The sequence below is a fragment of the Bufo gargarizans genome, chromosome 4 (genome assembly GCF_014858855.1).
Source record: "Bufo gargarizans isolate SCDJY-AF-19 chromosome 4, ASM1485885v1, whole genome shotgun sequence".
In the NCBI taxonomy this organism is placed as follows: domain Eukaryota; kingdom Metazoa; phylum Chordata; class Amphibia; order Anura; family Bufonidae; genus Bufo; species Bufo gargarizans.
The window spans coordinates 503234640-503378818 of record NC_058083.1 but is presented as its reverse complement, the minus strand read 5'-3'; the positions used below and the strand labels follow the sequence as shown (position 1 = coordinate 503378818).

The window sequence follows — 144179 nt, the reverse complement described above, 5'->3', positions numbered from 1 at the left end:
AGTGGCATAAAAGGCCCTTTCTCTCCGGCGAATGCCTAATGTTTGGGACCTCGGAGGAATTCAACATCTGTGATGAAAACATGTTATCGAATTTGAGCTATTATCATTTGAGCTTTTTTCAAGAGGGGGGATTTCGTTAGCCATGTTTTTAATCCAATTTTATATTTTTTGTTCTTGTTTTTCAAACATATGTATTTGACATGTATATGTACTGGCCTGCAGTAAAATTGATATCCAATGACCGTCTAATATACCTCCAGCCATATAATCACTTGATCTTTTCTGTACGGTAAATGCACAATGTTTTGGGCCTATACTCCACTGGCCTGCAGTAAAATTGATATCCAATGACCGTCTAATATACCTCCAGCCACATAAAACTTTGATCTTTTCTGTACGGTGAATGCATAATTTTTGGGGCCTGTAATCTAACTGGCCAACAGTAAACTTGTTATACGGTGACCGCCTAATGTACCTCCAGCCACATTATTAATTGTTCTTTTCTGTACAGTGAATAATTTTTAGGGCCTGTAGTCCACTGGCCTGCAGGAAAATTGATATCCATTGTGTAACGGTCACGTACACACACAGGGGGGAGGATAGTGACCACTGCCCTCCACCCTCACCCCTGGCCCTGCCTACTTGCTTCATGAGTCCTGATGACAGGGGACGACTGGACGGCAGTCCCTAACTTAGGATACGTGCGGGAAGGACAGGCAAGACAAATAACAGATAGTGAACGGACCGGGTCAAAACCAAGAGGACAACGCAGTACAGAGGGATAAGCAAAGAATGGTCAGGAGAAGCCAGGAGAGTCGAGAAGTACCAAAGGAGTCCACAAAGAATAGTCAGGTGGAAGCCAAGGTCAAAATACCAGGAGGTATGCGCAGTACAGGAGGAGCAGGCAAAGGATCGTTAGGGAACAGGATCAGGTAAGTATACAGGTATCCAACAAATGCCAGGAACCTAAATTAACAGGCAACCTGTGGCCAGCAGGCTGCCTGTATTTATAGTGGGGAGTGAGGGTCATGTGACGTGGCCAGCGTCACATGACCGACAGACCGACCAGTCGAGCACCGAGTGATAAGCTCGGTGCTCAAGGCAGACCTAGGAGCAGGGAGCCTCCCAGCTAACAAAGCCGCCCTGGGAACGAGGTCAAACACAGATCCTCGTTCCCGAAGCTAAGCAGCAGGTCTGCGGCTGATGGGTGTCATGGAACCATGAACCAGACGTACAACAGAGATAGGTGGAATAAGAAGGCTTTATTGAAAATCAAGCCGTAGCTAAAGTCCAAACGGATGGCTAAACTGAAGCAGGGTCTTGCGTAGACGGAGGTCAGGAACCAGGAGGGTAGTCAGACGTAGCCAGGATCAGGAACCAACGGGGTAGTCAGACGAAGCCAGGATCGGGAACCAACGGGGTAGTCAGACGAGGCCAGGATCAGGAACCAGAAGCAGCAGCAGTCTTTGAAGCATGTGCACACAGGAGGACCAAGCAAGGAACTGAAGCCACAGACCTTCTATATATATGAGCTAGGCATCCAGCTCCTCCCAGTGGGAAGGAGGAGCCGCAGGGTGGGAGGCTACAAGAAACCCAGAAACCAAGATGGCCGCCAGCACATGTCAAACGAAGGAGAACAGTGAGAAGGTAAGACCATGACAGTACCTCCCCCTCAAGGGCCCCTCCTCCGCGGAGTAAGGAACGGTTTCAGAGGGAAGCGTGCGTGGAAGGCTCGGAGCAACGCAGGAGCATGGACATCTGTGGAGGGAACCCAGGAACGCTCCTCTGGACCATAACCACGCCAATGGACCAAAAACTGCAACCGACCGCGGACCAGGCGTGAGTCCAGGATATTGCTCACCTCATATTCCTCACGATTGCCCACTTGGACCGGACGGGGCCGAGGAACCGAGGAAGTGAAACGATTACACACCAATGGCTTCAACAGGGAGACATGAAACACGTTGGAGATCCGCATGCCAGGAGGAAGCGCAAGGGCATAGGCTACCGGGTTTACCCTGTGAAGCACTCGGAAGGGACCAACAAAGCGAGGCGCCAGCTTGGGAGTGGGCACTCGAAGGTTGAGGTTGCGGGTGGACAACCATACACGGTCTCCGACCTGGTAGGAAGGAGCGGGCGCTCGTCTGCGATTAGCCTGGAGTCTCTGGCGTTGCGCAGAGACCTCAAGGGACCTCTGGATCTGTACCCAAGAAGTACGTAGGACGGAAAGGTGATCCTCCACAGCCGGAGTATCCTGGGGAGAGAATACCTCCGGTAACACGGCAGGTTGGAACCCATAATTGGCCATGAAGGGAGACGTCCCAGAGGAAGAGTTCACCGCCGTGTTCCTGGCAAACTCAGCCCAAGGCAGGAGGTCAACCCAATTGTCTTGGTGATCGGAGACATAGCAACGAAGGAATTGCTCCAAGGCCTGATTGGATCGTTCTGCGGCCCCATTGGACTGAGGGTGGTAGGCCGAGGAGAAAGAGAGATGAATCCCCAACTGGGAGCAAAAGGCGCGCCAGAACCTGGACACAAACTGACTCCCCCGATCCGACACAATCTCCTTGGGCAAACCGTGCAACCGGAAGACCTCCCTGGCAAAAATCGAGGCCAACTCTTGTGCAGAGGGTAACTTCTTGAGAGGAACACAGTGGCACATTTTGGAAAACCGATCCACAATCATGAGAATGACCGTATGGCCTCGGGATGCAGGAAGGTCCACAATGAAATCCATCCCCAGGTGTGACCATGGACGCTCCCCGGTGGCTATGGGTTGCAAAAGGCCCAACGGAAGGTGCCGAGGGGACTTACTCTGGGCACAAACGGAGCATGCCGCTACATATGCGGCGATGTCGGAACGTAGAGAAGGCCACCAGAACAGACGTGAAACCGCCCAGGACAGCTGATTCTTTCCAGGGTGCCCCGCGGCCTTGGAGTTATGGTAGGTTCGCAACAACCGAGTGCGCAACTCCTCAGGCACAAAACATCTGCCGTTGGGTCTCCCAGAGGGAGCACCAGATTGAGCCGCCAAAATCTGCTCACCCAGAGGAGAGGTCAGGCTGGTGCGAATAGCAGCCAGGATCTGATTCGGGGGTATGACCGTAGTCGGAATCGACTCCTCCCCGGACAGCTCGGAGTACTGCCGTGATAAGGCATCCGCTCTGATGTTCTTGGAGCCGGGTAGGTAGGAGACCACGTAATTAAAACGTGACAAGAACAGAGCCCATCTGGCCTGACGTGGTGTCAATCTCTTGGCCTCAGAGAGGTAGGTCAGATTCTTGTGGTCCGTCAGGATGAGAACCGGAACCACCGAGCCCTCGAGCAAGTGCCTCCATTCTTTAAGGGCCTGCACGATGGCCAATAACTCCCTGTCACCAATCTGATAGTTGCACTCCGCGGAAGACAGTTTCCGGGAGTAAAACCCACAAGGAAGCAGAGGACCCTCTGGTGTTCTACGCTGAGACAGGAGGGCGCCTACTCCCGTCTCAGACGCGTCCACCTCGAGGACAAAAGGCAACCCAGGGTTGGGATGCGACAGAATCGGAGCCGACACAAAGGCGGACTTTAGAGCCTCAAAAGCTCGGATGGCCTCGAGCGGCCAGACCTGAGGATTACTGCCCTTCCTGGTCAGATCCGTGAGAGGCTTGGCTAGCATGGAAAAGTCCCTGATGAACTTCCGATAATAATTGGCGAAGCCCAAAAAGCGCTGCAGGGCACGAAGCCCACTGGGCTGGGACCACTGTAAGACAGCCGAAACCTTCTCAGGATCCATGGAGAACCCCTCAGCGGAAATGATGTAACCTAAGAAGGTTACCTGGGATCGGTGAAATTCGCATTTATCAAGCTTACCGAACAGCTTGTTCTCTCGTAAGCGTTGCAACACTCGTCTGACATCCAGAATGTGGGCCTCCATGGATGCAGAATATACCAAGATGTCATCCAAATAGACCACCACACACTGCTGCAACAGGTCACGGAAAACATCGTTGATGAATTCCTGGAAGACTGCGGGCGCATTGCACAACCCAAAGGGCATAACCAAGGATTCATAATGACCGGTCCTGGTGTTAAACGCGGTCTTCCACTCATCGCCCGCCTTGATCCTTAACAGGTTATATGCCGCCCTCAGGTCGAGTTTGGTAAAGACCGTGGCCCCTTTGAGGCGATCGAACAGCTCGGAAATCAAGGGTATCGGGTAAGCGTTCTTGATCGTGATGCGATTGAGACCCCTGTAGTCGATGCAAGGCCTCAACTCACCGCCCTTCTTTTTCACAAAGAAAAATCCAGCCCCTGCCGGGGACGAGGATTTGCGAATGTGTCCGCGTGAAAGCGCCCCTCTCACGTACTCCTCCATGGCCTCATTCTCCGCTACCGACAGTGGATAGACTTTGCCACGAGGAGGAACGGCACCAGATTGTAACTCTATGGCACAATCGTATGGGCGGTGCGGAGGTAGGGCAACCGCACGCACCTTATCGAATACATCCCGGTACTCCTCGTATTCAGGAGGCAACAGAGAGTCCGAGGAAGTACACAGCAACTTGACAGGCCCATGGATGCAACTAGCCCCACACTGCGGTGACCACGAGAGGATCTCGGCCGATCTCCAATCGAAAGTCGGATTATGCTTCTGGAGCCAGGGGTACCCCAAGACCACCGAGTAGTGTGGAGACGAAATAACCTGGAGACAGACCGACTCTCTGTGAACGGCACCAATGGCCATCCCCACTGGAAGGGTCTCCTGAGTCACGTGTGGCGGCAGAAGGGGTCTGCCGTCTATCGCCTCAAGAGCCAGTGGGGAACCTCGAGGCTGCAGAGGAATGGAATTGGCGGCGGCGAACACACTATCAATGAACAAGCCACCAGCACCAGAGTCCACCAACGCCTGGGTCGTCACCGAGCCCCCGACCCAGGAGAGGACAACAGTAATCAGTGGTTTGTCAACACGGGAAACCGGGGACAAGGAGACTCCACCCAAGATCTGCCCCCGACAGGATCTCAGGTGCGAGCGTTTCCCGGACGGTTCGGGCATGCCAACCGAAAATGCCCACCGAGACCACAGTACATGCATCGGCCCTCGCGTCTCCGGAGTACCCTCTCCCCCTCGGACAGGCGAGCAACCCCCAGCTGCATGGGTTGACCCCCAGACCAGTCATCCCCAGGAGGCGTGGGAGGAGAGGGAGGCACGGGTGGGACAGCAAACGTAGGCGCCAATCTGTTAGAAGGCCTCCGCAGGCTCTCCTTAAAGGAAGGTCTCTCCCTGAGTCTGGTGTCAATCAAAATCAGGAAAGAAATAAGGGACTCGAGCTCCACTGGTAGGTCCTTGGCTGCAATCTCATCCTTCAAGGCATCCGAGAGACCATGAGAGAAAGCAGCGACCAGAGCCTCATTATTCCAGCCCACCTCTGCTGCCAGGGTACGAAACTCAATGGCGTATTCAGCTACGGATCGTGAACCCTGTCTGATGGACATAAGGAGCTTCGCAGCAGAGGCAGCACGAGCCGGCACATCGAATACCTTCCGAAGAGAAGCAACAAAACCGGAAAACTCGGCAACCACCGGATTGTTGTTCTCCCATAAAGGGCTGGCCCAGGCCAAGGCCTTGTCCGAGAGCAGCGAGATCAAGAAGCCCACCTTTGATCTCTCAGTAGGAAAGGCATGTGGCAGCAACTCGAAATAAATGGCCACCTGGTTAAGGAAACCTCGGCACTGAGTTGGCTCTCCCCCAAAGCGCTGTGGAAGGGGGGCAGAACCGGTCATACCCCGAAACACCGCAGGTGCAGCAACAGGTGTCGGGGTAGACTCTGGCGCAACAACCGGAGCGGCAGTAGGAGCGGGCCCAGGAGCGACAACCGACCCATCGGCAACGGAAGCTAAATGAGCCGTGCGTTCAAGCAGGGTTTGTAACGCCACAGCGAACCGACCCAACAGGTGATCCTGCTGATCAAGTCTGGCAACCAGCGTAGGTAGCGAGGATGGCCCTGTACCGTCAGAATTCATGGCTTGGTCCTAATGTCATGGAACCATGAACCAGACGTACAACAGAGATAGGTGGAATAAGAAGGCTTTATTGAAAATCAAGCCGTAGCTAAAGTCCAAACGGATGGCTAAACTGAAGCAGGGTCTTGCGTAGACGGAGGTCAGGAACCAGGAGGGTAGTCAGACGTAGCCAGGATCAGGAACCAACGGGGTAGTCAGACGAAGCCAGGATCGGGAACCAACGGGGTAGTCAGACGAGGCCAGGATCAGGAACCAGAAGCAGCAGCAGTCTTTGAAGCATGTGCACACAGGAGGACCAAGCAAGGAACTGAAGCCACAGACCTTCTATATATATGAGCTAGGCATCCAGCTCCTCCCAGTGGGAAGGAGGAGCCGCAGGGTGGGAGGCTACAAGAAACCCAGAAACCAAGATGGCCGCCAGCACATGTCAAACGAAGGAGAACAGTGAGAAGGTAAGACCATGACAATGGGAGACCGAGTGCGCCTTCGGCACCCCGTTACAGTACCCCCCCCTTTGACGAGGGGCCACTGGACCCAAGTCTTTAGGCGATGGACTTTCAGGGTGTTTTAAATAAAATCTAGGAGCATGAACCTCCCTGGCAGGTACCCAAGATCTCTCTTCAGGTCCATACCCCTTCCAGTGAATCAGGTACTGCAAGGAATTACGCACCTTCCTGACATCCACTATTTTAGACACCACATACTCGACAGCATGATTAACAAGAACCGGCAGAAGCGAGGCTTTCGATGGTACTACCGGTTCAAAATATTTTTTAAGTAGAGCTTTATGGAACACATTATGAATGTGGAATGACTCGGGCAGCTCCAACCTAAATGATACCGGGTTAATCACCTCTGTGATCTTATATGGTCCAATAAAACGAGGAGCAAACTTTTTAGAATGTACCTTAAGAGAGAGATTCTTGGAGGACAACCATACCTTATCCCCAACCTGAAAATTCACCCCCCTTGAATGTCTCCTATCGGCCTTGAGTTTCTGAGAACTTTGAGCCTTTTCTAAGTTCGATTGAACCCGGGCCCAAACTGTGCACAGTTCAGAGGAGAGCCTATCCGCCTCAGGGTTAAAGGAGGAGACGGATGACCCAGAATGAAAACGAGGATCGAAACCATGGTTACAAAAGAAAAGTGAAACCCCAACAGAAGAATTGACACGGTTTTTCAAAGCAAATTCAGCCAATGGAAGAAATTTAACCCATAATTGCTGGTCATCAGCAACATACAACCTCAAGAATTGTTCCACAGACTGATTAAGGCGTTCAGTCTGCCCATTACTCTCAGGGTGGTAGGCAGAGGAAAAAGACAATGAAATTTAGCATTTTTGACAAAAGGCCCTCCAGAATTTGGACACAAACTGAACACCCCTGTCAGAAACTATATTTTCCGGGATACAATGCAATCGAACAATTTCTTTCACAAAAATAGACGCCAGGGTTTTGGCATTCGGGAGTTTAGACAGGGGAATGAAATGGACCATCTTGCTAAACCTATCGACCACTACCCAAACCACAGTCTTACCCTCCGCCGGCGGTAGGTCAGTTATAAAGTCCATCGAGATATGGGACCAGGGTCTACTGGGAATGGGTAGGGGTCGTAGGTTACCAGCAGGGCGAGTCCTAGGTGTCTGGCACAAACCTCACAGGCTGACACGTAGGACTTGACATCCCTAGTTAGAGTGGGCCACCAATAAGATCTAGAAACCAGATCCTTAGTGCCCTCAACACCCGGATGTCCACAAAAGGCAGAATCATGACACTCACCCAACAGCTGGAGACAAAATTGTACGGGAACAAACAACTTATCTGTTGGGGTGGATACCGGTGCCAGATGTTGTTCAGACCTAATGCGAGCCGAGATATCCTGGGTTAGAGCTGCTATGAAGATTTTTGCTGGTAGGATGGATTCAGGTGGTACCTCAGTAGGTTGAAAAGCATGGAAGCTCCGAGATAATGCGTCCACCTTCACATTTTTACTTCCCGGCCTGAATGTAATGGAAAAATCAAAACGAGTAAAAAACAGAGCCCATCTGGCTTGATGGGGATTCAACCTCTTAGCAGACTCGAGAAACATAATATTTTTGTCATGCCCCACTCTGACGATGTGCGGAGGTCGGCCAGGATAGCAGCACAAGTTTAGTGGTTGCTTTGGAGCCGTGCTGGATCCGCCTCTCATCAGGTGCACTGGGTGGGGTCATTAGTTTAAATAGCACACTGCCCAGTGCCCTGAGCGGATTATACTGTTCATTCTGGTCTGGGAAGCTTGGAGGGAAGGTTGGCTGTCAGTTCCTGCTCTCAGAGATAAGTGTCATTTCTAGTTCGGTTGTTTGTGTCTTCTATTCCATCCAGGTTCTGTGCGAGCAGACTGCTCCTATCTCCCCACTTCACCATCTTAGGGAGTTCAGGGTTTTGTCAGCCCAGGCTGGAGGACACAAGCACACCTACCTTCAAGGTCTGCTTGTGGGCTGTAGTGTTGATCACGAATATTCGAATTTCGAGATTTTATCGCAAATATAGGTACTTCGAAAATTCGCGAATATTTCGAATATAGTTATGTATTCGTAAATTCGAATATTCAAATTTTTCTGATTTTTTTTTCTGATTTTTTTTTCCCGATTTATTTTTATTTTTTTAATCAGTACACATGATCCCTTCCTGCTTCTAGCTTGTGGGCAATATACTTGACTTTAGGAGTAGTAGTGTTTGCAAATTTTTCTCTATATTTGTTTTTTCGAATATTCGCTATATTGCTATATATTCTTGTTTTAGAATATTACGAATATTCGAAAAAACTAAGTTATAGCAATATAGCGAATATTCGAAAAAAACGAATATAGAGCAATTTAGCTAATATAGTGCTATAATCTTCTTTCTCTAATAGTTGTAATTTTTTTCTTATCTGAAGTTCAGATTGGAAAAAATTACAACTATAAAAAAATGATTATAGCACTATATTAGCTAAATTGCTCTATATTCGTTTTTCGAATATTCGCTATATTGCTATATATTCTTGTTTTAGAATATTACGAATATTCGAAAAAACTTATAGTGAATATTCGAAAAAAATCGAATATAGAGCAATTTAGCTAATATAGTGCTATAATCTTCTTTGTCTAATAGTTGTAAGTTGAAAAATTCGCAATAAAAAAATCAAATCCGAAAATTCAAATCCGAAAATTCGCATATCACACAATCATTACCTTGCCGATTTTTTTTAGTAAAAAAATCGTGAATTTTCGAATATTCGACGAATATTCTAAAAAATATTCGCGAAATATCGCGAATTCGAATATGACCCCTGCCGCTTATCACTAGTGGGCTGAGCAGTGCAGGGAAAGAGGTCAGGGATAAGCTAGGGGGTGACCCTTCCCCTGTCTCTCGTCCAGAGCCTGGTTGGTGTGTTATCTTTTGTACAGAGTGCACGTCCGCTGTGACATTATAATCCGCCATACTGTGACGGCCATTGCTCAGCGCTTTTGTGATGGCGTCAATTGATGCACTGGTTGACCGCATGCAGGGTTTATCCCTAGAGGTTGCGGATCTGCGTAGTTCGGTCACACAGTGTCAGAGGGTGCTGGCAGCAGGTACAGGTCAAATTGTTGGGGAGCCCAAAGTCGCTCTTCCTGAGAAATTTGCAGGGGGTACTGATGATTTTTTCTGCTTCAAAGAGTCATGTAATTTGTACTTTCGATTGTGCCCATTTTCTTCAGGTAATGAAGATCAGAGGGTGGGTATCATCATGTCTTTTCTTAAAGGGGACGCGCAATCCTGGGCTTTTTCTCTGCTGCCCGTTTCTGGCCCTCCGGTCGGTGGAGGATTTTTTTAAAGCCCTGGGATTAATTTACGATGACCCAGATCGAGTTTCGATGGCAGAATCAAAATTACGTAACTTACTACAGGGTAAACGCACGACTGAGGTTTACTGCACAGAGTTTAGGAGGTGGGCTACTGAGTCGGGGTGGAACGACCCCACGTTACGTAGTCAGTTTTGTCAGGGGTTATCTGAAAGGTTGAAAGATGCCCTGGCTTTTCATGAATACCAAGATACTTTGGAGAATGCAATGTCTTTGGCTATACGTTTCGATAGACGTATCAGAGAGAGGTATAAGGGTCCCTCTGTGCAGGGGATTCCTCCCGCGTGCGGTTTTGTTTCACCAGCTGCCCAGGGTGATATTGCTTGTTACTCTGGGGTAGGGGAGGAACCCATGCAGTTAGGTGAGATATCTGGCCATTCTGATAGTAGAGACTTTAAAAAAGTGCACAATCTATGTTTCTATTGTGGGAAGAGGGGTCATTTTATTTTTTCTTGTCCTTATGTTAAACCACAGGTGGAAGAGAAAAAGAAAAAAGAAAAAAAAACTCCCCTCACACTTGGTAGTATGAATGGTGTGGTGGAGCAGACGGGTATGCAAGCTCCCTGCAGTTCCCGTTTTCGCCTTTCTGCTATGGTGGCGCTAGAGTCTAGAAATGTGTTTGTTGATGTTTTCCTTGATTGTGGTGCTGGGGTAAATTTAATTGACTTTCTTTTTCTTCAGGGCCTGGGACTAAGTACTTGCACGTTAGAGAACGAGATTCGTGTTTTTGCAATTGATTCTTCCCCTCTTTCTCAAAGGAGCCTTACTCACATTGTTCATGGTATTCATTTAAGGGTGGGTGATTCACATGCTGAGATTATTTCTTGTTTTGTCTTGAAGGATTTGTCAGCTCCAATAGTGTTGGGGTTGCCATGGTTGTCTAGACATAACCCAATTATAGACTGGCAAGAGAGACAAATCATTGGTTGGAGCAAGTTTTGTTCGGATAATTGTCTTGTCACATCTATCGCTGAAGTGTCCATTACGGCCTTGCCTCAGTATCTCTCGGATTTTTCGGATGTCTTTTCGGAGGGTGGGGCTCAGGAATTGCCCCCTCATCAAGACTATGATTGTCCAGTGAATCTCATTCCGGGGGTTAAGTTGCCTAAGTCTCGGCTTTACAACCTCTCTCAACCCGAGAGAGAGGTCATGCAAAAGTATGTCGCCGAGAGTTTGGCAAAGGGTCATATCAGACCATCTAAGTCTCCAGTGGCAGTAGGTTTTTCTTCGTGAAGAAGAAAGATGGATCACTGAGACCGTGTTTGGATTTCCGGGAGTTGAATCGTATTACAGTCCGGGATCCATATCCCCTGCCTTTGATCTCTGATCTTTTTGATCAGATTGTTGGAGCCAAGGTGTTCTCCAAGTTGGATTTGAGAGGAGCATACAATCTGATCAGGATCAAGGAGGGGGATGAGTGGAAAACGGCCTTCAATACGCATGAGGGTCATTTTGAGAACCTGGTAATGCATTTCAGCGATTCGTCAATGATATTTTTCATCACTTGGTGGGGAGGTTCGTAGTAGTTTACCTAGATGACATTTTAATTTATTCTCCTGATCTGAAGACACATCAGGGGTCATGTGAGACAGGTTTTGACGATCTTTCGGGAGAATAAGTTATATGCTAAACTGGAGAAATGTTTGTTTGCGGTGCAAGAGCTTCCGCTCTTGGGATACATGCTTTCTGATTCCGGTTTTCGTATGGACCCCGAAAAAGGTCCGGGCGGTTCTGGAGTGGGACCGACCGGAGAATCAGAAAGCTTTGATGCGGTTCTTGGGGTTTAGGAAATTATTATAGAAAATTTATTTCGAATTATTCCACCCTAGTCAAACCTCTTACTGATATGACCAAGAAGGGCGCTGATGTCTCTGTCTGGTCGGCATTGCAGGCCTTTTCGGCTATTGAGGAGCGTTTTGCGTCTGCTCCCATTCTGGTGCAGCCGGATGTATCTCAGCCATTCGTGGTGGAGGTTGATGCATCAGAGGTGGGGGTTGGGGCGGTGCTTTCGCAGGGTTCTTCTCCTGGCAAGTGGGTCCCGTGTGCTTTCTTCTCCAGGAAGCTCTCGGTCGCCGAGAGGAATTATGATGTTGGAGATAGGGAGTTGTTGGCTATCAAGTTGGCCTTTGAGGAATGGTGTCACTGGTTAGAGGGGGCATCTCACCCCGTTACGGTGTATACAGACCATAAGAATTTGGCCTACCTGCAATCTGCCAAGCGTCTGAACCCTAGACAGGCCAGATGGTCATTGTTTTTTACCAGGTTCAATTTCGTGGTTACCTTTCGCCCAGGGGTTAAGAACGTCAAGGCAGATGCCTTGTCTCGCAGCTTCCCTGGGGGAGGTGATTCAGAAGATCCAGCGCTGATTTTGGCGGATGGGGTGGTGGTCTCCGCTCTGTACCCTGAATTGGAGATGGAGGTATTGGGAGCTCAGGAGGGGGCTCCTGGTTCGTGTCCCCCAGGGAGGTTGTTTGTTCCTGAGGGCCTACGATACAAGGTGTTCAAGGAACATCACAATACTGTTCTCGCTGGACATCCTGGTGGTTAGTCCACCTGTGATCTGGTGTCCCGGAGGTTCTGGTGGCCAGGGTTACGTAAGAGTAATGAGAATTACGTGACAGCTTGTGAAACCTGCGCTCGGTCAAAGGTTGCTCATACTCGACTGCCTGGTTCACTTCTTCCATTGTCTATTCCATCTCGTCCTTGGACGCATTTGTCCATGGACTTTATTACGGACCTGCCGAGTTCCTCTGGGAGAACAGTGATTTTGGTGGTAGTCGACCGTTTCAGTAAAATGGCTCACTTTATACTACTAACGAGTCTGCCTAACGCTAAGACTCTTGCGCAGATCTTTGTGGATAATATTGTGAAATTGCACGGTATTCCTTCGGATGTGGTCTCTGATAGGGGCACGCAGTTTGTCTCCAGGTTTTGGAGGGCATTCTGCTCTCGGCTTGACATTCAACTTTCTTTCTCGTCGGCTTTTCATCCACAGTCGAATGGTCAGACGGAGCATCCAATCAAAACCTGGAGACCTACTTGAGGTGCTTTGTGGCTGAGAATCAGGAGGACTGGTCCTCATTCTTGTCCTTAGCAGAATTTGCATTGAATAACCGTAGTCAGGAGTCCACGGGTAAGTCGCCATTTTTTGGCGCATACGATTTCCATCCTCAGTTTGGTACCTTTTCTGGGTCTGGTTCCTCCGGGATGCCAAATGAGGAGAGATCCTCTTCTGCCTTGTCCTCTATCTGGCGGAGGATTCAAGGGAATTTGGAGAGGATGGGTGAGAGGTATAAACGAATGGCTGACAGGAGACGTGTGACTGGTCCGGACCTGTGTGTGGGTGATCTGGTGTTGTTGTTTACTAAGAATATCAAGTTGAGAGTGCCATCTTGGAAACTGGGTCCAAGATTTGTTGGTCCGTATAAGATTTCTGCGGTGATCAATCCGGTGGCGTTTCGGCTGGATCTTCCGCAGACTTGGAGGATCCATGATGTCTTTCACAGGTCTTTGCTAAAAAAATATGTTAAACCGGTGGTACCATCGCCATTGCCTCCTCCTCCTGTTCTAGTTGAGGGAAACTTGGAGTTCGAGATCTCCAGGATTCTCGACTCGAGAGTTCTTTGGGGCTCCCTCCAGTACCTGGTGCACTGGAGGGGATACGGTCCTGAGGAGAGGATGTGGGTTCCGGCGTCAGATGTCAACGCCAGACGAATGGTGAGGGCCTTTCATAGGTCCAGAGCCTGGTTGGTGTGTTATCTTTTGTACAGAGTGCACGTCCGCCGTGACAATTTTTATGGTCAGTGACAACAGTTACACAATGCCTTGCCCCCTCCAGAAAATGCCTCCACTCCTCAAATGCCCATTTAATGGCCAGCAGCTCCCTATTCCCTATGTCATAGTTTCTCTCCGTAGGAGAGAATTTCCTGGAGAAGAAGGCACACAGTCTAAAGTTAGTGAGGCTAACAGGACCTTGTGAAAGGACTGCTCCTGCGCCGTCCTCGGACGTATCCACCTCCACAATAAAAGGTCTCTCCTGATCAGGCTGGATCAGAATGGGAGCGCTACTGAATGCCTTTTTTAATTTTTCAAATGAAGAAATGGCCTCACTAGACCAATTCTCCAAATTCGCCCCTTTCTTAGTAAAGTCGGTCAACAGTTTAACAATTACAGAAAAGTTAATAATAAATTTAGGATAGTAATTGGCGAAACCTAAGAACCGTTGTAAGGCCTTTAAAGGGTTTCTACCACTTCGGTGTCACATATTTAGCTGTCAGACACTAGCGATCCGCTAGTGTCTGCTCTGCCCAACCATCCTAATATAATTGCTTTTGGGGCAGCCGTTTTGATAAAAAAAGAACTTTTATTAATATGCTAATGAGCCTCTAGGTGCTATGGGGGCGTCATTAGCACCTAGAGGCTCCGTCTACCTTCAGAAACTGCCGCCGCGAGCGCGTCCCTCCAGCCCGCCCATCTCCTCCTGAATGCGATCCTCCTTGTGAGCGTATGTATTCTGCGCATGCGCAGTGAATGTCTGACCGCTTCCTTGCTCAGACATCTCCACTGCGCCTGCGCGATGACGCCATAGTGCTCCGAGGAACAGGCGCAGTGGAGATGTCTGAGCAGGGAAGCTGTCAGACATTCACTGCGCATGCGCGGAATACAGGCGCTCACAAGGAGGATCGCATTCAGGAGGAGATGGGCGGGCTGGAGGGACGCGCTGGGCGGCGGCAGTTTCTGAAGGTAGACGGAGCCTCTAGGTGCTAATGATGCCCCCATAGCACCTAGAGGCTCATTAGCATATTAATAAAAGTTCTTTTTTTATCAAAACGGCTGCCCCAAAAGCAATTATATTAGGATGGTTGGGCAGAGCAGACACTAGCGGATCGCTAGTGTCTGACAGCTAAATATGTGACACCGAAGTGGTAGAAACCCTTTAAAGGGACACTGACAGGCAAAATCAGGATCTTTCGTTAAATATATGACATTACAGGTCTTATACAGTCTATTAAAAGCATCTAAGTATCCCCCCTGTCCACCTTATAAATACTGAAAAATAAAGTTTTATAACCTGCCTGTCTCGTCACTAATCTGCCCAAGGGGCGGCGTTTCATCTCAAAATGCACCCAGCCAGCCGCTCCCAACTGCCATTCTGAAGCCCCGCCCAGCTCATCAATATTCACTTCGCTGGGCGGCGGCTACAACTCTCCCCAGTCACGATCCTGCGCATGGGCAATTGAATCCTCCTGGCATCGTTCACGTCTAATCTTCTGCCCTTGCGCCCGGCTGCCCAGCGAAGTGAATATTGATGAGCTGGGCGGGGCTTCAGAACGGCAGTTGGGAGCGGCTGGCTGGGTGCATTTTGAGATGAAACGCCGCCCCTTGGGCAGATTAGTGATGAGACAGGCAGGTTATAAAACTTTATTTTTCGGTATTTATAAGGTGGACAGGGGGGATACTTAGATGCTTTTAATAGACTGTATAAGACCTGTAATGTCATACATATATATATATAACTAAATATGCTGATTTTGCCTGTCAGTGTCCCTTTAAGGATGAAGGTCTTACCCATTCCTTAATTGCTAGTACCTTACCAGGATCCATCTTGAAGGCATGAGGAGTCAGAACATGCCCTAGAAACAGAATCTCCTGTACACCAGACACATTTCTCTTGCTTAGCGGATAGCTGATTCTCCCTCAACACCTCTAATACTTGTTTAACATGAGACACATGGGATTCGAAGTCAGGAGAGAATATCAAAATGTCGTCAAGATAGACAATAACAAAATGTCATTCATAAAGTTTTGGAACACAGCTGGGGCATTGCTGAGTCCAAAAGGCATCACCTGATATTCAAAGTGTCCTGCCGGAGTATTGAACGCCGTCTTCCATTCGTCTCCCTCCTCGATTCGGATTAGATTGTATGCCCCTTTCAGGTAAATCTTATAAAACCAGGTTGCCCCCAGAACCTGGTTAAATAAATCCGGAATCAATGGGAGGGAGTGTCTATTCTGGACAGTGATTTTATTTAATCTCCGGTAATCGATACATGGCCTAAAACCACCATCTTTTTTCAACGAAGAAAAACCCCGCCCCCATAGGAGAGACAGAAGGTCTAATATGTCCTTTACCAAGGCTCTCCTTAATATAATCTTCTATGGCCTTGCGTTCGGGCCTAGAAAGATTATAAATTTGCCCCTTAGGAAACTTGGCCCCCTCTACAAGCTCTATAGTACAATCATAAGGTCTATGGGGGGGTAGAACCTCTGGGGTTGGTGATGAGAATACATCAGAATATTCCCTAACAACAGTGGGTAAAGTATCAGACTTTATTGAGACCCCAGCCTGTACCACGGACAAGCACGAGTCACACTTAGGCCCCCATCTCACCAACTCCCCCTTGGACCATTCTATAGTTGGGTTATGTAGTCGGAGCCAAGGCAACCCTAGTACCACCTCAACCGGTAGGTTCTCCAGGACTAAAAGGAAACATCTCTCTGAGTGGCACACACCCACGGTTAGAAAAAATCTCTGAGGTACATGAGCTTACCGTACCACCAATAAGAGGAGTAGCATCAATAGCCATGACATGGATAGGAGTTGGTAAAGCAAACATTGGAATACCCAATCTTACAGCGTACTCAGAGTCAATAAAGCTGGCCGCTGAGCCAGAATCAATAAAGGCCTTACCCGGCCATTTATCTACCCCCAGAGAAATCGTTATGGGTACCAAAAGCTTACATTTAGAAAAACAGGGTGTACCTAGTCTTTAGGTTGCCTTGCCTTAGGAGACTTGACAGAGAGGACCTTCTAAGGACACTGGTTGATCCAATGGTCAGGATCTCCACAGTAAAAGCATTCTCCACGTCTGCAGGGAAGATTCCCTTGGGTCATGCCAACCTGCATGGGTTCCTCGATGGAGACCTCAGCGTTGTCTCTGGGATAGGCCTCTGGCTGGACCACCATCTGGGAAGAGAACTGTCGTTTCTGTCGTCTCTCTCTAACCCGTCGTTCAAGTCGGACAACAAGGGTCATCATCTTCTCTAAGGTTTCTGGAAGTTGATAACTGACCAGAAGATCCTTTAAATTATCAGACAGACCTGACCTGAACTGACTCTTCAGGGCTGGTTCGCTCCATCCTGAGGGGACACACCACCTTCTGAATTGGGTGCAATAATCCTCCGCAGGTAGATTGCCCTGAACCAGTGCCTTTAGAGCCGTCTCGGCTACCAGAGCCCTGTCTGGTTCATCATAGAGGGTACCCAGGGCCTGAAAGAACCCCTCCACAGAAGTTAAACAACTGGCACCAGCAGGTAAAGAGAACACCCAGTCCTGGGGATCACCATGTAGTCGGGAAATGATAATGCCCATGCGTTGACTCTCTGGGCCAGAGGACACGGGGCGCAAACGGAAGTAAAGTCTGCAACTCTCCTTAAAAGAGAGAAACTTCTTCCGGTCTCCAGAAAAGGGTTCTGGGAGCTTAATCTGGGGCTCAAAATGTGGACTGGAGGCCTGAGGAGTGGAAGAACCTTGCCCTAACTCAAAAGAACTGAGTTTTTTCGCCTAGCTCCTGCACCATCTGCGTCAGGTCAGAGACCTGGTCAGTCAGGGTCACCAGAGGATTCATTATACAGTGGTTATTGGGCCTGTTAATCTGTAACGGTCACGTACACACACAGGGGGGAGGATAGTGACCACTGCGCTCCACCCTCACCCCTGGCCCTGCCTACTTGCCTCACGAGTCCTGAGGACAGGGGACAACTGGACGGCAGTTCCTAACTTAGGATACATGCGGGAAGGACAGACAAGACAAATAACGGATAGTGAACCGACCGGGTCAAACCCAAGAGTACAACACAGTACAGAGGGTTAAGCAAAGAATGGTCAGGAGAAGCCGGGGTCATAAAAACCAGGAGAGAGTCAAGAAGTACCAAAGGAGTCTGCAAAGAATAGTCAGGTGGAAGCCGAGGTCAAAATACCAGGTGGCATGCGCAGTACAGGAGGAGCAGGCAAAGGATCATCAGGGAACAGGATCAGGTAAGTATACAGGTATCCAAAAAACGCCAGGAACCTAAATTAACAGGCAACCTGTGGCCAGCAGGCTGCCTGTATTTATAGTGGGGAGTGAGGGTCATGTGACATGGCCAGCGTCACATGACCGACAGACCGACCAGTCGAGCACCGAGTGATAAGCTTGGTGCTCAAGGCAGACCTAGGAGCAGGGAGCCTCCCAGCTAACAAAGCTGCCCTGGGAACCAGGTCAAACACAGATCCTCGCTCCCGAAGCTAAGCAGCAGGTCTGCGGCTGATGGGAGACCGAGTGCGCGTTCGGCACCCCATTACACATTGACCTTCTAATATACCTCCAGCCACATAATCACTTGATGTTTTCTGTCCGGTGAATGCCTAATGTTTGGGGCCTGTACTCCACTGGCCTGCAGTAAAATTGATATCCAATGACCATCTAATATACCTCCAGCCACATAATCACTTGATGTTTTCTAGTGAATGCCTAATGTTTGGGGCCTGTACTGCCGTGGTCTAAAAAAAAAAAATTCTAGGCTCCAGCAGTGCACATTTTTGACAGTTTCCCTCTAAGATGCATAAAAATGGCCCCTGAGTAAAATACATATTTTTGTGGGAAATTTAGCTATTAATCCCCCTCTGGTATGTCACTGTCCATGTTGTGGGACGATTTGTGCACCTCTAGTAAGTATTTGGTGGCTGAAAATAAGACCTGAAGGTTTTTCAGGTTCGACTGCCATTAAAGTGAATGGTGTTCGCGAACATTTGATCACATTCGCGCGATCGCATTCATGAATCATCCCGGCCGATGTTTGTCCATCACTAAAACATACACGTTAGGCCTCATGCACACGACCGTTGTGTGCATCCGTGGCCGTTGTTCCGTGATTTTCTGCGGACCCATTGAGTTTCAATGGGTCAGTTGAAAACTCGGAATATGCACCGTTGTTCATCAGCGGCCGTGATCCGTGTTTCCTGTTCGTCAAAAAAAAATGACCTGTCCTATTTTTTTAACGGACAACGGTTCACGGACCCATTCAAGTCAATGGGTCCGTGAAAGAACATGGATGCACACAAGATCCGTCTGCATAAAAGCTTTTTCAGAGCTGAGTTTTCACTTTGTGAAAACTCAGATCCGACAGTATATTCTAACACAGAGGCGTTCCCATAGTGATGGGGACGCTTCTAATTAGAATATACTACGAACTGTGTACATGACTGCCCCCTGCTGCCTGGCAGCACCCGATCTCTTACAGGGGGCTGTGATCTGCACAATTAACCCCTCAGGTGCCGCTCCTGAGGGGTTAATTGTTCATATCATAGCCCCCTATAAGAGATCAGGGGCTGCCAGGCAGCAGGGGGCAGACCCCCCTCCCTCCCCAGTTTTAATTTCATTGGTGGCCAGTGTGCGGCCCCCCGGCCCCCCCTCCCTCCCTCTATTGTATTAGTTTCATTGGTGGCTAGTGTGCGGCCCCCCTCCCTCCCTCTATTGTATTAGTTTCATTGGTGGCACAGTGTGCGGCCTCCCCTCTCCCCCCCCCCCCGATCATTGGTGGCAGCGGAGAGTTCCGATCGGAGTCCCAGTTTAATCGCTGGGGCTCCGATCGGTAACAATGGCAACCAGGATGCTACTGCAGTCCTGGTTGCCATGGTTACTTAGCAATATTAGAAGCATCATACTTACCTGCTGCGCTGTCTGTGACCGGCCGGGAGCTCCTCCTACTGGTAAGTGACAGATCATTAAGCAATGCGCCGCACAGACCTGTCACTTACCAGTAGGAGGAGCTCCCGGACGGTCACAGACAGCGCAGCAGGTAAGTATGATGCTTCTAATATTGCTAAGTAACCATGGCAACCAGGACTGCAGTAGCATTCTGGTTGCCATGGTTACCGATCGGAGCCCCAGCGATTAAACTGGGACTCCGATCGGAACTCTCCGCTGCCACCAATGATCGGGGGGGGGGGGGAGGCCGCACACTGGCCACCAATGAAATTAATACAATAGAGGGAGGGAGGGGGGGCCGAGGGGGTCTGCCCTCCTGCTGCCTGGCAGCCCCTGATCTCTTACAGGGGACTATGATACGCACAATTAACCCCCCTCAGGTGCGGCGTTAATTCTGATGATCACAGCCCCCTGTAAGAGATCGGGTGCTGCCAGGCAGCAGTGGGCAGTCATGCACACAGTTCTTAGTATATTCTAACTTGAAGCGTCCCCATCACCATTGGAACGCCTCTGTGTTAGAATATACTGTCGGATCTGAGTTTCACAATCTAACTCATATGCGACAGTATATTCTAACATAGAGGCGTTCTCATGCTGATGGGGACGCTTCAAGTTAAAATATACCATCGGATTGGAGAAAACTCTGATCCGATGGTATAATAGGGACTCCTGACTTTACATTGAAAGTCAATGGGGGACGGATCCGTTTGCAACTGCACCATATTGTGTCAACGTCAAACGGATCCGTCTCCATTGACTTGCATTGTAAGTCAGGACGGATCCGTTTGGGTCCGCACGGCCAGGCGGACACCAAAACGATTTTTTCTTCATGTCCGTGGATCCTCCAAAAATAAAGGAAGACCCACGGAAGAAAAAACGGACACGGATCACAGACCTACGGACCCCGTTTTTGCAGACCTTAAAAAAAAACTGTCGTGTGCATGAGGCCTAACTTTGAAGTTGCATATGTTTCTAAAAAATGGACACCAAAGTGTATAAACATACCTTAAAAGTATTTGAACAAAGCTAACAGCTAACAATGTGCAATGAACATGAAAGTTAAAATGTGATTTTAAAAAGATGTTTCTGAATAAACAATAGAAACAAAAAGTAACTATAAATATGGAAATATGTAATATAATAAGATATAATAATATACAGTCTATGTGTAGAGAAATCATGGCATTTACTAGTACATTAAACTTGCGGCCTTTATTTACTCCATAGCAGGTAGGTAAAGATACACGTCTGGCGGCCAGTGGCTGTTTCGCATACACAGATGCTTTCTCAAGGCCTGGGCCTTTTTGAGGGCTTTCCTAAAGAGGTTAGGCAGCAAGCTCCGAGGAGGCGGTGCAGATGATGGGAGATGTAGTGGTCCTGTTGAAGTGTTATGTCACGGTGTACTCCCTATAGTCGTTTCTCCCTGGGGTTTGATGTAGTGGAAATGTAGTATTGAAGAATGAGGCCAAATTTAATAATAAAAGTTTTTTTTTACCAAGTGGAATGTGAGACTTGAAATACATTCAATAGCAACAGAATTTGAGAGTGATCTTCTCTGGCACCAGTATGGATTATGGAGGCCATTTAGATGGCTGCAATTTAGCATTTAGGTGGTACTGGCCTAGTAATGCTCTGTTTGATGGGTGTCTTAGTCGTAGTCCCTCATCTCACAGCATTGTTTTCAAATGCTGGATTTAGCTGTTCACTCTGCTGTATCTCTTCTAAAGTATTCACTTGAGGCTTAGGATAAGGTCGATTACTCTAGAGAATCTGTAGCAGAAGCAGGAGCCCAGATGTGTGCTTTCTCTCCAGTCTGTAGCTACACATAAGCTCCCCCCACTGGCCAGAATCAGGACCAGCTCTCTCCTACCAAGGGGGAAGGAACAGGGTGGTTAGTCTTGTTCCTGTCAACCATCCCTTACTGGTAATAATGGCCATACATACAAAATAAATATTAGCATAACAATAAAAATACAATACATAAGTATTTTCAATGTGTAGTATCCCCAGGTCTGGAGTACTACAATTAACTGTTGTGGAACTACCAGACTTAGCATGCCATCTCCTGATGGTTTATAGGTGGTGCTGGAGGTACTCTACTGTTCTAATATTGTGATAACAATATACAGGATAATACTCTCAATTATAGGAATATTAGAAGTCACCAAGGAAGTTTTGGGATCAAATAGAACAGCAAATTGAGTGTATTTATACAGTTACAGAACTCCAGAGTAATAATTCTGGATTTAAAGGAGTTTCTTGACTAGTAAATTAAAAATTAAAAATGCTCAGAATTAGAGATGGGTGAAGTTGAAATTCTACATGATTCAAATATACTCCAGTTGACCTGAAAATTGGTATATGACGCTCTTAGGTCTCCTATGACTCAGATTTTTTTTTCATGATCTCTTTTTAAAAAGATTTTATGACTTTTTGCTCTCCCCCCTTCTTTTTAGGCTCTTGAACACAGTGACAGCAATAGCAAATAATGTCAAAGTGACACTGACATATATAGCTATGGGCAAACGCATGGTTGACAGTGTTAACAAACAGCGTGTTTAAAAACACAGCTTGTTTAAAGGGAATCTGTCACCAGCGACCTCCCTATCAAACTGTTTGCATAGACACATAGCTGTGGTTCACCTGATTAAAACGTTATGTTTCTGACGCTCTGTTCCTGAGTTATGATACTTTTTGTTAATATGCAAACTAGGCCTTTGGTGGAATGAGGGCATCCCCATTACTGTTGTAGCACCCAAGCTCAGCTCCTTTCTGTGGCCAGCCCCTTCCTCACTGCTTTGATTGACAGGGCCAGGCAGTGGCAATGCAGCCAGGCGAGGGCTGGACACAGAAAGGAGTGGAGCTTGGGTGCAACAAGAGCAATGGTGATGGCCTTATTGCACCAAAAGCCTAATTTGCATATTAACACAAAGAATTATAGCTCAGGAATGGAGCTTCCAAAAATTATGCATTAGCGTGGGCAGAATTGTGTGCCGATCTTTATACACACACAAGTGTTAAATGTCAGAAGTGACAGTGACGTGATCTAAAGTTGAACAAGCCTGAAAAAATTCTCCCTTTTATTTGGGAGCAGAAGCAATACAGTATGAATGTAGAAAGAGTAAGTTATGTAGGAGTAATAGTGGCAGCAATACTAGTGGCAGAAGTAGCAACACAGCAAGGAATAAACAAGGCGGTAGATGTGTGTGCTGCTGTGTTGGGGTAGTAGTAGTAATGGTAACTGTGTAGGGGTAATGGTAGAGGCAGTAGGGGGATTAGCAGTGGGGAGTACCAGCTGCGACGGTGGTGGCAGCAGCCATACAGTATGGAACATGATAGTAGGTAGGCAAGCAGTGGCATGATGGGGCCAGCAATCAATAGCTACCATCAGCAGATAAGCATTGGGCTCAGGTATAGGTGTCTGAAAATCCTCACAGATTCATGCCTTGTTCATTTTGACACCTGCTGCACTGAAAACCCTCTCTGAGGTGACACTGGAGGCTAGGCAAGACAGCACAGAGAGAGCAAATTGAGCCCATTCGGGCCACAGTTCCAATCTGCCTACCCAGAAGTCCAAGGGGTCAGGCAGGACAGTATGCATCGGAAAAATGCCACATTTCAGTTAGGACTGAACCAGGTAGGACTGAATTAGTTTGCTGATTGAACTGGCTGCTGTTGTTGCAGCACCTGCTACTTGTGGTAGAGGAGACGGTGGGAGGTGGGTAACACAGTGGGGGACTGAGGGGCGGATCCTAGTCAGACACAAGGACAATAGGCGTCTGTTCATCGAGAGCTGTGGCAAGCTGCATACACAGTGCATCCTGGTAATTAAGCAATCTGGCCTCTCTTTCGCCAATCAGAAAACATTCCCCAATTTTGCTTTGATAGCAAGGGTCTAAAACCATGGTGGCTATCCAATAATCATCAGATTGCTTCATGCTAACGATATGCCTGTCAGTAAGTAAGCAAGCCAACCTAAAGCTTACTATGCTCACCAGTGTGCCTAAAGACCCAGTTCTTTCCAGCTCCACCCCCCACTTAGATGGCCATCATGGTCAGTGTTGTCATTATCAGCTTAGTCCTCCTGCACAAATGACTTCTCCTCCTGCTCCTCCTCCAGTGGTAGCTCCTCATCAGGGGAATTGCTAGGTTAAAACATTCGGGGCATGGGCCCCTGCTGTTTTGTCCCAGGACCCTAATGTACTGCCTGCCAGCTAGATGCAGCTGTATTGCCCTCCTCAGGACGGCAATACAATTGAATCGAATGCACAGGAAGATCTGAAGGACCTGTGGTGACATCACAGGTCATGTGACCAGTAAAACAGGCAGTGATTGAGAAGGACCTGCGGTGATGTCACCATCATGTGACCAGTGCAGGAAAGGACGGCAGTGAAGAGAAGACCTGGGGGAAGAAGCTGTGGTGATGTCTGCTATATGAGGAGAGGTAAGTGAAGGAAGAGGCATAGCAATGCTGGGAGTTGTGGTTATTTAACTGGGGTTATATGTTAGGGCTAAAGGGATTGATGTTATTTACATGGGACTGTATGTTAGAGGTGGCTGGGTAAGGAGTCATGTTTACATGGGACTGTATGTTGATGGTGGCTGTAGGAGGGAGTGATGTTATTTACATGATACTGTATGTTGGAGGGGGCTGGGGGAGGGAGTGATGTTATTTAGATAGGACTGTATGTTGAAGGCGGTTGTGGGAGGGGATTATGTTATTTACATGAGACTGTATGTTGTAGGTGGCTGTGGGAGGGAGTGATGTTATTTACATGGGACTGTAAGTCAGAGGGGGCTAGGGGAGGCAATGATGTTATTTAGATGGGACTGTATGTTGATGGTGGCTGTGGGAGGGAGTGATGTTATTTACATTGGACTGAATCTTACATGGGTCTGAGGGAGGGAGTGATGTTATTTACATGAGACTTAAAGTTGAGGGGGTGATGTTATTTATATGAGACTGTACGTTGAAGGTGGCTGGTGGGGTGAATTATGTTATTTACATGGGACTGAATGTTGAGGGGGTGATGTTTACATAGGACTGTATGTTAAAGGCTGCTGGGGAGGAGGTGATGTTATTTAAATGGGACTGTATTTTTGAGGGGGCTGTAGATAGAGAGGGATGTTATTTACATGGGACTTTATATTGGAGGGGGCTGGAGAGATGGTGTGATGTTATTTACATGGGACTCTATGACGAAGGGAGGGAAATAATGTTATTTACATGGGACTGTATGTTGGAGGGCCTTAAGGGAGGGTAGTGATGTTATTGACATAGGATTGTATTTTGGAGGGGGCAGGAGAGATGGTGTAATGTTATTTACATGGGACTGTATAGTGGAGGGAAAAATATAACTACAGGAGGCACTACAAATACAGGGGACATTATAGGCTTTCTTAATGCAATGAGCACGACACTGGTACAGTGGGTCAGCTATGCAGTGGGTCAGTATATATGAGTAGTAGTTTGTGACACCAATTGCAGCTTGCGCAGGTACTGTAGCAGGGCCCTTTAAGATGTTATAACTCACGTACCAGGTGAGGAATGCCAGAGGGGGATAATGTCTCTGTACAACAGATATGGTAGTGTCAACGGTGTCTCCTACCTTGGTATGGCTGGACTCCTGGATTCTGGCTCACTTGCAATAAAATTTAGTGTGGTCAGTAGGACCGATTGAGAAATGATGGAGATCCAGACAGGAGATATAATCCAACTTGTCTTTACTTAATGGCAACAAATATCCACACGAGTTACAGCATAAGTCTTGTGGGTCCCAGCAGGTATTGGCAATATTTGGCAGGAATCTATATATATTCTGCTTCTGATCATATGCCTAGTGAATCTGGCAGGTATTTATCTTTTGCTCTGTTTGTCTTCTGATTGTAGTGGGCCTGACTAGCTGAGAAGGAATTTGGCTTCTCCTGGACTCTGGATATGTACTCACAGGACTGCTCGCAGGGAATGATGTCGCCCTGGAGATCTGAAGTTCTGGAGGGTTGCTTGCTTGTCACCAGCTGAGGTAGATGACTCAGGTTGGGAAGATGGATCCTTGGCCTCAGCCGAGGCTGGATCCAGGGTTGGGATCTCTGGTTCTGGGAGCTCCTACCAACACAACCTACCCCCAGCAGGGGTGGCTGGTACACTAACTAGAACTTCCTTCTCCTCCTCATGAGACAGGACATCCCACTTCTGCTCACACAGAGGAGACTAGACTGGAATGGGTATACTATCTGGCTATGGTCTGCTACATAATGCTGCCACCTGCTGGCGGACAGGGAAATGACAACAAATACATAATACAGGCCTGGAAAATACATATAATGAGGAAAATGCACAGTTAAATTACACAAGATGACACTACATTTACACCTGACATGTTGTAGCAGGGAGACAGAGTTTAGTGACATACTCTGGGATGTTACATACCCGCTTACTTTAAGTTAAGCCGTCCTCGGCTTATGCTAGGAGGGTGGAGGAATCAGCTCTGGGTACCCAATAAAATACAAAGTGCTGCATGAATTACATATAATGACATACATAGACAAAACATTTAACGGCTTTCTCAAGGTTCCTGCCTGCTAGAGTAAGGTGTCCAACACACAGTTTCCTTCTCTTGGTATAACCAGGTAACCTAATACTGCACAAAGCAAAACCTTTACTGACTGACTTTGTATGTCTTTAGCGCTGTTGACATCAAAGAAAGCATGGGGGTGTCTTTACTCCGTAATCCCACCATTATGTAATGGAATGCCCGCAAATAGAAGGGTGTCTTTATCCTGTATTCCCTTCCCTACACCATAGCCTGAAGAAATTTGGCTTAAAGCACGATCACTATGATGACTAAGAGGAAGTTAAGTATGGCTCTAAAGTTTGAGGCGCCTTACCTTAGGCAAAAGGCTCAGAAGGGGAGGTATTTATCGTCTCCGTATCTTCTAGCAAGTCACAGGAGGAGGGTCTTTAATCCCGTGCGCTCCTAGAGATGAGACACCTCAGGATAGGAACAATCCTGAACATTTAACAAGCGGGAAGGAGCAGTCTAGTGCTTCTAACGATTCCCAAAGCAGCAGGGGTACCTGTGAAGTAACTGGATCTGCCTGGACTTACCACTTGGTCCTACCCGGGTGTAGGCCATTAGTGTACAACATCCCTATGTAGACAATCCGTATAAGGGGGGAGAGAACAAGAGCTGCAAAAAAGGCACACTTTAAGTAAGTTGCTACAATTTTTGTTAAGTGCAATGGTTAAGTGCAATCATTAGAAACAGTGCATAAAATCACATTGTGGCACCTAGACGAAGAATACACACAATGGGCAGGTTATCTTGAACGTTACAAAATTTGTAAACTGGTACAATAGTGCAAAATTATCAAATAACATGAAAATCACAAAGAGCTCAGGTATCACGTTTGAGTCCTTTCTTTGGGTGCAAACTTTTATGTTGCAATAAAACATTTTATAAAATAGTGCAAGTTTTAATAATGCAAGAATAGACTCAACAATAACTTGAGTCCTTTTTCCTGGAAGTGCTTTAAGATGTAGAATCCTCTGGAAACTGACAAAAGTCAATTTGTAATCCACAGGGTTAAAATGTTATATAAGAGCAGCAAACAGGCTATCAAGTAACCTGAGAAAGGGGATAAAACATTGAACTTGGACATGAGGGGTTAAGTGCTGTTGGGGGGAGTCCTAACTGACATGACCATCTGGATGAGGACTAAAACAGGCAAACTAAAACATAAAACGTTAAAATTGCACACAAAGGCCAAACAGGTCCTCACCCGTATGGTAGCAGTCCATGAAGTGGCTCCCAAAATGTCACTGATGAATACTTTTACTTTGCTTTAAAGGGGACACCTTTTACAGGTAGGTGTCCAGCTCCTCATCACTGCTGGAGCTGCTGAACCTCATTAGAGGATGTTCCTGCCTCTGATGATAACTCATGGTAGCATTGGTTGTAGTGCGCCAATGCCCTCTGCTGGTGGCTGAGGGAACTGGCTGTGCGGACAGCCTGGAAAATGCTGGGGTGACACGCTGTAGCCTGGGATCTCCAGCCGGTAGAGAGGGGGATAGAACCTCTGGCTGCAGGGGCTCAGGAAGGGCTGGAACAGCTGCCTGGAGCTGCTTCCAAGGCAGAAGATATGGTGGCCTATGCTAGGGCTGCACCTTAGGGTTAAACGTAAGGACAGAATTATTGATCTGCCCTACCCTCAAGGTGGGTGGTGGTGACAAATTTGGTATAAGCGGTGCAGGTTCAGGTTTCTCTCTGAACTGCACACGGCCGTCCGTGGCTTCTTGAAGACACTTCACCCTGCCCGCAGAGCCTGGATCCTCCTGCCAGGTCTCTGGAGTGACGGCAGGGGTAAGCGGTTTGTCCAGTAGCGTGACACCGGCCGCAAAGAGTCCTTGCATGGACCACATGGGGGTGTACTCGATTTGGTCCCCTACATAAAGGTTGTGTCTGGCCTGGGGCAGATAGTGCCTCTTGACGAAGCGTCGGCCTACAAATACCTCGGTACCCGAGTAATTGTCCTGGAGGAACCCGACTCCCCGTTCTACAGAGAACCACAACACTGTCCCGGTTCTCCTGGTTAACTTGGGATCCCCTGGCTGGGGGTTATCAATGACTTGTTTAACCCATTAGTCGACCGCTGACTTGTACTCCCAGGCGGTCTGGGCAAACGCGGTGATCTCATGGGGAACGTCAGGGTTCAGGTTCCGTAACTTGTCGTAGCTGGGCGGCAGAGTGGAAGCACCTGCCGCCTCAGCCGCACCAGAAGGTATCAACAGCGGGGCAGGCTCGGGCCTGGTTATGTTGGCTGGGGTCGCAGGACGCGGTGCAGGGGCAGACATGGACCGGGCCGGGGCCTCAGGGAGCGCAGCAGCTCCTACCTGTAGTTGCGGCCGGTTCCGGTGCCTCCTGGATACCATCGTGGGACTCTGACGCCATCTGCTTCACTGGCTCATCCCTGACGCGAGTAACTGTGTCAGCGGCGTCCTCCGTGGGTGCTGGCTTGACGTTCACCTCCATTCTCATAGGCGCGTCGTCTTCCGCGGGGGTACTTGACAAAGCGGAGGGATCCACGGCCTCCGGGAACTCCATCAAGTCCGGGCTCTTTGATGCAGGAACCGGGACCTCAGCGGCGGCCTTTTCAGTGACCTCCGGGATGCTGGACAAGGTAGGTGTCACAGACTTCTTTCCCAGGGAGGATTCCACAGCCAATGAGCAGGACACTGGTACAGTGGGTCAGCTATGCAGTGGGTCAGTATATATGAGTAGTAGTTTGTGACGCCAATTGCAGCTTGCGCAGGTACTGTAGCAGGGCCCTTTAAGATGTTATAACTCACGTACCAGGTAAGGAATTCCAGAGGGGGATAATGTCTCTGTATAGCAGATATGGTAGTGTCAACGGTGTCTCCTACCTTGGTATGGCTGGACTCCTGGATACTGGCTCACTTGCAATAAAATTGAGTGTGGTCAGTAGGAGTGATTGAGAAATGATGGAGATCCAGACAGGAGATATAATCCAACTTGTCTTTACTTAATGGCAACACATATCCACACGAGTTACAGCATAAGTCTTGTGGGTCCCAGCACGTTTTGGCAATATGTGGCAGGAATCTATATATATTCTGATTCTGATCATATGCCTAATGAATCTGGCAGGTATTTATCTGTCTGTCTTCTGCTTGTAGTGGGTCTGACTAGCTGAGGTGGAATTTGGCTTCTCCTGGACTATGGATATGTACTCACAGGACTGATCTGAAGTTCTGGAGGGTTGCTTGCTTGTCACCAGCTGAGGTAGATGCCTCAGGCTGGGAAGATGGATCCTTGGCCTCAGCCGAGGCTGGATCCAGGGTTGGGATCCCTGGTTCTGGAAGCTCCTACCAACACAACCTACCCCCAGCAGGGGTGGCTGGTACACTAACTAGAACTTCCTTCTCCTCCTCATGAGACAGGACATGGGAACATCCCACTTCTGCTCACACAGGGGAGACTAGACTGGAATGGAATATTCCAGGCTAGGTATACTATCTGGCTATGGTCTGCTACATATTGCTGCCACCTGCTGGCGGACAGGGAAATGACAACAAATACATAATACAGGCCTGGAAAATACATATAATGAGGAAAATGCACAGTTAAATTACACAAGATGACACTACATTTACACCTGACATGTTGTAGCAGGGAGACAGAGTTTAGTGACATACTCTGGGATGTTAAATTATTACTACTGGAGGCTTTATAGGAGGGTCTTATAGATCTGCCTTATTTCTACTAAGGGCACTATGGGGGCCTTATTACTATTGAGGGGTCTGTAGAGAGCTTTATTACTACTGGTGGAACCATAGGGGGCCTTATTTCTACTGGGGGCTCTGTGAGGGCCTTATTAATACTGGAGGGCTCTTCTACTAATGGGGGCACTCTTGGGGAGCGTTATCACTGTTGGGGCACTGTAGGGGGCAGTATTACTAATGATGGAATTCTAGAAGGAAATTACTATTGGTGGGACTATGATAAGCACTATTACTATGGCTGCACTAATTTTATTTTCAGGATAGTATTTGGGGGTATTGGGGGGCACAGTGAGCAGCAGGATAACACTGTGGGGACTTCAGGTTGGGGGACAATGATATAAAAGTGAGGAAGCTAAGATGTCTGTGTGTTACACTCTGCAGAGACAAGGTTGCCCGGACCGAATGGAGAAGATGATGACAGAGAAGATCTACGTCGGAGGAGACGTCACCTGGGAGGCCCTGGATGTGACAGGTATGTGCTGCTGAATAGCAAGTACAGCAAAATGCGGTGTGTGGGGGGAAGGGGACGACTTAGAGAGAGCCATATTCATTGGGGCTTGGGCCCCAGGATCTTTTAAGACCCTAGCAACGTCCCTGCTCCTCATCCTCCACTTTCTCCTCCATCAGACTTTCTGCGTGTGGGTCCCCAACAGCTATAGGGTAGCTATTAAGATGAGGAAGCGGTTCTCTTTCCACCATCCCTTGTGGCATCAGTGTGAGCGTCTGCTCTAAAATAAATATGAGAGGGGTGACATAGTTCTTTCCGAAGTTGTCCCTTATGACAAATCTGGTGGCTCCTTCAAAGGGTCATGGATTTTAAAAAAAGGCTTTAAAGGGTGATGAACTGCCATTGCCTGACCTTAAAACAACACATGCTCCCTGCTGACGGGGTCTAGTGCAAGATGAAATCATTCACTGCTTTACTCTCTATCATATGCAGGGTGGAATTCCAGTGAGTTGTTCAAAAAGCATTGCTAACTAGTGATGAGCGGCAGGTGCCATATTCGATTTCGACAAAATTCGCGAATATTCAACAGAATATTCGTTTTATATTCGTCGAAATCGAATATTCGTCATTATTCTTGTTATCGCGATTAATATGCGATTTAAATAATCGAATTTCGATTTTAACTTAAAGGCTACTCTCCCATTGAAATAGCAATGCGATTAATTCAAGTTATAATAATCGAATTTCGATTTTAACTTAGCACTGCTATATTCCATATTCGTTAATTCTAGCCTAATATGGAATATAGCAGTGCTAAGTTAAAATCGAAATTCGATTATTATAACTTGAAATAATCGAATTGCGATTTCAACTTGGACCTGTTTTACTATGGTTGGCTTGGCAGAATTAGCGAATATGACGAATATATTCGTTATATTCCACAAAATGAAGATAACGAAGTATTCTGCATCTTCGTTTTAGCTACTTATTCGTCAACTTCGCTAATTCTAGCAATCATATAGGAAAGTTTACTATAGAGACAGCTAAGTTTAAATGCGATTATATGACTGCTTTTAAGAAAATAAATAAATAGAATAATTATAATACCTGATAATTATTATATTATTCTATTTATAAAAAAAAGCAAAGTAATATAATCGCATAGCGAATTAAACTTAGCTGTCTCTATAGTAAACTTTCCTATATGATTGCTAGAATTAGCGAAGTTGATGAATAGGTAGCTAAAACGAAGATGCAGAATACTTCGTTATCTTCGTTTTGTGGAATATGACGAATACATTTGTTATATTAGTTTTGTGGAATATGACGAATACATTCGTCATATTCGCTAATTCTACCAAGCCAACCATAGTAAACCAGGTCCAAGTCGAAATCGCAATTCGATTAATTCAAGTTATAATAATCGAATTTCGATTTTAACTTAGCACTGCTATATTCCATATTAGGCTAGAATTAACGAATATGGAATATAGCAGTGCTAAGTTAAAATCGAAATTCGATTATTATAACTTGAATTAATCGAATTGCGATTTCAGCGTAATTCTCAAATCCGACAGTACATTCTAGTATATGGAGACGTTCCCATGGTGATGGGGACGCTCCATGAGCACGGAAGTCGGCAGAAGCGGCAACGGGCACTGACTGGAGCAGCCAGGAAGCCAGGAATTCAAAGGACAGGTAAGAACAACTTTAGGGAAGTGGGAAAGAAAAAAATATAACAATTAAAAAAAAACAAAAAAAAAGAATATTCGAAATATCGAATTTATATCACTATATTCGAAATATTCGTGAATTAGCGAAGTGCCGATATTCGCGAAAAAAATTCGATATTCGAATATTCGCGCTCAACACTATTGCTAACTAAATGTATAATTTGCGCCATGCAGAGAGAGTGTGTTATTTCCCACAAAGGCAGTGCAGCCACAATGTTCTGACCATTATCTCTGACCACCTTGCCTTAAAGTGGTTCTACACTTTCATTTAACTGATGATGATCTATCCTCTGGATAGATCATCAGCTTCTGATCGGTGGAGGTCCGACACCCGGGACCCCCGGCGATCAGCTGTTTGAGAAGGCAGCGGCACTCCACCAGCGCCGCAGCCTTCTCACTGTTTACTGCCGGCCCACTGACGTCACGACTAGTGTCAACTAGCGTGGGCGGTGCTAAGCTCTGTTCACTTGAATGGAGCTCAGCCGCGCCCACGCTAGTTGATACTTGTCGTGACGTCAGTGGGCCGGCGGTAAACAGTGAGAAGGCCGTGGCGCAGCTGGAGCGCCGCTGCCTTCTCAAACAACTGATCGGCGGGGGTCCTGGGTGTCGGACCCCCGCCTATCAGATGCTGATGATCTATGCAGAGGATAGATCATCAGTTAAATGAAAGTGCAGAACCCCTTTAAGGACTGTGTGGCTACTCTTGCACAGGTTCATCAGTTCTAACACAGCATGGCAAAGCTTTACTTTATATATTTAATAGGAGGGAAGGGGAGTAGGAACAACGCTTTGCCCTGCTTTTGTTGGGGATGGGAGGATCTGGAGATGTCAATAGGACCTGGCCTCGTTTCTGTGGTTCTGCTTCGCCACTGCCGCAAAAAACATTGACCCAGTGACATGTACTGTCCCCTGTACATTCTAGCTGCTCCAGGTGTCCACATTGGCCCACATTCTGCACCATGTGACAATACAAGGCAGGAATGGCTTTTTTTGAGAAATAGTAATGGCTAGGTATCTTCTAGTGAGACTGAGCGCATGCCATCAGTTCACTAAATTCAGCAGAATCCACTAAGTAGTATGGCAGCGACTGTACCACCAGCAACTTGGTCAGGTGGGAATGGCTGGATGTGTAGAGTTGTCTCCTTGCCACATATTTCCTTATCAATGGCTGAGGATGGAGTGGAGTAGAAGGAGGAAGAGGAGGAGTCTGAGCAGGAGAAGCAATAACTGATGATGACTATGACAAGGACAATGCACTGCATAGAGATGTGGTCTGGTTGTTGCAAAGGAGACTGGGAGAAGGACACTCTTGTTCCATTAGCTGGTGGCCAGTTTTATTTTCCCACTGGTTTGGATTAAGTCTCTTCATGTAGCGTAATAGAACCGTGGTGCCTGATGCCTATGTGATTGAATGCCAACTGCTTATTGTAATCCTGCATATCTTGCACACACTAATGTCTTTGTCTTCCGGCACTGTGGAGAGAAACTTCCAGACAGGAGATATTTACACAGCAATAGAGCTAGGAACAGCCAAGCTTGGCTTAGCTCTCATATGTTTTAAGTCCTATTCCCACCAGTCCTATTCCCTATCAGCAGCATAACCAGTTCCCGAGCTGACCATTAGTGTTGAGCAAAGTGCGCTTCGGATCCAAGATCCAAAATCGCTTTGTTCAAAACTTAGTTTGAATGCTGTACAGAGACCCATAATTGTGTTATTGCAGTATTACAGCCGATAATTTATACTGATATTTTATATCTCATAATATATATTATATTAGTTGTTAGTCACTAAGGTGGTGGAAATTTGCATTTGGCACTAGTATTGTCACGGGTGAAGTTGCAGATAGCTGGAACTTATAAATAAATGACCGACTGGCTTGATCCCAAACTAAGGAGCATATAGGTGAGCCCTATAAAACCCTAAGAGCTCTCCCTAAATGCTATGCACATGCAAGGGTCTCAATGGTAGACGATTGCATGCCCACGTACCTAAGACAGTGTGACACCTGAAAACCCTGTAATAGTGAGGGGACATGACCACCGGCTCCCTGCACTCAATACGGACGGAGTCAGGGTCATCTAGAATCAAGCCAGCAAGGAAACACAATAAAGGAAAAGACTTATCTGAGCAAACAGCAGCAGCAGCCTCCAGCAGTCAACACTTCATCCAGGAAGTAGTATAAACCGCAAGGTGAGGCAGTATGGGAGGGAATATAAAGGAAGACAATTAGTCTAAATAAGTGACACCTGGCAGAAGGAAAGGAGATGACAAAGTGAAACCAAAACAAAGAACGTCATACAAGAGGTAGAGAAGAACATCTGTCAGACCTTCTCACAGAACTGGCGGTGACAAGTACATTATAAATGTAAATTATAAATTAATAAAGCCCTTAGTTGGTAGTCAATTTATAATTTACATTTATAATATACTAGTGCCAAATGCCAATTTCCACACCATCCCCCCTCCTTACTGACTTTATTAACCCCTATCAGACCTCAGATCAGCCCTTTATTAACCCCTATCAGACCATTATTAACCCCTATTAGACCTTAGATAAGACCTTTATAAACCCCTATCAGACCTCAGATTAGACCTTTATTAACCCCTATCAAACCTCAGATAAATAAAATAAAAAACTCCTCACCTCTCCTGCGCCGCGGCTCCTCTTCATCTCCGGGTCCGGCGTCTTGCTCCCCTAATTATACCCACTGAATTAAACCACACATGTAATATAGAAAAATAACTTTATTACACATAATCATGTCAACACAACGTTCACCCAATGTGCCATCAGGAAAATGTAACGTCCCTGGTCAAAAGCACTTGTCCATGTGTCAGTCGCTAAGTGGACCTTCCCAATAACTGCGTTGGTCAGGACACGGGTGGTGACACATGCTGGTGTAAGGCAGGGAGGGCACATCGGAAAATTGTGGCAGCTGGGGACTAAGTAATGAGGGACTACCGCTGCCATAAGGCGGCGGAAAGCCTCAGTGTCCACAAACCTAAATGGCAACATTTCCAGGGCCAGAAATTTGGAAAGGTGCGCATTTAGTGCTATGGCCTGTGAGTAGGTGGCTGGGTATTTGCGCTTTCATTCAAAGGACTGGGGTATAGACATTTTTTACGCTGCGCTGGGAAACAGAAGTGGATGTGCTAGCTGATGGTGCTTGCGAATGTCCAGGTGCAGGGCGGGAGGCATCCGGGCCTGCGTCTTGAACAGGGGATTGGCCCGCACATAACACAGGGGAAGAGAAGGCAGTGGTGTGACCCGCAAACACTGATTGTGGACCCAGGCGTTCGGCCCACCTGTTAGGGTGCTTTGATGCCATGTGGCAGATCATGCTGATGGTGGTGAGGTTGCTAGTGTTTACTCCCCTGCACATTTTGGTATGGCACAGGTTGAAAATGACAATTCTTTTATTGTCCGCACTTTCCTCAAAAAAGCGCCAGACTGCGGAACACCTACCCCTTGGCAAGAGAGATTGCCGCAAGGGGGTGCCCCGGGGAACAGTTGTGGGCCTGTTTGGTGTGGCCCACCTTCTCCCTTTTGCCACCCCACTGCCTCTTCCAGCCTGTTGCGGATCGATCCCCCTCTGTACTGCTGTCCTCGCTCGGCTTGCCACCTTACCAGGTTGGGTCAGTGATTTCATTGTCCACCACCTCCTCTTCCACTTCCTCACTCTGGTCATCCTCCTGACTTATTGACCTAACAAGAACCTCACTTATTGACAACTGTGTCTCATCCTCATCATGAACCTCTTGAGACACTAATTGCCGTTGACTTATTGGCAACTGTGTCTCATCATCATCATCCACCTCATGAAACCCTAATGGTCATTCCCCACCGTCATCTTTTTCTGACTCTGGATGCTCAAGAGTTTGGGAATCAGTGCACAAGATCCCCTCATGTCCCTCTTCAAGCGGGCTTGGCGAGAGGCCCAAATCAAGGAATGGCGATGAAAAGAGCTTCTCGGAAGATTCTAGTGTAGGATCACTTGTTTGCCAAGACTCTCCATGGTTGGAGGAAGGAGAATCAGGGTGAGGATTCTGTTGACCAGACTCTTGGCTACTGAGACTGGACTTTGTGGAAGACAGGGTGGTGCTTAACCAACTCGAAGCATTATCTGCTGCAATCCAACCGACCACCTGGTCGCACTGGTGTGACTTTGAGAGTGGTGTCCTGCGCCGCCCTGCAAACTGGGACATGAAGCTAGGTATCATGTTTGAGTGTGTTTCTTGTGCTCTGGCAGCAGGCACAGTTTCCCCACGCCCAGGGCCACGGCCTCTGCGAGCACCATCAGCAGCACGGCCACTTCCCCGTCCCTTACTGCTCGCCTTGAGCATATTAAATGGTATATATGCTTGCAAGTATGTCACACGTACAGTAGCAGAGGTTTTGTAAATGTATGCGCAAATAAATTACACTGAATGTCACAGATATTTAGGATGTGCAAACGTTATACAGGAGATGTAGCACAGGAAATGTCGCTGTCACCAGCGGCTAAGAAAAAAATACACTGAATGTCATAGATATGTAAGATGCGCAAACGTTATACAGGAGATGTAGCGCAGGTAATGTCACTGTCAGCAGCAGCCAAACAATTGCACAGAATGTCACAGATATTTAGGATGCGCAAATGTAACACAACAAATGTAGCAGAGGTTGTGTCACTGTCAGCAGTGGCCAAACAATTGCACGCAATTTAGCGCAGGTTGCGCTGATAATATATATTGCAGTCAGATAAAACAATAGTCCTTAAAAGTACTTTTGGGTCTCTAACACCTTTCAACACTAAACCCTGCCTAAAAAATAATAATATTTCTGTCCCTACACTATCTGTCCCTTCTGCTGCAGCTCGCCCTGACTAAGACTGAGCCGAACGATGTGTTATCGGGTGCTATATAGCACCCGATGATGCGTTCTGGCCATGGCTATGGCATTACAGTGAGTGCCAGTACTTCCCTGCACGTTTATTGGCTGCAGCCAACAAACATGCGGGGAGGAGACTCTAACATCGCGCTCGAGCATCGCGATGCTCGAGTCAAAATGGTGTTCTGCCGAGCATGCTCGCCCAACACTAGTAGGCAGTTTTTATTTTTATTCAAGAATGTGTCTTTTTAATGTAATGATAATAAAATCTTGATATTTAATATTTTTTAAATGATTTCTGGAACCACTATTTTACCCTGCAAGACTTCAAGAGGAAGATTTGGGCTTTCGAATAATTCTGCCATATAACACTCAAGCTAAACAAATTGAATATATCATCAAATCCCATTGGCATCACTTACATAAAGATAAAACTATAGGGACGCTTCTGCCCCCAATACCTAAAATAATATACTCAAAGGCCCCAAATCTGGGAATACAGATAGCGCCCTCAGTAAAAGAAATGTGTAAGAAAAGTCCAACATTGAATTGGCTCCAACCAAAAGGCTTCTTTAGATGTGGGAAATGCTTGGGTTGTAAAAAGACCAAATTCCCAAGAAAAACAACATCTATTACTTCTACACAAAATTCCCACTCTATGACTATCAAACATTTCCTTACTTGCAATTCCACCAATGTGGTTTATCTGATCCAGTGTCCATGTCGGAGACAATATATAGGTAGGACCAAACGCACCTTGAAGGTCAGGATAGCGGAACATTTAAACAATATAGCTAAAGGCTATGAGAAACACTCGCTGTCCAGACACTTCAAGGTGGCACACAACCAAGATCCTAGGGGTCTCTCCTTCATGGCACTGGAAAAAGTGGACAAACATTGGCGAGGAGGAAATCAGATTGAAAGGCTATCAAGGGCAGAGTCTAGAAAAATCTATGAGTTTGGCAGTTTATTGCCAAAGGGTTTGAATGCAGATCTGGAAATATTCGGATTCATATAGAGACGGGGAGGTCCGTGTGGGTGTCGACGCAGGGTTGCATGCCAGGCTGTTTATTCCAGCGCTGCAACCCTCCCTCTACCCCACATGGGCAACCCACTTCTTCTGCATCATCCCAAAATATCCCTTTGACCAGATCCCGTTTTACGTACAGAAGAAAAAAGATCCACATAAATAGAAATGGAAGAAAGAAATGAAATAATATAGAATGTGATATATCTATTCGGATAAGTACCCCTCTATATAGACAACTTTTATATTTGTTTCTATAGATTTTATTGATTTTATTTTTTTATATATTCTCATATATATATGTGTATACACATACATATATATATATATATTTTTAAGTATAAGTATATGTATTTTATTCTGTGATTTATGTATTTCACATATGCATTAATATTCTGATCTAGCAAGTTATACTGAAAATTCCATGCTAAAGCTTACAATTAGGAAATACAAATGATGTTCCTTTAAAAAAATCAGAAATGGAACCAACTGAAAATAAAAATTGCAACAAAAAAATGAAAAACGCATCTGTATGAAAAACGCATAGGAACCGCAAAAAAGCCGCAACACTGACAATTGATACTTAATAATTAGATCCAGACCGGCTTTTTGGAGGAACTCTGAGTCCGAACCAGGTCTTGAAAGAGACCAAGCGCAAGTATAAAATAAGCCAACCTATGAAATCGGGGTATACCACTGAGGAAGGGGAAAGCGTCTCCCCGAAACGCGTTTGGTGAACAATTGAACAATACCCCGTCTACATGGACATAAGTGCACTTTAAAGGAAAAGAAAGAGAAAGAAAGAAATAAACCTTCTCTAGCTCGAGACCTCCAATACGTCATTTACCTGCGCCTGAAGGTACGAGTACGCAGCCTCTCAAACCAAACCAGCTGCCGGAAGTATCTGGGATACACACGTGGAACGCTACGGACTTCACAGCCGGGACGCCGGCTTCTAACACAGACTAGCAGTCGACCCACTTGTCCCAGTGAATCTATACCAGGCAAAGGTAAGCCCACATAGTGGGTAAAGAACTATGAGACGGTAAATCCATATATTAGCAAGATTGAAACCAGACCAGATAAAATCATATCTAGTGATCTGCTAAGAATACTTTCCAGCTTTCACAAGCAAACAACAAAGACTGGACATTTCTCATTACTTGGATAGGAGAAACAATTCGGACTTGGCACTACTTTAATGTATCCATAACAAGATATATAGTTGATATTCATATCGCTATCTACATATTGCTACTTGTGTATTCACAATAAGATACAAATTATATCAACCAAGGAGAACCAATAGCGCTTGACACCTATGTGTATATTTTCACTTTTTGATACAGGATTTATTGCCAATGTTTAATACAATCTTAATGGTATAGAGGATAGCATATTTTCTGGTGAAAGTTATCCGTACTAGTGGAGATTTCTGAGTGGGTGACCTCCAACCAGAAAATATCCTCATACATTTTCATTTTTATTTATTGTTTTATTGATGTTTTATTATATGTTTGAATAAATTCTGTCCCATATTTCCATATATGAGTGCCCATCCATATATTTTTTTTCCTACATTTATTCCACTTTTGAGGGGTGTCTCAATTTTGGTTGGTGCACCTGCCCTGAGAGAGCAGGGGTGAGCGGATCTCTATAACATTTTTTAAGACTTCAACTTTACCAACCAAATTGTGTGGGGTTTAGGCCGCATGTGGCAGCCTGCCCGTGTGTACCCGGCGGTAACGCATTAAATACTAACTTTAAATTGACACTTAAGTATCTATCGTCTCCTCTTTCCAGGCATGAAACAAAGGAGCATGTTATTTTCAGGAGAAAACAGAAAAGCTAATTAACTTTAACAGGAGCAATGTATTTTGGGCGGTAGGTTTCAGCAGCTGAACACTGTTTATTTCATTAGAGACAATACGCTGGTAGCTCCACAGCTGCAGGATACAAAGGAAAAGTCATGTCTCAAGTCATCTTCATTAATCAATTTACTTTTCCGGCTGAAGAAATGTGTATTGGCAAGCATTAAGAAATTTTCCCCAAAGTGTTAGTAAAACACAACTCACACCTCTATCTGTAAGAAAGTACATGTTATTCTTTTTTACAATATTGAATGTGAGAGAATAGCTTGTTTCTTCAGAGATAAATGTTCTTGTTAAACTTCTACTGAGTTTTAAAGCTTGAGATGTGCAAAAAAAAACAAAAGGGCTAAATAATAACCCATCAACGCTACAAATATGTTTGCATTCAAACAGTTGATGTCTGGCCATGGCTGATGCAGTTGCACCAAGGCCCAGGGCTGGCATATAGGGAGGGTACAATGGGTGACTGTTCCAGTGCCTTCACCACCTTACATAACTAAGAGGTCCTAACTACCCAAGCTCCCCAGACTGGCATTTATTAATCTGCAGTATCCACCTTTCTCTTACATATCTATCTATATGACTATTTAAGTAGGCATATATGACCTACAGACTTATGAAGATCCATGAAACCCTCATTCATGAATCTGATGATCCTTTTATGGCTGTTTGAAGATTGTATCTAGCCAAAAAGAGGTGGAGAGACATGCATGTGGTTCTTTCTTCCCTATATGACAGTCACTGACTTTGCTATCTTTATAACACATAGGCTTCAGTGGTTCCAGCACGAGTGGCCCTATTTCCTGTATGTGGCTATTCTAAGGGTCAGGTTGGATCTGGGTTCCAGAGTTGGGATAGGAGCCTCCTCTAACCTTATCCCAACCACCAACATCCCAGCTCTAGTGCCAGAAAGGTTCAAAAACTCTTCTGCTGAGTACGATGATAGTAGAACTATAAATTGACAATACAGGGCTCAATTAAGGTTGTTGAAGTTTCCTGGACAAAACAATGGTGGTGGACCCTCCCCAGTATCATAGAATACATTTTCTGATGTCAACAAGATCTAATGAAAATCTAATAACCCATGTATGTGTTGGGGGAACCAAGGATCAGCCTGAACAGGAGATAAGCAATATTCTGGCTGCTGCACTTAGCACCATCTTTTCATAACAGTACAATGCACCACTGGATTTTTTTAGTTAAAGGGATTCTGTCACCAAGTTTTGGGCTATAGAGCCGCGGACATGCACGGCTAGATCGCCGCTAGCATGTCCGCAATATCTCTGTCCTATAGGGCTGTGTGGTTTTAATTTCTTTAAAAAAGGATTTTATAGATATGTAAATGAGTCTTGTATGTGTCCAAGGGACTGTACTAACCTTCCTGGAGCCCAGCGAGCTCGCGCATCACGAGATTACGGCAATCTATAGTTGAAAGGAGGAGATTTGGAGGACATAGGCGGTGCTGGGCTCCTTCACAGGCGGGCGTGGCTGGGCACGGCTGGGCTCCAGGAAGGTTAGTACAGCCCCTTGGACACATACAAGACTCATTTACATATCTATAAAATGCTTTTTTAAAGAAATTAAAACCACACAGCCCTATAGGACAGATATATTGCGGACATGCTAGTGGCGATCTAGCCGTGCATATCCGCAGCTCTATAACCCAAAACTTGGTGACAGAATCCCTTTAAATACATAGGTATCTGAGTTATTTACAAGTAGAACAGAGCCCCAACAATTAGTAATAAAAGTTGCGTGTTTCTGGGAGTGTCTGGAAAAAGTTGGAGAGAGCTTGGTGTTGCAGGCCCCTGAGGTCTCCTTAGTCTCCTGGGACATATGCTCCTTATAATCCAGCACCTCAACAGTATAAAAATGTAGGTACATAATTTTCTGGATATATGATTGACTATAATGTTCTGAATCTCCAGGTAATGCCAAGCAAAGTCAACAGGAGACAACATTTTCCTTTTCACCTGATTTGAGACAAAATGGATACAGATGACAAAGGAAGGAAAATGCCAGTTAGGGAAACAGTGGCTTGGCTTTTCATTAAGGATCAACATTTTTTTATTTAAATTGTTCCTTCAAGTATTTTAGTCTTCAAAAGAATGTATGTTGTATTGTATTCCCATAATTTTCCTGGGGATGACTTATTGGAGAGACAGTAGGGTGTGTCATTTGTGGTAGCTCCAATGGAATGGAGTGTAGTGGTCAAACAAAAGGTAAAAAACTATATACAGAAATTGATGAAGTATAGCACCTCTGTCAAAGACCAAATAAGGACACGGGAGCTGTCCCAATGTCACCCTAATTGTGTGCAGATTACATACTGTTACATGTTACAACCTGAATGATCTAGGCCTCCAGCAGTACAATAGAGATGTCGTAAGCTTATCCACCCTGAAATGAGATGACTCTGCTCATACTGTTCCAGTCTATACAGCAAAGCTGACAAGTAAGCTGAAATACTGTTATCCTATTGTGACTGATTTAGTACAACAAGTTGGTAAGGCTGATTAGTCAGCCTGCATTTGTGGGAGGGGCGGAGGCTCTTCATATACGAGCCACACCCTCACTCACAGGTGTGTGTTTTCAGGTGCCATTAGCACACTAGCTTCTCTGGTGGTAGGAGTCTTTCTTTGCAGCATGGAGCTTGTTATTTTGCTCTCTGCTACCATAGCATGCACGCGCCATACTACGTAAGTAGGTTGGGCCGGGGCCGTCTCGCCAGGCCGGTCAGATCCGACTTTGCTAGCGAACGGGAGGCTTCGCCTCAGAATCTGCTACCTCAGGTTTGCTCGTTTGGGCCTAAATACTTCCATTTGCTTTTCATTTTTGTTTGTTGGTAATAAGAGTTGGTTCCTATAAATCTTACAAGTTTCACTTTGCTTCGTTCGTCTCGTATGAAAAGTTTCTTTACAGCAATCCGGCTGAAGTAAGAGTTACCCGGGCTGCACGTGACGCCATGTTTGGAGATCGGACGCAGTGTTTATTGTTTAGGCCTTTTGCTGTAGCTGTTCCTTGCAATGTGTCTCCTCCCCCTTTTCTCCCCGCTACCACCATCTTTAAACTTCATGTATTTCACTTTCGTAAGCCGTGTACCGGGGTAGTGCTCCCCAGGATACAGCAAAGTCACAGACATGGAAGCAACACTGACACCAGCTTTATATGCAAGAATATAAACGTTACTTTGGAAACAGTATTAACACAAGTACAAACAGTATAAGTAATACCACAGTCACCGTCCCTGTCTGAGGGACAGGCCTAGCCTGCTGGCGTACACAGCAGAGCCTACAAGTCGCACTGTTACGCTATAGAAGACACACCTAACCGGTGGCAGACGCAGCAGAGCCTGCAAGTCAATTACTGCGCTGCAGTCCAGTACAGTAAGGCCTAACAAAGCTATAACCCTATCTAACTAGCTATACAAGGCCTAGGCTAGTCTCTGCTACTTTAGGCGCCAAACAGTGAAGTACAATTGTTAATCAGGTGTACTGACCTGCGTCTGTTCTGGGCCCTAGGACGCCGCTTACCCAGGATGGCCACCAAGCTCTCAGCAACCGTGCGGCCTTGCTTGATGCTAAGGTTTTCTGTCCATACACTGGAACTGGTCTTCCTGGGACAACGTCTCTTTCAAAGTGCTGGATCCTGATGGGGGACAGCAGATGCTCTCCTTCCTTTGAGTGTCCATTCACTGCCGGACATCTGCAAGCCAGGATGGAATCGGATTCAGCCCCTCACAGCACAATCCTTCCACCATGTCAGATCAACACTTACTGGTTCACCCAGAAGCATGCTGACTGTGCTGCAAAACAGCGGCCTCTAGTGCCCGTAATGCCAAATGACAGCTCCAGTACAATTTAAACATAAATATACAGGCAGAGCTTATCCACAATCTCACACTTTTATGCTCTGCTGTTATCCTGAGCGGCATTTACACTTTCGGCTTTTATTTAATGTCTTATGCTGCATCCGCACGTCTTCACTGTACTGCACTTTTCTACTCTTGGTTCGTATTCACTCAGATTGGTCTCACATTCAAGCTGTGCTCACCTGTTGGCTGTTACATCTCATTCCGTCCCCAGCCGACAGCCGGATCCGTATTACATGCCTGTTATTACATGTTGTATACTCTGCTTACAGCCATTGCTTCTACTGTTACTCCGTTTTCATGCTCTGGACGCACCACCCTGGTGTTCCCACCTTGCTCCACTCACAACCAGAGCTGCGTTTATACCAATTTTTATGCTCTGCTTATACCCAAAGTTGTGTTCACACTTCTACTGCCACACCAGGTTGTATACCCCACTCACCAAAGCCGCTTTCCATGTCTGCGGTCACATCAAGTTAATATTCCGTTCACATCCAAAGCTGCGTCCGCATGTCTGCTTTTCACATCTTGTCCTATACTCCTTTCACTACTAGAGCTGCATCCACATGTCTGCTTTCGCATCACGTCAATACTCTGCTCACTTTCAGTTTGCATTTATACGTCTGCTTTATACCATGCTTTTCATGCGCTACCCATACTCAGAGCTGCGCCTATACCATGTTTTTAGGTACCACTCACATTCAAAGCTGCATTCACTCATTTGTTGTTACATCATGTGTTGTACTCTGCTCCCACTCAAAGCTGCATTCTCCTGTTTATTGCTACATCATGGTTTTGCTCAATCTCACCGGGGGCAGTCTGCACCCACCGCTCTGGTACCTCTCTCCTGACAAACATAACTGCGTTCTTTTCAGGCTTACGTTCCCTTCCTCGGTGGTCTGTCACATTCCATAGGCCTAGTTTCTGTTTAATCCTGGTTCGTATTCACTCAGACTGGTCTCCTTTTACTTCTGGTTCGTATTCACTCAGATTGGTCTCCTGCCCCAGTTCACCAAACAGCTCCTCAGCGGAGGTCAGTGGGCCGATAGGAGTAAGTTTCCTGCTATGTTTTCACAAGCTGTTCATTTGTTTGTCACGATATGAGACTTCTCTTAGCGAACTTGAAATGCCTCAGGCATTTCATGTTTACGTTTATGGTTCGCGGTGGTTAGTGTTTTATGTACGCACGTGCTTCGGATTACTAATGTCTATATTTTTAACGCCTGTCTGCAGTCATGTTCCTTAGGCCACCTTCTAGCCAATCCAATAATTCAAGTCGCTTCATATGCCATCAGGTCCGGCTTACGTTTTAATTACTTATCGTCACCGCAACGTCATCCCTCTGGCTTCGGGGGCCCCATGACCGATCCGGCCTCATGGCTCCGGGGGCCCCTTGACCGCTTTTCATGTTTTGTTTGTTAAGGGTACGACATGGTTGTAGGCTGGTTAGTGTCCCAGGTTTCTGTTGGAGGTTATGCGAGTCCATGTCTTTGTCTTTCTAGGTTATCGAGTCCCGGTTGCTTACTAAACCCGTTGGGTTAAGGCCCAATCTTTTCCCCAGCCGTCCTTAATTCTAGGGTTCGCATCCCGGCGGCTGCCCGGCCCCATGGGCCCCTGGTGGTTGCTTCAGCCCCATGGCTTCAGGGGTCTGACCAATGGTTGTCTGTCCACCTGTGCAGCTATGCTTTTGAATGACTCATATCTTTACCTGCTTGCCAGCTTATGTTATTAATTTTAGTTAATGTCCGTTATTATCTCCATTTTCTGTCACGTTTCCCTTCGTCTTTTCAGGTCATGCAGTTGAACTATTGGGGTCACCTTCCACGTCGGTCAGGTCTCGTTCCTAACGATATTTCGCCTTGCATGTTATTCAGGCCACGTAGTTTATCTTGGGTATCGCCTTCCACATCGGTCAGGCTCATGGTTTAATTTACGTGCACCTTATTCATGTCACTTTTCATAGTTATAATTCTTAAAAAAAAAAAAAAAAAAATCGGCCCCATGGCTTCAGGGGCCCGACGACTGCTTCGGCCCCATGTCTTCGGGGGCCCGACGACTGCTTCAGCCCCATGTCTTCACTGTACTGCACTTTTCTACTCTTGGTTCGTATTCACTCAGATTGGTCTCACATTCAAGCTGTGCTCACCTGTTGGCTGTTACATCTCATTCCGTCCCCAGCCAACAGCCGGATCCGTATTACATGCCTGTTATTACATGTTGTATACTCTGCTTACAGCCATTGCTTCTACTGTTACTCCGTTTTCATGCTCTGGACGCACCACCCTGGTGTTCCCACCTTGCTCCACTCACAACCAGAGCTGCGTTTATACCAATTTTCATGCTCTGCTTATACCCAAAGTTGTGTTCACACTTCTACTGCCACACCAGGTTGTATACCCCACTGCTTCGGCCCCATGTCTTCGGGGGCCCAACAACTACTTCGGCCCCATGGCTTCGGGGGCCCGACGACTGCTTCGGCCCCATGGCTTCGGGGGCCCGACGACTGTTTTCAAACCTGCTGGGCTGATTGCCTGGTTGGTTGTCCATCTGTGCATCTAGGCTGATTTGGCCCCTATGTATCGCACACATACCTGCTTCCCGAATTTCCTAATAATCCATGTTGATCGCTCCATGTTGATCCATGGCTTCGGGGGCCCGACGACCTGCTTCGGCCCCATGGCTTCGGGGGCCTGACAACCTGCTTCGGCCCTATGGCTTCGGGGGCCCGACGACCTGCTTCGGCCCCATGGCTTCGGGGGCCCGACGACCTGCTTCGGCCCCATGGCTTCGGGGGCCCGACGACCTGCTTCGGCCCCATGGCTTTGGGGGCCCGACGACCTGCTTCGGCCCCATGGCTTCGGGGGCCCAACGACCTGCTTCGGCCCCATGGCTTCGGGGGCCCGACGACTGTTTTCAGTCCTGCTGGGCTGATTGCCTGGTTGGTTGTCCATCTGTGCATCTAGGCTGGCCCCTATGTATCGCATACATACCTGCTTCCCTAATTTCCTAATAATCCATGTTGATCGCTCATTTTATGTTTTGACCGCAAACTGGTCCGGTTCGCCCTACAGCATTATTGTCATGTCTTACGCAGATATTTCGTCTTTCTTTAATTGTTCATGCTTTCGTTCAGGTCCTGCCAGAGGAAGAACAAGTAGGGCAATTCGCTCTAGCATTTCAGTCTCTGATCGTAGTCGATCATATCTTGTCAACCAGGTCCCCGCGCAAAGTCATTGCATTCCCTCACTCATGGGAGGGCATAGACAGAATCTTGTATATTATGGCTTCATAGCTTCTTGCCGCACTAACCTTCGACTCCCTACAACCACGTTGAATCAGATTTTGGACAAGGTCCAGCATTTTCTCACGGTAGAAGATTCAGATAGTAGGTCGGTCTTCACGTCTCAAGCGTAAAAACAATTCTCAGGGGCGCACAGTAGAACAAAGCGCGGATAGCTGTTGTCTGGGTAACTATTCAAGGATTCTCTTCCTATCTACATGGTTCTTTTTGGCCCTCATTCCTGCATAGTCTAGGCAGTTAGGTTTTGGTCCCACGATCTCCTGAGGCTGGGGCATTGCGAGTACTCGCACTAGAACCAAACTTTACAAGTTTCAGTTGGTTTTTATGATCCATTTCACAACGTATTCTCGGTCCTCCATTCCGCTTTGGTGCAGTATCCGCAATATTGAGCATCATGTCTCTGGCCTTGTCATCCACAAGATGGGTTGTAGGTTTCCTACTGGTCTTGCCTCACATACCCCGAATTTTCGCTCTAGATCCCGGATGCCTTGCAGTTGGCTTGGGGATTAGTTTGTACATGCCATTCAAATTCCTTTTCTACCCTACTTGACTTGGTTTTTGCCCACTTATAGGCCTACCCACGATCATGGCTTAGGGCACACAACAAGCCATTTAGTCAGGTCAGCTAAGACACGCCTAGCTGGGTTAGGTTGTTCCTGTTGTTTTCTCCCTAGGGTTCTTCGGATACCTCTTGGCCGTAGCCATGACCACAAGTTGGTAAGGCTGATTAGTTAGCCTGCATTTGTGGGAGGGGCGGAGGCTCTTCATATACGAGCCACACCCTCACTCACAGGTGTGTGTTTTCAGGTGCCCCACCCTCCCTCCCTTATCTTCTCATTTCCACAGGGTATGCCCACTTATAGGCCTACCCACGATCATGGTTTAGGGCACATAACAAGCCATTTAGTCAGGTCAGCTAAGACATGCCTAGCTGGGTTAGGTTGTTCCTGTTGTTTTCTCCCTAGGGTTCTTCGGATACCTCTTGGCCGTAGCCATGACCACAACTGGAATATTTAAAAAATCTTTTTACATAACAAACCCACAACATGTATTGCTGATGTCACTTGACCACCAACAATCAGATGTATGAGCTGAAGGCAGCAGCTGGAATATGGAAAGAGCATTTGTTCTGTGTCATAGTTTATTAAGGATGCACGATTTGGCCTTTATACATTTTATTCATTCAGAAATAGTCCTGAGGGTTTCATGTTCTTACAACAATAATTATATTAACATGTGTTTTATCTCCTACTTACTGAGGTCACATCTCCACCCATGTTCGCTAGTGGATAGGACCAGCGGATGATCTGTAAGGTCTCTATGGCTGCTTAATCAGTTTGCTGGTGGCTAGCAGAACGACTTTATACTCAGCCGTCTTCTGTGAGAGCCACTTATTCTTAACATCTAAAAGTAGTCAAGTAAATGAGACATTGCTTTGGTTACTGAGCATGGGAGCATGACTAGAGATAACAGGAACATTTTGAAGTGCTGGATTACATCCCATCCCCCACCCTTGCTGTATAGAAAATTCACTTTTCTGTAATTTTATCATCAGTGCAAAGCTCACTGATCTTGGAGATTGCTGAACGGAATGGGAGCGACTACATGTGCATTTTTGATGAGCTTGATTGCAAACTCTGATCTGCAATTAGGCTATGCTCACAAATGGTGTAAATGTTTACCACCACGGATTTACATACAGATAATCCACAGCAACCTACAGTACCAAAAGCTGAGAAAAAAAAAATCCACAGTGAATATTGGCCTGCAGTGCAGATTTTAAATCTGTAGTACCATATGTCGATTTATGGTTCGGATTTCCACCCTGAATTTCAATTTGCAGTGCATAGAGTGAAGTCCACCACAAAGCCACAGCACAAATCACAAAAAAGTCACAGCAGCAGAAATTCACCCTGAGCAGTCATGCGGCACTTGCGAGGCGGCCGCGTCGGCTCTAATTAAACTAATGGAGACTGCATTGTTCAGTGGGTCTGTATTGTTAATGGCTCTGAAGCAGCTTCAATACTGCGCTACCACTGGACGGTGCAGTCTTCATTAGTTTAATCAGAACTAGCTGAGGCCTGTACGGCCACACGGTACTGGAACGCAGCGTGGCCACTTTGCAAGCGCAAAGCAACAGCGCTTTTTGGTCATATCCTAAGGGTATGTTCACCTGTGGTAGATACACAGGAGATGTGCCGTCAAGGATAATCATGCAGCAAACCTGCAGTGCTTTACAGTACCAGCAAAGAAGATGAGATTTTAAGAAATCTCTTCAACGTGCTGCATAAAGAATCTGCAGTGTAACAAATCATGGCAAAACCAGCGCTCAAATCCACACCAGATTTTGCAGAAGTATTTACTGGAATGGGACTGCTGTACCTAGGCCATGTGCCGATGAACATGACGTCGCTGGTCACTGGCTTCAAACAGGTGATCAGCGAAGGTGCTCAGTGTCGCACCCCTGCCAATCTGATATTGCTGACCTATCCTCAGGATATCTGAATCTCAGAGAAACCCTTTAAGTGGTTGAAAAACTCTCTTTTGAGAAGATCTTGGCCTTGGTGCAAAATCTGTAACAGAGCCTCCCAGTTACGTTTCCAATTTATGCTGGTGTGGTCTTCTGAGCTACCTTCACAGAAGGATTGTGAATGACATGTCATTCAGAGAGTGGCTGTCTGAAATCTCTAATGTATTGTCTACTTTAGCTCAGCTGTGAATCTAAACCATCCAAGTACCTACTCGCTCAGTCTTCCTCAACCAATGACTCACAAGTTACATGTGGCTGACAGGCCTCCTGCATATGGTTCCATGGCTGGTGGTAACTCTAAATACTATTTTACCTAGTGGCATCAGGAATTTCATAGTAGTACCTGAACTTGATACTATGGGGGAGATTTATCAAAAACTGGCTTAGTTGCCCATAGCAACCAATCAGATTCCACCTTTCATTTTCCAAAGGTGCGGTCAAAAATAAAAGGTGGAATCTGATTGGTTGCTATGGCCAACTAGGCCAGTTCTACTTTACACCAGTTTGATAAATCTCCCCCTATAGTCATTTCTTGCACCCCTTTCCGCTCCATGATGTAATAAGGCATCATGTTTTCTTCCCAAGAACTGTCATAGTATTATGTCATCGTGATAATGTAATTAAAGGAGCTGTGACTTCATCTTCAGCAGTGGGGCTGCCAACTGTTACTAACAGCAGTCATCCTACTGTAACTGCCAGGACTGGCGATAATTCCAATCCATGCCATTTAACCCATTAAGTCAAGTAACCGTGGCATCAGGGGCATAGCTATAGGGATCGCAGTGGTCGCAATGGCAGGGGAGTCCACAGGGCTGCTGCACTGCCAATTATATATGGCCATCCTCAGGCGATACAGTTAGATGTTTCTCTGCCCTGCCGTAATCTTCAGGCCGGGCAGAGTACAGCTCAGCAAACAGACCAGAAGAGGCCTGCACCATATGGGGGACAGCAGCATGGAGGTATCTGAGTTTATTGTTTTTTATTTAGCACCATGCTGTTGGGCCGCCATTGGGGGAAAGAAGAAGCACTATGGTGGCATCTACTGGGGGGACTAAATAGGGGCATTTTGTACTGGCACACATTTGGGGGCATGTTCTTGCACTTTCACACACTATGGGGGTACTATTGGGACATTGGCTCTACTGGGGGCACTAAGAGGGGGATTTTGTGTACCGGCACACAGAAGTGGGCAATTTGTACACTGGAACGCATTATAAGGGGGCATTTTTCTGCACTGGCGCATAGTATAAAGATTTTTTTTTTGTACTGGTGCACATTGTAAGGGGGTGTTTTTTGTACTGGTGCAGCAAGCTTCCGTGAGAGCTGGTGAATAGGATGTGACTGGTAGTGACTTTGATGTAGTATCGTAATGTCACAGTGTCCTACCTCAGGCCGTCACTCCCTGGGGTCTGTTGCAGTGAAAGCTATAGCACTGAACAAAGAGGCCAGAGTTGAATGTAACAAAGTCCTTTTTAATAAGTGCAACATAGATCTTAAAATACATACAGCAGCAGGTTTTAGTGCAATTCTTCTCTGGCACCAGCAAGGATATTGAGGCAGTTTGGTTGGTGGCATTTCAACCCTTAAGTGATGCTGGCCTAGTGGTTGTCTGGTGATGTATACCCTCACTTCACAGCAGTGTCTGTAGAAGCTGAATATAGCGGTCTTTTATCCTCTCAAGACTTTACTTGAGAACAAATTTGGAACAGTTGTGTGGAGAAATCTGTACTAGGAGTAGGAGCACTGCAGTCTATGTCCTCTCCACCCTGTAGCTACACAGGAACTACCCTCTCTTGGTAGGAAGCAGGACCAGCCCACTCCTATCAAGAGAGGAGAAACAGGGAGGTTGACACAGGATGCCAAATCTTCCTAATAGCCAGGGGAAAAAAACTGTGAAATACAATGCATAACAATAAACACATTTGTAGTACCCCCAAATCTGGGGTACTATTCTAGCACACATTATAAGGAGGTATTTTTGATTGTCACACATTTTACGGGATTTTTTTGTACTGGCACACATTTTAAGAATAATTATTACTACTGGGGGACTATGGGAACATGATTACTGGTATGGGCACAATGGGGGAATTATTACTATTGAGGGCACTGTTAACACTAAGGGCACTCTGGCAGGTAATTATTTCTATTGGTTGGACTTTGGAGAGTGCTTTTACTGTGGGGGCACTCTGGCACAGTATCCGCTTAGCCCAATTATTTTTTGGGGAAATTATGTTTACAACACTATTAGTGTCAGCACCCACTATTAGTGGGCACAGGTTTTTTTAGGGCAATGTTGCCAATAATTATCGAAGGGGACACTAAGTAGGAAGCTAAGATGTTTGTTTGTCAAACTCTACAGAGACAAAAGATGGCTGAAAGAAAGCATCATGGAGGTCTGGTCTGAAAGGAGACTATGAGGAAATAAAATGTTTACATCAGAGGAGACATGTGTGTGGCCCTGTAATACCCTGCATGTTTCGTAGCGCTTTATGTAATGTTTTCAAAGTGTGACCCAACATGCTGGAGAAAAGGGGTTTAGCTTGAGAACTTGGCATTGGTGGTGACATTGAAATTTTTGCCTCAGGCAGCAAAAGGGCTAAGTACACCCCTGCACCTTGCCACAAAGCACTGAGGGAAGGGGGGCCCAAGCTGCACTCTTGCACGAGGGCCCATGAGCCTTCAGCTATGCCCCTGTAAGCTGTGTACTGAGGTGGGTTCCCCAGGATACAGCGAAGTCACAAACACGGGGAATGACTCTGACGCTAGCACTTGTATAACAAACTTTACTTTACTTGAGTGATATTAAATATAACCCCACATGCAAAGAGCATAAAGTAAATTTACATACACTCAGTCGGGGCTGAGACCCTTGTGCTGCATAGCACGGGGCCCCCTGATGTTTGCTGGGGAACACAATTACTGTAACTTTGCCTATAGCGGGCACAAATACCACTGCCTCGTCGTACCTGTTATTACCCTAAAGTTGGGAACAATTGTGTGGGATGTGAGGTACGGGTTAGCCCGCGGTGCAGCACAAAAGCTTACAATCCTACTGAACTATATATTAATTCCTTAATTTTTCCCCACAACTGGTTCTGTGGCACGTGCTGGTGTTACTCCCGATTAACACTGAACCAGATAAAATTTATGGTTTGTGATCTCCGATGCCAACAATGACTTATAATTAATAAATCCTTATGGCGAATAGTCCACAATCCTGGCGGCAGCCTTACACAGTAACCCTAACTAGCTAACTAGTTACAGGCTGTTTCATAGTCTTTAATCTTCCAGGTGCCAATACTAGAACAAGCTGCGTGCACGGTCTGTCTTACCGACCCGGGTCTGTTTTGTCTCCGCTGATGATTGCGAACTGAACAATGTCCTTTCCACACGAGTGCGGCACAGTGGCGTCGTTGCTTCGCTCCTCAGTTCCCACCTGCGATATTTGCAGCAGAAATCCTCCTTCAGTACAGGATCCGGGTGTTGGACGAGATCTGCTTCCCTTGACTGCAGTTCCAGTAGCAACAGAAGGCTCTCACACTGGGCTGTCGATCGATTTATTTCCCTCTGTGTCTCCTTGTCTGCTCTCTAAAATGGCGACGACTTCCTGCTTCCCTGCAGCTTGTTAACCACACCTCTCATGCATATTTTAGTCCGAGTAGTCAGTGAGCTGCAGCTGGGAAACAGCGACATCTGTTGCCCGAAATGTAGAATGGCAATCCTAATACTTAATTATACACAAACATTGATCAGTGAGAGCTGTTTGACAATCTCACACCCCTGCATGGCATCTAAGGAGATTAACACAGAACAGGAGCTCCTTCTTTCTATCATCTCATTGGCACTCCTGAGGCATGTTTACGAGGTACCAATGGATTGTGATGGCAACTGGAGGTCCAGCAAAAGGCCCTGCAGATACTGTATACTGTTAACAGCAACTCTTGTCCGTTTAGCAGACAAGAATAGACATTTTTAACATAGGATAAGATGTGCAGAATTCTAAAATGCGCAACGCACATGGCCAGTATCTGTGCTTTGTGGATCCGTGACTTGCAGACTGCAAAATGGATATGATCGTATGTGTGGGGCCTTACACTGCTATGTCGTACATCGATGGCAAAAGTCTGATTTTTAAACTGCAGACAACTGTGGCTAATCTCTAAGATTGGTGATAACAGCGATTGCATACATTTAACCCCTCAGATGCAGTGGTCAATCGAGACTACAGCATCGGATGTGGCTTTCCACCATAGACCTGCACTCTGGGAGCCAAAACAGCTTCCCCATGCTGAGATTAGGAAAGCTGTTCCTTGGTAGTGTTTTGCGAAAATATTCGAATAGCTTATATTTATCGCGAATATCACAACTTCGAGAATTCGTGAATATTTAGAATATAGAAATATATATTCGTTATATCGAATATTCATCATTTTTTTCCATCTGAGCACATGATTCCTCTCTGCTTCTTGCTTGTGGACCAATGAGAAGGAAGAAATGTCAAGTTTACAACAATACTTAGTGCCCCAATCAGTAATCTGTAGTCAGACCTGCTAAAATGTGAAGTTGCACGTAGTGCGAAAAAATATTCTAATCACTGCCAATTAGCGCAATTGAGAATATATTGTAGCACTTGACTCTGTCTGCATATAAAGCTATTCTAATGTTCTGCAGTGCCAATCATTTTCTCCAGTCTTAGGAAACTTATACCAGCTTGAAAAATTTAGCCAAAGTGACCCACGCCTGTATTTCGCGTTACGAATTCACATTATGCGATTTTTACATTGCAGATTTTTCGCATTCAATAAAATCATCTCGAATTCGCGAAATTCGCGAATACATGACGAATATTCTACAAAATATTCGTGAAATATTGCGAATTCAAATATAGCCCCTGCCGCTCATCACTATTCCCTGGTAGTGATAGGTTGGAGCCTGCATTGGAATATACTGACTTTCCTATTCACTGATGTATTACATTATATTTGTGTTTAGGAAAAGCAATCTGATGATGGCACATTCAGGTTTCCCGGGGGGGGGGGGGGGGGGGTCTAAATAAAATGAAAAAATAAAAAAAGGAACAAAATGTTTTTAAAAATATAAACAAAATTTTAAATAAAAAAAAAATCATACCCATAACTAAAATAAAAATAAACAATTAAAAATTAACATGATAGTCATTTCTGTGTCTGAAAATGCCTGAACTATTAAAATATAAACTTATTTCTAAACTTACAGTGAACGCATTAATGGTGCTTTGCCTCCCCCAAAAAAATAAAAAATAATTGATCAAAAAGTTATACACACTGCAAAATAGTATAAATACAAACTTTAGATCATTGCTCTAAATGTTGAAATAAGCCCCCACATAGCTCTGTAGACATAACTATAAAAAAAAGTTATGGGGGTCAGAATATGGTGATGAAGAGTAACCAAATAATTTTTTCCAAAGTTTTTTTTTTTCAGTACTAAAACACAAGAAAAACTGTAAAAATATGGTATAGTTGTAATTGACCTGTCCCGGAGAACGAAGGAAACAGGTCAATTTTACCGCCATAAAAACAAAACCCATAATGCATAATGCAACCCATTGCATTTTTTTTTCTAATTTCACCCCATTTGACATTTTTTTCTAGCTTCCCTCTATATCATATGCAATGTTAAATGGTGACAGTAGAAAGTAAAACTTGTCCCACAAAAAAAAAGTCCTCATATTACTATGTATGGCTGTAACTATTTGGCATGGCCCAAAGAAAAATCCCTGTCTCAAAGATTTCATATATAAAAGTTTCCCAGAAAAGAAGAAAGTAAAATAAAGTTCATTTTAAAGTGAAGCAGTCAAAAAGTTCAGAAGAAGTGCAGTTCCCACTCAAGATTGGCCAAGGTTGACCTCTTAACCCTCAAGTATGTATTCTGTCTGCTGTCATTTTGGTTGGTATGCCTCTGGGCTCAGTTAAATCTAACATTTCTTTCCCTTGTGCTTCCAATAGATTTTCATGAGTTAATGTCTATAATTATTTACTATAATTTTTTCACAGTAGCCTACTTTCACGCATTTTTTAACCTCATCTGAGTGTGCCTACATCTTTTTAACAAATTATTTCTTAATTTAGAATGTGTTTAGAATAAAATAGTTTATCCCTCTTTGTGCGTCTACCTACTTTGATTTTTGATCATCTACTAGACCAGGATTGCACAACTTTTATGGTCTAAAGTCCACATTATTAGATTGTAGGGCAGCAAAAAAAAAAAAAAACTTAAAGGGGTGTTTCATCTGAGACATATCAACAGTATATGCTATAAATATCTGATTTGTGGGTTTCCACTTGTAAGGCCCCTTTCACACGGGCTAGTTTTCCACGCGGGTGCAATGCGTGAGGTGAACGCATTGTACCCGCACTGAATCCTGACCCATTAATTTCTATGGGGCTGTGCACACGAGCAGTGATTTTCACGCATCACTTGTGCGTTGCGTGAAAATCGCAGCATGCTCTATTTTGTGCGTTTTTCACGCAACGCAGGCCTCATAGAAGTAAATGGTGCTGCATGAAAATCGCAAGCATCCGCAAGCAAGTGCGGATGCTGTGCGATTTTCACGCACTGTTGCTAGGAGACGATCGGGATGGGGACCCGATCATTATTATTTTCCCTTATAACATGGTTATAAGGGAAAATAATAGCATTCTTAATACAGAATGCATAGTACAATAGGGCTGGAGGGGTTACATTTTTTTTAATATAATTTAACTCACCTTAATCCACTTGTTCGTGCAGCCCTGATTCTCTTCTGCCTTCATCTGTGAGGAAAAGGACCTGTGGTGACGTCACTGCGCTCATCACATGGTCCATCACATGATCCATCACCATGGCACTGGATCATGTGATGGACCATATGATGAGCGCAGTGACATCACCACAGGTCCTTTTCCTCACAGATGAAGACCGAAGAGAAGTCGGGCTGCTGCAAACAAGTGGATTAAGGTGAGTTAAATTATTATTATTTTTTTAACCCCTCCAGCGCTATTGTACTATGCATTCTGTATTAAGAATGCTATTATTTTCCCTTATAACCATATTATAATCGAAAATAATACAATCTACACAACACCTAACCCAAACCCGAGCTTCTGTGAAGAAGCTCGGGTTTGGGTACCAAACATGCCAATTTTTCTCACGCGCGTGCAAAACGCATTGCAATGTTTTGCACTCGCGCGGAAAAATGCAACGCACCCGCATCTTTTCCCACAACGCACCAGTTTTCAGGAAAATTGTGTTTGCCTCAAATGGACAAATTTTTTATTTCATATTTTCTGTTATGGATTTTGCTGTGGATTTTACCATAAACACGCACAGAGAAAATCTGCAAAAAGAGTTTGCATGCTGTTGCATGCTATGTCAGTTTATGTAGCATTAACTTTGCAATGCTTTTACTGATCCAGCTGATTTTGATACAGTTTTTTGTGACACATTGTACTTCATGGTAGTGGTAAATATAAGTCAATATGTTTTATCTTTTTTTATAAAAATAAAACATTTACAGAAAATGTGAATAATTAGCTATTTTTAAAATCTAAATGTCTCTGCTTTTAAGGCAGATAGTGATACCTCACAAAATAGTTATTAATTAACATGCACTATATGTCTACTTTATGTTGGCATAATTTTGTAAATGTCATTTTGTTTTTTAGGACTTTTGGAAGGCTTAGAATTTTAGAAGCAATTTTTCAAATAAAAAAAAAAATACATTTTTTTAAGGACCAATTCAGTGATGAAGTGACCACACATAAATGACCCCATTTTATAAACCACACCTCTCAAAATGTTTAAAACTGAATTTAGAAAGTTTGTTAACACTTTAGGCATTCCACAGAAATTAAAAGAAAATGGATGTGAAATTCCCATTTTAATCCATTTATTCCTGTAACACAGCAAGGGTTAATAGCAAAATAAGCCACAATATTAAATACTCTGATTCTGCAGTTTACAGAAACACTCTACATGTTTGCAAACTGCTACATGACAACACCCAGGGCTCAGTAAGGGAGGAGATATGATTTTTGGAGGGCATATTTTGCAGGAATGTTTTTGGGGAGCTATCTCGCATTTGCAGAGACTCTAAAGTACAATGAAAACTCCCAATAAGTGACCCCAAAGAATCTTTTTAAGGGTGTAGTGAGCCATTTGACCCAACAGGCTCTTAAAATGAAAAATTTTTACTATAGAATGTCACTTTAGGCCCCAAATTTTAATTTTTAAAAGGGATAACAGAAGAAAATCAACCCATAATATGTTACCTATTTTCTTCTGAATACAGCAACACTCCATATGTGCTTATAAACTGCTGTATGGGCACACTACAGGGCTCAGAAAGAGAAGGAGATCCAGATGGATTTTGTAGGTCAGATTTCATTGAAATGGTTTTCAGGTGCCATGTCGTATTTGAAGAAACTCTGGGGTACACCTACAAGGACATCCCTCTTGTCCTTGTGCTTAACCAGAAACATGTTCTCAGTGCAGAGAGCCCTGCTGCCTGAGCAGGAACTTAGGAAGGCCTCTATGTTTTCTGCAAGCTAAAGTACCTCTGGAACGTTGGGATGGAAACAGAGTTAACCCAGATCGAGCAGGGGGTGCTCTAAGTCCAAAACTATTTTCCCATTAATGCCTAGTACAGGGGAGCATTCTTTGGGTTCAATCCAGGTTTCTTTCCCTTCATAAAACTGGAATCTGTGGGTATACCCAGAGGTACTCTCACAGAGCTTGTACACTTTAATGCCATGCCTTGTCCTCTTGCTGGGCAAGTATTGGCATCATTTTGCCGCCCCTTTAAAATGTATAAGGAACTTGTCAATGCAGATGTTTTGTTCGGGAGTGTACACCTCAGCAAACTTGGTGTTAATGTGATTGACCACTGACCTATTTTTAAATAAATGGTCAAATCTCAGGTCATTCTGGGACTGGCATTGTGCATTACCATTATAATGTAAAAATATAAGAATTGCTTCAAATTGTATCTGGGTCATGGCCATACAGTAAAAGGGCAGTGGTGGCGAACCTATGGCATGGGGGCCAGAGGCGGCACCCAGAGCCCTCTCAGTGGGCACCTACGCCCTGGAAAAAGTCTATGGTGTACCAATATGCCTTAGACTTTTCCTGCCATTCATCAGCGCAGGGTGCACTATGAACGGCACAGGCAGCGCATTGAATGTAGGCAGGTTATTATAGCTAAATGATAAAGTACATGGAAGATATACTGTAATAGTATTCAGGGTAAATTTCTGTGTTGGCACTTTGCGATAAAAAAGTGGGTTTTGGGTTGCAGTTTGGGCACTCGGTCTGTAAAAGGTTCACCATCACTGGTTTAGGGTTTATACAGATTCTGACTGACGGAGCAGGGATCAGGGATCTAGAGATGCTTTTACTGTCACTGTTCAGCAAACATTAGATTGCTGTGGTGAAACACTACAAGACCCAGCCAGTCAACTTACAGCACAGAGGGGCACGAACCTCTGTGCATGCAGTCACCAATTCCATATGCCCCTCTACCGCTAGCTGACACCAGTGCCAACAGGGGACCCCAAATACTAGTGTCCACTGTCTAAACTTAAGGGTGACTGGTGCTGTCTATTTCAGCACCAATCACCCCCATTGGAGCTCACCTGCAGATCTCTCACTGATTGTTACAGTGAGGAAGCTGTGTTGGATGGTCTGCATCGGGGCCGAATGGGGATTTTCAACCTCACTGTGCCCGTAGTTATGATGGCTGGCTGTCAATGTCAGTCATCATCTTAGCCCGGTCACCATGCGATTAGGCACAGTGACTGTTTTTTGTTGCGCCGTACATGTATGGTGCCTGTCAGGAAGGGGTTAAGAGGGTTTTCTATGTATTTTTTTTTTTATCTAACCCCTGTACATCGGGACCTGCTGAGAAATCTATACTCACCTAGTCCCTGACACTCGGTTTTGTCTCCTGTGAGGTCTTCACTGGACTTCCAATCTCCATTTGTCAACTTCCTGCATGGACAGGGTCATGTGCGCGGCTGCAACCACTGGTTGGTCTCGGCGGCACGTGACTCTGCAGTGACCCGGTTATTGGCTGCCGTGGTGCATGTTAACCTATCCATCCCGAAGTGTACAGACCAATGAAGACTGCGAGGTAGCCAGAACTGACCAGGTGAGTATGGATTTTTCGACGTGTCCCAGTGTCTACAGGTTAAATTAAAGAACAAAAAAAACTGGACAACCCTTTTTAAGGTAACACTACAAATATGACTTTTTTTTATCCAAATTCCAAAAAGTAACCTAACAAGTAGAAAGCTCTCATCAATATCTAATGGCATCACACCACCTAATGTGTTCTTGTTTTGTTTTTTGCTCATAAAACCCAGATCTAATCGTGGGCTGAGAAGGTCAAGAAACTTTAAAAACATAAAAAAAGGGATGGGAAATGTTTGTGAATGGAAAATTTTGCATGTGGGAATATTGGAGTGCATGGCACAATGCTGAAAGACTAAGAAGGATAAAAATAGCATCTTGACATTAGCATAAAATAAATTGGTTAAAAAAAACATCTAGCAACAAGTAACCAAAGTAAATATTCACCACCATTGTGTGTAATCTTCCTGGGTGTTAAGCTGTCACAAGCTGGACCTTGCAATGGTAGGAGGTCTTCACTTGTATGCATGGGTAAACATGGTGCTTGAATCTGCAAACATGCACACATAAAGCTTTCACGAGTCTTTTCTAGAATGATGCGACCAGATGGAAAAAGAAACAAAAACATTACAATGGAATCTAGACAAAGTGCAAGAGAGGCAGGGTTAGGGCCCAACTTCATGGCCCTATACTCAGGGCAATGATGGGGAAAAAAACATTGATTCCAGTTTACAGCCAGCTTGATAGCTGCATTACATGCAGCAGTCATCCTCTCTGTAGGGGGTTAAATGATCACTACTACGATCATTCATCTCCGTAGAGACTCATTTTTTGTTGGCAGCACATCCATGTTTAAACTGGGCGACGTGCTACCTAAAAACAATGATTTTAGGTAAAAGATTTGATCACTTGACAAATAAGCATTTGCTTTTTTGTTAGGTGATTGGTGGCATGTTTACCTAGATGGAGCAGTTATTGGGAAGGAACTTTTGTATAGACATTTTGCCCTTATAATTGTCCCAATCCTTGGAATCTAGATGAAGTGCAATAGAGGCAGGGTTAGGGCCCATTTACATGGCCTGTTACTCTGTTTCTCTTCTGCTAGAGCTTAGCTTAGCTGTCTGTAGTTTCACTGTACTCCAAGGAACTTCTTCCTGGCTTTAAGCTTACTTGGCTTGGCTTTAGGCAATGCCATCCCAGGAGGGGACATGGAACCATGTAGAACTTACAGGTAGGGCCTGTCCAGATGGGATGAGGCCTGCTGCTTCCCCAAGCAGGGGGAAAGCTACACACATAACCTCTCCCCAGAAAGGGTAGGCTGGAACTCCCTCTCACTAACACTAAATTCCTCCCTGTTTAGAGAGGGTCTGGAATGAGGTTTCTCTCCAGGGAAACTAACTCTGTTAATGTTGCTGCCATCTGCTGATGAACCAGACATATTACATGTTAACAGTTACAAAATCAGGAAATACATACACATTACGCAGGACATGATATTAGATGTACAAAATGACACAGAATGCACCATTAAAGATAGTGGAGGCCAGACAAAGGTAGTAATGCCGTTCTGGGGTGTTACACATACCGTTCATTCCTGATGATGCATGTCCTCCACTCCATTCATCTTTGTGGAACTGCCAGAGATAATTGAGTACAAATGCTTGGATACCTCTGACAGTTATCATAGAGCTGAAATGCGTAACCACTGCTCCATTCAAATGGGGGGGGGGAGGGGCTGAGCCCTATTCTCAGCCCCAGTGATCGAACCCCAACTCCCCAACTAGACATGTCATCTATATAGAGAATATATTCTTCATGGGACAAACCCTTTAAGTCCTGTAACAAGCCCTGTAATTATTTGACAATGTACATTAATTAGTAGCATTTTTCATGTAACGTGATCGAAGATCCACCAAATTAAACCATTAAGCATATACCAAAGCATCCTGGCAATGAAACCCTGCCAGTATAAGTTGTTCAATATCTCTGGGTTTGATTCCAGGGTCTACACTGTTTGCAAGATGGATTTTAGCCTGCACACCACACCAATAATGTCCATCCACATATATAATGGAGTCGTTGAAAGATACATTTTCCCTGTAATGATACTACGGAGAATTGAAAGGCAAGTGTTGAAGTCTTGAAAGAAAATGGATATAGATACAGTAGATAAAATAGTCTCGGTGATCACCGGTTCCTCATCTGGATCACAGACTTGGCAATGCGCACTTAAAAAATGGGTCTTGTGTGCTGTGTGAAGACATTAGGATCAAGCTTACAGCGCTGACACAGAGCAGGCCACAGATCATAGCATGATTGGTAAAGATGCATTCTCTAATCTCCATAATCAATCCAAGCAATAATTACCTTCAATAACCCCTGAATCTTCTGTCCACATTCATTACAATGACAGAGGCCAGATAGGAAAGCTATTCATAATTCCCTTTTTACGGCACTGGCAGCCATTGAGGGGCTTGTGACTTGGTAAGAACATCCAGAAGTAAATGGAAAATTCAAGGAGATCATCTTAAAAGCTTGAATCCGAAATTTGCTTGACTATTAGCCAAATATTTCAGTAGGTATTTAAAGGGGGTTATCTGGTTTGTGTTGGGTTTGCATAGTGAACTTGGCTGCAGTTCATGTGCAGTCTTGCGCAGCAGTCATTTAGCCCTGCAGCATCGCAGCATGAAAGGGCAGGGGGTTGCTTCCACTACGATGGTCACGGTGATTTGTGGGTTGTAACCTACAGGGGTTGTCTAGGAATTTAATATTAAAGGGGTTGTGTCATCTCAGACAATGGGGGCATATCACCACTCAGACCCGCACCTATATAGAGAATGGAGCCCCAAAAGTGCTGGAGGGCGCAGCCGCCCTCCATTCATTTTCTATGGGGCCGCCAAAAATAGCCAAGCCAGGGCCAATCAATCAATCAAACGCTATGGAGATATAAAGGGGGCGGGGCACGCTGACTTCAGGCGAGAAAGCCGCTGTCCCCTTGACTTCAAGACTATCGTTTACATAGCGTGGCCTGTTGAATAAAAGTCTTTTTGCAGACTTTTGCCGCACTGCCCAGAAAACACACAGACACCTTTATAATCATACTACAGGCTGCAATAAGGTACTGCTGGCGGTTTATTATGCATCTTCTAGGTGACAGGTTCCCAGGGGCGTAGCTAAAGGCTCATGGGCAAGAGTTCATCTTGGGCCCCCCTTCACTCAGTGCTTTGTGGCCAGGGGCAGGGATGCACATACTTGGCTCTGCCTGAGACAAAAATTTAAACGACCCCTCCAAGCCTCCTCATGCCAAATTCTTAACCTAACCCCTTCCCTCCAGCCAGAGGTGTAACTTGACTAGCATGCACTTTCTATAATACCAGTGTCTTCTTATGTGGCACCAGGGTCTTTGGGGCCCCCTGAGGCTCCTGGGCCCGGTAGCGACTGCTACCCCCTATAGCTACGCCCCTGCAGGTTCCCCTTAAAGAGCCTTAAAATGAATCTGTGAGTAGATACCTTGATATGAATCCAGCTGCCATGGGAGATGTGTGCTGAGCAGATGAATCTTACCCAATTTGTCCCATGTAGATTCATGCTGCCAATTCAGAGATATGAACCATTTCATATTATGCTAATTGGCCTTTTGGTGCAACAAAGGTATTGCCGTTGCACCCGAACAGTGTATGTGCCAGCCAGACCCCCTCTGCTGTAAGTGACAGGGCCAGCAGCGTAAAGGAAATTTTGTGGCATTGCATGCACCTCTTTGATCACCACATGTGCTGTACAATATTGGAGCTCGCCAGGAGGATGGATGCATGCACCCTACTAGTTCCATCCCCCAGGGAGCTTCATAATTGCACAGTGCGTGTGCTAATCAAAGAGACGCATGTGCTGCTGAGAGATTTCAGCTTGATTACCTTTACACTGCCTGGCCCTGTCACTCACAGCGGTGTGGGCTTGGCCAGCAGTTACACTGACTGGAGCACCGGGTGCAACAGCAATGCCCTTGTTGCACCAAGGGGCTAATTAGCATAACATGAAATAGCTAATATCTCTGGATTGGCACCAGAGGTCTACATGGGACAAATTTGATTATATTCATCTGTTAAGAGCACATCTCCCATGACAGCTGAATTGATATCAAGGTATGTGCTAACAGATTCCTTTTAAGCAATTATCAGAATGGTGCCTCTAGATATGAAGACTGCTGAATAGGATTTAATAGGTGATATCTATGTAATTATATGAGTTAATAGAGAAATGTATTATTGTTGTACACCGACCATACACATAAGATCTCTGGACAGAGAGCTATCTTCTCTGACCTCCAGATAGATTTGGCTCAGCTTTATCTCAGCAAGAATTGGACATGGTGAAATCCAATAATGCCCTAGAGCTGATGTCCGAGGTCAGCTGGGAGCTGTCAGCCGAATGCTTGTTTAATCGACGGCAATTTTTTATTACTCCCATACACATGCATGCTCAGCTTCAGCCAAGAGTGTGAATTTTGTCCCTGGGGAGAGAAGAAGAGGCTGCTGCCAGACATCTCTAGGGGCAATCTATCTCTCTTAGGGCTTAAGCACATGGCCATTGCCCAGCCATGCCCGTATTGCGGCCTGCAAACAGCGGGTCCCAATCCACGGCACCTGTTATACCATAAAATTCTGGCCGCATGCAATCACCACTAGGGGGAGCAAACTGCTTTTCCAGTTATACAGCGAGTATAGGGCGCAATTAAATCTGTATAAAGCGGTATCTACACTACGTGCAATTATTAGGCAAATGAGTATTTTGACCACATCATCCTCTTTATGCACGTTGTCTTACTCCAAGCTGTATAGGCTCGAAATACTACTATTAATTAAGCATATTAGGTGATGTGCATCTCTGTAATGAGAAGGGGTGTGGTCTAATGACATCAACACCCTATATCAGGTGTGCATAATTATTAGGCAACTTCCTTTCCTTTGGCAAAATGGGTCAAAAGAAGGACTTCACAGGCTCAGAAAAGTCAAAAATAGTGAGATATCTTGCAGAGGGATGCAGCACTCTTAAAATTGCAAAGCTTCTGAAGCGTGATCATCGAACAATCAAGCGTTTCATTCAAAATAGTCAACAGGGTCGCAAGAAGCGTGTGGAAAAACCAAGGCGCAAAATAACTGCCCATGAACTGAGAAAAGTCAAGCGTGCAGCTGCCAAGATGCCACTTGCCACCAGTTTGGCCATATTTCAGAGCTGCAACATCACTGGAGTGCCCAAAAGCACAAGGTGTGCAATACTCGGAGACATGGCCAAGGTAAGAAAGGCTGAAAGACGACCACCACTGAACAAGACACACAAGCTGAAACGTCAAGACTGGGCCAAGAAATATCTCAAGACTGATTTTTCTAAGGTTTTATGGACTGATGAAATGAGAGTGAGTCTTGATGGGCCAGATGGCTGGATTGGTAAAGGGCAGAGAGCTCCAGTCCGACTCAGACGCCAGCAAGGTGGAGGTGGAGTACTGGTTTGGGCTGGTATCATCAAAGATGAGCTTGTGGGGCCTTTTCGGGTTGAGGATGGAGTCAAGCTCAACTCCCAGTCCTACTGCCAGTTTCTGGAAGACACCTTCTTCAAGCAGTGGTACAGGAAGAAGTCTGCAAGGTAAGAAAAACATGATTTTCATGCAGGACAATGCTCCATCACACGCGTCCAAGTACTCCACAGCGTGGCTGGCAAGAAAGGGTATAAAAGAAGAAAATCTAATGACATGGCCTCCTTGTTCACCTGATCTGAACCCCATTGAGAACCTGTGGTCCATCATCAAATGTGAGATTTACAAGGAGGGAAAACAGTACACCTCTCTGAACAGTGTCTGGGAGGCTGTGGTTGCTGCTGCACGCAATGTTGATGGTGAACAGATCAAAACACTGACATAATCCATGGATGGCAGGCTTTTGAGTGTCCTTGCAAAGAAAGGTGGCTATATTGGTCACTGATTTGTTTTTGTTTTGTTTTTGAATGTCAGAAATGTATATTTGTGAATGTTGAGATGTTATGTTGGTTTCACTGGTAAAAATAAATAATTGAAATGGGTATATATTTGTTTTTTGTTAAGTTGCCTAATAATTATGTACAGTAATAGTCACCTGCACACACAGATATCCCCCTAAAATAGCTAAAACTAAAAACAAACTAAAAACTACTTCCAAAAATATTCAGCTTTGATATTAATGAGTTTTTTGGGTTCATTGAGAACATGGTTGTTGTTCAATAATAAAATTAATCCTCAAAAATACAACTTGCCTAATAATTCTGCACTCCCTGTAATGAGCTCCCCCTTGTGGTGACCATTAGGAAAGGGGAGGGAATTATTAAACTGTACGCCATTTTTCTGGCATCGAAAGGCTGCAGATTTTGGTGAGAGCCTCATTTGCTAAAAAAGTATTTGATTTTTTGTGGGGTTTGAACCGTGGTTGCCACTTTCCCCCAAAAAATAATAAAAAAGGGGAGCTCATGGTCGTGCCAAGGCAGCCAGGTATGTTTTTTTTAATAGTTTACATAGCAAAAATTGGGACTGAAATCCACCACAGCTCCTAGCTGTCGTAGACCTCAGTTCTGGTTCATGGCATGTCCAAGATGTGCCACAATTATTAAAGGGAGTCCTGGCTTTTAATATTGATGGCCTATCCTCAGGATAGGTCATCAATATCAGATCCGCGGGGGTACCACACCTGGCACCCCTGCCGATCAGCTGTATGAGGAGACAGCGCGCAGCGCGCAGTGCGCACGTGCCGTCTCCCTTCTCTCTTTCTGCTCAACGCTCTGTCTATGGTAAAGCAGAAGTGAAAGGGACGACAGAAGGGATACGGCATGTGCACACTGCACGCATCGACTCCGCATACAGCTAATCGTGGGGAAGCCGAGTGTCGGACCCCTGCCGATCTAATATTGATGACCTATCCTCTAAGATCTGTGGGCCAGCGTAACTCAGATTACTACCTTAGGATAAAATACTTGTTTTTTCCCTGCTATGACTGTGTAACAAGAAGGAGAAGTAGGAATCAGTCCGAGACTGGCAAAGTACCGGAGTTAGTATTTCTCTTTGTGGAAAGAGCCTAGAAGGTGTATGGAGCCCTATAGACCATGCAAATGCATTTATGGACAAAAAAGGTATGGAAATCAGCTCTCTTTCCAAAAAAGAAAATAACACTAGGCTTCTAGTTCCACCAGTTGGAAGTTAGCTATGCTATAAATTAATGTCTGACCTTTTAAACGGGACCTTGAGTCATAACTTAAGACTTTAGCCAAGCCAGTACCTCATCAGCAGAGAGCTGTTTTGGGGTGCCTGCCTCTCAATGCAGAGACGAGAGAACTGGCTTAACTGGCTGAGCAGTCACAGAGTCTGCATAAATGGTAGGTATGAAACTCGAGTGAGATGATGATTATAGTGTTTTCTTTCATTTGGCTTTTACAGCAAATCCTTAATTAGTGTGAAATTTTAGTGAATCACAATACTCTAGTAATAGAGAGTAGAGATGATCAAATTTCTTCAAATTCAATTTAGGTGTGATTCTTCCGAATCTGCCATGTGATTCAATTTATATCCAAATCGATTCTACCCAAAATGAATGTACAATACTTAGATTGCCTGGTGAAGTCTCTATATTTTTCTCTCACTCTTTCCCACTCTCTCTTTCCCTCTCTCTTCCCCCCTTTCTCTGCCCCTCTCTCTTCTCCTCTGCCAAAATTCTCCAGAATTGAATCACCTAAAATTCTGATTCTATAGAATCCAAATGTTTCTGAAAAAACTTGGGTTGTATTTTGATTTGCTCATCTCTAATAGAGAGCTAAGGTAATCAGTAATTAGATGGTGCCACCGTGTGTGATCAAAGCTATGGGGTACTTTGAGATCATTTTATTAGTGTGACTTGGCTTCTCAACACTGAGAAACACTGATTCAGAGATGATTTAGTGCAGATTTTTTGTAAAAGTATTCTTCCTGGTTTCTCCACCCTATATGTAGGTTCAATAGGTACATGAAAAATGTATACATTTCTACTTCCGAGTATAAGCTCTATAGGATATGTCAACAGTCTAGCTAATTATTGTTTCCAAAAGTAGCATGCAACAGAGCAGCTTTACACTTCTATTGACCTTAGCCAAGCCACTCTGCTCTGTTTAGTTTTTACGGTCACTTGTATATTCTGAACATTGAGGGTTTTAGTCAAAGATCAAATGTCAAAGCAGCTTGGAAGAGGGGAAAAAGTCATTGCTGCAAAAATGTAAGCATAGGCCGCTTAAATTGGATTTCCCATTTGCAACCACTGAAACACAAGTTTATCCTAGTCTCTCAGCTACCACGGAAAGCTTTGATTCATGAAGCAAATATGTGACTCCCGAGGGAGCCGTCAGTACTTTGCCAAAACCTTTATCTTGTTTAGGGAAGAATCATGGCTTCAATATATCTTTGTTTGACTATTAATCATATCCCTTTGCAAACACTGACGCCGGGACAACACTTCAGATAGGTCTCGATCCCATGTATTGTCAACGCTCAGCCTTTTTTCACCTGGGACTCAGTTTGATGCCCTAAACCTGTACCCTAGGCCAAGATAGAAAGTGCTGGTAGTGTCCCCTTCTGGCACCTAACACGGGGCATTTATCCCTGTCTGTTATTGTAATGAATGTGCCCTCATCTGGTGTCCTCCTAAGGAATGTGAAACTTCTGGAAGTAAATGCCAAAAATATTCATATGGATAGATAAATCCATCATCTCAACTAGAGATTAGAGAATTTTGAAAAAAAATTGAAAAATTTTGGTTTGATCCGAATTTATTTAATGCGAATTGTATTAAAAACTGCTATTTCCTGGCTGCAGAGAGCCTTTATAGTGGTGTAGAACACTGTGCATAGGGAGTCTGCTGTAGTTGTGAAATAATACTGTGAGTCAGTATGACATGCAGATGACAGGTATCGCTCACACTTCACTTATTTGGGCAGTCACGGGGCCAAAACTGACCAAATAACTCAAGTATGAACTCAGCCTTACAGGTCAATGTTAGCGCCAAGAAGAAGCGCACTCCTTTTACACCGTCGTCAGCTGATTCCACATAGATGTCTACAGAACCTTCTATTAAATATGTATACAAGTAGAGCCCCCCCCCCCCCCCCGACAGAGTGGAGAGGGTGTCAGCAGTAAGTTTGTGTTGACGTCACTGATTATTTTGCCCTTCCTCTGATCCGTCAGAACAATTACCCCAAAAAAATGGATCCTGTCTGTTTACAATCCGCCTTCACTCGGTCAGCATTTGGTCAGTAATCCATTAGTATTGCTATTGCCCAAAAAATAAAAAATAAAAATGAAATTAAAACACCCCAAAAAGGCCCGCAATTTTCTCACTTCACCACACAACGGCAAATGCTTTTTTTGTGCCACTAATACACACCAAAAAGAGCTTTAGAACAAATAACTGCACTGCTGAACGGCAAATAGGCCCGGCTTTAGAACATATAACTGCAACGCTGAATAGCAAATATATTTTCCTATTTTCCACTTATACACTCCATAAAAGGCTTTAGAACAGGCATGCTCAACCTGCGGCCCTCCAGCTGTTGTAAAACTACAACTCCCACAATGCCCTGCTGTAAGCTGATGGCTATAGGTTGTTCTGGCATGCTGGGAGTTGTAGTTTTGTAACAGCTGGAGGGCCGCAGGTTGAGCATGCCTGCTTTAGAACATATAACTGCACCGCTGAACAGCAAATATATTTTTCTTTTGCCACTAATACACTCCAAAAAGGGCTGTAATTTCCGCACTTCACTACACAACAGCTATGCCCATTTTTCCCACTAAAACAAGCCAAAAAATGCTTTAGACATATAACTGCACCGCACAAAGGCAAATAAGATGTATAAATATTCCCTTGTAATAAACCCTGTTAATGGCTGTATCAAACAGCACTTGCACCCCAATAACAAGAACGGTTTGCTGGAATTACAGAGCTGTATAACGGCAATTTGGATCCTCAGTCGGTGCAGCAAGGTGTAATAGAATTGCTTCTATTACCCAAGCTGTAACCTCCCCTACTGAACCCTATCCTTTCTCTACACCTTGAATAATCTTTCCCTGCACTTGTAAATATTTTTTTTTAGCACAATGAAGTTTTTTCTATCAATGTCCCTAGCGACTGCTGACGTCTCTCCCTGCACTAAGTACACTGGAAAATGGCAGAATCCAAGATGGCTGAGGCTATTTATAAGGATGTGACATCACAGGGCTGGCTGGCTGCTGATTGGCTGCATGCATGGCATTATGGTTGATCCCTCATTCCCATAGTTCCTTGCTCCATGTCCTAACACGTGCAGCAGCCATTTTAGGAAAAAATGCGATTCGTTACCACGAAGTGTGATGGAATTTGGCTTCGGTGTGAATCGAATAATTCCTGAAATTTTGATCGAATTTAACTTCATCAGCTTCGATTCACTCAGCTCTAATCTCAACCTACCTGGAGTGAATTAGAACAATCCAGTTGATGGGGAAAAAGTCCTAGGATTCTGGTTCAATGTGTGCCAAAAAACTGGCATACTAAACTTGTGCTAGATTTATTATGTGTTTGGACACAGTGAGCATTGCATCTCATTCTAATTCTTTTTTGTGGTGTAAAAAAAGTCACAAATTTTGGCACAAGTCCCATTTGTACCAATATTTGTGACTTGTTGCCATTTTATGCTTTATCTCTACTTTTGATAGGGAAAGTGGGCATGGATAGCTGTGGTAATTAGCTTCTCTCCAGATTTATCAGGTGAATTTATTTTTTTTAAGTTGCCAAAATGCTGCAAACTGAACTCCAGTAGCTGGTGTAAAAAAAAAAAACTGCAGTAATAGCTCTAACCAAAATTTTAAAGATCCACCAAATTTATCAAACAATGTAGGACATTTGATAATTTTTTTTGTAAAATGCAAAACTGTCTTTGAAAAATTACTCAGTCTCATGATAAATTTTCCCCAGTGGATCAAAGGCCTATGCCATTTTTGTGAAGTAAAAAAAGGTCCAGTATGCTTAGAACTGCAGCTTAGTCTCATTCAATTGAATGGGACTGAGCTGCACAAAGACCATATGACCTATGGACATGACATTACTAGCCAAGGAAGGGACCGCTTCAAACAGCTGATGGAGGATGATGGAAATCAGACCCCACTGATCATATGTTGATGACCTAAATATTGAATTCACAGAAATTGGAGCATAATTATAGGAGGTGCGTAGGTGGCAGTTGCAGGGGGCCAAAATTTCCTTCTTCTCCTTAAAAATATTACACATTATGTGTGGTGTGCGAGGCCCAGGAGCTTTAAATAACCCCTGTGGGGTCAAACATTTAGACAATGATTGCGTCAAACAATTGAGACACATATGTTTAACCCATAATTATTTCTCTTCTCTAGGTCAAAAGAATCAATGTTATATCCTGATACATTTACCTGGTCAACACAACATTGTTTTAGGATTTAATGGAGATTTCCCAGTGTCATCAGTAAGATAAGTAACCCTCTTTGTATGAAAATGAGTGCTACTAATTTAGGTTTCCTAATGATGTTGTGTAAATGCAATAGGTTTGCAAATAGCAGCTCATTAATGGCAGAGAGTGTTTGCCCTTATTTGCATATGAATGACGGTGATCATAGACACACAGATGATTCCTTCACTAAAGTTACTGATAATCTTATGGCAGCCATTCACAATGGATAGCTAGTTATCAACTAATTGATCATCTGGTCATCAGTCAGGACCTGCAAACTGAGCTTAGCATTCATTAGGTAGCATTCAAAGGGTCACTGAGATTTCAGGAAACTTTTGAAATGTCATACAGACACATCAAAAGTTTTGACCAGTGGGGTTCCGAGCTCTGAGACTGCCACTGATTGCTAGAACAAGGAGAGAGAAGCACTCGCATGTCAGGAAGAGAGACGGGTTCAATAGAAAGTCTAAGGACCTGTCTCACTTTTATCTCCTGCAGCCTGGAGATTTACGTACTATGTGAGCACTTGTGTCTCCTTGTTGTACCGGTTGGGGGAGGTTTTAGATATGTGACCCCCACAGATCAAAACATGTGATATGTTATAATGACATATATACGTTTTCAGAAAATTTTAAGAAATTCAAGGTGCCCATACACCTTCAACAGCTATATTTCCCTATTGTATGCGTCATGAGAACACAATGAAACGGAAAGGAATGCATTCTGGTGCACTCCGTTCCATTTAGTATTCATTGTCAATGGGAACAAAACTGAAGTATTTTCTTCTGGTTTTGAGATCCTATGACGGATCTCAATACCGGGATAGAAAACGTGGTGTGAAAGTAGCCTTGTTGACCAGCTGAGGATGGAGTCCTTTAGGCTGGCCATACACATTAGATGTTTGTCTGACAACTATTCCTCCTGAACCCCCTTACACATGCAGGCTGAGCTTAGCCTAAATAGCAAGAGAGGTGTAAGTCAATGCCAGACATCTCTTTTGACTCCTATGTGAACCAAAGGATAGGGGATGTTAAATTCAAATGACCCAATCCTTCTCTCCTCTCAGATTTGACATAGGTTGAAAGTATGGAGGCCCCCAAACATTATATTGTTGGTCAGTCCCTCCAAAATTGGTGGGTTTGGACAAAATGAATCTACTGTGTATAACCAACTTTATAGTTTTGGTTTAGAAAAAAAATGAGGAATTCTGAGCTAGGAGGATCCTCATCTTTTAGCCAGCCCATTATTTTAGTGAGCATTGTGTAATTCTTTATTTCTTCTATAGTGGCACTGCGGGTAAATCGAACACTCGAGGTCATGTCTTCCTTCAGTTCCAACTTATGATCAGCCTATTGTTGTGGTCCTTCTAACATTCATTTTTCTAGGGGATTCTAAAAAAGTTTAAAGATTGACATCCACTTTTGAATGGGACATTACTACATCCCCTTCTTCTCTTGACAACTACAATAACGTCTATTAATTAGTGGGGGGAGCAACAGTGAGCACAAAAGAAAATTGTTCCACAAAAAAAAAAAAAAAGCGTCAAATCCACTCTCCACCTTGATGCATGGTTGAATCTAAAATATGAAATTATTTAGCAATATATTATTATGTATATATATATGACAGTTTACCTTAGGAATGTAGCACTCTATGACCCGGCATGGTATGTCCACTCCTGACTTTTCATGAATTTCTTACACAAAAAGAAGTGTTCTGAAAAATTTCAGTAATTTGTTCTATATAATGAGCATTTCCTTGCCTTGGAAAATGAAATGGAACCCAAATAAGAGTAACAAGATATTAATAGAACATTGAAAATTCAGACATCTGGAACAGCAAATAATGTTCACACACTGGATCATTTTCTGGAAAAAGTAGGAGACCTCCTGCAGATTGGATGATAATCAGGAACAGACCTACAATATGAGGTAATTAAAAACAGTCATCGGATTTCGAGGATCAAGGTGCTTTAAGATCAAAGTATCTAGATACAGATTGTCAAGAAAGTGTCTTTCCCAGAAAAGACAATGTAAGAAAGCTAGTCAACACTGAATGTGATTTTCGGACCCAGAAAAGAGGAATTTTATAATATTTTGAACCTTTTTTTCAACTTTTTAATGTTTTATTGCAGATTAAATCACATTAGAATAAAAAAAATTCTCTTGCTACGTGCATTTTGAGGCATTTCCTGTTTGTCAAGATCTAGAAGCAAAAAGCAACAGGGACCTGTGCATGTTAGGAATGGAAGTGGTAGAGGATAGGAGGAATTGACTATTGTTTCTTTTATGTGTTTTAAGCTACTTTGGCCCTGCTGCCTCCAATTTTTGTTAATCTGAAAAAAACATTTAAAAGGGTATCCCCAACTGGGATAATAGGAACCTGCTCCTATATCAAGAACAGGCCTCACTGTGAGCAGAGAGCCATGCGCTCAGCTATTTTCCTAAGTCCCATAGCTAGGGTTGCTACCTTTCACAACAAAAATGATCAAGTTAAGCCACACCCAAAGGGGGTGTGGTTATGGGAGCATGGCTTAACACTGGGTGTTTAGTGACTATGTCATAATGTGGCTCCAATTAATAATGCCCACATTAGTGTCTCCTAGAATTGATAATGCCCCCATTAGTGCCCCCAGAAATAGTAATGCCTCCATTAATGTCCTCAAAATTAATAATGCCCCATTAGAGCTCCTCAGTAATATTAATGCCTCCATTAGTGCCCCTCAGTAATAATAATGCCCCAATTAGTGCCTTCAGAATTAATATTGCCCTAACTAGTGCCCCCAGTAATAGTAATGCCCCTATTAGTGCCCCCCACAATTAATAATGCCCCATTAGCACCCCCAGAATTAACAATGCCCCCATTAGTGCCCCCAAAATTAATACTGCCCCCATCAGTGCCCCTCGGTAATATTAATGCCTCCATTAGTGCCCCCAGAATTAATAATGCATCCATTAGTGCCCCTCAGTAATATTAATGCCCCAATTAGTGCCCCCAGAATTATTAATGCCCCAATTAGCACCCCCCAGAATTAATAGCCTCCTCATTAGTGCCCTGAGTAATAGTAATGCCCCAATTAGGGCTCCCCATAATTAACAGTACTCGCATTAGAGCAACCCAGTAATATTAATGCCCCTATTTGAGCCCCCCCAGCAATATTAAGGCCCCCATTAGTGACTCCCAGTAATAGTAATGCCCCCATTAGTGCCCCCAATATTAATAATGCCCCCATGCACGGTGTGCTTTCCATCCACTTGGAGGCCCTATTCTTGAGATAGGAGCTGGTCCCAGAGCTGGGACTCACACTTATTGGACATATTATGACATATCCTATTGATATGCCATAAATATCCCAGATGAGGATACCCATTTAAAGGGAACCTGTCACCAGGATTTTGGGTATAGAGCTGAGGACATGGGTTGCTAGATTGCCGCTAGCACATCCGCAATATCCAGTCCCCATAGCTCTGTGTGCTTTTATTGTGTATAAAAACCGATTTGATACATATGCAAATTAACCTGAGATGAGTCAGAGCTTGAAAATATGACTCTTCTCTGGTCACACAAGCAAGATATGACTCTTTTATGTTAATTTGCATATGTATCAAATCGTTTTTTTTTTTACACAATAAAAGCACAGAGAGCTATGGGGACTGAGTATTGCGAATGTGCTAGCGGCGATCTAGCAACCCATGTCCTCAGCTCTATACCCAAAATCCCAGTGACAGGTTCCCTTTAAGGAAGCACCACCTACTCCAAACTCAATGATTCTCGATTCCTACAAAATTTTTTACTTTTAATGGGATGTGTAGGTATAAGGCACCTTATTCATGTGATTCAGGACCTCAAATGTGAGAGATGACTCATTAGCAAAAAAAAGTTGCAAAACTGTTCAATCTAAACTACAAATGAAGAAAACCTCTTACTCATAAACATCTATAATGATCATTGATTTCTGTGGAGAGGTGATCACACACCATGCATGGTCATGAGGTTAGTTCCATTGGTAAGGGTCCTTCATTTCAAGAATGAAGGTCTATGGTCCTGTGTGGACAAGAGGTGTAAATATTTTAAGAGCTGTAGCCTAGAGCTTGCCCATACCTTGGTATCCAGGGGGTCAACTCCAAGGGGGGAAGTTAAACAAGAAACAGTCTTTCCTTTGCAGGATGCCTCAGTGTGAAGCCTTTCTCATTATCATTTATAATGAAATGAGGCATCTAATTTCTTCTCCCAGCATGAGAGGACAGGGAGACACACACAAGACTTTCCTAAGAAACCTCCAGCTTGACATTCCACAAAGCTTAATCCCAAACCACCCACAGGTAAGATTGTAATGTAAAGTACCTGTGTCAATTCAAGTGTTCCTTTCCCTTCCATTCTTTAAATACAGTGTCCTTGAGCTATTATCTGATAAGATCTTCCATAGGAGAAACCTGAATGGAGAGTCTTAAGCTGTGTTTGCTTTGTGTTGAAGTTAATAATCCTCCACTAATGATTTCTGAAATGAATTTGTGAGAATGTAAATAGCATTTGGATGGATATAAACACAAGCTGATATTACACTATGCAAATCCTTAAATTACAACCCTGGGTAATGAAAAATCGAACAGTTCATGATTATGCAGGAGGCAATGTGAAGAGCTCTCCTGGACTGATATGTACTTTACTGCTGAATTCTTTATCACCAAAAATATTCTCGGGGTAAAAGGTAACAAAAAAAATATAAGAGGCCTATGACCCACACCCCAAATTTTCCCATACTGTAGATAGATATTACAGTAGTGTAATAGATCTGCAATACATTGTCTGTATAACGGTGAACATTGTTTTTCCACTTATCTGCTGAGTGCTACGGTTGGGTTTGTTTGGGGGCAAAATTTACTGTCTATGAAAAGTATGTAATATTCTAAAAGGCACCCATGCACATTAGTGTATTGTCAGCCAAACCTGTCGAGAATGGTTCTAATGTGTATGGGGAGCTCCTGGCTGTTCTTGAACATATGATTAGGGAGCTCCTGGCTGTTCTTGAACATATGATGTCAGGGGTGAAAAAGATTGGGTGATCAGATTTTTTTCACCAGCAGAAGTGTCTCCTCTCTCCCCATTGTCAATACATACACGTGAGCATTTATGTGTATTGGGAAGTCGGAAGAAACAGTTGTCAGCCAAAAGATGGTTCGGCCAGCAGCTATTGACTGCTTGGACTACCTACACACTTTGCAGATTACGCATGGTTTTTCCACGTGGATTCTCATGAGGAAAAACCAGAGCATATTACAATGCGAGCATGGTGTATGGGATGAGACAAACCTCATGTACACTTTGCTTTTTTCTTCCATGTGGAAATAGACCTGCCATATGGATTTTGAAATCCGTGGTATGTAATTTCTTTGTTGTAATCCATTGCACTGCAAGGTTGAGATTTGCGGAAACCGCATCAAATTCGCGACAAAAAACACAAATAACACATGCGGTTTTTGGTGCAAAAAAGCACAGAAATCTGTCCAGATTTTTTGTTTGTAAACCCCCACCTGTGTGCAGGTATCCTATTGGGCAACTTTATAGAGATCTTAAATTCTTTTCAATAAAGATCATTAAATAAAAATAAAAAAAAACTGTTGCTCAAATTTACTAATGAGAGTATGGCTAGACTTTTTTTGTAAAATGTGCCAGAATTCGGCTAATTTCTGGCTCGTAATGTCTTCTGACCTATTTATACACAAATAAGCCAAACAAAATAATGAACTTTGCTGCATTTGGCAAGGACATGGTGTAACAGAATAGTAGTTGGCTTAACTTAAAGTGGCGTGGTTTACAATGCAATTATATGTGCCAACATTTTCCCAAAATTTTGGCACAAAGTAAGCCACCCAATAGGGGATATAAAGTTAGACAAAAGTATCTAGCCATGCACCAAATTTATCATCCAGTCTGAGCCAATGTGATAAATTTGGTGCCCCTTTAGACTGCCCTTCTAAGGCTACTTTCACACTAGCGTTCATGGGTCCGTTCGTGAGTTCCGTTTGAAGGAGCTCACGAGCGGACCCAAACGCCTCCGTCCAGCCCTGATGCAGTCTGAATGGAGCGGATCCGCTCAGACTGCATCAGTCTGGCGACGTTCAGCCTCCGCTCCGCTCGGCCGTTCAGCTGTCCGCCTGGCCGTGCGGAGGCGAGCGGATCCGTTCAGACTTACAATGTAAGTCAATGGGAACGGATCCGCTTGAAGATGTCACCATATGGCTCAATCTTCAAGCGGATCCGTCCCCCATTGACTTTACATTGAAAGTCTGAACGGATCCGCTCAGGCTGCTTTCACACTTAGAAAATTTTCTAAGTTATTAATGCAGACGGATCCGTACTGAACGGAGCCTCCGTCTGCATTAATATGATCGGATCCGTTCAGAACGGATCCGCCCGAACGCTAGTGTGAAAGTAGCCTAAGCTTACACTGTCTGCATTTTTGACATGATTAGCAAATCTCCCCAATAGTCTGATTGCCCAGTGTTTCTCTGGTGTCTGTATTCAACTCATGTTGATTGGTTCCCTCAGATGTCTTGACTCATGAAGCACATACACGAGTTAACACTTCCTTTATTTGATTCAATTTGCATTATGGAGACTATACTGGCCTTAGATATCTCAATTTTATGTTGTATATCCACTCTAGACAAACTAAACTGAAAAGTTGTTGTCTCCCCTGAAATATGCAGCATTTCTATGAGCTTTTCCTGCTCCTTTTTATTGTTTTTCTAAGGTCCAAGGTTGCAGAGGTTAAACCAGTACAATAAGACACTGCAATATGTCCTCATACAATGTTTATTGATGTATTACCTACCACCTCTAAGGCAATGGAGAAGACACAGTTGGAAACCCTAGGACCCAACAATAGTACATTTCAAAAGGACTATTGTGCTTTATATTGAAAATGAGGTGGATCAGAAGCTAGTGGACACATCTAGCACAAGGAAGATTCAGCCACCCTTCCAGCTATAAGTGATATCAAACTAGCAAACTCCTGTGGAAAGAACTATGACTTTTCTCATAAGATGGCCATACACAATAGATCAATGTTGAGTGAAGCAACCAATGCCAGATTATCTAATGTGTATGGGGGGGGGGGGGGGGGGCATTAAACTCACAAAGGCTCAGAAATAAGCCTTGAACATTTTGGATTTCAACATGCCTGACAGAGATGTTCGAATTGCTTAACATTCGATTAGAGTTTGATTCAGCTGAATAGGTCAACTGATTCAATTCGGATCCAAATTGATTCTACCTGAATCAAAAGTCCTCTCATGGGCCTGATAACTTGTATATGACACTGTGAGGTCTCCTCAGACTTATATTTTTTCTCTCTTGTCACTCACTTTTTTCTCTTGCTCTCTCCTCGCCAAAATTTTCCTGAATCGAAACACAAAAAATTCAGGTTCTAAAGGCAACTTAAATTTTGTCAAAATTGGATCAACGTTAAGAATTGATTTGTTCATCTCTTATGCCTGATGCGTTACTCAAGCAGAGATGGCATGTTTACGGTAAAATCTGAAGGAAAAGCTGTTGCCTACATGGGTTTTGGGCTGATAGTTATCATAAGTGAATGGGCGCTCTTGTTGGTATGAGTCTACTGTAGATAATCATCACCTAAAAGATTCATTTGCATAGAATTCAGTTCAAATACATTCTATTAATACATGACGGACCCATAGCTCAATAAAAATGTTGTCCGCCTCCTGGCACCACTGCAAGGGTGTGCAGGGCCACAACTTCTTGTACAGGTATCCCCCCATTTCATCCCAAAACCTTTTTTATGAGTGCGCTGTTAGACAATTTAGTACGTTTTAATATTCCAAATTATCATTTATATGATACAAAAATCATATTTTTTTAGAAGTTTGAGGATTTCAGAAATAGCTTGTCTGTCCTCCTTTCCTACTGTCTCTTATGCTGATGAGTAGCAGACGCTTGTTTATATGAGGGGGTATAACACTGGCAAACAATCATTTTATTGTCAACTTAAAAGAGTCAATCAACGACAAACGTCCGAATTCTCACTGATAGCCCAATCGTCGCACAGGATTTCACTGGAAAATGATAGGGCACATTTGTCTGATGTAACAATAAATAATCACTCCACGTAATTTGAAGAAAATTTGAAGGGCTCCTCCACTAATAGAAAAAGATGGCTGATTTCTTCCAAAAACAGCTGCACACCTGTCCACAGTTCATATATACTATTACAGCTTAGTCCTATTCACTTCAATGGAGCTCAGCTTAAATATCAGACACAACTTAATGGCAGGTGTGGGTCTCTTTCTGGACAAAGGCAGACATGTTTTCCAAATCCTAGACAACCCATTTAATGACAGAAAGCTCTAGGACCAGGTACCCTACTTCATGAAATGGATTTCATCTATTTACAAATAAATGTATATTGACTAAAGCTGGCCATACACATTCAATAGCTATTGGACAAATTAGCTACCACTTCCGTCTCCATACCGTTACCCCCCCCCCCCTTTCCCATACAAATCCACGTTCAGTTCGGCACATGTGTATTCAATAGGGAAAGAGGAAAAAGCTACCACAAGACACTTGGGGCGGTGGCCTATATCTAGGGAGAACAAAAGGATGATGTTGGGGGAGAGTCAGGAGCACCTCATACACATTAGACTGTTGGCTGGGTTTGGCCAACAATACACCAATCAGTATGAAAGCCTTAACGATAATTTTTTTCTGCCAGTTAAAACCAGATAGTGACACATATTTTTTCTAATCTGTTTTTATTTGATGATTTCAGATTTTTTAAATTCTAATTCCTGAACATCATTATGTGGATGGCCTTCTTGCCTAAGCTGTTGTCAATAGCCTATAGAGGTATGCTTTAGAGAAGCCACCACCATGGGCTATAGGCACAATAGAGAGGAGGGGACCTCATTTTCTATGAGGGAGTGTTCTAGGCATGCCTTGTGACCTGTACAGAGGTCAGGAGGGAGCAGATATGTGATATCGCCGATAGTTAATGGTGGATACTGTTTTATCTATATGTAGGTGATATCTGTTGTTGTAATCCTGCCTGTAATGATAAGGAGATGACTGCAGTAAAGTGATCTGTACAGCCCAAGAAGTGGCGCCTGTATAAGGTTTAATGATCAGTGCAAATACTTCAGGATTTAATTTTTTTATAAACATTTTGTCATTGAAAATAAAAATTACATAAAAAATTCTTTAAAAATATATTTAACACAAAAACGTGATTTGAAAAATAGGTCATTTTCTGATGATACATTCCTTTTAAGGATCCTTCTACATCAGTGGTAACCAATGCATGTTACTCTAGCTGTTGGGAAACTACAACTCCCAGCATGGTTTATGGCTCTACGGCAGTTGCAAACCTACAACGCCCAACATCTCCTACCAACCTACAGCCTGGGGCATGAAATAGTACTAAATACATGAAATAGTTTTCCGCTTAGGACAGGGCAGTGCATTCATGCTCCTTTGTGTCCTCTCCTTCAGAAGGAATCTTACTGATTTTTACACCTAGTTACCAATCCCCTCATTTGTTTTACTCCACATTTTACAGCTGGAGAGTAAATAGTAGCTATTCATTAAGCTTGCCCAGTCATAAAGCAATATTCATTTAAGGCCCTAAACCAAACGTGCACTTGTTTATCTCAGCGCTGCAAAAACAGCTATTGTATAAGGATGACGACTATAACTGTAATGTAACAACAGTGATAACAAACCAGATAATTGCAACACAGCATTCTGAGATCATGCACACAGTAGGATTACAGCTCTGCTTTGGAGGGAGCTGGACTAGCACTGTCATGGCTTCTAATGATTTTCTTTCTTGTATGTTCTGTCGATCCTTCACAATTTTAATTCAAGTCGAATTCCCCAAAAGATCCTAATTTTGATGAATGCAAAACTTTTGTGATTTGTTACACACAAATTTCTCAACCTGAAGGCGCCCTTATTACAGATCAGAAGATATCTGCCACCAAAAAGTGATCATTTTTGGACACATTTCTGTTTTTCATTAAAAAAAAAACTGCAGTGTATTATTAAACAGGCTGTTTGTTCCCACGGCTTCCACGTATTTACACAAAGCTATATAAGTTACTGTCACTTTGACATTACTAACGCTGTCTTGGGGTTAAAGAGCTTGAAAGGGGTTGGATACAGTCCTAGGAGACCTCAGAGTGTCATACACAACTTTTTTAAGGGCAATGGGGGCACTTTTGTTTGGAATCCGACAGCTGATTCGATCAAATTGGCCAGAAACAAATTTAGGAAAATGTGCTAATCTCTAGAGGCATGGATATTGTTGTCATCTATATGGTAATTCGCTCTCTTAGAATCATAGTGTAGTTTATGCACGTTGAATGAATACGGTCTTTAATTGCCTACCATTGAGATGGCGTATCGAGGAGATTCTGAAAGGGGAGACTTACAGCAGATTGTCTTGCACACCTTGCAAAATTTTTGGCTACATACCGCTCCTTCTTATATAAAACGTGCCCTCCTATATGACCTACATTAAGAGTCCCCTTTTTTCTGGGAATCTCTGAAATTGGTAACTATGATATATTTAGCTATAGCCACCAAATAATTGTCTATGGTTTATTCCTTTCACTGATAAAAGTCCAAAGAACAGCACTGGAGCACAAACCTCTGCTTCCAAGGGAACTCTGGACCAGACTAAGACAACAGGAACAATCATGTGGTTTTATTATTTAGATGAGATATATTGTAAATCCATTAAGATTGATTAGTGACCACAGTGGTTGCCTATGTGGTGCCTATTAGTGACCACAGTGGTTGTGTTGAGTGAAGTTTACAAAAATTTCGATTTACCTGCTTCGCTGAATTTCACAAAGAAATTTCGCTTCATAATGAATTACTTCATCATGAAGCGCATTTCTTTGTAAGTAATGAATGCACTCTGACGGGGAGAGGCGATTAAGCCACCCCCCCCCCCCTTCCCCGTCATTGAACCCCTCAGATGCCACGTTCATCACTGATTGCGGCATCTGAGATAAAAAATGAGGGCTTTGAGGGGTTGGACGAGATTTCAAGCGGGATCTTCACTCAAGATGGCTGTGGCAGCCTCTTTGTGCTCAAATGGATTTCAGGGCAAAATTTGGCTTCGTGGCTAATCAAATTTTCCCTGAAATTCGGATGGAAGTCTACTTCAGATACTTCAATTCCATCAACCCTGACTATGAAGACCACAGTTTGATTTATTGGTTTCTCACAGGGATGCCACGATTTTACGGCCACTTGCATGTGGCAAACTGTTGATCAAATGCCTTACCAAACACTCCTGCAGCAAACCATGGCTGGAGTTTCTCTTTAATCTTAGATTTGTTATCCTAAGGCCTAAGATCTCTGTTTATGGGGACTGCACGGCAGAGATGATATTGCTCCCACGGCCTCTGTGTTCTGACGTACATGATCCGCCAGGTGTTGCATATTACGCAGCAAGCGCCCCCTCGATGCAATACTTTTAGGGAAGAATTCCTCCATACATGGGAAATGTGACTCTCCATTTACCTCCATGGGTGTCCATAATACACAGGGCTGTAGTAAGGCCTTAGGGACAGTGTGAGCATCACTAGTGATTTGGCCCTCGTTCTATGTGGCTGCAGAAATAGTGTTTACAAGACATAACGTGTAATTACCATGTTATGTGTATTGCACCAGCCTCAACACTACCTCTGTATGTGCGTTCTCTAATTGTGTAATGTATCCTGACCTCCGCCATTTCATCTGCTGACTCCCTTTTGATAGTCCTCATTTGCTTAAACTAGCACCAGGAAGGTATTAACTAATGAATAATCGCAGTGTATGGGAGTGCGGGAGGGCCTGGTGAGCGCATTGTGTGGGAAAGCAGCAGCATTGCTTGCAGTGTTTTCCACGTATGTGTATTGAATGAGGGGCGCAGCGGTGGACACTGCCACCTTCTTTTCAGCCCAGTGAACTTTCAGCTTGGAATTCCCTTCTAACGTTTTATGACCCTCTGGTGTTGATGCTCTTTTCTTTGTGAACTCTCCGCCGCCATTGTATTTCTTAATTAGTTGCTAACAGCAGTATAATAGGGCCTTGATGGATAACTATGTCATTAGCACTCACCCCTGCCATTCGCTGTCTCCAGCAGGGCAAGGGTTACCCCATGTAGAGTCCATGATTTGTAGATTTAGTCTAAAGAGGACAGCTTTATCCTTCCACCTCCATTATCCCCGCTAAATGCCCTACAACTATTCTTTCTGTCGCAGAAATTAACCTGGGATAATGCAACGGCGCAAATTCATTAACCCCTGAGAAGCCAGAGAACGTGCCATACATTGCCGGCCATAGACGTAGCTAGCTATTTTGCAAAGATTGCTAATGATTAGAGATGAGTGAATTGCTCAGATATCAATTTGGGTTCAATTCGGCCAAATCGGTTGACCACCCGGATCATATGACACTTGGTGGATGACACTTTGATGTCTCTTAGGACTCGTATATTTTCTCTCTTGCCTCTCATTGTTTAAAAAATGCGTAAAGGAGTTTTCTCATGTCAGAAAATGGGGGTATATTCCCAGGATATGCTCCCATTGTCTGATAGGTGTGGGTTCCACCTGTGGGAACCGCACCTACACTGAGAACGGAGCCCCGAAAGTGGTGGAGGGCGCACTGCACATTCGCAGCCGCCCTCTATTCATTTCTATGAAGCCCCCGAAAATAGCCGAGCACCGGCTCGGCTATTTTCGTCGGCCCTATAGAAATGAATTGGAACGGTGGCCGCGCACGTGCGGTGCGCTCCCGTTCACTACTATGGGGAGAGCGCTTGATGGCGGCCGGACCTGGGGAAACCCGGGGTCCTCCAGCCACCACCTTCTTCGCTCCATTCTTGGTGTAGATGTGGGTCCCAGGGGTGGGACCCGCACCTATCAGACAATGGGGGCATTTCCTAGCGATAAGCCCCCATTGTCTCAGATGGGAATACCCAGTTAAATTTTTTCCCTTCACTCTCTCTTTATTTTTCTTTCCCCTCCCTTTCAAAATTCACCCGAATCAAATCACCAAAAATTCTGATTCAAACTCACCTCAAATTTTTACAATATTCAGGTTTAATCCCATTCGATTTGCTCATCACTCCTAATATTGTAATGATTGTTATCGTTATGTTATGATTGCATGCAATAAATTCATTAAATGCTCAGGAAAATATATAGGAAAATTTATCCTCTAGATCAGGGATGCGCAACACTCCAGCTGTTGTAAAACTGCAACTCCCATCATTCCCGGACAGCCTACAGCTATCAACCTACAGAAAGGCATGGTGGGAGTTGTAGTTTTACAACAGCTGGAGGGCCGTAGGTTGAGCATCCCTGCTCTAGATCCCAGGAATAAAAAATGAATTAAATTGCAGATAGTTTTTTAGTTTTTTTTATCAGGTCTGTAAGGGCCCATTTACATGGCTGTATTAATAAAGATTTACATGGGGCCACACTGTACTTACACAGGACATGTTATATCAAACATTGGGATCCATAGGAAATGACCGGTATTTCATTGCTCTCAGTTATACATTTTATTCACTGGTTTCCTTGATAAATCTAGCAAGTCGGGTCCTGACTTCATTACCACCAATAAAGCCCTCAGCTTTCCCACATTCCTAATAGGTAAATTATAATATCCTCCATGTTGTTGTATAACCTTTAAAAGGGTTGTCCAGCGGTATTCCATTTTTTAGATATGGCTCACAGTGGGTTAAAAATAAAAAAGAAGCCATATTGACCCAGGCCAATCCCCCACCATTCCTGTTTTTACAGTGTTCTGGTCTAAAACTCCTCGTCAATCGCTGGCCGAAACGTTGACTCGCCTCTGCCAACGATTGGCTGATCCGGCATTTCCTGGAACGAGCAGGGGGAAAGGGAACGGTGTTGAAATGGTAGTGGTGAAGGATCGGTAAGGTTATGTCCGGCTTCTTTTTATATTTTTAACCCCCCAGTGAGCCATATATAAAAATTATAAAAGTATATAAAAGGACAAACTCTTTAAGATTTATCAGTCTGAAATTTAGGAAAGTTGAATAACGGCCATTGTGAACATGACCCAGCTTTCCTAGATTTAGATACAACTAAGAACCAGCTGAACAGAATTGGTTCTGCTGATTTACGTTTCATGCTATGGCGCAAGGATCCCTATACCTACGCAGTACTACAATGCCACCATTATTTTTCTTGCATCCGCTAAAACATGGACGATCTACTACATCTATACAGTGAGGCAAGAACTGGTGTCCTGTAATAGTGTGCAAAGCCTTTCCTGCTCAGCAGACTTTAGTGCAGCACTTCCTACACTCTGAACCTGCTGCGGCTCTCACCCGGCAACTTCATCATCTTTTCTTGAAGAGATCTAAACATTTAAATGAATTGTCCATTTAATGCCATCAGATAATCATCACCTCCGGGAGGTCAGATAGTCCTGTCCAAACACACATCACTGCCGGGGGTGTTTATACAAGAGCTGGACAAATACAAAGCTCCAAGCTTCATTATTCACATGAACTGGATTTATTTTCTTCTGTGAGGCCTCTAAACACGATCACCATTGTTTATTTATGGAATGCTTCATTTTAGGCCACCCCTCTCTGTGTATTTCTGGATATTTATAGCAAGTTGTTGTCTGGTTTATTGCAAATAAAGTTGATTGAGATTGGGGACTTGTTAAGCCACCAATAAGAGCTCGGCTCTCACTTTGTGAACGGCAAGGTAAAAATGGAACATGGATTCTGATAGGTTCCTGTCATCAACCAGGTTAGGTTACTATTTCTTTTAAAGGGGTTGTCTGGTCTCAGGAGGAAAACGGACATCCCTTGGGATCCGCGCGCAGTATAGAAATGCTAAATATTTAACATATCCCACTCTTCCAAACTGGCTCAGTTTACCCTGCTGCAGTGGGAATGTCACATTGACAACATGTGACTGCTGTAGCCAATCTCTGGCCTGGTCGGATGCACTACTGAAGTCTGTGATTGGCTGCAGCGGTTACGTGTTGTCGACGTGACGTCACCACTGCAGCCAGGTGAATAGAGCTTAGTCAGGATAACCAGAGCAGCTATGCGGGATCTCTTAGGTAAGTACTTACGAGTTCTTTACTGTAGGCGGGCCTAAAGGTTTTCCAGTTTCCTTCTGAAACTCAAAATTTTTAAAATTGTTTAAAAAACGGACACAGTTGTTTTACTTTTTATTTTTCTACAATTTTGTAGCATTTTACTAAGGCTTTTTGAGCAACATGTTTTGACATTTGTGTTGATAAGTTATTTTATGGTTTTTTTAGGTTAGTCCAACTACAGCTTTCATTTTTGCCAGAAGTTCCAACTTTGCTGGGGCAATCCAACAAAAAAGGCCACTGAACAGGCAAGCCTCTCATCCAAGTCCCGACCCAAGTGGGCTTTGGATGGGAATCTCAATGAGTTTTGGAGGCATTCCCAGCTTTATGAAAAACTAACCGTGTTGCTAATAGCAACCAATCACGACACAGCTTTCATTTCTAGTATTGCTCATATATATCAGACATCATATAGTACATGAAAACCTCTTTCTAACGAAGCTAGAACCAGCCCTGTACCTCACATGGATCCAGAGATCTCCACATTCATTGCTCCAAATCCTCTGCTACATTTTTTTTCAAGCTGGCAGCTTAGGAGGCGTGTCCTGTAGCTGTCACAGTTTTTCTAACAGTAGATACGGCTGGTGGAACTGAGCATGTGCGTCCACCACAGCATTGTGGGCAGAAAGATGAGGAAAAGAACAAACAGCAGGTGGCACTATACTGATACATTTAATTGAATAACTCAGTTACTCTACCAATTTTTTTATTATATGCAATTACAAAAGTATTCAGATCCAGGTGCTGGTTTGTAAATTCGAGAATATTTTTTTGTGAGACAACCCCTTTAATAATGCAACAAATCTCCTCTGTAGAGTGTGGAGAGCACCATAGTCTCCTATCATGTATATTCTGCATTATTTATTTTATGTTTATTAGCTATATTACTTAAAGCTGGTATATTGTGTGCATAAAATACATTATGTATATTTTGTATACTCCACAATCCACATATTATATTCAGTTAGTCTCTTCCTGTATTTTATGAATACAGTTCATATTGCTGTGTGTACTATCTGGATCTGCTAGAACATACTAATATGACCTCACCCCTCTGTAAATGACTTCGGTAGCCTCACAACACTACAGTTGCAAGAAAAAGTATGTGAATCCTTTGGAATGATATGGATTTCTGCACAAATTGGTCATAAAATGTGATCTGATCTTCATCTAAGTCACAACAATAGACAATCACAGTCTGCTTAAACTAATAACACACAAAGAATTAAATGTTACCATGTTTAGTTTTTTTAACACACCATGTAAGCATTCACAGTGCAGGAGGAAAAAGTATGTGAAAGCCTAGACTAATGACATCTCCAAGAGCTAATTGGAGTCCAATCAATGAGATGAGATTGGAGGTGTTGGTTAGAGCTGCCCTGCCCTATAAAAAACATACACCAGTTCTGGGTTTGCTTTTCACAAGAAGCAATGCCTGATGTAAATGATGGCTCGCACAAAAGAGCTCTCAGAAGACCTACAATTAAGAATTGTTGACTTGCATAAAGCTGGAAAGGGTTATAAAAGTATCTCCAAAAGCCTTGCTGTTCATCAGTCTACGGTAAGACAAATTGTCTATAAATGGAGAACGTTCAGCGCTGCTGCTACTCTCCCTAGGAGTGGCCGTCCTGTAAAGATGACTGCAGGAGCACAGCGCAGACTGCTCAATGAGGTAAAGAAGAATCCTAGAGTGTCAGCTAAAGACTTACAAAAGTCTCTGGCATATGCTAACATCCCTGTTAGCGAATCTACGATACATAAAAAACTAAACAAGAATGGATTTCATGGGGGGATACCACAGAGGAAGCCACTGCTGTCCAAAAAAAACATTGCTGCACAATTACAGTTTGCACAAGAGCACCTGGATGTTCCACAACAGTACTGGCAAAATATTCTGTGGACAGATGAAACCAAAGTTGAGTTGTTTGGAAGAAACACACAACACTATGTGTGGAGAAAAAGAGGCACAGCACACCAACATCAAAACCTCATCCCAACTGTGAAGTATGGTGGTGGGGCATCAAGGTTTGGGGCTGCTTTGCTGCGTCAGGGCCTGGACAGATTGCTATCATCGAAGGAAAAATGAATTCCCAAGTTTATCAAGACATTTTGCAGGAGAACTTAAGGCCATCTGTCCACCAGCTGAAGCTCAACAGAAGATGGGTGTTGCAACAGGACAACAACCCAAAGCATAGAAGTAAATCAACAACAGAATGGCTTAAACAGAAGAAAATTTGCCTTCTGGAGTGGCCCAGTCAGAGTCCTGACCTCAACCCGATTGAGATGCTGTGGTATGACCTCAAGAAAGTGATTCACACCAGACATCCCAAGAATATTGCTGAACTGAAACAGTTCTGTAAAGAGGAATGGTCAAGAATTGCACGTCTGATCTGCAACTACAGGAAACATTTGGTTGAAGTTATTGCTGCCAAAGGAGGTTCAACCAGTTATTAAATCCAAGGGTTCACATACTTTTTCCACCTGCACTGTGAATGTTTACATGGTGTGTTCAATAAAAACATGGTAACATTTAATTGTTGTGTTAAGTGTTGTGTGTTATTAGTTTAAGCAGACTGTGATTGTCTATTGTTGTGACTTAGATGAAGATCAGATCACATTTTATGACCAATTTGTGCAGAAATCCATATCATTCCAAAGGGTTCACATACTTTTTCTTGCAACTGTATGTATTTACATCACAGATAATATAAATTGAAGTGGATCCCTATCACTTTCTCACATATTTCTCAGTTCTATATATTTAAAGGAAGGGAAACATGAAAAAATAGCAATAAAAATTAATAGTATTTTTTATAAGCATGATATTATATTAAAGAGAGTAAGGCTTCTTTCAAACTTCCATTATTGATTGTATTTGTTCTGCTCTGCTGTAGGAAGAAAACAACACAAACAACAGAAGTGCCAGATTCAAGCAGAACCAAAAACAGACCCCCTTGACTATAATAGGGTGCATTTGGTTTCTATCCTGGAATCTGCTTTTTTTTTAGCAGAGAAAAAAAGCCCTGCATGCAGGATTTTTCTATCCACTGTTTTTAACAGAGTCTCCAATGTAGGTGTGAACAAACCATTAACAGATAAAAGGCAAACCAATCACTCTATCTATCTCTCTCTCTCTCTCTATCTATCTATCTATCTATCATCTATGCATTTAAGCTACCTGTCTAATATCTATCTATCTATCTATCTATCTATCTATCTATCTATTTCTATCTAATATCTATGCATTTAATCTACCTTTCTAATATCTATCTATCTATTATCTATCTACAAGTATATTCTATCTATCTATCTATCTATCTATCTATCTAGATAACGTAAATTCAATGGCACTTCCAAAACTAAAGGTGTGTTTATTCACCAAATAGTGACGTTTCGTTACACTCAATGGAACTTTTCTCAAGCAGTGACGAACCAGGTCGTCACTGCTTGAGAAAAGCTCTATTGAGTGGGCTGAAACGCCACTGTTATTTGGTAAATAAACGCACCTTTATTTTTGGAAGTGCCGTGGAATTTACTTTACCTACATTGTTTGGTTGGTGGATCGCCTCTGCAGCCGCTGGCACTCCGCTTGACTCATCTACTGCTGTGCTGCCAGCCGCTTTCTCTTTATCATCTATCTATCTCATACCATATCACATCTATCTACTCCAACCTATCTCATTAATAAATGCTGCTCCAGCACTTCTACACTGTAGCAAGTCCACTTCATTTTACTAGACCGGAAGCAGTTGATTCCTTTTGACAAAACTTGTATGGCTCTCACATGGGGTAGCCAGGGAGGTATCCCAATCATATATCAATTTTCCATAGAATACCTGGTTCTAATAGGAGCCCAGCAAAGCCGAGTTACAACTCCTTAGGACGCTATAACATCTGATCATTGGTTGGTTCAAATTTTCCTAGAGAAGTCACAACTATACATTTTAATGCAATAAAAAAATTAATATATATGTATATATATATTTAATTATTTTTTTCTTCCATGAAGGTTTATGTTTACATTTTTGCTTTGCGTTGGCTTGTGAGGAGTGGGTAAATTCAGGAGTAAAGGGGTTAACTCTTCCCTATGTTTCCCATTGACTATGTTTCCCTGTGGTGAGTAAAATAACATACAACTGCTGTGCACTGGAGAGGGAGGTGAGGGATAGCCAGGTAATATGATCCTTTCCAGGGTAATATAGTGGTGGAATCAGTCTGCAGAGAGAGGTGCAGTAGTAATCAAGGCGCTGGGACACCTTGCTTGTTGTCCATGTGTGCACCACAGAGATTGCCTGCATAAAAGCCTGCCTGCTTTACTAGGAGTTAAACTGCTGGGGGCACCCGTTGATCTATAATGCAGGTCTCTAGTATGTTGCAGACTGTGGTTTCTCTGCCTATGAAAAAAAAAAAATTAAGCAGTAGCCTAATCTCAGCTCATCCTTAAGTTTGGATACAAGGAAAAATGCATTGAGCCACATGTCCTGATGCAAATGTAGAACCCTTGTACAGTCCAGGAGAAGGGGAAGTGTTTTATCCCTCTATGAATGACTGATGCTGTCACTCAGCAAGAGGCTGGCCTTAAGAGATCCGTCTGAAAACACGCCTTCCCCCTCATTCCTTCTCTGACAGTCTTGCAGTGAACATCCATTCTGTGTAGGATAAGGAGCTGCAGAGAGAAGTCAAGGCACCAGCTTACGAGAACAGGAATTGAAAGCTAGGAAGGAAGAAAATAAAGTTTGAGCATTGGGATCTTTTAAGAGTCCACCTTCTATGAGTGAAGATGTCCAAGGGTGCAAGGATTTAGGAACACAATGTGAAGGAAGACTTCTTCAGCTCCCATCCTTCAGAAGTGCTGAGAGCTGGAGACCCAGACACAACCTGAGAATGAGACGAAGGAAAATTGTAGTTGCAGGCGGCTTCTGCCTGTCCTTCTTCCTTGGCACTTTGTTGAATTTACTATGTGTCCCCGGCTTTGACCATAATCATCACTTACAGGATAGAGGGACTCCTGTACCTTTGGGACAATCTTGGCAAGACAATGAGATATCTATGGACCTACTAAAGCAACTGCAAGATAGGTACCAGGAGGTGATCCGTTATAGAGAACATCGGGTTCCGGTGTCGGCTACAGAAAGACTTCTGAGACCCTTAGAGCGGAGACTCATGGACCTGGCCCAGCAATCCTCTTCTGAACATAACCAGAAATTGGAAAGCCCAAAGAGATCCAGTTCTGATCAGGACATATTATCGCAGTCACATCCTAGTTCAAAAATAGATCTGTCCCTACAGCCACCTTTGTTGGGTTGCCAGGACATTAGTAAGGGAAACAACGTACGATATTTGGGCTCGGGCTACACGAAAGCTGTTTATAAATTGGTGTTGAATGACACTGTGTCGGTAGCACTGAAATCTGTCGATTTTGGGGGACACGACATACAAAATTGCCTTAAACGTTACAGAACTTTGGAAGATTGCTATAGGTTGGCATCCTTCAAGATTGTCAAAGAAATGATCTTGCTGCAAAGACTTCAGCATCCAAACATCCTTCAGGTAAGACTAAGCACCAACATGTGGTAAGCATCCAAAGCTGTGTTTGTGTTTTAACCAATGACTTCAAAACTGTGATATTAACTATTGAATATCTAGAAATGGTTGCTTTATGTATTTCCATACAATATTGCTCAACGTTTCATTTTGATTGAGGCAAGAATCTTAGAATTCCAATTTTACAATTCAAAATTTAGGTAAAAATTAACAAAAGCAACTCCAAAAACAAACAAAAATTTTTAAAGACATTTCCTGTGGAAATTTGCCAGTGGTGCTTCAAAAGTTTTTTTATGTGGTAAGATGCTCTGCCTTCTGTTAAGTCCTCCTGGCAATTCCAGGCAGCCTTGTTTGCAAGCAGACTTATTATTTCTTCCATAATCATTCACGGGACTCCAGAGATTTTTCTCTCTGCTATGATACAAATCATTCTACATTTTTAGTTATGTATTTGGATTGCACATTCCAGATGCGCTCTCTGTATGCCTTGGATATGAAACACATTCTCTCTGTTGACTTATGTTTTCTGGAGACAAGCTTCAGGGATGCATACTGATGCATATATTAGGCACCACAGTATAGATGCCCCCTTTGGGATGTATGCTTTTTCATCCACCATTCCAAAAATAATTGCCCGTCCCATGTAAATTTCATTAAAATTATTATACTGGCGGTCCCACGTAGGACCATCACTCATACGCTATGATATCATGGTCCATTGTGTCAAATGTGCATCTGACAAATTCAGCCTACTACATCTGTACAGAAAAATGTACAATGTCACTGGGCCTCTAGGTGAAACTGTTGAACTATCGTTGGGTGCAACCGGGTCATAGGGCATATTAATACTATAATGTAATATATTAGTAGCACATGGCCTAGGATTTTTTATGGTTGCAAACTTCCTCTAGGAAAATCCAAGTGTTTTAAAGGGCTACATCTCCCCCCTCGAGAGCTCAAAACAAGAAGTCAGCCCTGGAGGTTTATTATATGCAGTGAGAAGTTTGAGCCTCAGCTCATTTACTAAGAGCAGGAAAAGAGTAAATCAAGCCCAGTCTTTCAAGAGAGAAAACAAGGCTATCTGTGTGCCTGAACAACACGGATCCGGTGTAGAATCTTTAGCACCATTGATAATTATAAAAATATTGTGCGGAACACTTTCCCCCGGCGAGGAACAAGTGCCACATTGTTGATTCAGGCTTGGAGAAAAGGCTCCGACAATGTTCTAATCAGATCTGATTCTTTTTTGTGACCACCTTACCTACACTTCAGATTTTCTCATAGATCCTCCATGTTATGGAGATAGTTAGGACAGATGTTGTAATTTATCTGCTCTACTCTTGCCATACTTGTTCATCTTACATGTGGATGGCAGATCCTAAGACATCACTTTTCAGCCCTAGACAATGACTGTGCCTTAGGTTGGGTTTACATACTGTATATGTATGTACATTTTTGGGCACTGGCCATAGCCTGAGATAGCCGGACAGATAAACATTTATTTATATGTCCGGCAAAGGGATACATCCAGTATTGTAGCTGATGCACCGGATGACAGGAACGATCTCGAGGAAAATCATGGCATCAGTTCTGGTATCAGTTTCCCTCCAGCATTTCTGGACAGCTATAGATGATAAGGTTTTTGGCTCGGGCCTTCATGGTTCGTTTATCATACTTGTACCTGCTCACATGCATTTGGGGTGGCACTGTGAGATTACCAAATCCTACAATACAATTGATACAACCAACCATTGCTTTGTATGGACCCTGATTTGCCTAGTCCGTTTCTCCGTTATGGTTGCCTGAAATTGAAAATCATATTGCACCCTTATGGCACTTCCCTATGGCCATTCGCGATACTATAATCTAGGTAACCTCTATATACTCTGCAACCATTCGAATAATGCTTCAATGAATTAATCTAATTCCTGAAATGGTTCTAATCACAAATACTGAGTGTGTAAATGGTGATAGGATTGGAGCATCCTCTAACAAATTGGTCCAATCCTAGATAATTATCTTCCTGTATATGGGCAGTTTAGACAGTTGTCCTGATAATAAATTGGTCTGAAAAGGGAGAGAAAACCCAGCCATGGTCACATTGTGATGGGGATCAGATAGGGATAGGATTATAATTTACATAATCTGTGGCCAGTCTGATTATGTAGCACTATAGTAGGAACTGATTGATTGGTGGTATATTGGGAATGATATAGTAGATGTAGATGAGGGATGATATAGTAGATGTACATATGTACTGGGGTGATCCCATAATAGCTGTAGATTAACTGTGTATAATCTGATTCTAGTGTGGTGATACTATAGTAGATGTATATGAACTATATATACATATTGCAGCGATACTATAGTAGCTGTAGATAAACTATGTATATGTATTGTGTCAATGTTATAGTAGATGTATATAAACTATGTATACATATTGTGTAGCAACTACAATAGATGTAGATAAGCTATGTATATATATTGTGTGAATATAATAGTAGATGTATATAAACTATGTATATGTTTTGTGGTGATGCCATAGCAAATGTACAGTATATAAGCTATGTATACTTTTTGTGGCGATACTATAGCAAATGTATATAAACTTTGAATATGTATAGTGGTGATAGTATACTATATGTATTGTGGCGATACTATAGTAGATGTATATAAGATATGTATAGTGGTGAGACAATAGCAGATGTATATAAACTTTGTATATGTATAGTGGCGATACTATACTGTACATTGTGGCGATACTATAGCAGATGCATATAATCTATATATATATGTATTGTGGCGATACTATAGCAAATGTATATAATATATATATATGTATTGTGGCGATACTACAGTAGCAGTGTACTTTACGTGTATAATCCGGTTGTCCTGTGAGTATATTTGGTCTCCTAGGTGGTTTATCCATGGATAATCTCTGATGATGATTTTGGCTCTGTAACTACTGTAAATTGATAGGATAAAAATCCGATATCGTACCGTGGGCTGACAATCTAAAGAGACTTCACTGTATAGTGGTGACTGATTAGGTGTAACAGTGGAGCCCCCATTATCTCTGAGCACTCCCCTTGTATCACCATGATACTGTTGTCCAGATAATCTCCATGGTTTCATTGTATCGCTCGGATTATCTGCACATAGCGAGCTTTTCTTAATTTAGCATTAACCACAACAAACGTAATTCAGTTGTCACAGAGCAGATCAGAGGAATTGCTGACCTTCTGGAGATCAAAGCCTTGACATGTGATCCTTTATATGATTTTAATATCCATTCATTACATTAACAGCGTTTGACCCGCTACAGGCTGTCTACACGTATACTAAGTGTACCGATCATTACTGGAGGTTTACTGACAATAAATGACATTTACAAGTGAGAACGCTAGTATCTGCCAACCGCAGATAATCACATGCACTTCAGTCATCTGTATGGGCTTAGCTGAGATAAGTTCAGGTGTCTGTTCAAAAAAAATAAAAAATTCCCCTAGGCTTCAGTCTTGTAGCAGAACCGATTTGTGTCGAGGGTGGCAGAGCTGCGTTTGTCATTTGACCCAATTTATTGTTGCTTGTCGTTCTACCTAGGACTACCATTGTAACTCTGCTGTAATGTTTAACTTATGCGCTGCTGTATTTTACCTGTACTAAGGGTATTGGAGAAAAAGCAGTTCTTCAAGGGCTCATTCAGATGCAGAACAGAAAGCAACTGAACTGAATACTGACCCATTATAGTTAATACACAGGCACCAGGTTCTGCACAGACCTCGAAAGACTAGTGAAAATCACAGCAGGCACCATTTGGGTATGTGCAAAATCCTCCGCATATATCACAGCAGAAACTTTTATGTGGACCCTCTTTAGGTTTAGTTCCATCGAATGGAGTTAAACAGTGAGCAGGCTCCTGATGCACTTCGCGAGCGGTCCTTGCAGTAACTGCGCCAAAAATGGACCCGTAAACTGTACTCCAAACATGAACGGCGCCGTGGCCTCAGATTTAAAACAATGGGATGTTGTTTTGGTGCAGGTTTGTCAGTTTTCGGCACAGAATCCACTGAAAAATCCTCCACCTTAAAACACCTTTTAAGTCCGACATTCCCACAAGACACAGACAGTCTAATGCAGGGATGCCCAACCTGCAGCCCTCCAGCTGTTGCAAAACTACAACTCCTAGCATGCCCAGACAGCCTACAGCTATCGTTCTACAGCAGGGCATGGTGGGAGTTGTAGTTTGACAACAGCTGGGGGCATCCTTGGTCTGATGAATGGGTACGCTAGAAAAATGGGCCGCCCTCGAATGCCCTGTATTCTGCTGATGATGGTTGGGAATGTGCCAGAGTGCCAGGCGGGGTCGAGAAATAATTCTGCCTTGGCCAGGGTATTTCGATATAGGGATAATCTGTGGGTGAGGGACCTCTAGTGGCAGGGAATGTAATTGCCCTTCTCTATTAAAAATCCCCCTGCTTGTAAAGTTCACAATTCCACTAATAAATGTATCCTGCATTGTGTCTATTTCATCTGCGCAATATCTGATACTTGTGCGACAAGTGAAATAATTGTGTCAAGGTGATCTGATCTCCTCTCCCACCCCGATAATAGAAGCAGATTGCAATGATTTCGAAATCTTGACGCTTTCCATACAGCCAGACAAGGAATAACATTATAACAGAGCTTATTACTACCATCTAGGATCGTCTAGCAGGCTTGTTAATATGTCATTGCTGAGAGGCACCAACACATTTACACAAAACAGACAGATACACACATTGGGCTTTCATGATAGCCATCTCCAAGCCTGCCCAGAAAACCATGACTTAGCAGAAGCAATGCATTTCATCTCCTCCAGAGCAGCAGCCTCGCTCCCAGCCAATGGAAGGAGGAGAGGTTCATTAGAAACAGATTATGGTTCACAGGACTCAGTACACAGCAATTATGTCATAAATTAGCAGTCACAAATCACCGCTTGTCTCCATGTGTAAGTGACGGTAGCTGTGGCTTCAACAGACAACAGTCAGGGACAAAGTTAGCAAACACAGAGATTAAAAATATCATGTTTTATCACATTGATTTTCTCAGAAATCAGGGAAACTAAAGTTAAAAATGTTCCTCTCTATAGCTTATACATGGATTGAGGCCTGTCGCATTTTTTAGATGTTCTTTGTCTCACTACAATTAGAACACACCCTTCGAAATATTATTACATTTTACATTTATTATTATAAATCATGAATATTTTTTATACAATTTTATTGTTTTGTTAATTAGAAATGTTATAATTTCATGGCTTTTAGCAGGTTCACTTTTGCAACCAAGAATTAAGAAACAATAATTTTTCAGAACATTACATTTAGATATATTTTCCCCTATGATACGGGTATTTAAAAAAGCTAACAACTCAGTACAGTCAAATTTCACATACCTGATAGCTACATGTGTCCTCAATAACTCCAGAAGGATGCACAATCTCCCCATGATGTCGCCGTTTTTCTTATACTGGTACGGGTACGGGTGGCATTTTTATTATGAAATATTTTAATGTCACAAAAATGTCAGACAAAAAAAGTAAGCCTACTCTAATCGTATAATTTGCAATGTATTTATTATGAGCATATGTTGTTATTTTATTTTGTCCCTAATAAAATGTGTCTAAAAAGCTAAAGCCCCATTGATAAAAATATAATAGTAGTAATATATCTTGCATCCGTGACATTATTTAGTACTAAAAGATCAAATCAGCATGTTGCATTTCCTGTAATCTAAACAGAAGTGCCCATGTATTATCATTTGCAACGTTTTCTCCTTCAACAGTCTACTCTTTTTTTCTTTTTTTAAATTTTTCATCTTTTTCATTGATACAATACCGCCATAAATGAGTGATTCATTCAAATTCGATTGGGACTTGATTTGGCTGAATCAGTCTACTGATTTGATTAATCTCCGAATGAATTCTACCTGAATCAAAGGTGCGCCACTTGGACTGAAAATTGGTGTATGACACTCTGAGTTCTTCTAGGACTCATATTTTTTCTCTTGTTTTTCAATTTTCTTAACTTTTTTTTAAATATTCTCTCTTTTTCTTTCTCTTTCCCCAAAACTCGCCTGAATCAAATCACCAAAAATTTGGTTTCGAATCCACCTTACAAAATTTGATTTTCAATCCATCTCATTTGTAATCAATTCACTCATCTCTAACTCAAAATTTGGTCTATCAGTCCCTGTGTATACATTTTTTGAAATACTGTTCAATAAGTCTAATTAATTCATACACAACTTTTTGCTTTACATTTACTGATTCAAGCATAGCTCTTGGCTTTTAATTATGTCTTAGTTGTTGCGATACGAGAACTTGAAGCTAAGAATTATACAAGGTTCACATATAGTACATTTGTCGAACCCAGTGTTTATTGCAATATCGTTTTCTTTCACTGGGCCAAAAAGTGTTAATGTGTCAATTTTCCAGAGGTAATAGAGCTAAAATCTGGACTGAACCCTAAAAGGTTCAAGTGAATCATGTTCCAATATTTGAAAACATTTATTGTACTATATATCCCTTATTTTCAATGTCTACAAGCTTGTCAAGATAGGGCAGAATTTTTAGAAAGCGTAAGGGACTTATCGCTAGCCATTGACTATTTTGTGCAAACACAGCACCTTCTGTACCTCTTTCTGTCACAATAAGATGGATTAGACGGTATTATCATGTAATCGGCACCATTCTACACTGTAAAATGAGTAAGGGAAACAATGGATTTCATAGAGGTGATGAGACATCTACATAACCTCTGTATCCTGGGACGTGAAAGAGAAGTTTTTGAAAAAATTCTGAATACAGCCCATTTTATTAGGTTCTTTACCCATTTTGGATACATCTTCTTGCCATTCCTAAATTCCTTTCTAAAAAAAAAAAAAAAAAAAAGCTATTGTGATGGGCAGGTGCACTCCCATTAAGATGGAAATGTATTTGGTTGAGAGGCTTGTTCATTAAAGTAGATTTAATAATGAGAGGGCATTTGGGAAAGAGGGGGATTTGGGTCACTGATTTATTTTAACATAAGACTTAGCAGCACACTAATTGCCTCCCAGTTGCTATGTATCAAATACTCTTGATGCCTGCCTGTCAGGAAGAACTTTTGTTTCCCAACTTGAAAGTTAAACGGTCATTTTCATTCTCATGTTTCGGGCGGAAAAAAATAACCTTTGTCCTTTCGCATCATTGATGACCTACACCATGTAGTTGTTTTATTCAATTTACTGAGACAAGCCCTCACTATTAATTAATTTTATTAATGAGAAAAATTGAGACACACCTATTTGGTATGAATATGGTCAAAAGTATAATAAGAAAATGATAGAAAAATAACAGCTTTAGAAACAATTTCCAAAAGAGACTCAATCACAGAGACATGGCCCTCAACCAGTTCTCTTTCATGATGTTGATACTGTTCATTTAAATTGAACTTCCTACTTATAATCATTTATAATTAGATGATAAATGTTCAAAAAAAAAAAAAAGACTGATTATTAAATAGGTAATAACACAAATATATATAAATTGTTGGATGATGCCTTTATGATATTGGATGCTCCCATGTTTGGATACCCAATACTGTCTATTCTCCTCTCATATTCAAATCGAGCCATGGATGATCCTCTGGCAGCTTACATTTCTTCTTTTTTCTTTCATTTTACTTTCTTGGGTCTTTTTTGTGTAAAAATTAAAGAGAATGTGTCACCGAATTTTTTTTCTGCCAGTCAAAACCAGATAATGACACATATCCTCTTTTCCAATCAGTTTTTATTTCCTGATTTTAGATTTTTTAATTCTATTTCCTGAAAATGATTACAAGGGTGGCCATTTTGTTTAAGCTGTTCTTAACAGCATTTAAAGGTAACCTTTACAGCAGCCCCAGACACAGTGGGCATGAGGGGACCTCATTAACTTCAATGGGAGAGTTTTCTAGGCGTGCTCTGTGACCTGTGCAGAGGTCAGGAGGGAGGAGATAAGCTGTGATATCACTTATTGTGAATGATGGATCCTGCCTATAATGATAAGCAGATAACTGCAGAAAAATCATCTGCACAGACCAACAAGTGGCAGCTAGTATTAGGCTTGAAAAAGGTTCCAGTGTGCGAACCGAAGCGTTGCAATTGGTGAATAAACTACACGCTTTTAGTTAAGGAAGTGCCGTGGATTTTCTGGGATTAGTATTAGGCTTAGTGGTGTATGTTTAACATAAAAATGTGTCATTTTCTGAAGACACATTCCCTTTAGGCCTAGTTCACACAAACGGTTTTTTTTGCGAGTGTACGGGCCGTTTTTTTGTGTTCCGTATACGGTCCGTATACGGAACCATTCATTTCAATGGTTCCGCAAAAAACCCAGAATGTACTCCGTATGCATTCCGTTTCCATATTTCCGTTTTTCCGTTCCGTTGAAAGATAGAACATGTTCTATTATTGCCCGCAAATCACCTTCCGTGGCTCCATTCAAGTCAATGGGTCCGCAAAAAAAACGGAACACATACGGAAATGCATCCGTATGTCTTCTGTATCCATTCCGTTTTTCTGAAACACCTATTGAAAATGTTATGCCCAGCCCAATTTTTTCAATGTAATTGCTGTATACTGTACATGGCATATGGAAAAACGGAACGGAAAAACGGAAAGGAAACGGAAACACAACGGACCTCAAAAACGGAACAATGGATCTGTGAAAAACGGACCGCAAAAAAATATAAAAGCCATACGTTCGTGTGAACTAGGCCTTAATCATAAAAGAGTCATAATAGCTACAAAAGAGACAAAAACTTCACCATAAAAAAGTTTGGATTTTTTTTTCATATATTTTAAGATGTTCACAATCATAATAGGAGATATGTAATAAAATTGTATATTCCCAATTAATATAATTGTGAACTCCACTGACTCAGCAATTCAATAAAATATACATAATATGCACACAATATCTGGGATATTTAAAGAAGCTGAATCATTGTCCTCCTCAGCATGATTCTAAGACATCATTTCCATTCATATACACTGTATTTTGCTAAATGCTGACTGCAAAGAATAAGAAAAAAAATATATGGAAAAGCATAAAAGAAAAGTATAAAATATAAATACATTTTATCCATAAATGAATACTATGAATATATTTCAGATTTGTAATTTGTTTAAAACTTGGATCTATATTTGTGTTTACTAAGCTTTCTTTTAAGGCCCAGTCATGTGACAGAGCAAAATTATTGCCTACAGGCTCACACATAACATATATCTTTAATTTATGAGGGTAATTGTACTGCCTGTATTAGTTAAAGTACTCCGCATTGTAAATCTGCTCTCCATTCATGGGTCTGTGAGAGAATCCTCTTAAACACTTCCATGGGTTTGCAATAAATAACTGTACAAACTAAGGGGGGGAAAAATAACCTTAGCAATGTATTTCAACCCACCCCGCTAACGTTACGCTAATAGCTCATTTAAACAGTAGCAATCAATATGTGAGGCAGACAGAGTTTTTTTCGAAAGAAAATGAGGCAGTTAAGATAGCACCCATATGATAATACTTATGACTAGGATTTCCTTACATAAACCACTATGCATAGTAATAGTTGCTTCAAATATTAAAATTGCTGACTATTATATTATTAAAGAAAGTTAAAGGACTTGCTTGGAAACAAACAATGCCTTTAAAAAGGTTAAATAAGTAAAATTCTAACTAGTGATCCCTTTCCGCTCCTGTCTCACTGCTTACCGATTCTGCTGGTCTGTACTCCCTGGTCATGGAAATGTGATCACTCAGCCAATCACCCATGAAACAGAATACTACTCTTTTACTTTTTGAAGCCATTCTGCTGCCCTTTAAACATTTTTTACGATATTTACAGAATTTCCCCTAGTTTCAGTGGGATTGATCAGAAACTAGTGCAGGCTGAGATAAAGCAGTTTCAGATACGGTATCTCTTGGTTGTTCTTTGCATCCATCAACATGTTATTGGCTGTTGTTTTAGGGCGGTCTATAGTCAGCGATGAACATTCAGACTATGGACTCTTACTCAGGGCCGTAAAGAGGAATAGGTTGAGTATGTAGCCATTGGAGGTGACGAGAACCCACAGAAACTGACACACCTGGTTTACATAGGTGGTCAAGCATTCAGACAATAGATTTACTCAGGACTGGGAAGAGGAATAGGTTGAGTATGTAGCCATTGGAGGTGATGAGAACCCATAGGAACTGAAACACCCTGTTTACATAGGTGGTCAAGTATTCAGACCAGACCATAGTGTGAGCAGTCAGACTATAGACTCTTACTCAGAGCTGGGAAGAGGAATAGGTTGAGTATGTAGCCATTGGAGGTGACAAGAACCACTTCAGTGGACTACCAGCAGCCGGGCAACCCATTCATTGATGACTTTATATGTTTGGATGTTACAGAGTTGGAAGGAACAGGGGAGCACATACTATACATAAAAATGCAAGGGATTTGTGGGGAAGATGGGCACAGGGGAAATATTGTTGTCCGTCAGCTAATGTGCTGAATTTCAGGGAATATACAGTATGGCGGCACAAAGGGTAATATTGATCCATATGCACTGTAAGTGTCAATTCTGCAGGCTCCACATACATGGCTCTGCACTAATGACTTCTGAAATCCTTCTTGTATATTTATTGTTATTGTGGCAAATTGTCTATTGTCTACAGAAGCGCATACCGTCCTCCCAATTATTGGTGTTTAAGAATTTTAATTTTTAAAATGAATTTAAATGCATTTAATAAAAAAACTTTATAGACAACCAATAACTATGAAAATGTAGTTTGAGCTGCAGGCAGCGTGTTATAGAGCAGGAGGAGCTGAGCAGATTGATATATAGTTTTTTGGATAAAGATTAAGTATAACTTAAAAGAGAGAGAAAAAAAGAAAAAAAGTAAGAGACTAGAGAGAAAAAAGTATAGCCCTAGGAGACCTTAGAGTGTAATACACATATCTCAGGCAAATGATTTGGGTAGAATCAATTGACATCCAAATCAAATTGGTCAATTGACTCTGAATCAAATTTTGAGCAATTTGTTTATCTCTAATTACAAGTTTTACAGAATCTTTTCTCAAAAAACTATATACCAATCTGCTCAGCTCCTTCTGCTCTAAAACCTGCTGCCTGAAGAGTGCACTGCATTCTTATGACGACAGGTTCCCTTTAAATCACCCATTTTTTTCAATAATAAACTATCTGCTATAATATTATTCCCTTTAAAATGTAATAAATCTCCCTTTCAGTCATTTAAGTAGGACGTCATGGAAATGTTAAATATGAAGAATTATGAAAATGGCGGTTTTATAAAGGGAATTTTGTCAGTCGCCATGTTCTCTAGGTGTCCTGGATATAGACAGACATCTGTCTAGTCACTTTATAAATACTGCTCCCCCCCATTACTGAATACAAACGCCTTCTTTGTGAAGTAATTGACATCTTTCATTTGGGCGCTACAGCTTTACGGGAAGGTCGACGCTTCCATCCATGGAGATTTCATCACCTTTTAATATACCTCCTGATTCTCCTGCTCATAACATTGCCAAAGTCGTAAGGCTGCAGTCTATATGTCCGGCTGGAGTCATCAGGGAGTAATGGATGATAATATTCACACTAATTAATATTTCACTTTTGTAAACATAAAAACACAGTATAATAAAAAGTTTAAAGGGATTTATGGGTCAAAAATATGGCATTTGAAATATGTCCTGTACTTATTATTGCATGGTCCCCCTCCCACCTAAATACCAACTGCTCAAAGAGATCTCTTCTTTTCCTAAGTCAGGGAGCATGGTGACACTATTATAATACCGAGACATTAACATCTGCCCATTATGCCACTATGTGTCATTAATACGGATTATTATGACTCTGTGCAAGCGAGCCATAATACAGCACCTATAAAAGCCTAACGTCTATAGCTGGCCATACACATGAGATTAGATCGACAGCTGTCTCTCCCAATCCTCCCAACTTGGCTGAACATGCATAGGAGAGAGGGGAACGCCACTGCCCTGAAAACAAAAGGACGGGGCAGTTGAAATCCAACATGTCTGATCCCATATCTCCCTTGATATCAGCCATCGTGGGAGAGTCAGGAGGCCACCATACACATTAGATGGTCAGCTGACCTGGCCAAAATAGTCATGATGTTTCTAGCAAGAAAGGGATGCAAATGAGCTTTTAACAAGCTCTGCCTCTAATGCCACCAGATGTAAGGCAGCTATCCTATAAGTCAATAAGTCTTACATCTGGTGGCATTACAGGCAGAGTTTTTTAAGAGCTCATTTGCATCCCTTTCTTCCAGGAATTCAAGAGGAGAATGTATGGCCTATAAGTCTCCTCATGCCGATTAAGGCGCTCTCTCCCCAAGGAGAGATAGTACCCCCCAAATACTGTTCCTATAAATGACTTTGATTCCAGACATAGATCAATTCATGGCTTATCATAAATGTCCCCTACTCAACTTGAATTGTAAAAAAGACTGAAATGCTGTGCAAAAATGTAAAAATGTTACATATACTGTCATTTCGCAATGAATGTGTTGGTATTAAACAAATGAGCCCCTATCTACAACTGGGATATTTTGCTCATAAAAGGGTTGTTTCATAAAGGCATACTCTGTCCATATACCCTATTAGGGTATAGGGACATTATAATTTGGGTTCCCTGCTCAGAACCTCCCCTTTATGAGCCAGAACTGAAAGCACCACTGTACTAATGGTTCTCGCTCTGGTGGACTAAAGTGTCCATGTATTACACGGCTGGTCACCGAACTGAATGGAAACTGCAGGAGAAATGCCTGATTTTCCTCCGCATACCCCAAAGGAATTTTTATGGGTCTGCTTTTGAAAGGTGTTGTCTCTAAAGTGACTACAATTTTTTTCAGAAACAAACATGAATTTCTTTAAAACATCTTAGATTTTTACATAATGGGGTTCTCCAATCCAATCATCTTTCTTACACAATATGATAGTAACGATAATATATTGAGCATCACTGTTAACCCAGTAGTAAGGAACCTATGACCATTAGTCCCTGGTGGTCCATATCATTCTCAGGCTACCTCTGATCTGACCTTTATGCCCTTGTACACTATGTTATCAATCTATTCTAGGACTTATGACTGAGGCACACGCAATAAAGGTATCAGCCAGGCTATTTTTGCAGAGCATAGGGCGTGTACTGCCAGACCCCATTGATTATAATGGGATCCATCGGGTTTCTGGCATGTGGGCTGGGTTTTGGTCCAACGAAAGCACTGGATCCCATTATAGTCAATGGGATCCTGCTTTGAATACAGCAGTATCTAGCTAGGTCAGAAACGGTGAACTCTAGCAGTCTGTTTCTCTGCCAGAACAGCCTGACAAGTGTGAAACCAGTCTGACAATACATATTGCGGACATTATAGTTTCCATAGGGGTTTGCCATCCAGTTTTAGTGGTAGTAAAAATCTCCTTTGCCTAACTATAAAAATATACCTAATCTCATATTTTTCTTACTAGGTAGCTTTTCCCCAGGACTCTAGGTAATCTGGACAGTAACCACTATGGATGTGGTTATGGTAGCCATATTGGTTTTGACAGCCAGTATTCCTCAAAACAGCTATAACTTTAATTGGCTAAAATATGTTAGAAATTTGACGGTATTTGGGCAGTTCAACTGTGTACTGCTACTAGGGGTAACAATGAATCAATCATGGCAGAACCTATCTTTCTCCAAGAGGATAAGCTGCATCTTTGCTCATAGACATGTATGCTTGGCTTATCCGAGTGTGAGTGTTCTGCTCTTTGGTCAAAAAGTATCTCATATCTTTGGCTGTTATTACACGCCCAATCCTTTGCTCTTCTCATCACCAGAGATGTACAGTCAGTAGAGATTAGTACATTTCTTAAAACTTGATTCGGGGCAGATTTGGTTGAGTTGGTTGAGTTGTCCAAAAAATTCAACATGAATTGAAAATGCTTTGATTGCCAGGAAAGCTCTCTCATCAATTCAAACTAAATTTGGGTTAGAATTAGAATTTTTTTTAAAAATTTGTGTCTTCCAAATTCTAGAATTTATTCACTCAACTCTAATGTCCCACTTAGCCACAAAATACTCCTAAAACACGATAACAGAAGGCATCTTCATACTTATCAGTACTTTTTTAAGGAGAAATTGCTGTATTTATATAGAAGCCTGTCACATAGGTTTGGATATTTTGCAGGTGAACGCTCCCTCCTTTCCTCTAGTTACCTTGCTGTGTTTCCCGCACCTCGTCTTTGACCTGCATACATGTAGAAAGCATTAGAAGCTGCTTGTAAAGTGCATGTTTGTGTTTTGCAGTAATTGTCCATCAAATGTTATGACATGCTCATAAAAGTGAACGTTCCCACATCCAGATCTGCAGTGATTTTGTTAGGGAAACAATCCTTCATCCGTTACATATTAGGCCTAGGTCTGCCGGCTTTGGAATACAGTTTGCTTTGCTATAAAGAGGTTAAGGATGAAGTAATGTTATAGCCTGAGCGCGTCTAATATGATTAGTTACTTATTTACTGTAATCATATTTGGCATTTACTTCTTCTGAGGGCTGCTAATTCCATAATTTCAGCCCTTAAAGGGATATCACTTTATCCTTCCTTTAGATCGTGTAATGACGAATAACACTGATATATAATTTCCTCAGACCATACAGGTGCAGGAAGGTCTGAATATAGAATACAGATACAATGATGTAATACAGTCCTTGAATTATCCTCAAGTTGTTAGCCTAGTCAATGGTTTCTAAGCTGTTTGTGAGTAAGCAATGTAATGGCCGGTTATGTCCACCAACACAACTACTGCAAAGGTTGTCACCCAGGTTTCCTAGACTCCTGAAATGAAATTTTGCTTAATATATTAAGTTAGTTATTTTTTGTAATGCTCCAATTAGGGGAAGACTGACCATTGGGTATTAGGACAGTCCCTGAATGGCTGTGGTCAGAATGCCCTAGGACAGTGATGGCTAACCTCCGGCACTCCAGTTGTGGTGAAACTACGACTCCCAGCATGCTTCATTCATTTCTGTGGAGTCCTTAGAAAAGCAAGTGTGCATCTTGGGAGTTGTAGCTTTACCAAAGCTGGAGTGCCGGAGGTTAGCTTTTACAGCCCTATGAGTACTCATTAAAATGCAGTCAATAAATGCCCCTCAAATGATTTTGAAATCAAAGCTACAGTAGCTGTTAAAAGGACTATGATATTAATGTCCACAGTCCTAGTTAATTCTCAGCCCTCCCAGGGACCAAAATACCCAGTTTGAAGCTGGCTGTCCTTTCATTCTGCTAACAACAATTTCCCACCTTGGTTTACATGCTTGGTTCGGTTGTGTTCTCAGTGGGTAAACCGTTGCCAGACATCTCTGACAGTGTCTAACTAGCCTCAGAACAAAATGATTAGACATGTTGTAAACCAACGGCCAGATCCTACTTTCCCCCAACACCTGCTGTCAGGGAGAGTTGGGATAACCCAATACACAGTAGGCCAGGTATTTAGGGCCAGATCGGTGTGTGTACACTGATGGCATTCGTGCAAGCATGCAATGTTTTTCTCTCCGATGCATTTTGGCCTCCTACATGACAACTGATGTCCTGGATAAATGTCACATCACAATCACATAACAAACTATGATCCCATTCTGGCTCATTTCCTGCTTCAGGAACTGAGCCAGAGAGCCGGATATATGTGTAGGGGGCCTTAGATGGTCAACCTGTCCTTCTGAAATTGGTGGCCAACATTCATCTATAATGTATGGGCAACTTTACTTTTACTTTATCTCAGTTTATCATTCTGTTAAATATAATTTGTTGTTCACTGTTGTCAGCCATTTCCTGTAGTTACTTCAGTAGGATTACTTACAGGAAGTCAAGATAAATCCCAGCTCCTACCTCTAATATCTCCAGTTCTCAAAACCAACAGAAATATTTACAGATTTGAGTGGCTGATATAATTTCATATAATTTGCTCTGTTAAAACTTTAGGACTTTTAGTCCTCAAATGCCCCCCTACGATGTGGAGCTAGAATAGAATTATAGCTCTACATGAGTAGAAAAAGATGGATAGGCTCTCCTCCTGAGTAAGCATTACACAAAACGTGCGTCGAGGGTGCTCACCATCTTCACGCACCCTAAGGTATGTAGTTACATGTAGCAATACTATTCATTCTTGCACAGATCTCTTTATGTATTTCAGTCAGTCATTGTGGTAGTCACATTTAGGGGGGCCTTTGTTTACACTGCCTAAGAGTTATAATACTAGGGCTCACTGGCATAGTACTACTGGCTTACCCTCCTAGTAGTCCTGTTTAGATTTTTAGGTCTTAGGGATAAGGTGCAATATTGGTATATCTGGATTTTTTCGTTGAGTAAAATTGACTGTTAAAGATGGTGCTATATGTTTAATTCGGTTACTATAATTATGATATGTAATTTTTTTGATTATAATAATACATGTTGATGTTTTTAAAAGAAAATAGAGCTGTACTCAGTCTTTTTATTGGTTTAGTATGCAAGTTTTTGTTATTTACTGCTGTACAGTGCGAACATTTTGGACAGAGTAGAAGTACATCTGGAGACCTTGTATAAAGTTGCAAAGAAGAAAGTTCTCATATATTCAGGAGGTCAAGGAGACACCTTGTCAAGTGGAGAGCTTCTAAAAATAAATAAAAACATGGGCTGCTTCTCATGGCATTTACGAGAAGCTGGCATTGACGGGGTCTCTGGCAATTGGCAGCTCAAGGAAATACTTGGAACCAGGAGTGAGGCATTAGATGTCAAAGCCTGTACAGTGTGAGAGAGTGCTGTCTGTGATTACAGATAATACACGACAGATACACATGTCAAGGAAGGAAAAGTCCAGGTTATTGAGTTAAGAGCCCAGAAGGAGGATGTGAGAGACCAGGGATATACAGGGCTTGTACACAGGGACGGAACCAGCTGTGAGCAGAGTAGAACATTTCTGAGATAACAGAAAATGGACACCGAGATAAGCTGATATCACTGCTTAATGTAACTTCCCCAACAAAATAAGAAAACAAGGATGAAAGAGTAAACTTTTTGGATGACCTTGTGTGTCAACAAGGATGTAGAGGGAAATTTTATCAAACTTTCATGGTCTAAAATGTGGATCTATTTTCATGTTCTATTGAATTGACTATCTTTTCCCTTCTGAAACTTTGCCTCGCCTACCAACCTTAAAATAGTTTAACCATTTAATTCTCCTGTCATTTGATATAATTTTTTAATTTACTCCAGTGTTAACTTCCAAATTATTTGCTGCAATAAAAAGTAAGTCTTCAAAATGCTTTTATGGGAGAATCCAAAGTAAAGATATTTCCATATGAAATTGTAGACATACGGAGGCGCAGTAGGGACCCACATACCTCTGCGGGTGCTGTATTACAGTTCTGTATGACTCCGGGTAATACGGTAACTTGCATGAGCCCTTGGCATGCATGTTGGCTCAGCAGAATTTTACAGATGAGGAATATTGCCAGAAAAATCAGACTGATCTAGGTCATTTTTCTAACCAGTACAAACGCCCAGGTATTGTCTGACAGATCCCCATATGTGTTAAATCATCTAAGGCACACGATCGTGTTTTGGACAGTGGACACAAAGCAAGCAGTCAGGCCATCACCTAATGACTAAGCTAATTGCTGATTGGTTGCCCTAAGTGAGCATATCTTGCTGTGTATTTGTGATTAATGGTATGTTCACATTTTTAGACGCCAGTCTACTGCGCTAGTGGTGGACCGCAAAAGTTATGTAGAGGAGCCGGAGTATCCACCACTAATTCTAAATGTAAGATGGCTTCTTTGCTGTCTTACATTTAGACCATTTTCTACGCCTAAACCAGGCGTAGAAAATGATGAATGAGATTGGCTTGCCAGCCCGTCCCCTTTCTCCCATGCCACGTCCTCTTTTTTTAGATCTGGCATGAGAGCGGAAGAAGTCGCAGATTCTACCGCAACATGGCGTGCAACAGAATCTTTGCCACAAAAGTGGCGTATATCTGTTCGTAAAGGACCCCCAATGAGTTTACAAAAATTGTCCTTTCTGATGTGTCCCTTTAAATTGCCTTTTATCTTTGATTTTGCTATCCTGATACCTCACTGCTCTCATTTATATCCCATGTCTTTCTGCTTCAGCTGGCAATTAGCTCCTGATAAATCCTGTAATGAAAGCAGCATGTAGTAGTCTGTGTTCTTATGCTTTCTTAAATTAGCCTTTTCATTACAATACTTGGGGCAGTTAAACATATGTTGGGAGTATGGCTGCAGAGATATGATTCTATATTCATACAGCGAATGAATGTGTATAGAAAAACATATCTGTGCTCACTGATGCATGAAATTGCCTTTTTATGAACTTATTTGCATAAACAATGCTAAGTGAAAAATTTTGAGTTTTTCAAAATTGTTTTGAAAATTTTTACATTTTTTAAAATTCTCGGTTGTATTTTAATATTATTTATTTAGAGTAATATTTTTTTTTTATTTACCATTTAGATTTATAGTGTGTTTGGGCAATGTTAGGAGTAATAATAATAATAATAATAATTTTATGAAATGATTTTAATACAAATATTTTATAATATTACTCCTACTAATGATACTTTATTATACAATAATAATAATAGTAATAATAATAATATTTTAATAAAATGATATTAATACTAATATTTTATTTTATATTACTACTAATAAAAATACTTTATTTACTTTTTATACTTTATTACTTTAATAATAATAATAATAATAATATTGCTCATTTAGTATTTACCATTTAGGTTTATGTTAGGGGCACTATTATTAATAATAATAATAATACTTTATAAAATGATAATGTTAATAATTAATAATAACAATAATATATTAAGGATTCTTCTTCTCTGTATTATTATTTGTATTATTTTGTAGTAGTGGTATTACATTTCCTATAAAACACATTTTTATTATTTGTAATCACATTTATGTCTGGACTGGCGTTGAAAGCCTAAAAAAATGCACAATTTGAATAGTAATTTTTCCTTGCAGATTTTCATAGCTCTATGCTCTTGTCCATAGTCTGCGGACACGTAAAGAATGCTGAGTGCGCAAATACTCTGTAAACAGTGATGATATTCTGGCTAAATAAGGTTTCTTCTTGGATTTTTACCTAGCCACAAATCTAAACCTTTTACTGTTGCTGCTACCTGATGCATTTTAGTGTTCGGTGCTAAGTGAGTGAGACAAAGTGAAGTTACAAATCCCTATGTAATGCAGCCTGAGTGGAAGAAGGGATTTCGGAGTTTGCCTATACTTACAAACCGACGACAGCTGAATAATGCAGTCTAGTTTGTGTTTTGTTCGAAAAACTTGTAGGCCCTTTGTGTGGAGTCTGACCTTTGCTTTTCTTTGTCATGTAAGGGCAGCTGTGTCATTTTAATTTGCGGTAATGTGGAATGCTGGATTGACATGAAATGGCTGGTTATGTCGGCGGGAAGACTTATGAGACATTCACTTGTTACCTAGGAAATCAATTCAGATAATTATATTAACTAAGTCCAGCCTTCGGAATAAAATGTTACTGTGCTGTGTCTGAAGTAGACAATTGAGGCCCAAGCAGACGCAAAAAGAAAAAATTGCAAAAATGTACCGGGCTCAGGCTGCATATTGACATTGGGCAGACAATTGTCTGTGTTTTTAGGCTCCTTTACTGTTTGTGTTATATTAATGGCCTTCAGGTTATTATTACGTTTGAGTTATATAGCAGCAATGGACTCCAGAAGTAAGTGAAACCAGGCAGGAACAGTAGAGAATTGGAGCCCTGGAGAGTTTAGAGACCTAACCAGGTAATAGATAATATATTGGACTAGGAGTTTTACTAATCATTTTTGGTTGTGTCAGAGCTAGATTAAGTTTAACATGGGACAGTATGCAGCACACAGACCTTCACCTTCCCGTAATAACTCACGGCTGTATAAATACTGTATTCCTCCTGGATTAAATTTAGCAAACCCTTCGAGAGGCCCGTTAGTTGGTGGAAATATAATCATTAAAAAGCTGTTTTCATTTTGTGTGATCCGATTAAGGATACAATGTACAATATTCACAACAATATAACAATGTGTGAAATTTCTTATCTGATAAATAGCATAAAAAATGCTTATATGTGTATAAAAGCAGTAACTGGTGAATTCAAATGTCAAAAGTCACAATTATCGATAAAGGAATTTCTTAAGATTCCTTAATTTGACCAGAATCTAAGGTGCTTCAGTTGACTGGAAAAGTCTCTCTTTCTTTCTCCTCTCCCTCTCTCTCGATTCTGATCACACAAAATTTGGTTTCATAGGAATCAAAACCTTTTGGAAAGTTCAGGTCACATTTTAGAATTTTAGAGTCCATTCACAAATTTTGTAGTCAAGATGGATTTTCTGAAATCCACTTTTAAGACAGGGTAAACACAGGGTTGTAAAAACTGTATCATACAGATTATATATATATGTGGCAAATAAATGTAATGTGTATGGCAAATAATGTAATGTGTATGGGGGCAACCAAACAGCCACCCAAATGTCAACTGTTTGCCAATCCTTTACTTCAAGAGGAGATAAGCTCCTGCCAGAGGTGGCTGGTAATGGAAACAGACATGAATATTTGGCTGTTCCATTTACAGATAGGTTGTAGGAGAGAACCAGTGACCCTACAAGTGTCTGACAGCTATTTAAGGATGTTAACATTTGGATAGGAGCAGAATAATAAAGTTATCAGAAGCACTGATTCAGCTGCATGTCAGACACAAAAGCCACCCAATGGACTCCTTTGACTACAAAGAGGACCGTCAGGCTTTTGTCATGGAACCTAGCAGTCAAAATGGTGTGACAAGAAATTTTTATGTAATATGAGATGGAGGAACTTAAAGGGGTTATCCGAGTAATAAAAAAATATAAAACCTTATAAAACTCATCAGGACTTATATATACATTAGTTAAGCTTGATTTCTTAAAAGAAAACCCAAACTTACACCTTTGGAAAGTTCTGTAATTCTTACTTTGTTTTCATGCTGCAGCAAAGCTGTGGGGGCGTGTAACAACAATGCCTGAGCTCTCCCTCGTGAATATTTGTGCCTGCTCTGCACAACCTAACCTTGCATACAAACACTGTCGCATGGTCATCTTCTAGCTCACACAGGCAAAATATCTTCCTGTTACATTGCATACCTATCTAGTATCTATCTATCTATTTTTTTATTTCCAAAAAAGGAGGCAGCACTCCAGATAAAAGTGAAAGGTGATGACCCAATTTATTCTCAGGCAACGTTTCAGCCCACTCAATGAGGCCTTTGACTAGGCTTGACAAAGGCCTCATTGAGTGGGCTGAAACGTTGCCTGGGAATAAATTGGGTCATCACCTTTCACTTTTATCTGGAGTGCTGCCTCCTTTTTTGAAAATATTGTACAGTGGAATGGTTGCCTACCTTCCCTGAGGATTTGCACCCTATTTACTTTTTTTTCTAACTGTGCTGCTGTTGTATTTTAGTTTTTTTGTATCTATCTATCCATCTCATATTTATCTATCTCCTATCTATGTAAAGGACAGCAGTATATAGTGTGTGTATATATATATATACACACATACATATATATATATATATGTATATACTGTATATATCCAGCAGTATACAGGACAGGAGTATATAGTGTATATATATCCTGCGGTATACAGGACGGGAGTATATAGTGTGTATATATATACAGCAGTATACAGGACGGGAGTATATAGTGTTTATATATATCCAGCAGAATACAGGACAGGAGTATATAGTGTGTGTGTATATATATATATATATATATATATAGAGAGAGAGAGAGAGAGAGAGAGAGAGATATCAGTAAATATATATCTCTGTATATATATATATATGTTCTAATATGGACATAGCTTTACTTTTGGGTGTCTGGTCGTGGGAGGATTTATAACGGCTGCCTGCACTGGTAGGAATCGCGCATGCGCGATCCCTCACAGGAGCTGGCCTTCAGTCAGAGACAGAGAGAGAGAGAGGGGGGGGGGGGGCGGCGTGTACAGAGGCTCTGACATTTTGTGTACAGAGCCGGGCCACTTCCTCAGGCTGGGATTAGCTCGTTCACGAAAAGTCAGCACAGAGAGCCTGAAGGATGACGTCGGGGGTCACATGTCCCGCATCGGTGCTGCCGAAACCCGATCATTAGGATGAAGACAGTACATGACAAAAGTACTATTTAGTGTATTCTCAGGCACATTGTAAGATATATATATATATATATATATATATATATATATATATTACTTGGACAACCCCTTTAAATGAGCCTCTAACGCTGATGGGTAGGAAGACTATGGGGATAATTTATCATTTTTTTAATTTATTTTAGGCCTCCCTTATATTTATATGAATAGAAATGCCAACAGGCTACAATAATAACATGAGAGAAAAACAAGTGAAGTGCCATATGTTTATTGCAGCCGCCAGCTCTGTCCTTGTATATTATGTTATTGGTTGTTATTCTGTTCTTGTTGTTTGCACTCTGTATTTTTATGTTCCTGGTTAGTGTTTTATAGACAGCCGCTGTGATGATAAGTAGGGCTAATGTATGTTCTTACACAATAGATTTCCTGTCTTGGGAATATCTGAAAGTACGTTGAACTTTCCTATCTTTTACCTCTTTGTTTTTTTTTTTACATTCCCATTAAGTTCATAGTATGCTCTATAGTTGTGCACCTGTCACCTAAATATTCTGGATGCAGCCATCTTTTGGCATGAGTAAATATGAATTTAATAGACTGAGCGATATAGCTTCAATATCATGAACGTCAGAAGGCGGCATTACTAAAGGTGGGATAATTATAAAAGTGTAATAAAAAAAAGGTCTGACAATGTAAATACGTACTAAAACACCTTTGTCCCATATGGGTAGTTGTTGGCCTATTAAAACAGTGCTTAATGGAGTAGTTTACTAGCCACTAAGTGCTTTTTATTTACTTCTGGAAAAGTGCTACCTTTGCAGTGAAATAACCCAAAGTATTCTTCACATAACAATTACATTTGCTTTACTTTAAAAGTGGTGCAACAGCATGACATTTCTACATGTATCAGGGTTACATACATCAACTATATTCTTCTACATCTATGTTTTTTTCTCTCAATTGTTATCCTAAATAAAAAAATGTGATATTTGCACAAATGTTCAAATTGTACTGTTATAGTAGATATATATATACGTTAGATACATGTTGGGAGAACCTGCTAATTTTGATGGAAGCAGCCAACAATCTAATGTGTATGGGGGCCTCCCGATTTTCTCCTGATGGGAGATGTTGGGGTAGATAAGAATCATGCCGCTGTAATTTAATAGTTCATCTAGCAGCTTTCCTCCCTTTCCCTGTTCAGGACCCATACATGCTTGGCCATGGGGAAAAGGACTGTGTATGGAAAGGTCGGAAGAGAAAGCTGTATGCCAAACGAATGTCTGACAGTTATGTAATTGCATGTCCAGCCTTAAAATGCTTGATCTTGTTTAGAAAACCTAATTTCAAGTACCCATTTAGAGCATTTTAATATAGGGGGTTCCTTAGTTTGGGACTTTCATCAAGGAGCGGAAGTAGAGCATGTTAGAAACAGCAACTCTTTGGAGGATCAAACAGGTCCCACCATTATGGATTCTGGTTTTGCCACCCAGAACAGAAGGGCCTGCTGTTTGTTTTGTCCTCCAAACGCTTTCCATAACCCTTGGGCCAACTTCTGACCACCTTATTTGCTTAATATGTTTCTGGATAAAAGAGTCCTACACAAGTTCTTGTAGTAAAGGACATAGGCCCAATGAGGGCAGGACCTTCTCTATCCTTGAGTCCCAAAGGAACAACATGGTATACGTGTATGGTATGTATGCTCTTGAAATGAGCCACTCTTATAGCTGCTGTTCTCTGGACCAGACAACTCTGACCAATTTCGTAGGAGCACAAGAGATACACTATTCCCCCAGTTTATAAAAGGCCTAACTTTCTAAACATATTATCTTTTACACATGCACCTAATAAACTAAACATAACTTGCTTCAAGTTTTGAAATCATCTGGCCCATACTTTCTACTAGGTAAAAATTTGCTTATAACATATGGAACATGTAATAATTAAACATTAAATGGCTTTTTGGGCATTTTAGTGCCAGGGTAGCAAAAGCAATTTCTGGGCATGCATCATGGTCTGCTATGGACTATCGACTATAAGTAATAGTCGATGAGAAATGACCATGATGGGAATTGCTGTGCAAAATTCTGTCTTGTGTTTAACTACTCCACAGTTATTACTATTCCTTCTCAAAATAACATCTAAAACAATCCTTCTGCCTGTATTAGCCAAATAGAAGAGTTTCTACTCACTGTTCATCTGCTCTACGAACACTTCCCAACACTCAAAACAGATGTAGACAAAAAAGAAGAAGAAGAAGAAGAAAATTTGAGGTTAATTGAAATTCCTGGCAGCTGATCACTGGCACAATTAATTTCAAATTACATGATAGTACCGTCACGTTTAAATCAAAATCCGACTCTGGGTTTTGCCAAAAAGTTTAATTTTTATGGGTTTGTTTAATTATCTAATTAATGCTTATTTAAGAAACAAAGTGATATATTCCAAAATGTTTTACATTAAGGAGTGATGTTGTAATAGGCTTCTTTATTTATTTATTTTTTGCATCATTCTAATCTAGGAATGACAAGTGAATTTGTGTGACATTTTATAAAATTGAGGGTTTCCATGATTTCTTGGTAAATATGGCTCACGAATCTTAGATCATGTGAGATGTTAGATCATGAATATATGTGGTCTGGAATGTATTCATTCACATCGGCACTTGGCCTGAGTGGGGCTCACAATCTCAACTAGCCATAGACCTATAATGCAAATAATTGCAAACTTATAAGTATATGGCTTATAAGTATATGACATCAGGAGATCAGAGATAAGGTTTCACATGAGACATCAGCTGACAGGACTGAGAAGTGATACTCTGCAAACATACAGATTTTTAACCACTGTATCTAAAAAATGCCCGAAGGTATCCATAGCCTTTAACACCAAGACATCATTAGTAATGTCAAAGTGACAGTGACATATATAGGTATGGGTAAACGGATGGTAACAGTCTGTTTAATAACACACTGCACTGTCAACAAATGGTTGAAAAATTCTCTCTTTTAGGTGGCAAATGCTTTCTTTTATGTTTTTGAATGGTGGTCTCCATTTTCAGAGATTCATGCACAGTGAATCCCAAACATTTTAGATTCACCGAAATCTGAATCTTTGGGAAAATTTATGACAAATTTGATTCATGCTGAATCGATTCACTCACCTTTAATGGACAGGTTTGGCCAACCTAAGTGCAATGTGTTTAATACGATAGGAGTTAATGAGTCTACTCAGGGGGAAATTATTGTCACATGAACCCTCGATTAGGCGAGAGAGCTTAGAAGAGCTGAGTTGCATTCTCACAGATACCCTAGTAACAATGACTGATGATGCATACCCTTCAAAGAGATTTTTCATTATTTCCACTGAAACTGTGTCTAAAGTAATCAGTTGCGTCTTCTTTGGGTTTGTCCTGTGCCGGTACCTATATAGGATGAATCCCGTTGACCCCTGGTCGATTAGTTTTACCACATTTTGTGAGCTATACCATTCCAAAAACTAGAGATTTGAATCCTGAAAAGTAATGTGGTCTATAAATTGTCTCTACTGTATATATTTGACAGGGGTACTTAGATGTTTCAGTACTGAATATCTGTCATCTAGATTGATCTCACCTGCCTGTATTCTGTTTTTTTAGCTTTATGGATACTGTTATCAAGAGAACAATGACATATCTGATACTCTGACAACTATCATTGAACTGGGTTCTCCCCTAGAGATGATTCAGCTCTTACAGTCTTCTTGGGAGGACAGATTTCGAGTAAGTGGTTTATCTTGATTCACTATGGCTTTCTTTATCTATGATCGTGTGACAAAAATGATCATTTCATTGAATGTAAATTGAAGAAAAGACTATGATGGAAAGATGATGCACATGCATTCACGTAGTGTATCCAACTACCGGGGTTGCCCTAGTGGGCAAGCTCTTAATCAATCTACATGAGTTACAGCACTCCTACAGGTTAAATTGAGTATTACAGCTTGATTAAAAGAGATCTTCGGGATATAACATGAAGGGCACTACAATTATCTATACCACCAATCTGACACTAAACTTTAGCCTAAAAACAAAACAATGCCTTTTATGATAAAGATTATGAATATTGAATATTGAATGTTGCCCCTGGAAAAGCTCTAAGGCCTCATGCACACGACCATATTTGCACACATCCGATCCGATGTGCCTATTCTGCAAATCATGAAGCAGGTCCTATCCTGGTATTTGCAGATCCATCCAGCATCATCTGCAAAAATTACAGACAGTACACAGAAAGCCATCTGTTTTTGGCCATTTTTTGCCAATCTGTTACTAGATGCTTGGGGAATTTCCTGCACACCCGTGGGTGCTTATGGATCAGAACAATTTTGTAACAGTTTCCTTCGTTTATCTTCTTTTTTTTTGTTTTTACGGACCATGAAATATTGAAGACCTACGGAAGCAATACAGCTGTAAAATACGGACAAATGGAAATGATGTGAAACTAAATAGAATGCAATGTGCGTGTGCATGAACCCTTAGTGTTATCTGAACCCACACATTCCACACATTCCACATCATTTTATAATGTAGAACAAAAATAATAGAAAGAAGTCATTAATTAGGTTCTATTTTCCAACTTTTGTATATATTTCAGATTTGCCTCAGCTTAGTACGGTTGTTGCATTACCTGGCCCACTCCCCTCTTGGCTCCATTACTCTGTTGGATTTTCGCCCTCGGCAGTTTGTAATTGTTGATGGTGAATTGAAAGTGACCGACTTAGATGATGCAAGCATGGAGGAGACACCATGTGCAAGCAATGAGGACTGTTTCATGGAATTCCCTGCAAGGAACTTTACACTTCAATGTTCTGTTGAAGGCAAATGTCAAAGCATGAATGAGAAGAGGAACCTCTATAACGCCTACAGGTACAAAATACTGACTTTACTGTGAGATAGATTTGCCTTAAAAGTTTTCCATCACCCAAAATAACCACAGTAATTCTAGCCTAAACCTATTCTATTGAACGCGATGATGATGAGCCAATCTAATCAACTTAAATTTTTGCATTTTACTTTTACCAATGTGAGCAGCCGAATTCCACATTGAGCTCCCAAATTATGGGTGGGATGAGTCTGGTGCCGCTGTCCCACAATTTCCCCGGCTTTGCCCTTTGTGAGGTTGCCTGACTGTCATGATCAGTGTGGGGGAAAAACTCCACACTAAACACAGGAGGGAAGGGGAAGAGTAACTGGGCCTGGAAACTAGGGAAGAAACAGGTCACCTCCTAAACAACCCTAATCCGGGCCCTAACTATCTATCAATATGAATAGACCTTGAAGGTAGGAATATTCATATGCTGTATACCTAGGCCCCTATATCCCTATAAGGCCCTGGAATGAGGTTAGGACCAGAGACAACCCATTCCTCCCCAGATGGACGAATGGAAGTCTCTGTCTCAGGACCAGATACAAACAACAGGGAATATAACAAACACAAAACAATAAGAAAAGACAAGACTTATCTGAAAATAGAAAACTGAGAAGCGGCTACTTATGGGAAGTAAATTACCAACAAGCAACACCTGAAGCAAGGGGTGTGGCATTCACCAAAACACAGACACTATAAGAACCACAGTGAACTTGTCAATTTAACCCAGGAGTTGCCAGTCTCTCCGATCTCCTGGTACCTGCCACGGGAACGTCCGTGATACTGACACTGCTTTGAATCATCACACCTACAGTTCCTTGCGCTTCAGAGAGTGGACATAGCATAGGTGTTTGTGCATGCACAGAGGAACAAATAAGCGCAGTAGAGGATTACAAAAGATTACTGCAACCATGTGCAACCACTAGGCTGAAAATGACCTGTATAAACTAAATTGATAACCAAAGGAGATACAGGAAATACCAGTAAGCGAAATACCTTGATGCCTGCAATGTCAAAAATTAAAAAATATTGCAAACATGTTTATTATTGTACCCAGGATAAATTCAGCTGCATTTACATTTATGGAAAACCTATTTAAAGGGAACCTGTCAGCGGCAAAACCCATCCCAAACCGCCAGCAGTACCTTTAAGTAGCCGGCAGTGAGTTTCGAATGATGATTGTCTTACTGCTTTCTGATGAGGCAGAAGTATGAAAAACGTTCTTTTATCCTCCGTCCGCGCTATTTTTGCTTCCAGTCAAGGTAACCAATTCATAAAAGTCCCACAAAGAGTTAAAAATAATAATAATAATAAAAAATATATACAATTTCACCAATCCTGCTGTTATGGTCCCAGTTGAATACATTGGAAATGCCTGATCAGCCAATCACTGCCCGTGATAGTGATCCACCTCAGCTGGTGATCGGCTGAGTGGGCCTTTCCTGCCATTTCCAGCTTGTCAAACTCGAACCAGGCAGTCGAAAGCAGTGGGAATTGGACCAGTGTCAGAATGGCAGCAGTCAGGATTTGGTAGAGCTAAGGTATTTTTTATTTTAACTCTATGTAGCCCTTTAAAAAAAAAGTCTGCAGGGGAAAGCACGGATGATATGAGTGGGGGTGGCAGTAATAGAGATGGTGGTGGTCCTTACACTGGTGCTCCCTGGGATATGCAGTGATGGGAAGGCTCACTCTTTCTTCCCTTTGTGGCACACCATGGATTTGGGGAGTCTCCTGCCTGATGATGATTCAGGGTGTCATGTTGGTGGTATATTGTGGGGTGCAATGCACTCGAACAACACATTATAGTCAATCAATAACAAATATTATAGGCTACATACCATCATAGTGCAAAGACTCTCAGGAGAACCGCACACCCCCAACGCACGTTTCGGGGAAGCCTTCCTCTGTGTTGTTTGAGTGGGACCCGTCTTTTTGAACCATATGTTTGTTTGGTTATTATGTCCCGGCGCTTGCACTTTATAGGCAGCTAGTATCTATTTATGATATATGGGATTAACTTACTGCTAACTTTTCACTGTGCACTCCTTTTGCCACAATATAAACAATACTATTGCAGGGCCATCCCATCCTTTAGGGGAACCGTACCTTTTTTCTACTGTAGTTTTTATCTCTGTTAAAGGTGGTAACCAGGCCTAGTTGGTTTCTCTCAGTCATCTAGGATCTGTACTTAGCTCTCAAACTCTAGCAACCAGACATAGGGGTACAACTCCTCTTGCTGCTCTTTGTACTATATCACTTTCCCTCACTTAAATTTTGTACTCACAATTTGACACTACGAGTTTCCCACTGTGGGGGTAGTCCTTAGTAGATCCCCAGTCTGCTAAAGTATGTCCAGGCTCCCAAGGCCTTACATCTCCTGGACAAGCCTGCTGCGAAGTCCAAAGGTTGCACACAATTTACCTCCACAGTTTGTTTTGCATGCACCTCCTCTCAAAACTTGAATGCTCCATAATGTCAAACTTTTCCTTCTCAGAAAAGTCTACCACACTGGCTGGTTCAATACCCAGAGCTGTTCTCTGCTGCTTCTGCTCACTTCTCAGGCCTACTCTCTTGGAACAGCCCCACCTAAGGACTGATACTAAACGGCCTGTTATCACAGTCTGCACCTTGTGGACAGAAAATGCATATAACACACACCAGAACACATCTTTTTCCTTTAACCCCTTAAACAGTGGGACACTGCATATTTCTCTGGAAAACCCATTTAATACCATGAACATAACAATTATTGTTATAGAATAGATAATTAATTGTTATTTTTTATGATTAGCTAATGTAATGACGGATATTTTTGAAACCATATATTTTGCAAGTAAGACTTTGTTGGGTTAGTGTATGATCTTGGAATATTTTCTATGCAATTTAGATTTTTTCTTCGCTCCTAATTTATATTCTGGATTTTAAGGACATTCAGAATCTGTTGTTGACCTTGCATAGTTTACCTCATGATTAATACACGACCCCGTGAACTTTCCTCTTACTTGTCTTTTTAATCTGCTGTGTTTTCCCAATCCCCTTTGAACTAACAGAAGCCGGCCTTGTTGCGGCTAAATCAGTGTTCCTAAGACAGAGGGTTGTGGCGAGAATCCTCTTTCTTCCTTTCAACAGACAGTGAGCGTGTGCTGATTTATGACACTTTGCATTAGGACAAGGTTGATGATTTCAACAAGCTAAAAGGCCATGATGAAAATGAACTGCAGTAAATGGACTTCTTGTGGAAACTCTTTATTCATCGCCACCCAACCGCTAGTAAATAGATTATAGGGGTACTTGGCAAGTCATGGCATATCAAAACTCTGTCCCGACTGGGAAGTCGCACTGGAGGCAACAATAGCTTCAGTAGGGAGTTATTTTATTAATAAACTGTGCAAAAAGCTTCAGTAGCTCATACAGTAGAAACATTTTTTAAAATTTTTGCAGTAAGGGGCATAATAATTGTATTGTGTTTGCAGCAGGGGGATCTATGCAAATAATAAACAAATGCATGAAAAGCAATTCCATAGTGCAGTGTTATTCCCAGAATTACTGTATTAATTGGCTACAAAGAGTGCCTCTGGTTTTGGAGGACCCATCATGTCTGTGTATTACATGATAGATACATGTGCAATGCTTCACTTCCCCTGTGGAGGCACTGCAGATGAAATTAACACTTGTTATTGGGTTCTTGCATAGATTTCTGCTGATCACTCGGGGAGCCAGTGGGACACCCTGTAATCAGCTTATCAGAGGACCCTTTTAAAAAAGGGATTGTTTAACCCCTTTTTAATGTGAAACTTTAAAAAAAAAATAAATTATTTGCCCATTTATGTCTGTTCCATCCATCCTAATCTACTATATAAAGGCAAAGCTAGGCTGATTTTCTGTTTAGATCTAAAGATTCTAGTGTCGTTACCCAAATGCCCCAAAAACTGAAATTACTAAAAATGGCTGGACAGAAGAAGGACTGTGGATTGTGGGTCATCCAACAGTCCAAAAGCACTGTGAATTATGGGTTGTCTGACTGCTGGGACGCCATGTGATCCCGAGAACGAGGGTTTTCTAAGTCACCTCTCTAAGTGGAGAGGTAGTGTGAAAGTGTGAATGTTGGTCTACCGCTTTAGTTATTTCTATGGGACTGATGGAGCACTGTTTACAATCAGAGACGAGACTCAGGAACCCTTCATTCTTAGGATAGTGGGAGGTACCAGGAGTTTGACCCCCCCACCGCAATCCGATATTTATTACCTAACCTTTGCATAGGTGATAAATATTTTCATGGGATAACCCTTTTAAAGACCTTGATGGAAGAGGGCATTTTATAAAGACAGCTCTATATAAGCTCGATATATGCACACTTCTCTCTCCCCATTCTAGGAATTGGTGAGGGCCTCAGTGCTCAGACCCCTACCGATCTGAACCTTTGACGTTTTAAAAAAAAAGTTATTGACCTCTGAAAATATATATAATATATATATTTTTTTCTATTTTCACATTTTAAGACCATTTACTATAGCTTATTGTTAATGTGCCAGGATAATGAGGAAAGTCCATTCACCCCTTACCTATCCAGCTACCATTTATTTACAAAAAACCCTCTATGAGTTTATATCAACCTTTTTTCCAGGAATTTCATGGATTTTGATCTCTTGTTCCTTGATTTATATATGTTTTACTTGTGTTCGTTATATTTCCATATCCTTTTCCAAGTTTTCTGGTCTTCCCAGCTTCAGCTAGTCATGGAACACAACCAAAAATGTAATCGTCTTCCACTGGTGATACAAGTGCCATAAATTTTATCCAAGTACCAGACATCCTTACAAATAGCCACAATCCTCTAAGCTCCAGAGCAAGCTGCTGTGTTAATGGAGCCTTTACAGGTGATTACAAGGCAGCTTTGTGTCTAGCCGCCCTTGTTTTTTCTATGGCAGACTGCTGGGTTACGGTCACTTATGGATTATTTTTTGTTGTTGCTTATTATGATATATGACTATGTTTCCTGAGGAGTTTAGTCATTTACTGCTTGTTGTTTTTTTTTGTGACCGGGTTATTTGTATGTTGTAAATCTACATAAAATATTATTTCCATTCATTAATATGGCTTTTTTCTTTTTTAAGGTTTTTCTTCACTTACCTCCTTCCTCACAGTGCACCACCTTCCCTCAGGCCAATGCTGGATGTTATAGTAAATGCAACAGGTAGGTGCCAGACAAAGTGCTGCAAAATCTGTCACAGAACCCCACATACTATTTGCCATTTATAATAGTGAGGTCTTCTTATGTGGCAGAGTGGCTTTTAGACCCTCTCTGGCCTGGGTGCTAAGGCTACCACTGCACCTCTAGAGCTATACCCCTATAAGATGAAACCATAGCTGCAGAAGTATGAACTTACAACCTATCAGACCTTTGGATTGAAGTATTCATGTTGGCTCAAGCTAACATTCGTCCCAGTCCGCCTTGGCCAAGTGTGCATGGTGGTTTCAATAAGGAAATGTCAGACAACTCTGGTGGTGGTTTATCTTCCTTGAGAATAAAAGTATCGGCCATAGAATTTCAGCTGCCCGATCCTTCTTTCCCACCAACATCATCTGTCAGGGGAAAGTTGGCACAACGCTAAACATATAAAGATAGTTCTGCGGTCGTACCAAAATCAGCAGTATTGGATGACTTTATTCTTACATGTAGGGGTGCCTTACTAATGTAATGAGGTTTCAGGGCCACTGTTCCCTCTAAGTTGTGCATTCTGGAAAGGAGAGGGTTAAAACAACACGCTAATGAGTATTAAACACTCCAATTAAAGCTTTTCCTGCTGCAGAGTTTGAAATTGTTAGCTCTTTCAATTCTGGAGAACACAACTTAGAGGAAACAGTGTCTGGGAATTAAGTATAATGGCCTATCTATCTGTCTGATCATGGGGGTTCTTTGGATCAGGCGTCTGCGATCACATATTGCTGGTCTGTCTTACAGGGAACCTGTCTCCATGTTTCTGGACTATCTACAGTAGTACGTAAGTAGTACTGTAGTTAAAGAGTCCAGATCTATATATATTCCTTATTTTTCTACTGCCCCCATTCCCCTTCTATCAGCACTCAAGGCTGTACTGAAATACACATCAGGACTGCTGTGCTGTGCCAATATAATGGAGAGGACTCCTGTTTGCATGCACAGCAGTCCTGATAATATATTTCAGCGCAGCTGCAAATGCTGACAGGGAGGGGACAGTACGAAAATGTTTGAAAAATTTGGACTCCTTATGTGCAGTCTAACCCATGTATTACTACAGATAATAGTCCAAAATCGTGGTGACAGATCTCCTTAAAGGTATTATTTGTCCTTGGACCTGACAAACCCTGAAATCCTAACCTGTTGCCCACTCACCTGTCCAACGTCCCACCATTGCTTAGTTCCCAGCATACATCAATCCAATATGACCACTGAGACCTGCAATTGGCTGCAGTGGTAACGATATCAAGCTGCGTCATGGTAGTGGGGTACCAAAAGTGGCCAGGAATGGAGCAGGTGAGGTTTTTTAGGTTACAGTGCATAGTTTAGGACCTCAGGGGTTGTCAGCTCCGAGGACGGACAACCCCTTTAAGGGGAATATTTAAAAGGAATATTACCCTTTACCACAATATGGTGACTGCCTTCATTAATATGCAACAGGTTGGAAGTGCAATTTCTCGGTCTCGCCTATGCCAATTTGGACCATGTGTGCCCCAAAAACATCTTAATTTTTTTTTTTATATCTAGACACTCCCTAGCTAGTTATTATAAGTGACTACTTAAAATCCAACAGGAAAAGGAGGTTTATATGAATTAACTTTTCAATGTTATTTAGGCGAACTGCGCTGGGGAATCGATGAAACTGCTGCACAGTTTGAAAAGGTCCTTTACTTATACAAGAGCGGCTTATACCTGTCAAATGTTACACATGTACCTACAGCTGGTAAGTATTTACTCTAACTGATACTCATTTCATTGTCTGCTGAGTGATAGCTGTCATCACCGTGTAATTACGTCTGCCATAGCTAGAATAATACAAACATTCCATTGCACCGCGTTTAGATAGTAGATGTTGGCCCTGTCTATTAGGACTGCGCTGGTGGAATTCACGTTTTATTAACTACAGGTTGTCATCATGAAAAATAAGAATTGTGAATAAAATGTAAAATATATTTTCATTCCATAATTAAAATTAAAATAGAATAAATATTCAAAGGATAAATCCATAGGAATCTCAGATCTTATTGGTGATCCCAAAGTTTTCCAAAATTATTTAAAGGTGTTAGCTCATCTCAGACATCATTGATGGCATAATAATAATAAATCTTTATTTATACATATTCCGCAAAGCTTTACGAGCAGAGGGATCATGTACAATCAGAGTCATAAATAATATAGCTAAAAACGAAAAAAAAAAGTCCTGTCGACAGGACTTTTTTTTCCATCATACAGAACAGAAAAAAGCAGAACAGTTTTATATGCCCATAGAAATGTATTAGGACGGAGCAAAATGGAATTCCTCTTAAAGGCATTGGTTTTGCATTCCGTCTTTGGTATAATGGAACACTATATCGGAATTAGAAACACTAATGCGAACCCACCCTGAGTGCCGGCTGCTCTGGGCGTTTGTTCACCACATCATGGACGTGGACTCATTCACAGAGCCACGGAACCCCACCTCAAAAAAATAGAACATGTTCTATTTTTTTGCGGTGCAGACAGATTGCGGCCCCATTCAAGCTGAATGGGTCTGGATCTATCTGCGGCAGCCGAACGGATGGTGCCCGTGCATTGGGGATCGCACCGAGGCCTTAAGGACAGGCCCTCAATATCAAAGTCTTGGAAACTCTCTTAAACATTCCTTGAATGGATTTAATAATAGATTTCATTAATATCACATTATTTCCTTGTTTGCTTGTCTGCACGGACTAGAAGTATACTAGAGAAGAAGCTGTAACTGCTTAATGTGAAAAAAATGTAAGGCAACAGTTGCTCCTAATTTCCATGGGACAGATGGTGATAACAGAAGACATCACTCGTGTATCTCCGTCAATCATATTGATGGTGAAATGGTAGCATGCATGACCAGTCCATTTAAAGGTGATATATGTTGCTCAACCCCATAAACATGGCTCCACTTTGGAAATTCATGTCTTGTAAGTCACGCTGTTTTTGGGTGTAAGAAGTTATTTTCTTGCCATGAGGAGTTTTCCTGGTATCAACAACAGAGAATAAAGTATAAAGCATAGATATAGGGGGCACAGTGGTGCCAGTTGCCCTAACCAATAGAGTCTGAGGGCCCTTGGCTTCATACGAGAAGGCCCTGGTACAGATTCTACTTTGGGGCCAAGCTACAATAAATGTAAACCAAGGAAATGAAACTGTTTGCAGTAAAGAGAACACATGACTTTTAATGGCTGATTTATCCTCCCTCTAGCGTTTCAAATCCTTCATAAAAATCCCCGCTCTACCAGAGGAAGAGAGAAAAAAGAGCTAGCAGTATAACATATGGAGCGGTTGCCCTTCACGCGTCACCCCACTGTTTTCCATAGGAAAAAAGCGATTTCTTTGAACAACACCAAGTGTGAAAAGTGATATTAACAATTACTCTGAAAATCCAGTGAAACAGCATGTGAAGCCCAGCGTTCACATAAAACAAGGTTTAACAAGGTGAACCCTGATCGGGTTACAAAAAAATGTAGGTCTTAAGCTTTAAAAATGTTTGAGTTGTAAAACATTTATAGTGCTTTAAATTCTAATGTACTCCAAGCGCTGTGCGAGCAGCAGCCCCGGCGCACTGTACTCAGCGCCTTACAAAGCTGCTCCTCTGTGCAACCTCTGACCAAACTACCCGGGGAGAAATAGAGGCCTATGGTTAGTTCTTTCTTTTGTTGTAAAGACATTGAAACGCCAAGCACAATAGAATGGGTTTTATAGCTTAGGTTTTGGATTTTTTTTCAATTTTTAATCCACTGGCTAATTGGCATTTTGTTTTAGGCTACATTCACAGGAGACAGAAAAAAATGACCATGAAAAAATGGACACAGACCGTTTTTCATGGCCATTTTCTACTACTTATGCTCCTGTCTTTTGGTCATCTGGCAATTTTTATTGGCTGTTTTGCATCCGTTTTTAAATGTTGTTAAACTTCCATTAAAAATGCCCCCATAGTGGCCCCCGGCATTAATAATGTCCCTCATAGTGGCCCCCAACATTAATAATGTCCCCCATAGTGGCCCTCAGCATTAATAAGGCCCCCAGCATTAATAATGCCCCCCATAGTAGCCTCCATCAGTAATAATGTCCCCCATAGTGGTCTCCAGCAGTAATAATGTCTTCCACAGTGGCCACCAGCAATAATAATGTCCATCATAGTGCCCCCCCAAAAAATAATGTTCCCTATAGTGGCCTCCAGCAGTAGTAATGCCACCCATAGTGGCCTCCAGCAGTAATATCGTGCCCACCAGCAGTAATGATGTCCCCCAGCGTGTCCCCCAGCTGTAATAGTGTTTCCCAGAGTGACCCCCAGCATTAATAATGTTCCCCATAGTTGCCCCCAGCATTAATAATGCCCCCTATAGTGGCCTCTATCAGTAATAATGTCCTGCATAGTGACCACCAGCATTAATAATCCCCCCCATAGGGGCCTCTATCAGTAATAATGTCTCCCACAGTGGCCACCAGCAGTAATAATGTCCATCATAGTGGCCCCCCCAAAAAATAATGTCCCTATAGTGGCCTCCAGCAGTAATAATGTCCTCTAAAGTGGTCATCATAGTGGTACCCAGTAGAGATGAGCAAAGAGAGCTTCGGATGTTACATCTGAAGTCGCTTTGTTCATAACTTTGGATTAATATTCTACGGAGATCCACCTCCTTACAGTATTAAAATGTATAGGTATGAATAACTTCGGTAATTGATTTTTAAGGTGGAAAACCATTTTAAAACTTGAAACCAAACTCGGCTTTGGTTCCGATTGGCCCCCAGCAGTAAAAATGTCCCCCCATAGTAGCCTCCAGCACTAATATTATTCCCCATAGTTGGTCCCAGCATTAATAATGTTCCCAATAGTGACCACCAGCAGTAACAATGTCCCATATGTAACCTTACAGGTGGATGTACCCTTACATGTGAAATCTTGATGATATATATTTCTGTAAAATCAAATCCCCATCGATCAGATACTGATGACCTATCCTGGGTCACCAGCATAAAAGTCTTGGAAAAGCCCTTTAAGTAAGTAGGGATAAGCAGTGAGCAGCAATACCAGACAAAGCCTGTGGACAACAGTGGCTCTATCTCTGGGAAAAATAAGCCATTTTATTATAATGTCATGAAACTCTCTATGAAGACACTTGCAAATAACACTAGAGATAATTCTGAACTGTACATTATGAAATACGCTGAGGAGATAAACTTAATTTACTGACTTCCTTTCAAAAACGATAAGAGATAAATACAAGCTATGATAAGAGAAGTTCACGAACTCGTTCACACAGAGACATGTACAGGGTGGACTTTCATGAAATGACACGTCATACAGCCTTGGCGGCCACTGACTTAGAAAAGAACATTGGGCGTCTTCCAGTTGGTAGCTAAAGTTGGTAGTAAAATCCAGTAAGGTTTGTAGGGGCTGAAATAACTGGTCATTAAGAGTGATTAAAATCAGATTGAAGTTAATTCCAGCTATTTAAAACATTGGAAATCTGGTCACAAGGCATTTTTGGTTGAGAGACAAATCCTCATTAGAGTGAATTCTATATTTAAACCAAAGAAAAGAAAAGGTTGAGTAAAGTACAGATCAGTGGGAGATGTCTCGAGAAGCACACAAAAAAGATTTAAAGGGCTAATGCACTCAATAAAATGGGTTTTCTAGTTTCAAGCAGGGATCGACCTGTAATAAAGAATACAGTAGATGATTACTTACCTGACATATCCTGCACCTCTCTGACGTCATGTTGACAAGACACAACCTCTGTAACCAATGACTGGCCTCTGCGGTGCACTGAAGGGGACAGTGATTGGCAGCAGTGGTCACATGTCGTCGATTCAATGTCCCCGCTGCAGCCAGAAAAACAGAGACCTACTGGGAGAACCAGAGTGGCTGATCTGTCAGGTAAGTAATCATCTATTCTTTATGACAAGTCCGGTTTTGTCTTGAAACCAGAAAACCCCATTAAGAGACAATTACTCGGACTCCATGATTTTGTCTGAAAAGTTGTCGTATTTTGATACCATTTGGTACAAAATGTGTCCTGAAATGGCTTTTAGCCACGCTCAATGGGAGGGAGGGTGCCTTGTTGAAAAAGTGCGCTGATTAGCAAGAAATGGTCTAAACTGGGACTTTTTACAACATTATTGCCATAAAAATCTAAAAGTAAGACAGCTAAAAGTTGTCTTAAACTTTTGGATAGGCAATCAATAGATAGGCCAGATCTATCATTATCATACAACCTGAGTCGCTATGATAATTCTGGCGCCTGTCTAGATGCCTTCCCTGTCTAACTCATAGTAATTCTGGACCAGTTTATTTTAAACAGGGCATAGAAAGTACATGCTAGAGATTGTATTTTATTATTTATTTCTTAAAGGATAAGACCACCATTTGGAAATAACTGGTATTCCAAAATATTATGGACCTTATATCCATCTATTATAGAGTAACATTTTTGGGTCATATAACGGCCAAACACATCTACACCCCACCTATTGGTGAAAATTGGTGTCAATTTTGAATCTCCATGGTTATCCTGTTTAGTCTGATCCTGCAGTTGTACTGTCGTACTTTTTATGTTGAACACATTTTTTTGTGAATGTAAGTAATTTTTGCTTTAATTTTTCCAAGTCACAATCTATATTTAAAAAAATTACTAAAATAGTGCAGCTTTGGCACTGGCCACTAAGACTAATAATATGTTAAGACTTCCTGTTCTGTACCGGTAACTTACCAGTAGCTATCACATTATCATCACAGGTAGGATTAAAATGATTGGTATCATCATTGTATAGATAACACAATATCCACCATTTACAATGGGTGATGTCAGAGCACATCTATTCCCTCCTGACCCCTGAAAACGTTAGAGAGCAGGCCTAGAAAAAACTCTCCCATAGAAGTCACCTGCTTTCCATTGTGTCTATATGGCCCATGTGGATGCTCTCTCTTGACATACTTTAGACCTAGTAGCCGGTGTGAAAACTGTATGAAATAAGGATCTTTTCAAATACAGATAGGGGCATGGAAAGCTTGGAAAAAGTCACAAAAATTTAAAAACAAAAGTAATATAAGGAAGTATTACTTTACTGAGAGGGTAGTGGATGCATGGAATAGCCTTCCTGCAGAAGTGGTAGCTGCAAATACAGTGAAGGAGTTTAAGCATGCATGGGATAGGCATAAGGCCATCCTTCATATAAGATAGGGCCGGGGCTATTCATAGGATTCAGATATATTGGGCAGACTAGATGGGCCAAATGGTTCTTATCTGCCGACACATTCTATGTTTCTATGTTTCTATGTTTGACATAAAACAAAACTTGATGTAAACAATAAGTAGATTTCTGATGACACATTGCCTTTAATTTTTTTACATCAGGACTACATACTAAGTTGTTCCATTCCTTTAGTTTGTATACATTAGAGCAATAACAAATATATATTGCCATAACCTTTAAGCCTACCATCTTAATCTGAAATAAGAACTACTTAAGAATTCCATGATCCAAATCTTGGATCTTCTTCACGTTGTTTTTCTTTGCCAGTTGAATGTTCACAGTTTGACGTTTGCCACCTTTAAATTTATGACTACATTTCTTGTATTAGGCAAGTATTTATTTGTTTTAAACATCATTAGTCTGGAAATTGACCAGAACTTTGACCTTTTGATGATGTGATTTACTGCCGGGAGACTTCAAATTCCATTGACTTCATTTAAATAAGTTTCCTTTCTAGGGAGACAAAGCCTTGATCATCAGTGGTAAGTGATCAGTTCAGAGCTTAGTTTACAAAGGCAGTGAAGGTATTTTCCTAAGCTGAACCTTTTGTGCCTTAGGGGGGGAAAAAAACACTTTTGACGAAATTTTTACAAAAATTGATATTCATGATTTTTCTTTTTAAATTAGTTTCTAAAAAGAATGGTCAAACCAACTCTACTCAAATTGGTCAAATAGAATGTGTTTCTTTCAGTTAGAATTTTTCCAGTCCACATTGGGAATGTTTTTGAAAGGGCAATATTTCATACACAACAGATGTATTAAATGGGTTGTCCAGCCTAGAAGCCAACTTAAACATGAATATGATTGAAATCTGTTGTGCTTGAAATCTTGCCCTGTCAAAAACCATCCCAATATGGACTGGGGAAATTCTAACTAAAAGAAACACATTCGATCTGCCGAATATAAGAAACCTGTGCCCAAATGAAGAAAAAAAATACCATCCCCTGTGTACATGTTACCTGACCCAGACCAGCTTCCGTCTCATGGTCTCCTCTGGACCAGAATTGGCTTGATCCCATGACTGTTGAAGCCAGCAACTGGTTCCAGCAGCCATGTATTTATTTGCATGGTACATCACTGCTAATGACATACCATTCAAGCACATGTGACTTCTGAGGCCACATCTGCTTGAACGGAGCTATGGTGTTTGAATGGTGGCACTGTGGACAGGTGAGTATAGTTGAGGATGTTAAAAAGTGCAAATATTATATTGAAGTCTCAATAGCTTTGGATGGTCATTTTGGAGGCTTGTAAAAGTTATTGCTCCCCTTATCCTATATGATGGAGTGAATGGTGAAAGTGGAGATCCCAGATGAGTAGATGCATTGCCCAGGCAAGTGTCAGTTAGAATGTAGTGCCTTACCAAATTACTGTGGGACTGACTTGAAAATGTGGTGTATTAAAGTGGACCGTGGACAGTTATGGTATATCTGTATAATAATGATAGTTGTGTTCCAATTAGGATAATAGTATTCTTGCTGGTTTTGACCTCTGTTTAATAAATACAAGGTGGCTGGTATGAGAAATGGAAAGAGAAGAAGTAGGAGAAAGAAGGTTGAGCATGTTCACGACTCTCTCCACTACAGTCTATGGGAGTCATAGCAGGACACATCTTCATTTAAATGGGTCGTCCAGGATTAGAAGAAAGAATCTGATATCCTTTTCTAAAACAGTGCCACTCTCATACTTGGGCTATATATGGTATTGCATTATTCAAGTGATTGTAGCTGAGCTGCAATAACGGATACAACCAGTGAATAAGAGGGGCACTGTTTCTGGAAATACTTATTTTTTTCCTAATCCCATGCAATCCTTTATAGTGTGTAAAAATCCAATAATTATGTCTATCATCATAGCAAGCAAGCCAAAATCTTATAAAACGATTTAGACATTTTTTTTTGTTATCTACACTGTGTAAAGCAATAACATTTATTACTGATATAATTGCAAAAATGTGAATAGAACAACTAATATATACTGATATTTGTACAGACAATAGCGCAAGTCAAGCTCGATTGAGAAGAAGCATACGCTACTAGGTCTAAATATACAAGACTTTTGTTTCCAATTAGCTTTCAATTGGCATCAAACAATTATACGGTATTTGAAAAGCCTTTAGGGCAAAATTAAAAGGTAAATATTGATCTAATCTACAACCATTTCCTAGCTGCAGTTCCACTTCCAGAATAAAAAGAAGCAGAAACAGACGTCTCAAATATTCTCTATGGTAGGAGGAGGAAAAGTCTTAATTCAGAAAAGCTATTTTCTGTTATCCACCAAAATATCATAACTCCTGGCGTTCTATAATGTGTTCAGGGAGAAGCAAACCATATTGAAGTGATCTGTATTATAAAAAATATATGGTAAATATTTTTATTATAAAAAATTCTATATATATATATAATTTTTTGAAATTATTATTCTTTTATATTAAATTTTCACTATCTTATGTCAGCCTTCAGCCCCTTTCACTTTTTTCAACATTTTTTTATGTTACAGCCCTGTGCTAAAATTAAAAAGTTTTTCCCCATCATTCTGCACTCAATACCCCATATTGATAAAGTGAAAACAGAATGTTCAAAATCTTTGCCAATTTATTGAAAAGGATAAAATAAAATTTTTACTCTTTACTCGAGACTTAGTTGAAGCCCCTTTGATGTTGTTTCAAGGTTTGCACACTTGAATTTCGGTATTTTCTAGCATTCTTCTCTGCAGATCCTCTCAAGCTCTGTCAGGTTGGTTGGGAACTATTGACTGACAGCCATTTTCAGGTCTCTTCAGAAATGTTCGATTGGATTCAAGTTAGGGCTCTGGCTGGGCCACTGAAGGACAGTCATAGAGTTGTCCCTAAGCTGCTCCTGTGTTGTCTTGGCTGTGTGCTTAGGGTCATTATCTAGTTTGAAGGTAAAACTTTGTCTCAGTCTGAGGTCCAGAGCACTCTGGATCAGGTTTTCATTAAGAATATCTCTGTGGTTTTCTCCATTCAGTTTTCCCTCAACCCACCTGCATGATGCTGCCACAACTATGCTTCACTGTAGTGATTTATTAGGCAGGTGAAGAGCAATGCCTGGTTTCCTGCAGACATGACACTTAGAATGAAGACTAAAAAGTTAAATCTTGGTTTAATCAGAAAAGAGAATCTTGTTTCTCACAGTCTCAGTGTCCTTTAGGTGCTTTTTTGAAAACTCCAGATGGGCTTTATTCAGGGGTGGACTGGGAACTTAAAGTGCCCCTGGAAAAAATACTAAAAGTGGCCCCATTTTGTAGTCGGGTCCAAATTGATGGAACGCAGGGCCAGCAATACCATATTGTGGCACATTGTACTACCCTAATAGAACCAAATGCCACAGTTCATCACAAAATACTGCCAGCAGCACAAAATGCATCCCCAAAAACTTCCACTGGCCGGACATGAAGAGGGCCCAGGCGGCCCCCTGGGCATTGGTCCACTGGGAAATTTCACTGTAAGCTCTATGGCCAATCCGCTCCTGGCTTTATTGTGCGTTTTACTGAGGGGAGGGTTCTTTCTGAACACTCTGCCATAAAGCCAAGATTGGTGGAATGCTGCTGTGGTTGACCTTCTGGAAGTTTCTCTATCTGCACATAGGATCATTGGAGCTCTGCCAGAATGACCTTTGGGTTCTTGTTCACTTTTTTTACCAAGAACCTTCTCCCCTGATTACTTAGTTTGGTGGGGTGGCCAGCTCTAGGAGGCCACTGTGATCTTGGGAAATTTCAGTGCAGAAAAAATCTTGTGTGCCCTTTTCCAGATCTGTGCCTCCACCAATCCTATCTTAGAGCTCTAAAGGCAGTTCTTTTCTTCTCATGGCTTGGTTTTTGCTTTGATATGCATTGTCAGCTGTGAGACTTTATATAGACAGGTGTGTGTATTTACAAATCATGTCCAAAGCAGAAATTTGTGAAATTTTTGTACCAGAAATCTAGCAAAACCAAGATGATAAATTCACCCCATGTCTAATTTTTGCCTCTCCTGGGTTAGTCAGGGGTACCGGGTGGATCTACGACTGCTATGGAGAATTAAAAATACTATAGGTACCAAGGATCACAGGGCTCAGGTGGGGGCTTCTACTGCTGTGCTCTTATGACCCTCAGGACCACACTGATGAAAACTTTTGTTTAATAACAGTTACTCTTATGGTATCATATGGATTCTAAATGTACAGATGGATCAGTCCAGACTTTACATAGAAAGTCAATGGGGGGGGCGGATCCGTTTGAAAATTGCACCATATTGTGTCACCTTCAAACGGATCCGCCCCCATTGACTTCCATTGTAACTCTGGACGGATCCGTTTGCCTCCGCCTGCTGAGCGGAGCGGAAGCCAAGCGGAGCCATACTGATACATTCTAAGCGGATCCGCATCCACTCAGAATGCATTAGGGCTGGACGGATCCGTTCGTGGGCGCTTGTGAGAGCCTTCAAACGGAACTCACAAGCGGAGCCCCGAACGCAAGTGTGAAAGTAGCCTAATGCTGTCCTGATTATTAGCATGTAAAAATATTATGCAATATGGAACATTTTTGGGGTTGGCATAAAAAATTGCAGAACAGCCATCATAGTCAAGCCTTCTCCTAAAATAAATGCTTGCTCAGAACCCCAGTTTTGCTATGTGTATTAAATTATGGACCAAAATGCCACTTTTGAAAGTTTTTTTTCCCCCAGAAGTTTTTGGCTTCTTTTTTTCTATTTATTATATGATGTAATAGTGACGGCAGTGGGAAGCAATCGACCTGAGCACATAAGGTTTAGCAACTTCTAGGGCACACACAACTGGCATATGTTTACACTGACAAAACATACACTTTCAAGTCTTTAAAATGACCAAAAATCCTTAAAGGGGTTGTCTGGGATTGAGGACTTTGTTACATTAGTACAAGACAGACAAACATATAACAGACATCCATGTCCTACCTTTTCTACATGTTTCTCAAGCCCCGTTTTCTTATAGGAAATTCTTTGCCGAAAGTGAACTTTTCTTAGACTCGGTGACTTACCGGGTCCCTTGCAGGAGCGCTGAAGCCTCTTCTTCCGGCTGCTCAGGGAGCCCGGTGACGTCACCTGCACTGATGGGCGGGCGTTAGCGCTGCTCTAGCCAGTAAAACGGCTAGGGCAGCACTAAAGCCCGCCCATCAGAGCCGGTGATGTCACCGAACACACTTCCCAGCGGAAGCCTCCACTGGGCAGTATGTTATTGTAAAAAAAAAGAGCCTTTGCCCTGGGCGATTTAGCGCAGTGCAAAGGAGAGCATCGGACCATGAACTGCTCCGATGCTCAAGTCAGGAGGGCAGCCTGGCTGAAAATAGAGGTTTGTCCAGGTTCAGCTCTAAACCCGGACAACCCCTTTAAGGTATGTAAAAGTTCAATATCATCTTAACATTCTCATATCTCCTGAGAAGTCTATTCATTGTATGGCTTGTACATGACATCACCGAGAATTTTTCACATTATTTGCACTCACCATGAAATTTCTGTAAACATGGTTGAGATGAGAACCCCATACGAGAGAGGCAAGGACCGTCTTACTGGAGTCGTTATTAAAACTGGGGAGTGATACAGTGTAGTGGATTTAAATTTCGACCTTTACAAACATAAGCTTGGCATAACCCACTATTTACTTAGGCTTTGCACAACCCCTAGCTCTGTGGTTTACATGGCGCATGTTACATGCAACAGAAAAAATATGAATCCTCTGAGTTATTACATTTAAATCGCATGATTATAAATGAGCTCAAGTTGTTATATTTAAAAGTGATTAATTCACTGATGGTTTTGAGAAATAAAGGAACCTTAGTGATGGCCAGAGAACTTGAAGGAGCTGTGAACAGGGAACAAGAGGGTGGCTTTTACATCCATCTGAGACTGAATGGCAGCCAAGACCGGCTGGTAATATATTAGTCAGTAGAGAAAAGGAGGGTGAGGAAACTAAGTGACATATTCCATGTAGTCCATAATCTACTAATGAGAGTGTTAGGAAATTTCAGTTCATTAAGAGAGTCTATTGAACTTGTTTCTTCCTGACATCAAAAATGAAGACCGTGCTCTTCTGAAGTAAGAGGAAATCTCATGCCATGGTGAAGATTTCATGTGGGGCGAGCTTGAGCAATTCATTTGGCTTTTATCAAGTGATAGAGGGACATATTTATCGACCAGTGGAAACAAACTGCAGCCTCATTTGCCCGTGCTTATCAGGCATTAGGATATCTAGAGCTAATGTCAGCGCTTTGACTAATTTGCAGCCTGTGTTAATTTATTATATATATGCCTACAATTTTTTTGACTCGGCTCCTAGGAAAGTTCTTGTCAGCAGCCAGCTTATACTACACTAACTAAAAAATATGTCCAGTAAAAGGAAAATCTTGACAACAGTGTCGTTAAAGGGAAGGTGTGGTTAAAAATGATTCTACATTTTTAAGTTTTCATGCTAGCAAGCATGGGGGGGACTTGCCCAGAGCAATGGTGTGTTAAAAAAACAGTCCTCCAAGGGCTCTGGCTGGCCCCTTGGTACTTGCACCAGATCATTTGTATATTACTAAAAACACTGATATCTCGGCTACAGTTCTACCTATAGATATAACAAAGGTATCATTTTAATCAGAATGATCATCCTTACCAGGCACCATGCCTGTTTTAATAGGGTTGATCATACTGACTGATGCACTTTGAAGATAGGTGTGAAGCAGCTCTTTATCTGGGGACACAGGAAGGAAATCTCTGTGTGAGAGCGGAGAAGTCTATGAGAAATGTTGCTGAAGTATGGTTTTGGTAAGCTGGCAGAGAGAAGCTCTCCAGCTGTCAGATAGGTACATCTGATGTATAGTAAGGGCTGAACAAGCAAGGATTTAATTTTCTTGGTGTTTTGTTTTATTTTTGAGCATGCAACCTTTTTAATAGAACCTGACTACGAGTCAGCTTAGACATATCCTTCACTGTTGGACTGATTTGAATGAAACCAGATCTGTGTCCTTTGACCTCAGCAAAGGCAACCCCGAGCAAATCTTACACTGTTAACAGAGAACCACCAAATAAATCCCCGTTAAAAGTAAATCTGAAGCTGAGGCACCATACGCAGGAGTGCCTATGGCTATTAAACTGTACCTGTACTTTTAAAAATAAAATTCAATATCATATGTGATAGTGACATATCAAAGGTTTTGATGGGTGGAGATCTGAATGCTGAGATCATCCCCAATGATAGTGGAGGAGATGTGAGAAGTTCTCATAATGAGTGCTGTACCTCCTTGCTGCTGAAGACGAGTTCAATAAAAAAGCATATGAAGCCATCTTCAGTCTGTCTCCAACAGTAAGGAGAGACATTGCTCTGTCTGAGCACTTTTATCTTATCATTTTAGCAATTGGTGTGTGTGTGTGTGTGTGTGTGTGTGTGTATGTGGGGGTGGGGGTGGGGGGTCTCAGCACTCAGATCCCCACCAATCAAAAACTTGATATGACATGTCAAATGACATATCAAATGTTTCTTAAAAGTATGACCACACTAAAAAAAAACATAGATACTCCTACGTATAGTGGCTCTATATGGTACCATATTACGAAAGTATTCTCCCATTCTCCCCTAGAAGCAATATGTCCAATGGAGCATGTTAAAGCTGTATGTATCTTATGAAAATCAGAGGTATGCAGAGGTACAATGTGGTCCTTTAGACTTCTATGAAGGCTGCATTAAAGCTTTATACAACTTGGAGCCTCTACAAAGCTATGACAGCCATGTAGATGAGCTATTATTATTATTGATATTTGGTAATCTACCAGCAGCTACCATATAATATCAACAAATATTAGCAATTATTGTAAATTCTTCATGGTTTTCAATAAAAAACATTCAGTAACCACAAACCTTGTTTTGCTTCTTTCAGAATATAAGCAAGTGGAAGATGTTTCAATACTTGACGAAGACTACAGATGTTGGCCATCATACCATCATAATGGATGTCTCCTTTCCGTGTTCAATATAAATGAAGCCATAGAAGTTTGTGAAAGCCATTCACAGTGCAAAGCTTTTATTTGGATGAATCAGACAACCTGGACTGGTAAGCATATATTTATGTACTGTAGGTCACTATGGGGACTTTTGTAGATTCTGTTGAGTTGATTTTGTTTGAGTTTTTACAATCGGGTTTTTTCAAGAACCTCCATAGAAAAAAGTGAATATGATGTAATCATATTTTAGAATATTGTAGACACAAAATAGTTTGGAGATCAAAAACATTCGACATAAAAAGTAACCCGCTGCACAAGAAAAGGTGAGAGTTCCCTGTGTCACTGCAAAAGTCATAGACTTGGATGCAGACTACAGAGTTGGTGCCCAGTTCAACAGTCATTAGATCAGACCGAAGTATCTTGGGAAGAAAAACATACAACACTTTCCTGAAAGATAGGTTGAAATGAATGTGAATGTGAAGAAGGATTGATTGTGTAATTGAAGCTAAGCAGAAAGCCAGCCGTTCTCAGCACCTGAGTACAAGAAAGTAATTATTTCTGGTTCTACACTGGAGAATAGAGGCTGGTCTCATGAATGCTAATATTAAATCACTATAGCAATCCTGAAATTACTTTGCAAATACAAGTTACTTGGAAGCTAAATGAAAAAAGAATTCCATACACTACATAAAGACAATATGGTGGGGCTAGTCATGGCTAAGTGTGCTTATCTTGGAAATGGGCACAATAGTTGATACAACAATCCTGAGAATCTAGTACACCAAAACACTTGCTATGTTCAAAACTTTTTTCATCCATTTTAGCCATAAAACTGAAAATACACACAATTTTAGCTATAAAAAGGCCACATTGACCTGTACATTGTTATATTTTCCTTCTCAAATGGATTAATAAAGCTTTGAAATAGGTTTCCTTGAATTTCCCAGATTTCTCAAGTGGTTTATAGTGCCTGGAGAGCCAAGGGGATTATTAAAATAGTTCTCAGTTTAGAAAAAAGGGGCTGCTTTTTTTCATATACATTGCCACTCATGTCCATAGGCTGCATCTGATATTACAGTACAGCCCCATTCACTTAATTTACCTCAAAGAAAATAATTACCGCCTTAGTAGCAGCGGTCATAGGTCAGTTTTACATGAGTGTCTTCGGTTCAGAAAATATGGTCCGAACCACATTTCCCGGACCAACCTCTGCTCAGTTGACCAAATTCATTACATTATAGTGAACTATATTGCCATGAGTTCCAGCCTGACTGTGGGTCTAGTGTACTGTACTCAAATGCTGCTGTTTGTGGAATACAGTGGACCCACGGTCAAGCTCGAACTCAGAGGACCATAGACTCCTATGATGCAGTGATTTGGGGTCAGTCGAGATGCAGTCGGTCTGGGAAATGCGTCCGTCACAGGTGTTATACTGCCATAGCCCATGATCCACACGTGTTAGCTTAGTTGCACAAATTTAATGTTCTTCCCATCAAGAAACCCCATTATCACGGCAAGTCAGATGATGCCAAAAGCTCTTAGTCATTTAGAACACTTCTTAAAACTTTAAGATGTTCTAGAAGATTTTAATCATTGAAGGCTTATCCTTAAAATAGACCATTAATGTTTGATTGGTGGGTGTGTGAGCTCAGGACTTCCACTGAGTAGCTCAATTAAGACCTGGTGATTTCTTCACTGCGGGGCTAAATTATAAATTGCAACTAAAATATATATTGTTTGCACTCCCCTCTGACTAAAAGAATTTTCCAACAATGTTGTATGGTTTTGTTGATTTTTTATTTATTTTCTTTTTTTTTAGGGCGGCAACTTATCTTCTTCAAAACAGGCTCAAAAATTTTTGTGCCTGATCAGAACAAAATAACCTACCTGAAAATGACTGTTTGACCGAAGTGATCCAATTAAGGTCATTTAGAATGGATTGAATTGGAGAAAAATGCACTATTATTCATTCTAATTTCTAGAGTGCTATTCAAATTTACCTGAATTTACCAGGGTGGATGTGCAATAATTAGCATTTTTTTAATGTGATTTGAAAGACAAAACAATGTGACACACTGTTAGAAATGAAGATAATGAATATAGTGATTATCTTTAAACTGTATATAGTGCTATTTCTGCAGTGAAGAAGATTGGCATTTGGTGATATATGGATTGACACCAATGTCAGTAGGCTGCTGGCTTTTCATTCTGTTTGACTGTCCAATGGTGCACTGGCAATTTGTGCCTAGTGTGTAATTTTTCAGCTTTTTTCTACAGGGATGAATAATTATTTGTTATGTTATACGTGTGTGTTACTTTAATTGTAAATTATGAGATTTCAATGATAAAACATCTTAATTTAAGATGTTGAACCCTGGGGATTCTAGCAAAACAAAGCCATATCTAATATGTGTCAAGACTTCCAAAGAGGTATAAAACCATTATATGGATCAAATGGTTTTGACCCATATAATGGTTTTATACAAAACTCCTATACAAAGTCCCACTACTTGTTAAAGGGGTTCTCTCATCATGGAAAATGGGGGCATATCACTTGGATATGCCCCTATTGTCTTATAGGTGCGGGTCCCACCGTTGGGACTTGCACCTATATCGAGAACGGGGAGCCAGCTTGGTGGTGGCCGGACCGGAGTCCTCCAGCCACCACCTTCCAGGGCTCTGTTCTTGATATAGGTATGGGTCTTAGCGGTGGGACACGCAGCTATAAGACAATGGTGGCATATCCTAGCCATATGCCCCCATTGTCCATGATGAGACAACCCCTATAACTACTGTGGAACATGTATAGCAAGTACACCAAAATACTGAAGAATTCAAAGAGGTTAGGTACGAAATTCCAACCACACATCATCTTCTTTCTCAAGAATTTTAATGAAATATTTAACACCCAGCACATTCTGAACTTTAAATTCAAAAGAAAGCATTTTTCCAAGGAAAATCGGTTGGTTCCATAGGTCATGTGGCTCCCTAAAACGGGTTTTTCTCTTTTGTTTCATTTTTTCCAATTTATGTCCATCCGTCTTCTTACTAATAACATTTACTTTTAGGCCTCATGCACACGACGGCCCATTGTAGAAATGCCTATTCTTGTCCGCAAAACAGACAAGAATAGGACATGCTATATTTTTTTTGCGGGGCCACGGAACGGATCAAAGGATGCGGACAGCACACGGAGTGCTGTCCGCATCTTTTGCGGCCCCATTGAAGTGAATGGGTCCGCACCCGAGCCGCAAAAACTGCGGCTCGGATCCGAACCCGAAAAACGGTTGTGTGCATAAGGCCTTAACAGAGTGAAGTTCTTGTTCTATGTCATTAGATTCCCCAAACGGTCAAGGACAATTTTTGGGGATTTTACCTTAAATTAATGGTCCTCAAATATGTCTGTTTATTGATGAATTTTAGTACATTTTGTTATATTTTGGAAACATTGATCAAAAAATCACCATAAACTTCAGAAAACATAGAAAATACAAATTTATGCTTTATTGTCTATAACATTTTGTTCTTATAATATTACCCTAACACTCCATCTCTCTCTTTCTCTAAGCCATATGATTCAGTCTTGTTTAAGATAAATAGCTCACTAACAATACAAAAGACTTCTATAGGGAACAATGCACAAAGTTCATGGTTTTCTACAAAACAAATGCCAAAAAACGAAGCAAAAAGCAATGTCATGTTATACTAACCAAAGTTATCGCTAATCTTGTACCAAAAAACATACACTGTATGCTTTTTCCAGTATGCAACCAAAAATTAATATCTTCTCGTAAGTTGTAAGTTAAATGGTGTGTCTAATCTAGACCACTACTTCCCAGAACTGAAACTTCCATGGCGATCCACTGATTGCCATGCTTCTGGTGAAACCCCCCGAAGTGGTCAACTCATATAGCTGGGGGAAGCTTCAGGCAAGACTGCTACAGGGGACCTGGGTTATTATATGGTGCTCAATTGATAGTTTTATTGAGTATAAACAATTGAAGCAAATCAAATCAACTCAATTAGTTGAGTCTTCCATAGCAGAAGCTATGTCTCACAGAGATGGGCCCTGGGCCCCGAATTATTACTTCAATATGCAAAGATGATTTGGAAGGTTGTAAAGATAGGGCAACCCTTTTAAGCCAAAACTAGAATGGAATAAGTATGACCACATTTAACAGTTACCTCACAAAATGTACCAAACACAAAAGGAAAAGTCTTAGATTGGGTTAGGTTAAGAATTTTACCACAAATGGTCAAAATATTCGATATCCCAAATTTATATATAATAATTTCTCGAAAAAAAAGATTCAGATAGATCAGTTTTATTACAGATCCTAACCCAGCTTCTTTAGGTGTAAGTTGAGTCAGAACAGTTTGTTCGTTTCTATATGCCCCGTGTGAATGTCTCTCTATAAAATCTTATCTAGCTCCAAAAGAGATAGACCAATGTCTTCTAGGACAACCATGTATAATGATTGTATAGAATCTTCATCAAATCAAAGATATTGATAGTTTTATAATGTTATAAGTGCTTAAAGAGGTTGTCTGGAACTTTATATTGTTGACCTACCCATCTCCCAGCTTCCAAACACATCGATCAGCTGTCTGCAGAGGCTATAGCAC

General features: G+C 42.2%; 1 protein-coding gene across 1 annotated transcript; it reads left to right on the top strand.

The window, feature by feature from the left end:
- The first annotated feature begins 90778 nt into the window (after positions 1-90778).
- On the top strand, positions 90779-142736 carry PKDCC (protein kinase domain containing, cytoplasmic). Its single transcript, XM_044289982.1, has 7 exons — positions 90779-91935; positions 117837-117959; positions 118834-119105; positions 124221-124300; positions 125940-126047; positions 139490-139663; positions 141373-142736. Exons 1-7 carry the CDS (start codon positions 91156-91158, stop codon positions 141456-141458), a joined length of 1623 nt encoding a protein of 540 aa, XP_044145917.1. The 5' UTR covers positions 90779-91155; the 3' UTR covers positions 141459-142736.
- Positions 142737-144179: the final 1443 nt, after the last annotated feature.

Bases quoted from the DNA above. Each gene is read 5' to 3' on its own strand.
- PKDCC (XM_044289982.1), top strand. From the start codon at position 91,156: ATGAGTGAAGATGTCCAAGGGTGCAAGGATTTAGGAACACAATGTGAA. The intron at 91,936-117,836 runs GTAAGACTAAGC...CTGTTTTTTTAG, and splicing joins AGCATCCAAACATCCTTCAG to CTTTATGGATACTGTTATCA. The intron at 119,106-124,220 runs GTACAAAATACT...TTCTTTTTTAAG, and splicing joins AACCTCTATAACGCCTACAG to GTTTTTCTTCACTTACCTCC.